Source organism: Oncorhynchus mykiss, chromosome 5 (assembly GCF_013265735.2).
Source record: "Oncorhynchus mykiss isolate Arlee chromosome 5, USDA_OmykA_1.1, whole genome shotgun sequence".
NCBI lineage: Eukaryota > Metazoa > Chordata > Actinopteri > Salmoniformes > Salmonidae > Oncorhynchus > Oncorhynchus mykiss.
This window is the reverse complement of record NC_048569.1, coordinates 34,141,370-34,285,548: the sequence shown is the minus strand read 5'-3', so window position 1 is coordinate 34,285,548 and position 144,179 is coordinate 34,141,370. Positions and strand designations below refer to the sequence as shown.

General features: G+C 42.6%; 2 protein-coding genes across 4 annotated transcripts in view; one reads left to right on the top strand and one right to left on the bottom strand.

Annotated features, from left to right (window-relative positions):
* The first annotated feature begins 64,358 nt into the window (after nt 1–64,358).
* lrrtm4l1 (leucine rich repeat transmembrane neuronal 4 like 1) lies at nt 64,359–131,581 on the top strand. Of its 2 annotated transcripts, none has more exons than XR_002473471.2 (3): nt 64,359–64,929; nt 96,781–98,491; nt 127,836–131,581. XR_002473471.2 is itself a non-coding variant. In XM_021602546.2 (3 exons), the coding sequence occupies exons 1-3, from the start codon at nt 64,926–64,928 to the stop codon at nt 127,899–127,901; spliced, it is 1,710 nt and encodes a 569-aa protein (XP_021458221.2). In that variant the 5' UTR covers nt 64,359–64,925; the 3' UTR covers nt 127,902–131,578. The 2 variants fall into 2 exon arrangements, 1 of the variants encoding a protein (XP_021458221.2); XM_021602546.2 differs by having other exon boundaries at nt 96,781–98,420; nt 127,836–131,578.
* Nucleotides 131,582–138,222: 6,641 nt separating this feature from the next.
* Nucleotides 138,223–144,179, bottom strand: part of si:ch211-127i16.2 (probable flavin-containing monoamine oxidase A) — a 40,147-nt gene continuing 34,190 nt past the window's right edge. For both annotated transcript variants that reach the window (XM_036977324.1, XM_036977325.1), the window contains one exon: nt 138,223–139,040. In XM_036977324.1, the coding sequence (XP_036833219.1) occupies nt 138,707–139,040 (334 nt within the window). In that variant the 3' untranslated portion in view covers nt 138,223–138,706. The remainder of the gene's footprint in view (nt 139,041–144,179) is intronic.

Sequence of the window (144,179 nt, the reverse complement as noted above, 5' to 3'; positions counted from 1 at the left end):
ATGGCCATCGAAATGCTAGCTATTAAAATCAGATCTAATAACAACATTAGAGGATTAGAAATCCAAGGCTTAAAAACAAAGGTGTCCATGTATGCCGATGACTCAAGGTTTATGTTAAGTCCGCAAGCTAGATCCCTGCAATGTCTCATTAAACATCTAGATAACTTTTCTGTACTCTCTGGACTAAAACCTAATTATGATAAGTGTACAATATTACGTATTGGCTCCTTAAAAAATACAACTTTTACATTACCTTGCAGCTTACCTATAACATGGGCTGATGTTGAAGTCGACATACTCGGTATTCATATCACAAAAGATATAAATAAGCTCTCCGCAATGAATTTCAATAGAAAACTTGCAAAAATAGACAAGATCCTGCAACCATGGAAAGGTAAATACCTGTCTATTTATGGAAAAATTGCCCTGATTAACTCCTTTGTCATATCTCAGTTTACTCCCCTACTTATGGCGCTGCCTACTCCTGATGATTTGTTTTTCAAATCATATGAGCAGAAAATATTTCGCTTTATCTGGGACGCTAAACCAGACAAAATAAAACGAGCCTATCTATATAATGAATATGAATTGGGTGGGTTGAGATTATTAAATATAAAAGCACTAAACCTCTCTCTAAAAGCTTCACTCATTCAAAAGTTTTATTTGAACCCCAAATGGTTCTCAAGTAGATTAATAAGAAAAGCTCATTCATTGTTTAAAAATTGCCTTTTTGCCTTTGTGCAGATTGCCATGTCTCATTTTCGATTAATTGAAAATTATACCTTTTTCAAAGTATCTGTCTCTCTCAGACAAGCATTGCAGAGCTGGCTACAATTTCAATTTTTTTCCCCTGAAAAGATTAAAGATTAAAGATTAAAAAACATTACAACAAATATTATGGCTGAAATCAAATGTGCTGGTTGATAAAATACCTGTATTTATGGGAAAGATGTTTGAAAAGGGTATTTTGTTCTTAAATTATATTATAAATTCTAATGGTAGAGTTACAGTGGGGAGAACAAGTATTTGATACACTGCCGATGTCCCACCCTGACCATAGTTTGCTTTGTATGTTTCTATGTTTTGTTTGGTCAGGGTGTGATCTGAGTGGGCATTCTATGTTGGATGTCCAGTTTGTCTGTTTCTGTGTTTGGCCGGATATGGTTCTCAATCAGAGGCAGGTGTTAGTCGTTGTCTCTGATTGGGAGCCATATTTAGGTAGCCTGTTTTGTCATCTTGGGTTGTGGGTGATTGTCTATGTTAGTTGCTTGTGTCAGCACAGTTCTCATTAGAGCTTCACGGTCGTTATTCGTTTATTCTTTTGTATAGTTTGCATTCAGTGTTCAGTGCTTTCTTTAATAAAAAAATCATTTTGGTCAGCTCCTTACGACGATCATGACAGCCGATTTTGCAGGTTTTCCTACTTACAAAGCATGTAGAGTTCTGTATTTTTTTTTTTTATCATAGGTACACTTCAACTGTGAGATGGAATCTAAAACAAAAATCCAGAAAATCCCATTGTATGATTTTTAAGTAATTAATTAGCGTTTTATTGCATGACATAAGTATTTGATACATCAGAAAACCAGAACTTAATATTTGGTACAGAAACCTTTGTTTGCAATTACAGAGATAATACGTTTCCTGTAGTTCGTGACCAGGTTTGCACACACTGCAGCAGGGAGTTTGGCCCACTCTTCCATACAGACCTTCTCCAGATCCTTCAGGTTTTAGGGCTGTTGCTGGGCAATACGGACTTTCAGCTCCCTCCAAAGATTTTCTATTGGGTTGGTTCAGGTCTGGAGACTGGCTAGGCCACTCCAGGACCTTGAGATGCTTCTTATGGAGCCACTCCTTAGTTGCCTTGGCTGTGTGTTTCAGGTCGTTGTCATGCTGGAAGACCCAGCCACGACCGATCTTCAATGCTCTACGTGAGGGAAGGAGGTTGTTGGCCAAGATCTCGCGGTACATGGCCCCATCCATCCTCCCCTCAATACGGTGCAGTCGTCCTGTCCCCTTTGCAGAAAAGCATCCCCAAAGAATGATGTTTCGACCTCCATGCTTCACAGTTGGGATGGTGTTCTTGGGGTTGTACTCATCCTTCTTCTTCCTCCAAACACTGCGAGTGGAGTTTAGACCAAAAAGCTAAATTTTTGTCTCATCACACCACATGACCTTCTCCCATTCCTCCTCTGGATCATCCAGATGGACATTGGCAAACTTCAGACGGGCCTGGACATGCGCTGGCTTGAGCAGGGGGACCTTGCGTGCACTGCAGGATTTTAATCCATGATGGCGTAGTGTGTTACTAATGGTTTTCTTTGAGACTGTGGTCCCAGCTCTCTTCAGGTCATTGACCAGGTCCTGCCGTGTAGTTCTGGGCTGATCCCTCACCTTCCTCATGATCATTGATGCCCCATGAGGTGAGATCTTGCATGGAGCCCCAGACCGAGGGTGATTGACCGTCATCTTGAACTTCTTCCATTTTCTAATGATTGCGCCAACAGTTGTTGCCTTCGCACCAAGCTGCTTGCCTATTGTCCTGTAGCCCATCCCAGCCTTGTGCAGGTCTACAATTTTATCCCTGATGTCCTTACACGGCTCTCTGGTCTTGGCCATTGTGGAGAGGTTGGAGTCTGTTTGATTGAGTGTGTTGAGGCGTATTTTATACAGGTAACAAGTTCAAACAGGTGCAGTTAATACAGGTAATGAGTGGAGAACAGCAGGGGTTCTTAAAGAAAAACTAACAGATCTGTGAGAGCCGGAATTCTTACTGGTTGGTAGGTGATCAAATACTTATGTCATGCAATAAAATGCAAATTAATTACTTAAAAATCATACAATGTGATTTTCTGGATTTAGTTTTATATTTTTATATTCCGTCTCTCACAGTTGAAGAGTACCTATGATAAAAATTACAGACCTCTACATGCTTTGTAAGTAGGAAAACCTGCAAAATCGGCAGTGTATCAAATACTTGTTCTCCCCACTGTATGTTATCAGATTTGTACGGGAGGGTCTGCTCAATCCAAGAGTACAACCAATTGATTACAGCATTGCCCCAAAAATAGAGGAGGCGGGTGGCAGCGGGAGGAGGTAGGGAACTGGTCTGTCTGCCCAACATAAAGGATCAAAACTGGCGGAGGATTAAAAATACCATGAATAGGAAAGTATACCAGTTTCATTTGAGGACCAGGATGTTGACATCTTTGCCATACAGATTGCAAAATAGTTGGGAACAGATTTTTGATGTACCGATTCCATGGTACAGGGTGTATGAGTTGATTTATAAAACAACACAAGATTCAAGACTTCGTGCTTTTCAGCTAAAATTATTATATAGAATTCTTGCCACCAACAAAATGTTGAATATTTGGGGCATAAAATCTTCGAAGCCTGTTTCTGGTCTCAAGTTCAGGAATGCCTGAAAATGCATAGCATTTATCTCAAATTGACCCTAGAAATAGTACTGTTAGGAGATCTGGAGAGACCGGTCAGTCAATTACTAATATACTAATACTCTTAGTAAAAGTATTTATCATCAACACGCAATCTGTAGATTCTATTCGATTAGATAGATTGAAATTGTACGTTAAACATCATAGCATAGTTGAAAGATATGTGTTGCGTAGAAACACAAAGTGGATGGCCAGCAGAGATAGATGGGATGGGCTGAGGGAAACTGAGGGTTGGCATGTGGAATTGGAGACAAGTGGGAGTGGAGTTGCTGTACGAGAGAGAGAATGATGGTCAAAAGATAAAGGGAAAAAAAGTCAAACATAAAAGTACATTCCAATGACACTAAGTGGCAGTGTTTTTACAATTAATGTCGATTTGCCTGAGGCTGATGCCGTGCAGGTGTTTGTACACATACATATACACACACTCATTCAAATAAACACATAAAAGAACACACACATACAGTGCCTTGCGAAAGCATTCGGCCCCCTTGAACTTTGCGACCTTTTGCCACATTTCAGGCTTTTAACATAAAGATATAAAACTGTATTTTTTTGTGAAGAATCAACAACAAGTGGGACACAATCATGAAGTGGAATGACATTTATTGGATATTTCAAACTTTTCTAACAAATCAAAAACTGAAAAATTGGGCGTGCAAAATTATTCAGACCCTTTACTTTCAGTGCAGCAAACTCTCTCCAGAAGTTCAGTGAGGATCTCTGAATGATCCAATGTTGACCTAAATGACTAATGATGATAAATACAATCCACCTGTGTGTAATCAAGTCTCCGTATAAATGCACCTGCACTGTGATAGTCTCAGAGGTCCGTTAAAAGCGCAGAGAGCATCATGAAGAACAAGGAACACACCAGGCAGGTCCGAGATACTGTTGTGAAGAAGTTTAAAGCCGGATTTGGATACAAAAAGATTTCCCAAGCTTTAAACATCCCAAGGAGCACTGTGCAAGCGATAATATTGAAATGGAAGGAGTAAGCCATTTCTTAAAGATATCAATAAAAAGTGTCGTTTAAAGTTGCCACAAGCCACCTGGGAGACACACCAAACATGTGGAAGAAGGTGCTCTGGTCAGATGAAACCAAAATTGAACTTTTTGGCAACAATGCAAAACGTTATGTTTGGCGTAAAAGCAACACAGCTCATCACCCTGAACACACCATCCCCACTGTCAAACATGGTGGTGGCAGCATCATGGTTTGGGCCTGCTTTTCTTCAGCAGGGACAGGGAAGATGGTTAAAATTGATGGGAAGATGGATGGAGACAAATACAGGACCATTCTGGAAGAAAACCTGATGGAGTCTGCAAAAGACCTGAGACTGGGACGGAGATTTGTCTTCCAACAAGACAATGATCCAAAACATAAAGCAAAATCTACAATGGAATGGTTCAAAAATAAACATATCCAGGTGTTAGAATGGCCAAGTCAAAGTCCAGACCTGAATCCAATCGAGAATCTGTGGAAAGAAGTGAAAACTGCTGTTCACAAATGCTCTCCATCCAACCTCACTGAGCTCGAGCTGTTTTGCAAGGAGGAATGGGAAAAAATTTCAGTCTCTCGATGTGCAAAACTGATAGAGACATACCCCAAGCGACTTACAGCTGTAATCGCAGCAAAAGGTGGCGCTACAAAGTATTAACTTAAGGGGGCTGAATAATTTTGCACGCCCAGTTTTTCAGTTTTTGATTTGTTAAAAAAGTTTTAAATATCCAATAAATGTCGTTCCACTTCATGATTGTGTCCCACTTGTTGTTGATTCTTCAAAAAAAAATACAGTTTTATATCTTTATGTTTGAAGCCTGAAATGTGGCAAAAGGTCCAAAGTTCAAGGGGGCCGAATACTTTCGCAAGGCATTGTACATGTAATAGTGCCAGACATGCACATGAACATATAAAGTAGGCATTGCTGTTATGATTTCAGTTGTCCTTGATGTCCTTTGTTTTAAATGTATTATTATTATTATTTATTTTTTGCATTGTTTGCTGTTTTCTTCTGTCTTTTCCTTGTTTCTCTTTAGTTTATTATCTTGGTTGTTGGTGCATTTGGGGGGTTCTTGGAGGTGGGGAATGGAATTAATTGTAAAAAAAAATTCTGGGGGTGGGGACTGTGGGAGAGGTCTCGAATGGTTGAGGGACAGCTATTGGGGTACTGTGGGGGGCTCTTGGAGGGTTCGGGTTTCACAAGATTGTGATCATGAAAAAGGAGACTATGACATATATTTTATATCACTATCATGCACACACACCCTCACACATAAGGATGGCTCTGTTGCTGAAAGGCTGATACATGTTTGATAGTGTCTTGATGCTGTATTGTTTGTCCTTCATGTTGTAATAATTTAATCTTACTAATGCATTTATTTCAGTTGACTGATTTCCTCATAAAAATACATACGGTGAGGAAATAGGTGATTGTTGAGATGTAATTTACTTATAAACTACATTATGTGATTTAATTCTTCATGTACACTACCAGTTAAAAGTTTGGACACACCTACTCATTCAAGTTTTTTTTTAATATGTTTTATTATTGGATGGCTATACAGTATCTGGTTGCTGCTATGACTATGTGTGATGTATCTGTGTAATCATAAGAGACCTATTTTATGACAGGCTTTGTCACACTCAGAATGCAGTTGTATTTTAAACAACATCAACCTAGGTTTATATTCAAATTTAAAGGTCTGAGGTATCAACCCAAACAGCAGACATACAGTAAGGGCTTGTAGACCTGGCCATTATCACTAAGGAACGTCCGCTACACTATCTGTCCTCATTACACCCCAGGCGAAATGGAATAGTCTGTCTGTCCTCTCCTCGGTGTGTTTCTGTCACAGAACAACAGAGAAAGATGGGGAAGCCAAGCCTTCATTCTGCAGCTCCTGGATGGAGTCGCACAGCAACAGCCAAAAACAACAGCAGCAACACATTGCCTGTCAGCCTCTCTCTCTCTCTCTCTCTCTCTCTCTCTCTCTCTCTCTCTCTCTCTCTCTCTCTCTCTCTCTCTCTCTCTCTCTCTCTCTCTCTCTCTCTCTCTCTCTCTCTCTCTCTCTCTCTCTGTCTCTCTCTCTCTCTCTCTCTCTCTCTCTCTCTCTCTCTCTCTCTCTCTCTCTCTCTCTCTCTCTCTCTCTCTCTCTCTCTCTCTCTCTCTCTCTCTCTCTCTCTCTCTCTCTCTCTCTCTCTGTTCGCCGCCACAGCTCTGGCTCCACAATGGATCTGCAATGAGGGAGATGTGATATAAAGGCATGCAGATGCAGATGCACACACACACACACACACACACACACACACACACACCTCCTCCCACATGCCCTCCCCTATAAAAACCATCACCACAGCAGTCTGTGGGGGCGCTGAGCTGAAGAGATGGAACGGTGCGGTGGAGGATACTGAACACTGCCCATAAACCAAACTCACCCTCTGCTAGCTGAGAGGATAAAAACACAGTCAACAGGTTCTCGCTGAAACACCTCCATCAATATTGTGTAGCCATAAAAAAATACGAAATGCTTAAGCAGAAGAGAGTATGGCAATCCCTGTGGATTCGCATAGTGAACATTCCTGTTTATGCAGGGATTTATTGTTGTCTTCACATAATGGGTGGTAGGTTCTCCTAATACTTTATGTTCTGTAGTCAAATCTTCTATTGTTTTCAAACCTTACATTCTGGCCTTGCTGCATATCTGAATGTGTGAATATTCTTGGAAAAGTATTTCAATAATGAGTGCAAAGCGGAGATTGGGCGATTTCCTTATTCAATAAATGCCTGCAGCTGTGATACAATCAGATGCATTGATGTTGACATTTCTGTAATTAAAACGAGTAAGAGCACACAACACTGCCACCAAGAGATTGGAGTTTCAGAAAGTCTGCCTGGTGATGCAACGCACTCATTTCAGGCTAAAGTGCATGTAACTTCACAACATATACCTCCAGTAACTTGGTGGTAGATTAGCTCATATCAAAACCATGTAACTAATGCAGTCGGCCTTGTTCTATCGCCATGTATTAGCATGCATGGTTGGGTGACTTTACCAAAGCTACAACATTACATGTTCATGTTATTCCATTAAGTTAACATTGAATCATTTCATTCGATTCTCAAGAGTTTTCTAATACACTGATATGACGGTAGGTAACTGTTACTGTGGTTACGGCACTATTAGTACCTCTATGCCCACTAGTAGCCATGGTAGTGCTGTTTACCGTGGTGTTTCACAGGGTGAGGTGTTGAGGTGTGACTGGCAGGCCTAACCCTCTGTCTCATTAGATAGGATGAGGACAGATCACTCTGGGTACCTACCGTCTCCCTGATTCACATCTTTATGAGCTTTCTCACTGTGCTGTGTGATTACAGTGGCACCTCTATTTTTAGACACAGCAGGATGAAATGTTCTGCTCTCTTTTCATGTCATTATCATCCCACATTTACATGTTGGAATCCATGCAAAGCTGTCCTTCAGCATCAGACAGATATCATGAGCAAGGAGAAAGGATTTGCCTATATTTTATTAGATAAAGCTGTCAGAAAATGGCTGAGAGCTTCTTAGCTTTTATAATGATTGATAATGAAGCTAATCAGGTTTTATTCTATGCATTATCTGTACCCGTTCGATGAGAATTAATGTTCTTGTAATATTGTTTTATAAGTGTATTATTTTGTTAAACTAACTCAGTTATTCTATATGGTACTTTTATGCATTTCTGAAATGTGTTGAATTTGTTATTTACCTGGGAACAATGCATTAATGAAGTTGCAATAGCTTTATTGAAACAGGAAGTGATAGCAGTCTTGAGTTGTGGCTGATGGTGTTCAAAGTGATTTGACCATTAAAGCTGCTACATAGTGTTCCGTCTCTATCCAGTCCCTGCTCCTACAGAATGTCATCCATCCACCTGTACACATACCCTCAACTTATTCTGAATAATATTTGCAGTAATTAACACACTGGACTTGTTTTGCAACGCTAAGTAGTAAAAAATGGTTGCAGCACAAACACTGTTGACACATCACCGAGCTAACGTTTTAATTAAGAGAGTAATGTTTGATTGCAGTCAGTGGATTATCTCCCTTCAAACCATACACATTAGGTAGGAAAGCTTTCACAATGACATTTTTTAAAGCTGCACTTTGTAAGATGTGAGTAATGCTACCTCTGATTAGCGCAGTAATTGATAGAACAGAATGATCTTGATCTTGGGTTAACAAATGGTACAGAGCTTACACACTCAGGCCACTCAGGAAAGTGGCTGTACCCCCGCACATTCACTCAGTACCAGTACCCCTGTATTTAGCCTCGTTATTGTTATGTAACTTTGTGTTACTTTAAAAAATGTAATGAACTTTAGTTTATTTAGTAAATGTTTTCTTAACTCTATTTATTGAGCTGCACTGTTGGTTGAGGGCTTGTAAGTAAGAATTTCAAAGTAAGGTCTACACCTGCTGTATTCGGCGATTGTGAGTGTAACAAATACAATTTGATTTGATTTGATTTAATGGTAACATACAGTAGGAAAACAGATTACAGGCTTTAACAACCTTATTGCAGTTCAAGCCGCTCTGAGTGAATGTGGCATTCAAAACATAATTGCAGGCTCTATGTAAATTACAAACAAAATTACTATGACATATCAAGCTTACTCAATTAAACCTGATGGCCTTGTAAGTACAGTGCCTTCAGAAAGTATTCACACCCTTTGACTTTTTCCACATTTTGTTGTGTTACAACCCCAATAACTCATAATGTCAAAGTGAAATTATGTTTTTTCAAGATGTTTCCAAATAAAAAAAAATGTAAAAGCTGAGGCGTGCGTTAATAAGAATTCAAGCCTAAATTAGTTCAGTTCATGGACTCACCGTGTGCAATAATAGTGTTTACCATTATTTTTTAAATGAATACCTCATCTCTGTACCTCGCACATACAATTCTCTGTAAGGTCCCTCAGTTGAGCAGTGAGTTTCAAACACAGATTGAACCACAATGACCAGGGAGGTTTTCAAATGCCTTGCAAAGTGCTCATATTGCACATATTGCACAAAGCTTGGGAAATCTTTTTGTATCCAAATCCGGCTTTAAACTTCTTCACAACAGTATCTCGGACCTGCCTGGTGTGTTCCTTGTTCTTCATGATGCTCTCTGCGCTTTTAACGGACCTCTGAGACTATCACAGTGCAGGTGCATTTATACGGAGACTTGATTACACACAGGTGGATTGTATTTATCATCATTAGTCATTTAGGTCAACATTGGATCATTCAGAGATCCTCACTGAACTTCTGGAGAGAGTTTGTTGCACTGAAAGTAAAGGGGCTGAATAATTTTGCACGCCCAATTTTTCAGTTTTTGATTTGTTAAAAAAGTTTGAAATATCCAATAAATGTCGTTCCACTTCATGATTGTGTCCCACTTGTTGTTGATTCTTCACAAAAAAATACAGTTTTATATATTTATGTTTGAAGCCTGAAATGTGGCAAAAGGTCGCAAAGTTCAAGGGGCCCGAATACTTTCGCAAGGCACTGTAAAAGAAGCAGACATTGAATATCCCTTTGAGCATGGTGAAGTTTTAAATTACAGGCATCCTTCCTAACTCAGTTGCCAGAGAGGAAGGAAACCGCCCTGGGTTTTCAATTTAAGGCCAATGGCGACTTTAAAACAGTTACAACATGGCAAAGAAATTCTCTTTTTGTCCTGAATACAAATGGTTATGTTTTGGGTAAATCCAATCAACACATTACGGAGTACCACTCTCAATATATTAAAGCACGGTGGTGGCTGTTTCATGTTATGGGTATGCTTGTATTCGTTAAGTACTAGAGAGTTTTTCAGGATAAAAAAGAAACTGAATGGAGCTAAGCACAGGCAAAATCCTAGAGGAAAACTGTTCAATCTGCTTTCCACCAGACACTGGGAGATTAACTCACCTTTCAGTAGGACAATCACCTAAAACCCAAGGCCAAATCTACACTGGAGTTTCTTACCAAGAAGACAGTGAATGTTTCTGAGTGACCGAGTTTGAATATATATATGATTTAACTAGGCAAGTCAGCTAAGAACAAATTATTTCTTACAATGCACAGCCAATCCCAGACAACACTGGGCCAATTGTGCATCACCCTAGGGGACTCCCAATCATGGCTAGATGTGATAGAGCCTGGATTTGAACCAGGGACTGTTCTCTTGCACTGAGATGCAGTATCTCAGACCGCTGTGCCACTCGGGAGCCCCAGTTACATATCTGACTTTCTACTTGAAAATCTATGGCAAGACCTGAAAACGGTTGTCTAGCAATGATCAACAACCAACTTGAAAGAGCTTGAAGAATTTTAAAAGAATAATGGGCAAATGTTGCACAATCCAGGTGTGGAAAACTCTTTTACCGAGATTTACCAAGAAAGACTCACAGCTGTAATTGCTGCCAAAGGTGCATCTACAAAGTATTGACTCAGGGGTTGTGAATACTTAAGTATACGAGATGTTTACATGTGTATATGCCAATAGTGTGCAAAGCTGCCATCAAGGCAAAGGGAGGCTACTTTGAAGAATCTAAAATCTTAAATATATTTTGATTTGTGAAACACTTTTTTGGTTATTACATGATTCCATTTGTGTTAGTTCATCATAGTTTTGATGTCTTCACTATTATTCTACAATGTAGAAAAAAGTAAAAAATAAAGAAAAACACTAGTAGGTGTGTCCAAACTTTTGACTGGCACTGTATATTATTTATATTTGATATATAAAGTATATAAAAGGTAACCTCTGAAACTCACCACATTGACCAAATGTACAGTGCCTTCAGAAATTATTCATACCCCAAACTTTTGACTGGTATTGAATAGAGAGAGAAAGAGTGAGAGAGAGAGTTACAGGAGTAGGTAAAACACCTTAGTCCTTTGATTATATGGTTGAGGGGTTAAATCCTGGAGAAAATGTTATGATTTTATGAGAACTATGCCAGTCAACTTTCTGTGTATTTAGGTCTTTGATCATTTTTTTCAACTTAAAGTACAGTATAATGAACAATACAGATGTGAACCTCTGCTCTCTTCGAAAGTGAAACAGAAAGAAAAGAAAATGTTTGTGCATTCAGCTCACTCTCAAATTGTACAATTCACATTTTCTATTATTCAAGGGAAAACAACAGTAATTGTAGCACTCTTGATCCTTTAAGGCAATTGCAAAGCAGGAGTGGGTGATTTGAAAATAAAAACACAAGACATTTGCCATTTAGTGGTAAACAAAAGTATTGAAGTTTCAAGGAGCATGCAAGCTAATTAGCATTTTAATAATGTATACTTATTTTTACTGTAGCGACTTACATCAACAAGAACCCTGAGATTCAAACTTTCTTGTGGGCATTTTTAGAAGTTTATCATTTTCATTCTTTCTTTATAAAGTTTGTGTTTGTGGAGGCTTATGGAAATGTGAAATATCACACACACACACACACACACACACACACACACACACACACACACACACACACACACACACACAAATATACCTCCCACTCCTAAATGCCTGGAGAGCTGCATTAATGGAAGTTCCAGCCTTACCTGACATCATTGCTCGTTAAAGCATAGAGAGGGGCATGACTGGTGGAGCTTGTTAAAACTTGTATCAGTAATAGGTTATTGCTAATAATGATTGATTATGTAAGTAGGTCTACATAATGTTACCACAACTGGAAGTGACAAGAGGGATTTTTTAAATTAAAAAGCCACAAGCCATCTTTGGTAGTATATGGGCTCACATTTGATTAGAAATCCCAATTTACATATTGTCCATTCTGTTCTAAATTGAAAAAGATTGTTGAATAAACATTTTCTCTCATCTGCTATTTTGAGACTTGTTTCCTTCCGCTGAAATAGATTGGACAGGCACGGTGACATTTTCAACACCATGGTCATTAGCATGTGGCCAAGGTCTAGCGGTTAGGCTGGCCTGTGACCAAATAGCTCCCAGAGTTTAACTTCTCTAGTGGATGCATCACCATAAAGTGGTATGATACATTAAATAGGGACAAACAACATTCTGTGCTCACTAAAGAAATGGAAGTAATTGGGTGCGGCAATTGGTGAATAAGGCTGGGTAGATAATGAGGTGTTTGGAGTAGGATGACTCTGCCGCGCATATATGGGTATGAGTGGGAGGTATGGGTGGGAGGGCTCCGTCAGAGTGCAGGGTAGACAGAAACACTAATCCCTGCCTGGCCACAAAGTGAACCTTGGAGGCAGCAGGGCCTAGCAGTCAAGCCCTCTGAGCCAGAGGTAAACTCTGAGTGCAGAGAGGTGAGGAGAAAACCTCTAAGAGTGACCTTGCTCTGGGTACCCAGGGGGATGATGGGAGGATGAGGGAGGGTGAGAGACCACAGGCTCTGTGGTTCTATCTCTGCTCTGTCAGGCCCAGTCAGGCATTAAAGCCCTCCCCCAAGAGGTCAGCAGGCTCAGTGCACATGTCCATAATGAGCTATGGACTAAATTATGTAGCATGTTTACTATCACTTTTAGAGACTGTTTAAAGAGTGCAGAGATACAGCTACTCTTCTGGAAGTAACATAAATGCATGGCCTTTTTATCATGTCATTAGTGTTGAATCAAATCATACTTGGCAACTCTGAACTGTGGACATGCATTAGTGGAACAGAATGTTAGGAAGCCCAGATGGTAGGATGACACCATGTTAAAATCACAGGAAATGAATCATGCTACAGCACTGAAACAGCCCCAACTTGTGATTGTCCACGTACATGCCAGTTGGGCCAAATGTTCAAGTGTGTTTACACACGGATGAATAAAGTATTACTGTATTTCATGCATTTGTCTACTTCTCTATACAGTAAATCAAATCAAATGTATTTATATAGCCCTTCTTACATCAGCTGATATCTCAAAGTGCTGTACAGAAACCCAGCCTAAAAACCCATAACAGCAGGGAATACAGGTGTAGAATCCCCTTCCACATAGGACCGTACTTATCCTTTTAAATGATTAACTATTGGGCCTTGTAGTAGACTACATTATCAGGCTAGTGAAATGGTGTATTCAGTAGAGCACATGTAAAGAGTCTCTCTCCCTCTCCCTCACTGAGAGAGAAAGAGAGTGTGGGTGCTGTTCAGCCTACCTGCTGCAGGAGGAGGTCAACTCAGAGCCAGGGAGCTTTGTCAATGCATCACATTTCCTTGTAGCGATAAACTCTAGCACAATTCCTTCAAAGACATTACTAATGCACGCGGAGAAGGTCGCACCCACACGCCAGGGTTTTCCAAACAGAGGAACATGCACCATGCCCAGTGAGTGGGGTGCCTGCCTGGGCCTCTCCCATTGTGGAAAAGGGGATTTAGAGTCTCACTAGCTCTGTGCAATGCTGAGTGCAACATGAAAGAGGAGCAGGCCTTTAGTCATGGGCCTTTAGTCACCTAACCCAATACACACTGTGCCAAGCCACAATGAGAGAGAGAGAGAGAGAGAGAGAGAGAGAGAGAGAGAGAGAGAGAGAGAGAGAGAGAGAGAGAGAGAGACCGACCATGTCTAGTTTCCAGGGAGATGTCTCCAGATTGTAAAAGGGAGGGAAGGTAGACAGAGCAGAAAATAGAGCGTGAGGGTAAATGAAAAGAGGTGTGTTAAGTTATTAATCAAACGTGTTACAGCCTACTGCACCTACTTATCATTATCTCAGTTGAAGAGGAGAAGCCAGCCACATTCTGTTACATGCTACCGGAGTTAGAGCAGTGCTGCTACCGAAGGTGTCTTATCACTTGCCAATATACACACTACCTTGGCTTGCTTGTAAGCTTGAGATGTTTTTAATTAGTCATTCAGTGAAATTCGGTTTTACATAAACATATTGTGGATCATCCCAGAAAGAGAAAAAAATAAGTGGCAAGGAGATTATAGTGTTTTGAAGGGCCCATACTGTATTGTAATGATTTTTTTGTTATATTTTTTAAAAGGTTGAGATTTGATGCCGGTATCATTTTGTCATCTTGTAGATAGAGAAATATATGCATTAAAGACCTCTCATTAAATATTGATTGGACTAGTGAAAAATGAAATGATTTTCAATTTAAGAGAACGATTCGTGCCCTTGTGGGTTTTATTCAATATTCGTCTCACTGAATGAACTCAGTATTTCACACTGTGATTTCCTTTGGGTCCACTCACTTTCCCTGGAAAAAAGGTTGTACATTTTTTTGTGTTCATAAAAAAAGTAGCACAAAAATACAGTCGCTAACAGCCTGTAAAGCCATATCTTTAGATGCTTGAACAAGATACAATAGACCTTGTATAGCAGAATGGCCAAAGGCTTCTTCTCATATCTGGTAAGTATGATATGGTTAATATGATACCTTTGAATTAACATAATTACACAATTCCTTTAGCACGTTCTCTTTAAATACACTCTTCAGCTGCACAATGATAAAAATGCAGTGCACATAATGTTAATTCTCTAAGTCTTATCAACATTGGCATAGGCATTACTTGCTTTGAGAGAGATGCGTTGTTAAGATACAGTATTTTCCATGTGACAATGTAATTCCCTCCTGGTGCTCCTGTACACGGTAGTACATGACACGTTTTCATCTAATAACATTTACCAATACATTTTTTATAATGTACAGATTTAGCTTTTGTTATGTAAATGAAGAGCATGGGAGTTGTGTGTGGTTAATTATTTTGACATTGTCTCTAGAAATTATTTACACATATAGGGCAGGAATTGTCTCACACGCAACAGCCGTCTCATTAACCAGGAACGATGGGGTTACTTCATTGTTTGTCACTGAGGGAAATTAATCATTAATGATGACCTGGAAAGGAATTACAAATTTGGTCCGAAAGCTATTATGTTAATATAAATCTTAATTTTGTGCCAAATGTCATAAGTATTCAAATTGCCATGCTATTCCACCAATGCAACGCTTTAGTTTGGACACTCTGGGGCTCTTTGACTCAAGGAAAGTTTAGACTAGACATGTCATAATCATGCATACATGGCCAAGGGAAGTGTATGATAAACATCCTCTCCATTAGTGTTTGGCACCAGACCACTGCTGTGGGGAGCTGAAGTGCATCATGCTCAGTTAGACATTGGATTCCAAGCAGAATCTTGGTGAAAGGCCAAGACACCCACAGGCACAGCACAGTCCACTTGCCAGAGCCCCCATGGCCACAACGCCATAGCCAACATCCAGTTGACCATAGCATGCTGTCTAGACCGGGCACGCATGTTGATTTTGTTCATCCACACCAGACACGCAGGTTGAAATATTTAAACAAACTCTGAACCAACTACATTAATTTGGGGACAGGTCGAAACACATGAAACATTCATGGCCATTTAGCAAGCTAGCTTGCTGTTGTTAGCTAATTTGTACTGGGATATAAACATTGGGTTGTTATTCTGCCTTTTTGATTTTTGTTGAGTTTTGACCGATTTTGAGTCACTCAAAATTGTGTGTTCTCTTCTCCAACATTTAATCCACAAATAAAAGGGGAAACTAATACAGTTGAAGTCGGAAGTTTACATACACCTTAGCCAAATACATTTAAACTCAGTTTTTCACAATTCCTGACATTTAATCCAAGTAAAGATTCACTGTCTTAGGTCAGTTAGGATCACCACTTTATTTTAAGAATGTGAAATGTCAGAATAATTGTAGAGAGAATTATTTATTTCAGCTTTTAATTCTTTCATCAAATGCCCAGTGGGTCAGGAGTTTACATGCACTCAATTAGTATTTGGTAGCATTGCCTTTAAATTGTTTAACTTGGGTCAAACGTGTTGGGTAGCCTTTCCCAATCCTCCTGACAGACCTGGTGGAACTGAGTCAGGTTTGTAGGCCTCCTTGCTCGCGCACGCTTTTTCAGTTCTGCCCACAAATGTTCTATGGGATTGAGGTCAGGGCTTTGTGATGGCCACTCCAATACCTTTACTTTGTTGTCCTTAAGCCATTTTGTCACAACGTTGGAAGTATGCTTGGGGTCATTGTCCATTTGGAAGACCCATTTGCGACCAAGCTTTAACTGATGTCTTGAGATGTTGCTTCAATATATCCACATGATTTTCCTTGCTCATGATGCCATCTATTTTGTGAAGTGCACCAGTCCCTCCTGCAGCAAAGCACCCCCACAACATGATGCTGCCACCCCAGTGCTTCACGGTTGGGATGGTGTTCTTCAGCTAGCAAACCTCTCCCTTTTCCCTTCAAACATAACGATGGTCATTATGGCCAAACAGTTCTATTTTTGTCAGACCAGAGGACATTTCTCCAAAATGTATGAACTTTCTCCCCATGTGCAGTTGCAAATCGTAGTCTGGCTTATTTATGGCGGTTTTGGAGCAGTGGCTTCTTCCTTGCTGAACGGCCTTTCAGGTAATGTCGATATAGGAATCGTTTTACTGTGGATATAGCTATTTTGTACCCGTTTGATCGAGCATCTTCACAAGGTCCTTTGCTGTTGTTCTGGGATTGATTTGCACTTTTCGTGCCAAAGTACTTACATCTCTAGGAGACAGAACGTGTCTCCTTCCTGGCGGTATGACGGCTGTGTGGTCCCGTGATGTTTATACTTGCGTACTATTGTTTGTACAGATGAATGTAGTACCTTAAGGCATTTGGAAATTGCTCCCAAGGACGAACCAGACTTGTGGAGGTCAACAAGGTCTTGGCTGATTTCTGTTGATTTTCCCATGATGTCAAGCAAAGAGGCACTGAGTTTGAAGGTTGGCCTTGAAATAGATCCACAGGTACACCTCCAATTGACTCAAATGATGTCAATTAGCCTATCAGAAGCTTCTAAAGCCATGACATAATTTTCTGGAATTTTTCAAGCTGTTTAAAGTCACAGTCAACTTAGTGTATGTTAACTTCTGACCCACTGGAATTGTGATACAGTGAATTATAAGTGAAATAATCTGTCTGTAAACAATTGTCGGAAAAATGACTTGTGTCGCACAAAGTAGATGTCCTAACCGACTTGCCAAAACTATAGTGTGTTAACAAGATTTATGTGGAGTGGTTGAAAAACAAATTTTAATGACTCCAACCTAAGTGTATGCAAACTTCTGACTTCAACTGTACATGGTTATATGCTCCTAAAAAACAATGGGATGGGAGAGGCGAACTTGCAGCGCGTCAGGCATAAAAAAACGATCCAAGTATTAGTTGAATAATAGAACCAAGTTCTATTTTAACACCTGACTACGCAGACGCGCTTTAGCAGTTTACATGAAATGATTGAACAACGTGTACATTTTGCAACGCTTGCACACCCAACACGTGTATTAGGGTAAGCATGTTACAATTCATATTGTGAGATATATGCCCAAACATTCAATACAGTTTAGATCCAAAGGCCAAAACATGGCCGAAACATTCATATTCAGATTCATATGATATCATTATTAAAAGGATTTGACATGTAGTTGTGTAGGCAATAGACAACATCACATGAACCACAGAGTGCATTAGACACACTCTGGTACCGTAGCACTAGAAATGTCCTCATCCAGCCTCCAGGCAGCAGGCAGTAGACATGCAGCACCCTAATCCCTACCTACACCTGCAGTTGTATTGTAAATAACCCCATGTAATACAAAACTGTCTTTATGTTCCACAACCATATGTACTGCACCTCTCCACAGTGACTTCCGCTGCCATGGCTAGCATCTTCCGACCGCTGTGATCCAATCTGCACAGAAACAGAAGTGAATCCATGTGAATCTTAAAAATTGTTTCTCAAATTATTCATGAAAGCAGGTGACCTATATTGAAACAACAGTAAGGACGATATATGGCGATAGGATATACTCAGGAGATGTGTACAGTGCCTTCAGAAAGTATTCACACCCCTTGACTTTTTCAACATTTTGTTGTGTTACAAACTGGGATTAAAATTGACAACGATCTACACAAAATACTCCGTAATATCAAAGTGGAAGAAAAATTATAATATTTGTCAAATAAATTCTGAAAAATAAATCTTCATTAGATAAGTATTCAATCCCTTGTTAGAATCACCTACAGAGGGTAGTTGCTTAAGGCCCAGTACATCACTGGGGCTTCCAATACCAATCTCCATATTTTCAAGCGTAGTCGTGGCTGCATCATGTTATGGGTATGCTTGTAATCGTTTTTGTTTTTTTCATTGTTGCAACATAGCAAAAATCTGAAACATTTTGTCCAAAAATGGTGCAGAAAAGCTAATCCATGCTTTTGTCACTTCTAGAGTAGACTACTGCAATGCTCTATCTTCCGGCTACCCGGGTAAAGCACGAAATAAACTTCAGTTAGTGCTAAACACGGCTGCTAGAATCTTGACAAGAACCCAAACATTTGATCAAATTACTCCAGTGCTAGCCTCTCTACACTGGCATCCTGTTAAGGCTAGGGCAGATTAAGGTTTTACTGCTAACCTACAAAGCATTACATGGGCTTGCTCCTACATATCTCTCTGATATGCCATACACAGTTACAAGACGGAGGCCTCCTAATTGTCCCTAGAATTTCAAAGCAAACAGCTGGTGTCACGTTCTGACCATAGTTCTGTTATTTTATTATTTGTTTTAGTATGGTCAGGGCGTGAGTTGGGGTGAGTGTTCGGCCTAGTATGGTTCTCAATCAGAGGCAGGTGTTGTTAGTTGTCTCTGATTGAGAATCATACTTAGGTAGCCTGGGTTTCACTGTTGGTTTGTGGGTGTTTGTTTCCGTGTGAGTGTTTGGGCCACACGGTACTGTTTCGGTTTTCGTTTTGTTCACATCGTTTATTGTTTTGTTCCAGTGTTCAGTTGTGTTTTTGAATAAATCAATATGGACACTTACCACGCTGCGTTTTGGTCCGATCCTTACTCCTCCTCAGACTTAGAGGAGGAAATCCATTACAGCTGGAGGCAGGGCTTTCTCCTATAGGGCTCAGTTTTTATGGAATGGTCTGCCTATCCATGTGAGAGACGCAGACTCTTGTCTCAACCTTTAAGTCTTTATTTAAGTCTTCAGTAGGTCCTATGATTGAGTTTAGTCTGGCCCAGGGGTACGAAGGTGAACGGAAAGGCACTGGAGCGGCAAACCGCCCTTGCTGGTTCCCCTCTCCCCACTGGGATTCTCTGCCTCGCTACTAGTGCCATTCCAAGCCATCCCTAGGAGGTGTGTGTCACTTGAGTGGCTTGAGTCACTGACGTGATCTTCCTGTCCAGGTTGGCGCCCCATCAGGTTTGTGACATGGGGGAGATCTTCGTGGGCTATACTTGGCCTTGTCTCAGGGTAGTAACTTGGTGGTTTGCGGATATCCCTCTAGTGGTGTGGGGGATGTGCTTTGGCAAAGTCGGTGGGGTTATATCCTGCCTGGTTGGCCCTGTCCAGGGGTGTCATTAGACAGGACCACTGTGTCTCCTGACCCCTCCTGTCTCAGCCTCTGGTAGCCATGCTGCAGTAGTTTGTGTCGGTGGCCCAGTGTCAGTCTGTTTTATCTGGAGTTATTCTCCTGTCTTATTCAGTGTCCTGTGTGAATTTAAGTATGCTCCCTCTAGTTCTCTCTCTCTCCCTCTCCCTCCCGGAGAACCTCAGCCCTGGGATCATGCCTCAGGACTACATGGACTGATGACTCCTTGCTGTCCCCAGTTCACCTGGTTGTGCTGCTGCTCCAGTTTCAACTATTCTGCCTGCAGCTATGGAACCATGACCTGTTCACCGGACGTGCTACCTTGTCCCGGATCTGCTGTTTTTGACATTTACTCCGGAGGTGCTTACGTGATGCACCCTCTACAACCACTGATTATTATTATTTGACCCTGTTGGTCATCTATGAACGTTTTAACATTTTGGCTATATACTGTTACAATCTCCACCTGGCACAGCCAGAAGAGGACTGGCGGCCTCTCAGAGTCTGGTTCCTCTCTAGGTTTCGTCCTAGGTTCCTGCCTTTCTAGGGAGTTTTCCCTAGCCTACATCTGCATTGCTTGTTGTTCGGGGTTTTAGGCTGGGTTTCTGTATAGCACTTGTGACATCGACTGATGTAAAAAAGGCCTTATAAGTACATTTGATTGATTGATAATGCCTTGTTACAGGCTGTACAGGCTTCCTTCTTTTCAGGCTTCCTTTTTTTCCACCTTTTCAATTAGGTTAGTATTGTATTGAGTAACTACAATGTTGTTGATCCATCCTTTTTCTGCTATCACAGCAATGAAACTCGGTAACTGCTTTAAAGTCACCATTGGCCTTATGGTGAAATTCCTGAGCGGATTCCTTCCTCTCTGGCAGCTGAGTTAGGTAGGACACATGTATCTTTGTGGTTGCTGGGTGTATTGATACACCATCCAAAGTGTAATGAATAACTTCACCATACTCAAAGGGATATTCAATGTCTGCTTTTTTATTTTTACCCATCTACCATTAGGTGCACTTTGCGAGGCATTGGAAAACCTTTCTGGTCTTTGTGGTTGAATCTGTTTGAAATTCACTGCTCGGCTGAGGGACCTACAGATGATTGATTGTATGTGTGCGGTACAAAGACAATGTGGTCATTCACAGTCGTGTAAATAACTTAAGTAAAAATACTTAAAAGCACTACTAAAGTAGTTTTTTTGGGGTCTCTACTTTACTTTACTATTCATATTTTTTACAACTTTTATTTCAATACATTCCTAAAGACAAAAATGTACTTTTTACGCCATACATTTTCCCTGACACACTGAAGTACTCGTTACATTTTGAATGCTTAGCAGGACAGGACAATGGTCAAATTCAGGCACTTATCAAGAGAACATCCCTGGTCTTCCCTACTGCCTCTGATCTGGCGGACTAAATACAAATGGTTTATTTGAGTGTTTGAGCATGCCCCTGGCTATCCATACATTTTGAAATTATGCATACTTATATTTTAGCGATTTACATTTACTTTTGATACTTAGGTATATTTAAAACAAAATACTTTCAGACCTTTACTCAAGTAGTATTTTACTGGGTGACTTTTACTTTTACTTGAGTCTTGACTATCGCCTCGTAGCACTCACAGCTGTAGAAAATGAAATTATTTACACATATAAGGCAGGAATTGTCTCACACATTTTTACTCCTGAACTTATTTTGACAGAATATGACAGAAGGGTTGAATACATATTGACTCAAGACATTTCAGCTTTTCATTTGTAATGTATTTGTAAAAATGTCAAAAAACGTAATTCCACTTTGACATTATCGGGTATTGTGTGTAGGCCAGTAACCAACAATCACAATTCAATCCATTTTAAATTCAGGTTGTAACACAACAAAATGTGGAAAAAGTCAAGGGGTGTGAATGCTTTCGGAAGGCACTACTATAAAGTAAAGTACTATCTACTCAGAGACTAAGAGTGCAGTAGCAGGCTCTGGTATGGTTGAATCAAGTTCATGCTCTGACAGCTGGGAATAAGGGTCCTTAGCTTCTCAAGGACCAGGTTGAGGTAGAACTGTCTGGAACATCTATAACGAGTTTGCAGCAAGCATGTAAAGTTCAAACTCTCTAATCACAGATAACTTTACTCAAGTGTAACCCATGTCCACCCTATTACAGTAAGCACCTCTTACTAGCCCAATAGCTGTAGTGAACACTTTCTGCAGTGTCTATTCTATTTCTCACAATGAAGATGTGTTCTGTAGATTGTTTTCCTTGGAGCAAGAGAGAGAGGGCGGAGTAGAGTGTAGGTCAGGGTGTGGGGTCAGGTCAACCTGTTCTGTTTGTGTTGCATTGTGCTCTGTGCTATCAACGTGATTACAGTACCTTACTTGTCGACACAGATTCCCTTCAACAGCAGCAAGGTCAGGCTCCAACCAGCCAATCAAGGGCTGAGAAATCAATGCCGGCATCCCGTTGCATCGTGTTTCTTGCTGTGTGTCTGACTCTGAATCACCCTGGGATGTGTGCTATGCTTCTCTCCTCAGATAGGCAGGATGTCAGCGCTACCAGGAGGAGACTTCCCCAGGGAGTCGTGTAGCCACTGCAACACCCAAAAAATCTCCCAGATGTGGGTCAGACTGATCTCAAGGGCCAGGGGCTCCACTGACATTCCCAGTCAGTCTGTAGATTGAGACTTGGCTGTCAGGCACAAACACATGCAGAGGACCACATAAAGGCAGTAGGGAAAAACAGGGATTAGAGCATTGGTCACAAGGACTGTTGGTATGTAGAGTGCAGGAACTGGGTCAGGACAGAGCCTACGGGTGCTAATCAAAGCATGTGAGCGGAGTTGAGCAGTTGGAAATCCCTCTCATCGCTCACAGGAAAAAAAAACTCCCGCTCTAAATTCACTCCATTCATTAAAATCACAATTCAACCAACACCCATCTATTTTTGTGACTACCTGAACCTACCAATTGGTTTTTAAGTATTGAAACTGAAGCATATGGACTTGAATGAAAACTATTTGAATAAACATGAAAAGGTGAATGTAAGAAGCGAACATAATTTCAAATAGGCTACACGTCATATTAAACTGCATATAAACACTCTAAATAGGTCAGGAGCCAGACAGCGAGCCTAAAATGAATTATTCAGGCTATATTATTTCAATTGTTTCAAAGCTATAGCCTACAAAGATATACATTGTGAAGCATTTGCAAGTGCGAGACAATAGGCTGGTAGGAACATAAAGCGCTCGTGCTCACCATTTAAACAACATTTTGTTGTATTAAATCATTAGTCTGTAAATTGCGCATATAGGCTGTGACTCACTTAGAATTAAATACATTAAATGAAAAATGACGTATTAGTGCCTTCGAATTCATTTTTAGAAACACACATTTGTAAAAAATAAAAAAAATAATTCTAGAGGTTTTTAGATAAAATAACCCAATCAAAACAGAAAGCTCCTTGAATGTGGGAATATAACAGGCCTATTGGGCCAAAATCAATTATGGTCTATTGTATAGATAATAGAACGAAGATGAACAAAATGTTTTCATAGACCAGATATTTTGTTTATAAACACTTTGCTACAATGACACAGTTATCTTCTCAGCTCGTTCCTTTCTTTTAGCATGTGCATGTAGTAAGTACACCATCATGCTTTTGGGATACGTGTCTTTTCAGATTCCACAATGGTTATTTAGTTGTGAACACTACATCACCTCTCTTGGTTCTCATCTTTGTAAGTCACCTGGATTTAGCACCTGTGTGTTTTATCAGTTTCTTAATGAGAATATTTAACGAACTCCATGACCGTCGCTAGAGCAAGTGACTATAGCAGCACACAAGTAGACTACAAATGCATCCTGGGGCGGGCATGCCCTGAGCTCGTGAAGTGAGCACTACAGAAGGCTGATGCTCCAGCCTTTGGGAATCTCGCTCCATCGCTCAAATTGGGCACTCTCCTGGCTCCAGCTCCACTCACATACCCTGGTGCTGATATTATGACAGCCATTATTATTGTTATTATTATTTTGAAATGATTTATTTGTCATTTAGCAGACACTTATCCAGAGCAACTAGGGTCTAAGTGCCTTGACAGATTTTTCACATAGCCAGCTAGGGGATTCAAACTAGCGACCTTTTGGTTCCTGGCCCAACGTGCTTAACTGCTAGGCTACCTGCCTCCCCCATCAACCAACAACTGCCATGTCTCCACGCAAGGCTCCTTCACCAGCAATCAGTGCTACATAAAACTAAAACTAATGTGAATGCTTTGTTTTATTCACACTGCCATTGGAAAACCAAGGCGTAAGCAAACTGCACACAGAGTAATGCACAGAGTAAGACACATTTCCACAAATGAGCCAGGCAGTAAGAGATATATGACCTTAGGTCATCAATGTTTACTCTGATTGGCTCATGACAGCAATGTACAGTCAAAGCCATTTACTGAACAGTATACAGTGGGGAGAACAAGTATTTGATACACTGACGATTTTGCAGGTTTTCCTACTTACAAAGCATGTAGAGGTCTGTAATTTTTATCATAGGTAGTTTTTCTTTAAGAAGCCCACCTGTTCTCCATCCATTACCTGTATTAACTGCACCTGTTTGTACTCGTTACCTGTATAAAAGACACCTGTCCACACACTCATATGTCACAGACTCCAACCTCTCCACAATGGCCAAGACCAGAGAGCTTATCCCTGACATCAGGGATACATTTGTAGACCTGCACAAGGCTGGGATGGGCTACATGACAATAGGTAAGCAGCTTGGTGAGAAGGCAACAACTGTTGGCACAATTATAAGAAAATGGAAGAAGTTCAAGATGACGTTTGCCAATGTCCATCTGGATGATCCAGAGGAGGATTGGGAGAAGGTCATGTGGTCTGATGAGACAAAAATAGAGCTTTTTGGTCTAAACTCCACTCGCCGTGTTTGGAGGAAGAAGAAGGATGAGTACAACCCCAAGAACACCATCCCAACCATGAAGCATGGAGGTGGAAACATCATTCTTTGGGGATGCTTTTTTGCAAATGGGACAGGACGACTGCACCGCATTGAGGGGAGGATCTTGGCCAACAATCTCCTTCCCTCAGGAAGAGCATTGAAGATGGGTTGTGGCTGGGTCTTCCAGCATGACAACGACCCTAAACACACAGCCAGGGCAACTAAGGAGTAAGAAGCATCTCAAGGTCCTGGAGTGGCCTAGCCAGTCTCCAGACCTGAACCCAATAGAAAATCTTTGGAGAGCTTAAAGGCCGTATTCCCCAGCGACAGCCCCGAAACCTGAAGGATCTGGAGAAGGTCTGTATGGAGGAGGTGGCCAAAATCCCTGCTGCAGTGTGTGCAAACCTGGTCAAGAACTACAGGAAATGTATGATCTCTGTAATTGCAAACAAAGGTTTCTGTACCAAATATTAAGTTCTGGTTTTCTGATGTATCAAATACTTATGTCATGCAATACAATGCAAATTAATTACTTAAAAATCATACAATGTGATTTTCTGGATTTTTGTTTTAGATTCCGTCTCACAGTTGAAGTGTCCCTATGATAAAAAATTACAGACCTCTACATGCTTTGTAAGTAGGAATACCTGCAAAATCGGTCAAATACTTGTTCTCCCCACTGTAGTTAAAAGTGCTCTCCAACCAACACTATCTGATGATTGTCCCAACACAAAGATTGAAACCTCTGACCATGGCTTGACCAAGAGGGTTTATTACATTTTTTTTTTCAATTGCTAACATGCATTGGTCAAAACTGAAGTCACACTGTCAAAACTCTTCACACAGTCAGCGAAACAGAAGTGAATGTGAACCAAACTGTGAATAATTTTTCATTGTTTTCACACAAAATTCATTCAATGACCACATTCTCGGAAATCCATCAACTCTTTTCTCATTCATACTTCACCATCTGCAAACTATATATTTGCAGCACATTTTCAAATGCTAACACACTGTTTCCAAAACTGTTAAAAACACATTCAAAACAGAATGATGGCAAATGTCGTGCATTTCTGCAGTAACCAGATTGAAACATATAGAAAATCTCAACTGAATATTTTATAATTCCAAACACAGCTGATTGCAATTTCAGTTGAAAGCCTACCCACGTGTCCTGTTTTTAATCTCGTTACCAAACAGACAAAAGAGGACGGCTTTGGAATGATTTCGTTTGGAAACATGGATCAAGGAAGACAGGTTGGTGGGGAAAGAAGAGTGACAGAGAGAGGGAGAATGCATGGAGGACAAAGGAGAGGAAGACCATGACGAGATAAGGGCCACAATTATTGACCATGTTGTAAACCATGGTCTCTCTGAGAGAGGCTGGTTTAAGGTGCAACCAAATCTGCAGCATTTAACAGTTGCATCAATTGTACAATTTTTCCGTCAAAACAACAGGTGAGATGTGCATCCTTCAATGATAATTTAACTACATATTACAGTACAATACAGTTTGTTCACATTTTTACATGTACTGACATTTTGAAAAATATTGATTGTTTTGTGTTTTTCAGTAGGATCCAAATGTTGCCTCCCACAGGAGGGAGAGGCAGAATATTATCAGATGCGCAGGATATTGCCATTGTTGACATTGTAATTGGCAACAATGCAATAAAACTGCGAGAAATTTGGGACAGAGTGCTGGCAGACAATATCACTTTTGGGAATGTGAATACGGTCAGCACAACGATTTCCAGAGTCCTAGAGAAACATAAAATAAGGATGAAGCAGTTGTACACTGCACCCTTTGCGAGAAACGAAAGAACTCCGAAAGAACTCCGGTATCAATATGTCCAGGTAAGATGTCTGTTCAACCAAACAGGGTACATACACCGCTATGCATAATGCAACCAACTGCACTGTTGGTTAAGGGCTTGTAAGTAAGCATTTCATGGTAAAGTCTACACTTGTTGTATTCGGCGCATGTGACAAATAAAGTTTGCTTTGATTTGTAAAGTACTGTAAAACTGTGGATTTACTGTAATTTAGAGAGTAATGGAGATGGAAACCAGGCAAACTGCACATACATTCATCTTGTGGATGGAACTGGATTCAACATGGCAAAAACAATCCCCAGGGGAAGAAATGTGATTGGACAGAGAGCAACCGTGGAGGTCCCGGTCCAGAGAGGAGCTAACATCACAATGTGTGCAGCACTGTCCAATGATGGTGTGCTGTTACACAAACCACTCATTGGCCCCTACAATACAGAGAGGCAAATTTATTTTCTGGATGACCTGCACAATCGACTTGTGCCAGCAGAGAAGAGAGGGGCAAGAAACTCTCCTACCTTCGTTGTTGTGTGGGATAATGTGATATTCCACCACTCTGCTGCTGGTTTGCTGCACATCCCAGGATGTCAGTACTATTCCTGTCTCCATACTCCCCCTTCCTAAACCCCATAGAGGAGTTTTTCTCAGCATGGAGGTGGAAGGTTTATGACCACCATCCACATGACCAGATGTCCTTACTGGATGCCATGAATGTTGGGGTGTGGAGACACTTCTTCTGAAGACTGCCAGGGTGTGGAGACACTTCTCCTGAAGACTGCCAGGGTTGGATTAGACATTCCAGAAGACAATTTCCAAGCTGCATCGCCAGAAAAGACGCAATATGTGATGTTGATGAGAACTTGTGGCCAAATGCAGGAGAGAGGGAGAACTAGAACCTTCACAGTACTGTACAGTATGAGTGATTATATTATACAATTTGATGAGAACTAGAACCCTCACAGTACTGTACAGTATGAGCGTCATACTATACATGTTGATGAGAACTAGAATCCTCAAAGTACTGTACAGTATGAGTGATTATACTATACATGTTGATGAGAACTAGAACCCTCACAGTACTGTACAGTATGAGTGATTATATTACACATGTTGTTGATGTTTTTGTTGTAAATATTATTGCAGCCCTGGAATTTCAGGAATTTTTGTTTCAATTTTTATTTTTCACAAGTAAATTACTATATGCAAAGATATAGTAAATTGCTGCATTTCTGATTAATTCTTGTTACATATACAGTGAGGGAAAAAAGTATTTGATCCCCTGCTGATTTTGTACATTTGCCCACTGACAAAGAAATTATCATTTAATATAATTAATTTTAGAATTTTTATTTTAAAAAATCCAGGAAAACGCATGTCAAAAATGTTATAAATTGATTAGCATTTTATTGAGGGAAATAAGTATTTGACCACCTCTCAATCAAAAATATTTCTGTCTCCCAGGTGTCTTTTATACAGGTAAAACGAGCTGAGATCTGGAGCACACTCTTAAAGGGAGTGCTCCTAATCTCAGTTTGTTACCTGTATAAAAGACACCTGTCCACAGAAGCAATCCATCAATCAGATTCCAAACTCTCCACTATGGCCAAGACCAAAGAGATCTCCAGGGACGTCAGGGACAAGATTGTAGACCTACACAAGGCTGGAATGGGCTACAAGACCATCGCCAGGCAGCTTGGAGAGAAGGTGACAACAGTTCAGAAAATGGGTCGTGGAAGGGTATTCCAGCATGACAATGACCCAAAACACATGGCCAAGGCAACAAAGGAGTGGCTCAAGAAGAAGCACATTAAGGTACTAGCCAGTCTCCAGACCTTAATCCCATAGAAAATCTGTGGAGGGAGCTGAAGGTCCGAGTTGCCAAACGTCAGCCTCGAAACCTTAATGACTTCAAATCAAATCAAATCAAATTTATTTATATAGCCCTTCATACATCAGCTGATATCTCAAAGTGCTGTACAGAAACCCAGCCTAAAATCCCAAACAGCAAGCAATGCAGGTGTAGAAGCACGGTGGCTAGGAAAAACTCCCTAGAAAGGCCAAAACCTAGGAAGAAACCTAGAGAGGAACCAGGCTATGTGGGGTGGCCAGTCCTCTTCTGGCTGTGCAGGGTGGAGATTATAACAGAACATGGCCAAGATGTTCAAATGTTCATAAATGACCAGCATGGTCGAATAATATAATAAGGCAGAACAGTTGAAACTGGAGCAGCAGCACGGTCAGGTGGACTGGGGACAGCAAGGAGTCATCATGTCAGGTATTCCTGGGGCATGGTCCTAGGGCTCAGGTCCTCCGAGAGAGAGAAAGAAAGAGAGAATTAGAGAGAGCATATGTGGGATGGCCAGTCCTCTTCTGGCTGTGCCGGGTGGAGATTATAACAGAACATGGCCAAGATGTTCAAATGTTCATAAATGACCAGCATGGTCGAATAATAATAAGGCAGAACAGTTTAAACTGGAGCAGCAGCACGGTCAGGTGGACTGGGGACAGCAAGGAGTCATCATGTCAGGTATTCCTGGGGCATGGTCCTATGGCTCAGGTCCTCCGAGAGAGAGAAAGAAAGAGAGAATTAGAGAGAGCATATGTGGGATGGCCAGTCCTCTTTTGGCTGTGCCGGGAGGAGATTATAACAGAACATGGCCAAGATGTTCAAATGTTCATAAATGACCAGCATGGTCGAATAATAATAAGGCAGAACAGTTGAAACTGGAGCAGCAGCACGGCCAGGTGGACTGGGGACAGCAAGTAGTCATCGTGTCAGGTAGTCCTGGGGCATGGTCCTAGGGCTCAGGTCCTCCGAGAGAGAGAAAGAAAGAGAGAAGGAGAGAATTAGAGGGATATCTTCAACCACCAACTTAACATCCTGAGACAAGGCTGAGTATAGCCCACAAAGACCTCCGCCACGGCACAACCCAAGGGGGGGGGGGGGGGGGGGGGGGGGGGGGCGCCAACCCAGACAGGATGACCACATCAGTGAATCAACCCATTCAGGTGACGCACCCCCTCCAGGGACGGCATGAGAGAGCCCCAGTAAGCCAGTGACTCAGCCCCTGTAATAGGGTTAGAGGCAGAGAATCCCAGTGGAAAGAGGGGAACCGGCCAGGCAGAGACAGCAAGGGCGGTTCGTTGCTCCAGAGCCATTCCGTTCACCTTCCCACTCCTGGGCCAGACTACACTCAATCATATGACCCACTGAAGAGATCAGTAGAGACTTAAAGGTTGAGACCGAGTTTGCGTCTCTGACATGGGTAGGCAGACCGTTCCATAAAAATGGATCTCTATAGGAGAAAGCCCTGCCTCCAGCTGTTTGCTTAGAAATTCTAGGGACAATTAGGAAGCCTGCGTCTTGTGACCGTAGCGTACGTGTAGGTATGTACGGCAGGACCAAATCAGAGAGATAGGTAGGAGCAAGCCCATGTAATGCTTTGTAGGTTAGCCGTAAAACTTTTAAATCAGCCCTTGCTTTGACAGGAAGCCAGTGTAGAGAGGCTAGCACTGGAGTAATATGATCAAATTTGTTGGTTCTAGTCAGGATTCTTGCAGCCGTATTTAGCACTAACTGAAGTTTATTTAGTGCTTTATCCGGGTAGCCAGAAAGTAGAGCATTGCAGTAGTCTAACCTAGAAGTGACAAAAGCATGGATACATTTTTCTGCATCATTTTTGGACAGTTTTTAGTTTTTAGGGGTGCAACTGCATCTAGGGTATTGTGCAAGTTTAAATTGAATTCCTCAGTTAGGTGGTTAACTGATTTTTGTCCTCTGGCGTCCTTGGGTAGACAGAGGGAATCTGGAAGGACATCAAGGAATCTTTGTGTTGTCTGTGAATTTATAGCATGACTTTTGATGATCCTTGGTTGGGGTCTGAGCAGATTATTTGTTGCAATTGTAAACGTAATAAAATGGTGGTCCGATAGTCCAGGATTATGAGGAAAAACATTAACATCCACAACATTTATTCCATGGGACAAAACTAGGTCCAGCGTATGACTGTGACAGTGAGTGGGTCCAGAGACATGTTGGACAAAACCCACTGAGTCGATGATGGCTCCGAAAGCCTTTTGGAGTGGGTCTGTGGACTTTTCCATGTGAATTTTAAAGTCACCAAAGATTAGAATATTATCTGCTATGACTACAAGGTCCGATAGGAATTCAGGGAACTCAGTGAGGAACGCTGTATATGGCCCAGGAGACCTGTAAACAGTAGCTATAAAAAGTGATTGAGTAGGCTGCATAGATTTCATGACTAGAAGCTCAAAAGACGAAAACGTCATTTTTTTTTTGTAAATTGAAATTTGCTATCGTAAATGTTAGCAACACCTCCGCCTTTGCGGTATGCACGGGGGATATGGTCACTAGTGTAGCCAGGAGGTGAGGCCTCATTTAACACAGTAAATTCATCAGGCTTAAGCCATGTTTCAGTCAGGCCAATCACATCAAGATTATGATCAGTGATTAGTTAATTGACTATAATTGCCTTTGAAGTAAGGGATCTAACATTAAGTAGCCCTATTTTGAGATGTGAGGTATCATGATCTCTTTCAATAATGACAGGAATGGAGGTGGTCTTTATCCTAGTGAGATTGCTAAGGTGAACACCGCCATGTTTAGTTTTGCCCAACCTAGGTTGAGGCACAGACACGGTCTCAATGGTGATAGCTGAGCTGACTACACTGACTGTGCTAGTGGCAGACTCCACTATGCTGGCAGGCTGGCTAACAGCCTGCTGCCTGGCCTGCACCCTATTTCATTGTGGAGCTAGAGGAGTTAGAGCCCTGTCTATGTTGGTAGATAAAATGAGAGCACCCCTCCAGCTAGGATGGAGTCCGTCACTCCTCAGCAGGTCAGGCTTGGTCCTGTTTGTGGGTGAGTCCCAGAAAGAGGGCCAATTATCTACAAATTCTATATTTTGGGAGGGGCAGAAAACAGTTTTCAACCAGCGATTGAGTTGTGAGACTCTGCTGTAGAGCTCATCACTCCCCCTAACTGGGAGAAGATCTGCAAAGAGGAGTGGGACAAAATCCCTCCTGAGATGTGTGCAAACCTGGTGGCCAACTACAAGAAACGTCTGACCTCTGTGATTGCCAACAAGGGTTTTGCCACCAAGTACTAAGTCATGTTTTGCAGAGGGGTCAAATACTTATTTCCCTCATTAAAATGCAAATCAATTTATAACATTTTTGACATGTGTTTTTCTGGATTTTTTTGTTGTTATTCTGTCTCTCACTGTTCAAATAAACCTACCATTAAAATTATAGACTGATCATTTCTTTGTCAGTGGGCAAACGTACAAAATCAGCAGGGGATCAAAAACGTTTTTCCTTCACTGTACATTAGTACAGTTCAAATGAAAAGGTTTTATTCTTATTCTATAATAAAATACTGATTTACGTGAAGAATCATTCAAACGTCAAAGATAAAATGTTCATAATTTATGTAATGCTCCCTGTTAGTGTTTTTTAGGTCAGTGTGTTATGAGTGACAACGTATGCTTTCTGAGTGAGAATTGTTGCCAGTGTTATGGTCAAACAAGCTTATTTTGAGACATGCACAAATAGTTTTGGTGGTTTGAGTTTTGTAGGTGAGATTAACTGTTTGGCCAAGATTCATGTTGGTAATGCAGACTGTGTGAAGAGTTTTGAAAAAGTGGCATCAGTATTGATCAATGCTTGTTAGCAATTGAAAAATAACTAATGCCAAGAAGGCCAATAGATTCCATTTCATCCTGTGTCATTATTCTCGTTTTGTATGCATCTCCTCTCACTCGAGTATTCCTGGCGACATTGTGTCGTACATTAAGAGCACAGCAGCAGTTAGGTCTGCTTTGTTTTGCTTCTCGATGATCAGAGAGAACCATGTTCTCAAGGAGACAAGAGAGATGTGTTGAATGGAATTACAGCGCATTCGCCTCCTTCATTCTTCACTAATTCATGCTTGCTCTCTTAATGTACTGACATGTCATGGGGAGAGGTGCATTATGTTTACATGGCCTTGTATAAACTCAGCAAAAAAAAGAAACGTCCCTTTTTCAGGATGCTGTCTTTCAAAGATAATTCATAAAAATCCAAATAACTTCACACATCTTCATTGTAAAGGGCTTAAACACTGTTTCCCATGCTTGTTCAATGAACCATAAACAATTAATGAATATGCACCTGTGGAACGGTCATTAAGACACTAACAGCTTACAGACGGTAGGCAATTTAGGTCACAGTTATGAGAACTTAGGAAACTAAAGAGGCCTTTCGACTGACTGTGAACAACACCAAAATAACGATGCACAGGGTTCCTGCTCATCTGCGTGAACGTGTCTTAGGTATGCTGCAAGGAGGCATGAGGACTGCAGATATGGCCAGGGCAATAAATTGCAATGTCATTACTGTGAGACGCCTAAGACAGCGCTACAGGGAGACAGGACGGACAGCTGATCATCCTTGCAGTGACAGGCCACGTGTAACAACACCTGCACAGGATTAGTACATCCGAACATCACACCTGCGGGACAGGTACAGGATGGCAACAACAACTGCCCGAGTTACACCGGGAACGCACAATCCCTCCATCAGTGCTCAGACGGTCCACAATAGGCTGAGAGAGGCTGGACTGAGAGCTTGTAGGCTTGTTGTAAGGCAGGTCCACACTAAACATCACTGGCAACAACGTTGCCTATGGGCACAAATCCACCGTCGCTGGACCAGACAGGACTGGCCAAAAGTGCTCTTCAATGACGAGTCACGATTATGTCTCACCAGGGGTGATGGCCGGATTTGTGTTTATCGTCGAAGGAATGAGCGTTACACCGAGCCCTGTATTCTGGAGTGGGATCGATTTGGAGGTGCAGGGTCCGTCATTGTCTGGGGCGGTGTGTCACAGCATCATCGGACTGAGCTTGTTGTCATTGCAGGCAATCTCAACGCTGTGCGTTACAGGGAAGACATCCTCCTCCCTCATGTGGTACACTTCCTGCAGGCTCATCCTGACATGACCCTCCAGCATGACAATGCCACCAGCCATACTGCTCGTTCTGTGCATGATTTCCTGCAAAACAGGAATGTCAGTGTTCTGCCATGGCCAGCGAAGAGCTCGGATCTCAACCCCATTGAGCATGTCTGGGACCTGTTGGATCGGAGGGTGAGGGCTAGGGCCATTCCCCCAAGAAATGTCCAGGAACTTGCAGGAGCCTTGGTGGACGAGTGGGGTAACATCTCACAGCAAGAACTGGAAAATCTGGTGCAGTACTTAATGCAGCTGGTGGGTACACCAGATACTGACTGTTACTTTTGATTTTAACCCCCCTTTGTTCAGGGACACATTATTAAATTTCTGTTAGTCACATGTCTGTGGAACTTGTTCAGTTTGTCTCAGTTGTTGAATCTTGTTATGTTGATACAAATATTTACACATGGTAAGTTTGCTGAAAATAAATGCAGTTGACAATGAGATTACTTTTTTTTTTTACTGAGTTTAGTAGAGAGGAGAGAGAATCAGGGCCGTACACAACAGAAGACATTGTTAAAGGCCCAAAGCAGCCATTTAAAAAAAATATCAAATCATTTCTGGGTAAGAATTAAGTACCTTACTACAGTGGCTTGCGAAAGTATTCACCCCCTTGGCATTTCTTCTATTTTGTTGCTTTACAACCTGGATTTTAAAATTATTTTATTGGGGGGTTGTATCATTTGATTTACACAACATGCACAACATGAAAACTTGAGCATGCTTAACTATTCATCCCCCCCCCCCCCCCCCCCCCTCCGAAGCCAATACTTTGTAGAGCCACCTTTTGCAGCAATTACAGCTGCAAGTCTATTGGGGTATATCTCTATAAGCTTGGCACATCTAGCCACTGGGATGTTTGCCCATTCTTCAAGGCAAAACAGCTCCAGCTCCTTCAATCTTTATGTCATACCACAGATTCTCAATTGGATTGAGGTCTGGGCTTTGACTAGGCCATTCCAACACATTTAAACGATTCCCCTTAAACCACTCAAGTGTTGCTTTATCAGTATGCTTAGGGTCATTGTCCTACTGGAAGGTGAACCTCTGTCCCAGTCTGAAATCTCTGGAAGACTGAAACAGGTTTCCCTCAAGAATTTCCCCGTGTTTAGCACCATCCATCATTCCTTCAATTCTGACCAGTTTCTCAGTCCTTGCCGTTGAAAAACATCACCACAGCATGATGCTGCCATCACTGTGGGGATGGCGTTCTCGGGGTGATGAGGTGTTGGGTTTGCACAAGACATAACGTTTTCCTTGATGGCCAAAAAGCTACATTTTAGTTTCATCTGACCAGAGTACCTTCTTCCATATGTTTGGGGAGTCTCCCACATGCTTTTTGGCAAACACCAAACGTATTTGCTTATTTGAATCTTTAAGCAATTACTTTTATCTGACCAATCTTCCATAAAGCCCAGCTCTGTGAAGGGTTGGCTTAAAGTGGTCCTATGGACAGATACTCCAATCTGCACTGTGGAGCTTTGCAGCTCCTTCAGCGTGATCTTTGGTCTCTTTGTTGCCTCTCTGATTAATGCCCTCCTTGCCTGGTCATTGTGTTTTGGTGGGCGGCCCACTCTTGGCAGGTTTGTTGTAGTGTCATATTCTTTCCATTTTTAAATAATGGATTTAATGGTGCTCTGTGGGATGTTCAAAGTGTCAGATATTTTTTTATAACGCAACCCTGATCTGTACTTCTCCACAACTTTGTCCCTGACCTGTTTGGAGAGCTCCTTGATCTTCATGGTGTCGCTTGCTTGGTGGTGCCCCTTGCTTAGTGGTGTTGCGGACTCTGGGGCCTTTTTTTTTAAACAAGTATTTTTTTCATTTCACTTAATCGATTTTGGACTATTTTGTGTATGTCTACTACATGAAATGCAAATAAAATCTATTTAAATGACAGGTTCTAATGCAACAAAAACAGGAAAAATGCCAAGGGGGATGAATACTTTTGCATTAAAACTCTCATTTAATATACCATTGTATTCACTGTAGTGTTTTTGTGGACTTTGCTGTAGTATTCACTGTGTCCGCAAAAACACTACAGTAAATACTGTACTAGTAGTTAGTTAACTATAGTTTAAATACTATAGTAAAATAACTGTACTATACACCGTTTATATATAGTAATTCATGTAGTGTTTTTGCAGACTGCCATATGCAGGTATATAATCTAGTGTTTTTGTTTTATTATCTTTGACATAGAAGTGGCTTTCTCCTTGATCAAACAAACTGCAGTGAGGTTTGGAACTCTTTGTTATTGGTATATTAACCAATTTACAGTCTTGTGATGCCACCATGCAAACAAGCTGATTAGAAGGTTAGCAGGCTCTGTTGGCAAGTGTCTTCACTGACATTTTCAACCTCGCAAATGTAACCTGTCTAAATGACTATCACGCACAGTTGTAGACATGGAATGCTTTGAAAGGCTGGTCATGGATCACAACAACACCTTCATCCCAGACACAATGCACCCACAGCTGACGCAATCTCTAACGGGATCTCTATTGCACTCCACACTGCCCTCTCCCACCTGGACAAGAGGAACATCTATGTGAGAATGCTGTTCATTGATTACAACTCAGCGTTTAACACCATAGTGCCCTCAAAGCTCATCACTAAGCTAAGGACCATGGGACTAAACACCACCCTTGGCAACTGGATCCTGGACATCCTGACGGGCCGCCTCAGGTGTTGATGTTAGGCAACAACACATCAACCATGTTGACCCTCAACACTGGGGCTCCTCAAGGGTTCGTTCTTAGTCCCCTCCTGTACTCCCTGTTCACCCACGTCTGCATGGCCGTGCACATCTCCAACACCATCATTAAGTTTGCTGACGACACACCAATGGTAGGCCTGTTCACCGACAACAATGAGACAGCCTATATGGAGGAGGTCAGAGATCTGGCAGTGTGGTGCTAGGACAACAACCTATCCGTCAATGTCAGTAAGACAAAGGAACTGATCGTGGACAAAAAAAAACAGATGGCCGAGCATGCCCCATTCACATCGGTAGCCTTTAGTGGAACGGGTTGAGGCTTCAAATTCCTCGTGTCCACATCACTAAGGATAATGGGGCCACACACTCCAACACAGTCGTGAATAGGGCACGACAACACCTCTTCCTCCTCAGGAGGCTGAAAAGATTTGGCATGGGCCCTCAGATCCTAAAAAGTTATACAGCTGCACCATTGAGTGCATCTTGACTGGCTACATCACCGCTTGGTATGCCAACTGCTTGGCTTCTGATCGTAAGGCGCTACAGAGGGTAGTGCATACCGCCCAGTACATCACTGGAGCTGAGCTCCTCCCTGAAATCCAGGACTTCTATACCAGGCAGTGTCAGAGGAAGGCCTTAAAAACTCCAACCACGCAAGTCATGGACTGTTCCCTCAGCGACCGCACGGCAGGCGTTACAGATGCACTGCTAAATAGTTACTTGAATAGTTAACCAAATAGCTACCTGCATTGATCCTTTTTTAACTTACTTTTTTGACTCATCACATACGCTGCTGCTGCTGTTTATTATCTAACCTGTTGTCTCGTCACTTTATTCCTAGTTATATGTACTTATCTACTTCAATTACCTCGTACCCCTGCACATCGACTCGGTAGTGGTTACCCATGTATATGCCACGTTATCGTTTATTGTGTATTTATTATTACTTCTATCATTACGCGTTTTACTCTTCTATTTGTTCTCTATTCTTTCTCTCTGCATTGTTGGGAAGGGCCAGTAAGTAAGCACTTCACTGTTAGTCTACACCTGTTGTTTACGAAGCATGTGATGTATAACATTTGATTTGATTTGAACTCCATCTTAGATCATGTGCTACTCTGCGTTGGTGACCACTGTGGGGAACAATAAAGAGGTAGGCTGGCTGACTGCATATGAATATTTATGTTGCAAAAAGTAAAGTAATTTCCTGTGTTTTATATATATTTCCACACTGTGGTTGGAATAATAGTGTGAAATTGTGAATATTATGATAATGCACTTTTAGTGTAAGAGCTGTTTGAAAAGACCACCTGAAATTTTGGCCTGTTTTGGTGGGATGGAGTTTTGGCCTGCCTCCTGACAACACCAGGTGGTTAATTAAAAGACCAATAAGAAAGAGTTCCAAACACAGAAGGTTAGTGGCACCTTAATTGGGGAGAACAGGCTCATGGTAATGACTGGAGCGGAATTGGTGGAATGGTATCAAATACATCAAACGTGGTTTCCAGGTGTTTGATGCCATTCCATTTGCTCTGTTCAGGCCATGAGCCGTTCTCCCCTCAGCAGCCTCCACTGGTTCCAAACATCTCTGCCAATAACAGCTAGTTTCAGTTATCCCCTCCCCACTTAGACCACTCACAGACAGCCCTAGCAAAATTCATGTTTGAGAAATTGCTCTTTGCTAAGAAGCAATTTGTTTCTTTTTGAGCATTTTAATTGAAAACAATCACAGTAAGGTGCTTCTTTGTTACCCAGAAGTGATTTGATATTAAGATTTTTAAAAAGGCCGCATTGGACCTTTAATCGACCAACAAGAAAGAGACTTCCAAACCTCTCTGCCAATAACAGCTACTTTTCAGTTTTCCCCTCACCACTCAGACCACTCCCAGACAGTCCTAGAAAAAATTATTGCTTGACAAATTGGTCTTTGGTAAGATGGGGGGGGGGGGGGCAATTTTAATTGAAAACAATCACAGTAAGGTTCTCAATTGTTACCCAGAAATTATTTGACATTGAGATAAAATGGCTGCATTGGGCATTTAAGTTTCTAAATGTAATAAAAAATCAATTACAGGTTTATGGGTAGTGTGAACTCGTATCTATCATTGATTTAACTGCAGCGTTCATAATTTCTAAATCCCAAAATCTACAGCACAGAGAAGTGGGCTAATGGAAGAGTTCATAAAGTCAAGACATCCAAATTCCATTTCCTTAGATTCTAGTGAGACAGACATGCACACACAAACAACTCCAGCACCACCTCAGACATGTTCCGCCCAAGTCCTCCCGCTGGAATCGCCCATATCCGCACCTATAGGCCACACATACAGTATATGACGGTCATACACCACACACTCATTCATAAGCGCAGGGATACAAGCAGGTACACACATGCACATTTTCTAACCTTCCATGTCAGTTGTTTCTAGCTGTGAATGGTGAACGTCTATGCTTTGATGTGCGTTATGCATTGCATCTCTTTCTCTTTCATGCTGAAATATGACACTAAGATGAAGAGTGGCAGTGAGCTGCCTGTTTCAGCAAACCTGCTTAAAACAAAGCCTTGAGCTAATAATGCTCAATAAATGATAGAATATGCTCATAATGAGAAACAACCCCAATGGGTATAGATGTCAGTTCAACGTCTAGTTTTGATTTACATTTGGTTGTTGTCAACTAATGTGAAATCAAGAAAAAAAAAATCACCATGTCATTGGATTTAGCTTAAAAGTTGAGTGAAAAAAAGAGACAATTTCCTTACGTTGATGAAATAAAAAATCCAAAAGTGTTACATTGCCTGCATTCCAAACATGTAAAAGACACACCCTCTGCCCTCAAGTTAAGAGGACACTTCGGATGACGTATCATGACGTATGATGAGTTGACACTTGCAGGGCATGGGAACGAATTCATTCTAAATGGACCGCCCTTGCCTGGAAATGTGTCACTTGTTCATCCCACGGTTGTGTTTTCAGTCATCATAGAACCACCAGTAGCTGTTGTGTGTTCTTTTTCTTTTTTTCTTGACTAAAAGACAACGCATCCGCAGACATCCGACTATATCTGGTAAATCTAAAATTACAATGTATAAGTGTATTGTCAGGGAAAGTTGTATGTGCTAGCTAATGTTTCCAAAAGCTAACTAAACAAAAACATAATTACTTTTAGGATATGTGTTTGTGCCGTCATGTGCATTAGTAGCACAATTTCTAACTTATTTACATTAGTTTTTACTTACAAGTATGTTGACTCATCCATATTGATGTTGGTTTTACGTTTTGGCTGACTTTTCTTAGCGGATGTACAATTATCGCAAATTGAATTATGGGGCGTTTCATGCCCCGGAGAGAACAGAATTGTACACTCGCAACCTCGATCACAAAAGAGGGTTGAGGGGCTTACGTTGCCAACTTCCCTTGCTTGGCTAATTGTTTGGACCGACGGCAAAGATGGCCGCGGGGATTCCCCTAGGGCATATGGCAGGGTAAGTAGAGGACCGTGTGTACTTCTATGTGTTTGAAACGCAGCCATTGATTCAACGTCACATTATTATGCATTTTTTAATACATGGAAACAACGTTGATTCAAACTATTTTTTGCCCGGTGGGGAAGGCCATTGTATTAGACTTCAGTTCCGATGGCTATGGCCACTCTGAAGGAAATGGTTGGTGATGATAACAATTGCTAATTATGGTAATATGACCTTTTTATGCTTGAATGATCCTTGCTCATGTTAAGAGTGTCAGAGACGTGCCCATAGATTTTCTTATGTCATATGTGTTGACACTTTACATTTAACCTCACAAGTCAACCCTCGGGCATTGAAAAAAAGAAACCAACAGTAAAAATTCTGATAGAGCTCCCTATTTGCAGTCGGACTTGTATGTGATGTATGATGTAACCATGGCCTTGAGATGATTTAGAGATACTTCAATCAAGGTGGTGGTGTCTGTTAATGTCACCTGTTCATGTGCATGATTGGTTGAATGAGATGGTGGTGGCTAATTAACTAGGAAACTAACACCTAGGGGGTTATTGTACATTAATAAATGTCTAATGTAAAAGCTCAGTCATATATAGAACTCTGTGATCCGCAAATGAGTTCTCCTCCTAACTTTTTCAACTTGAGTTTATAAAATCTATGACATGCCCACAGATCACAGGAACAGCTTGAAAATAAGCCAATTGTCTGACCAGCAGATGAATTCGAATGATTTGTCCCTTAATACTTGTCAAACAGCGTGTTTTTTCCTGTTCAGATCTGACTCGCAGGTCTACCCTTTTCCTCCCCTGTAATTGCCCAATATGAGTTATAGGGATGACCCATCATAAAATGATCACCTTCATGTGAATAATATTGATGACTCATATACACACACAAATAATAACCCTTTCTCAAGCCTCTATAGAGCGCTTTCAGTTGCGTCACAAATCACCATGTTGGAAGACCAAACTCAGTCTGTTGAAAGTCCTCCAATCGTCCACATGACTGGCTGCATTTTGTTACCACCAGAAACTTCGGGAAGAAGTTTAGTTTTTCCAAGGACCCAGAAAATGGAGCCAGTGGGTGAACCTATTCAAGTGAGTAAATATGTTGAAAGTGATTAAACAATGTATTATTAACTAGCTTGACACAGAAACTTAGTGTGAAGGCTAACCTAAATTTGAGCTGCTAATGTAATGTTAGCTAACTTTACATTCTGTATAGCTAGCTAGCTACATTAATTAAATAGCTTCATGTTAGCTATCTTGATTCATTTGTAGCTAGGTAGGTATCTTGCTAACAGCCATGGAAGAGGATGAAAGGATTAGCTAGCGCTGACAGAGGGAGAGTAGGCTACTCTGAATAGGGCAGGTAACTTTGTGGGAGGACATTATGAAACTATTCTCCAGTTTCAGTCCCTGGTGAGAAACTGAGGACAGAGAGAGATTTAGCAACATAATAGTCAGGGCTGTCTAACTTGATTAGAATGCAGCCGGTTTCTTGGTGATGTTTTCTGTCCTCATATACAGAGAGCTGCTAAACCCTGTCTGCAGATGAAGAGGTCCCAATGAATGTCTCAAGAGAATAGGGTCATCCTTATATACAATGGATTACTGTATATGTTAGCAAATTTTGTGAACAAAAATACAGTTCAAGGTCACACATTGTATAAACAGATTACAACGGTAGCAGGCCAACCCTGCTGCAGTAGAGGCTGCTGAGGGGAGAACGGCTCATAATAATGTCCGGACAGAGCAAATGGAATGGCATCAAACACCTGGAAACCATGAATGATACCAGTCCACCACTCCAGTCATTACCACGAGCCCGTTCTCCCCAATTAAGGTGACACCAACCTCTTGTGGTGTGCACGCTTCTGTTCCAGCCCAGTACTAACACACCTGATTCAATGTATCAAACCTAATTAGTTTATAATCAAGTGTGTTATCGCTGGGCTGCAACAGAAGTCTGCTCACCTAGTAGATCAGGGATCAGTGGAGTGACGTTGGCCACCTCTGGTATTTCATTTTATTTTTAGCTGAAATTGTGTTTTAGTAATAATAGCCTACTTGTTACTGAACTGTTGAACCTTTACATACGAGTTCACTTACTTGTACACTTTAAAATTATATGGAAGTGTTGATTGAAGGTAAGTGTTTTAATGTGTTAACTTAACTATTATTCAAGATGAACTAGTGTTGATGTTGATTAATCACAGATCACAATCCAGCAACAAAATGAGGGAAGGGAATCTGTCTCTGATTTCTCTGTTGTATTCTCAAATGAACATGACCTTTTTGTTCAGTCATAAGCTCTCCAATTAGTTTTTTGATTGTCACAATTTTGTTTATCTGCCATGTGAACCCATTTCACAACTGATAATGGCATGCAATGCCAATGCAGCCATAGGCCTACAGCAGTGGTTCCCAACTCCAGCCCTTGAGTACCCCGAACACACTTGTTGTAGCCCCGGAAAAACATACTTGATTCAATAAATTGAGGGCCTGATGATTAGTTGCCAAGTTTAATCAGGTGTGTTTGTCTGTGGCTACAATAAAACTGCATTGTTCTGGGTCCATGAGGACTGGAGTTGAGAACCACTGACCTACAGTATTATGACAGAGCCAATTCATGCTTGACCCGAAAACGTGGTAGGAGGCGCCGTATGGGTGGTGTGACACAATTGCAGAGGCCAAATTGAGCTTTGTTCCGCAACGCCGTGTGCCTCTCAAATTTTGTAACAATGGGAAGGCCTCCATGTAGCTCTGCATTGACATGATTGGTTGACAGTAGTTGGGGGCGAGAGTTCCTTTATAAAACAAACTCACTTCCGTCACAACAGCTCTGTGCTTCTCCCGTGACGCGCAAGAATTAGGAGTGCCCTGGCTTCTGCAGAGGCCGTATCATGTAAATGCTGCATGGCCAATGCAGACGCAGGATTAACCATGCAGCGCCTTTAAGCCTTATGTGCATTTGCAATGCATCCCTTGACATTGTGCATCTGAAGCAGAGAACAGCTTAACTCACACACTGCTCAGCTATATGTTCTCAAATTAAAAACGATACCAGTAGATAATGGATATGAGGCTAATCATTATGCTAGATTTTGTGCATGCCTTGTTCTAATGTTACATTTGTTGGCGTAAATCCAACCCTTGTAATCTAGGTGGTGAAATGTATGGAAGCAGGAGATGGGATCGTTAGTGTCACACCCTGACCATAGTTTGCTTTGTATGTTCTATGTTTTGTTTGGTCAGGGTGTGATCTGAGTGGGCATTCTATGTTGGATGTCTTGTTTGTCTGTTTCTGTGTTTGGGCCTGATATGGATCTCAATCAGAGGCAGGTGTTACCATATTTAGGTAGCCTGTTTTGTGTTGGGTTTTGTGGGTGATTGTTCCTGTCTTTGTGTTTGTTGCACCAGATAGGGCTGTTTCGGTTTTTCACGTTTCTTATTTTGTATTATACATTGTTCAAGTTATCACCTTTATTAAAGATGTATAAAAATAACCACGCTGCGTTTTGGTCCGCCTCTCCTTCCCAGGAAGAACCGCGTTACAGTTAGCTTAAAACACACACAACTGCTACCACCAAGTTCACTGCCAGATACTTTTTGCCAAAAAGGTCTGAGTGACACTTGTAGGTGCCACTGTGGTAATGGAGATGGTTTGCCAAAGACTACCACAGTTACATTGTCTGTTAAATGTATTTAAAATTGTAAATAAAAGAAATTGTTGGACGATAACAACGATGTTTCATTCAATGGGGCTAGGCAAAGCAGAGATGACAAAATACTTTTAATTTCACCCATACAACAATATAGCCCATTAGAAAAGTACAACATGTTTACAATATCATAAACAATAGTATTGTATACGTTCCAAATTACATTTTATATATTCATACTGTGTAATGCTCCGGGTGTCGTGGGTGTGGAGTCAGACGCAGGAGACAGAGAGTGCAATGCTGTGCTCTTTAAAGCACCAACGCACCACAGGGTGCTCACAATAATAACGGCCCCAAACGCGGGGAATGAAAATGTACAACTGAAATACACGACCAGGAACAAACACGTTCCTCTACTACAGAGCCGAAGGTTACACTAATTAATCCCGCACAACAAACATGCGGGCCGGCTGTCTAATAAAGACAAACTAATCATTCACAAACAGGTGCTACCAATAAACATACAAGGAGGGGAAGGAAAGACAATCAGTGGCAGCTAATAGGCCGGTGACGACGACCGCCGAGCGCCACCCGACCGGGAAGGGAAGCCACCCTCGGTCGGACTCGTGACAGTAACTGCGCGCCGAAACCGGCCTCGAGGTCACCCCGGAGGACGAGGTGCAGGGCGATCCGGATGGAGGCGATGGAAATCCCTCAACATGGATGGATCCAAGATGTCCCCCACCGGTACCCAGCACCTCTCCTCCGGACTGTACCCCTCCCAGTCCACAAGGTACTGCAAGCCCCTCACCCGGCGTCTTGAGTCCAGAATGGCCCGGATCGTATACGCCGGGGACCCCTCGATGTCCAGAGGGGGGAGGGACCTCCGGCACCTCACTGTCCTGCAGGGGACCAGCTACCACCGGCCTGAGGAGAGACACATGAAAGTCTCCTCAGGTCTTTAAAGGGCCCTACACACTGCAGACCCAGCTTCCGGCAGGGCAAGCGAAGGGGTAGGTTTGGGTCGAGAGCCAGACCCTGTCCCCCGGTACAAACACGGGGGCCTCACTACGGTGGTGGTCAGCACTCCTCTTCTGCCGTCCACTCGCTTGTTGTAGAGATTCCTGGGCGGCCCTCCAGGTCTCCTTGGAGCGCTGTACCCATTTCTCCACCGCAGGAGCTTCGGTCTGGCTCGGATGCCATGGTGCCAGGACCGGCTGGTACCCCAACACACACTGAAAAGCGGACACGTTAGTAGAGGAGTGGCGTAGTGAGTTCTGGGCCATTTCAGCCCGGGGAATGTATCGTGCCCACTCCTGGCAATACGACCGCAGAAACCTACCCACCTCCTGGTTCACTCTCTCCACCTGCCCATTACTCTCGGGGTGATAACCGGAGGTCAGGCTGACAGAGACCCCCAAACGTTCCATGAAGGCCCTCCATACCCGGGACGTGAATTGGGGGCCCCGATCAGAAACGATGTCCTCTGGCACCCCGTAGTGCCGAAAGACATGGGTGAATAATGCCTCCGCAGTCTGTAGGGCTGTAGGGATACCGGGCAACGGGAGGAGACGGCAGGACTTAGAGAACCGATCCACAATCACTAGAACCGTGGTGTTCCCCTGAGACGGCGGAAGATCGGTCAGGAAATCTACGGATAGATGTGACCATGGCCGTTGTGGAACGGGGAGGGGTTGTAACTTCCCTCTAGGAAGGTGCCTAGGAGCCTTACTCTGGGTGCACACCGAACAAGAGGAGACATAACCCTTAACGTCCTTAGCCAAAGTAGGCCACCAATACCTCCCCCGAAGGCTCCCCACTGTCCTCGTCACCCCAGGGTGACCCGAGGAGGGTAGGACGTGAGCCCACCGAATCAGTTTGTCCCGAACACCAAACGGCACGTACTTACGCCCCGCCGGACACTGAGGAGGCGCGGGTTCAGCCCGTAACGCCTGCTCGATGTCCGAGTCCAACTCCCATACCACTGGTGCTACCAGCTTTGAGGCGAGAAGGATGGGAGTAGGTTCGGTGAACCCATCCTCCATGTCGTAAAGGCGGAACAGTGCATCAGCCTTTATGTTCTGGGAGCCCGGTCTATACGACACTGTAAACCGGAACCGGGTGAAGAATATGGCCCACCTTGCCTGACGTAGGTTAAGTCTCCTAGCTGCCCGAATATACTCCAGATTCTGGTGGTTGGTCCAGATGAGAAAGGGGTGCCTAGCCCCCTCAAGCCAGTGTCTCCACACCTTCAGAGCTCTAACCACCACTAGCAACTCCCGGTCCCCCACATCATAGTTACGCTCCGCTGGGCTGAGCTTCCTTGAGAAAAAAGTGCAGGGGCGGAGTTTTGCGCTGTGATAGCACGGCACCCACCTCAGCCTCGGACGCGTCCACCTCCACTATGAATGCTAGAGAGGGGTCCGGATGCGCCAACACGGGCGCATCAGTGAACAGCGCCTTCAACTTGTTGAAAGCTCCGTCCGCCTCTGCTGACCACTGCAACCGCACCGGGCCCCCCTTCGGCAGTGAGGTATTGGGAGCCGCTATCTGGCCAAAACCCCAGATAAACCTCCGGTAATAGTTGCCAAAACCCAAAAACCGCTGCAGCTCCTTTACCGTGGTCGGAGTCGGCCAATTACGCACGGCTCTAATGCGGTCGCCCTCCATCACCACCCCCGAGGTGGAAATGCAAAAACCCAGAAAAGAGACTGCTCGTTTAGAGAACACGCATTTTGTCAGCCTTTACGTATAGGTCATGCTCCAGCAGTCTACCAAGCACCTTGCGTACCAGAGACACATGTGCGGTGTCAGTGGCCGAGTAGATCAGAATGTCATCGATATAAACAACCACTCCCTGCCTGCACAGGTCCCTAAGAATCTCATCTACAAAGGATTGGAAGACGGCTGGAGCATTCTTTAACCCATACGGCATGACAAGGTACTCATAGTGGCCTGATGGTACTAAATGCGGTTTTCCACTCGTCTCCCTTCCGAATACGCACCAGACTATACGCTCTCCCTATGATTCCCCTGCGTCACCATGTCCAGTGGAACCGTGGTCTCCCTAACCATCCCTGACCCTAATGGCCGGCTATCTAGGGAGTGCACAGGAAAAGGAGAATCTATCGGTATCAGCGGAACCCCTAACTTGAGGGCGAGTCCGCGATCCATAAAGTTCCCAGCTGCGCCTGAATCGACTAGCGCCCTATGCTGGGAAGAGGGAAAAAAGTGAATGAAAAAGGTTAAGACAAACAAGTGGCCAACAAGGGGTTCTGGGTGAGTTTGATGCTGACTCACCTGGGGTGATTGAGAAGCGTTCCGCCTGCCATCTCTACTCCCAGACGGACCCCCCAGCACTGATCGGCCATGTGTCCTCTCCGACCACAGTTGGTGCAGGGAAGGCCTCCTCCTCGGGTACCCCTCGGCACAGCCCCTCCCAACTCCATCGGAATGGGAGCGGAGGGGCTGGGTGGTGGAACGCACAGGACCCTCTCCGAACGCCCGTGGGCAGCCAGCAGATTGTCCAGTCGAATGGACATGTCAATCATGTATCTTTAGTCAAAGTTTATGATGAGTATTTCTGTTATCTGGCGTAGCTTTCTATAATTTCTCCGGACATTTTGGAAAATTTTCTGAACATGGTGTCAATGTAAACCGAGATTTATGGATATAAAATGCATATTATCGAACAAAACATAAATGTACTGTGTAACATGTCATATTACTGTCATCTGATGAAGATTTTCAAAAGGTTAGTGAATGATTTTTCTTTTAATCCTGCTTTTGTGATTGTATCTTTTGTTCTACAAAATGGCTGCATATTGTCTGTGTTTTTGTGGTGGACTAACATAAATATGTGCTATGTTTTGTGTTTCCAGATCCATAATTTGTTGGGAAGGGAGGGGGCGATGACGTCAAAGTTGCCCCAACTTTCAGGATCCCAAAACTAGTTTGGAAGATTGCCTGCCCTGTGAGTTCTGTTATACTCACAGACATAATTCAAACGGCTTTAGAAGCTTCAGAGTGTTTTCTATCCAATAACAATAATAATAATATGCATATATTAGCCATTTAGGACAGATTTTTATGCAGTTCACTATGGGCACGCAATTCATCCAAAGGGGAAATACCGCCCCCTATCCTTAACAAGTTAATGGTTTGGTTGTATTTAATTCAGGTGTTTTATTGTCATAAAAAGATTACATCTATTTTTGGGCTTGAATAACCAATAGTCAACACAGCAGGTTGTCCTATGCCATTGAGGCCTTTGTCCTATGCTGTATTGTCCATACATTTCCCCCCCCCCCCCCCCCCCCTCTTATGAATAAAGTTCGTAACAAATTATCATTGGGTTGTCATATGAATATATGATCATCAAATCAAATTTATTTATATAGCCCTTCGTACATCAGCTGATATCTCAAAGTGCTGTACAGAAACCCAGCCTAAAACCCAAAACAGCAAGCAATGCAGGTGTAGGAGCACGGTGGCTAGGAATAAGTCCCTAGAAAGGCCAAAACCTAGGAAGAAACCTAGAGAGGAACCAGGCTATGTGGGGTGGCCAGTCCTCTTCTGGCTGTGCCAGGTGGAGATTATAACAGAACATGGCCAAGATGTTCAAATGTTCATAAATGACCAGCATGGTCAAATAATAATAATCACAGTAGTTGTCGAGTGTGCAGCAAGTCAGCACCTCAGGAGTAAATGTCAGTTGGCTTTTCACAGCTGATGATTAAGAGTATCTCTACCACCCCTGCTGTCTCTAGAGAGTTGAAAACAGCAGGTCTGGGACAGGTAGCACTTCAGGTGAACAGGTCAGGATTCCATAGCCGCAGGCAGAACAGTTGAAACTGGAGCAGCAGCACGGCCAGGTGGACTGGAGTTATCATGCCAGGTAGTCCTGAGGCATGGTCCTAGGGCGCAGGTCCTCCGAGAGAAAGAGAGAATTAGAGCGAGCATACTTCAATTCACACAGGACACCGGATAAGACAGAAGTACTCCAGATATAACAAACTGACCCTAGCCCCCCGACACATAAACTACTGCAGCATAAATACTGGAGGCTGAGACAGGAGGGGTCAGGAGACACTGTTGCCTCATCCGATGATACCCCCAGACAGGGCCAAACAGGAAGGATATAACCCCATCCACTTTGCCAAAGCAAAGCCCCCACACCACTAGGGGGATATCTTCAACCACCAACTTACCATCCTGAGACAAGGCCGAGTATAGCCCACAAAGATCTCCGCCACGGCACAACCCAAGGGGGTGCGCCAACCCAGACAGGAAGATCACGTCAGTGACTCAACCCACTCAAGTGACGCACCCCTCCTAGGGATGGCATGAAAGAGCACCAGTAAGCCAGTGACTCAACCCCCGTAATAGGGTTAGAGGCAGAGAATCCCAGTGGAGAGAGGGGAACCGGCCAGACAGAGACAGCAAGGGTGGTTCGTTGCTCTAGAGCCTTTACGTTCACCTTCACACTCCTGGGCCAGACTACACTCAATCATATGACCCACTGAAGAGATGAGTCTTCAGTAAAGACTTAAAGGTTGAGACCGAGTCTGCGTCTCTCACATGGGTAGACAGACCATTCCATAAAAATAGAGCTCTATAGGAGAAAGCCCTGCCTCCAGCTGTTTGCTTAGAAATTCTAGGGACAATTATGAGGAATGCGTCTTGTGAAAGATAGGTAGGAGCAAGCCCATGTAATGCTTTGTAGGTTAGCAGTAAAACCTTGAAATCAGCCCTTGCCTTAACAGGAAGCCAGTGTAGGGAGGCTTGCACTGGAGTAATATGATAAAATTTTTTGGTTCTAGTCAGGATTCTAGCAGCCGTATTTAGCACTAACTGAAGTTTATTTAGTGCTTTATCCGGGTAGTTGGAAAGTAGAGCATTGGAGTAGTCTAATCTAGAAGTAACAAAAGCATGGATTAATTTTTCTGCATCATTTTTGGACAGAAAGTTTTTGATTTTGGCAATGTTACATAGATGGAAAAAAGCTGTCCTTGAAACAGTCTTGATATGTTCATCAAAAGAGAGATCAGGGTCCAGAGTAACACCGAGGTCCTTCACAGTTTTATTTGAGACGACTGTACAACCATCAAGATTAATTGTCAGGTTCAACAGAAGATCTCTTTGTTTCTTGGGACATAGAACAAACATCTCTGTTTTGTCCGAGTTTAAAAGTAGAACGTTTGCAGCCATCCACTTCCTTATGTCTGAAACACGGGCTTCTAGCGAGGGCAATTTTGGGGCTTCACCATGTTTCATTGAAATGTACTGCTGTGTGACAACCACTGGAGTTTCTTTGCACAATAATGTCCTCCTGGCTATATGTCACGCCCTGGCCATAGAGAGTATTTTTATTCTCTATTTTGTTTAGTGCAGGGTGTGGCTAGGGTGGGCATTCTATGTCCTTTTTGTTTTGTATTTCTATGTCTTGGCCTGGTATGGTTCTCAATCAGGGACAGCTGTCTATCATTGTCTCTGATTGAGAACCATGCGAACTTCCCACTACCAATGGACCAAGCAGTATGGTAAGGTGGACTCCTGGACATGGGAGGACGTTCTGGACGGCAAGGGAATCTACACATAGGAGGAGATCCTGGCGGGAAGGGATCGCCTTCCATGGGAACAGGTGGAGGCAGCTAGGAGAGCAGAGGCAGCCGGAGAAAGGAACCAGCGATATGTGGGAACACGGCTGGAAAGGAAGCCCGGGGAGTGTGGCAGAGTCAGGAAGCAGACCTGAGCCAACTCCCCGTGCTTACCGTGGAGAGCATGGGACTGGTCAGGCCCCGTGCTATGGGGTGATGCTTACGGTGTCAAGGCAGACCATTCACGGGTCGGTGTGCTCGGTCCCGCATTTGCCGGGTGGAAGCTGGCATCCAGCCAGAACGGGTGGGGCCAGCTCTGCTCTGGAGACCACCAGTGCGCCTCCACAGCCCAGTGTATCCGGTGCCTCGGCCAAGGAAGAGGCCTCCTGGATGTCTCCCCAGCCCGGTGATTCCTGTGCGTGCTCCCAGAGCCAGGTCTCCTGTGTGTCTCCCCAGCCCGGTGAGTCCTGAGCCTCCCTCCTGTCCGGAGCTGCCAGAGCCTCCCTCCTGTCCGGAGCTGCCATAGCCCGCCTCCTGTCCGGAGCTGCCAGAGCCGCCCTCCTGTCCGGAGCTGCCACAGCCACCCTCCTGTCCGGAGCTGCCAGAGCCGCCCTCCTGTCCGGAGCTGCCAGAGCCACAGCTGGGGCGGGGCAGGGTAGCCTAGTGGTTAGAGTGGTGGACTAGTACCCGGAAGTTGAAACCCCTGTGCTGACAAGGTACTATTCTGTCATTCTGCCCCTGAACAGGCAGTTCAGGGGCACTGTTCCTAGGCCGTCATTGAAAATAAGAATTGGTTCTTAACTAACTTGCCTAGTTAAATAAAGGTAAATGGCCATGAAAAGGGGACAATTTGTACAATTTGACAGCCATATAGTGTCACGGCTGGCTGAAGGACTGGATTTTCTTTTTATTAAAAATGACTCAAACAAAGAACAAAACCAAACCGTGAAGCTTTGGGCTATGTGCCCTGAACGAAGCCAAAGTTAACTTCCCACAAAACAGGTGGGGGAAAAGGGTACCTAAGTATGGTTCTCAATCAGAGACAATGATAGACATCTGTCCCTGATTGAGAACCATTCTAGCCATGGCTAGAATGGATTCAGCTTTTATCAAATCAACGTCAAATTTGACATTAGGTAGCAAATTAGGAGAATTTAGGCAAAATGTTAGGAGAATTAGGTTAGGGTTAGCTAAGATGCAAAAAATATACAGTTGAAGTTGGAAGTTTACATTAACCTTAGCCAAATACATTTAAACTCACAATTCCTGACATTTAATCCAAGTAAAAATTCCCTGTCTTAGGTCAGTTAGGATCACCACTTTATTTTAAGAATATGAAATGTCAGAATAATCGTGGTGAGTTATTTATTTCAGCTTTTATTTCTTTCATCACATTCCCAGTGGGTCAGAAGTTTACATACACTCAATTAGTATTTGGTAGCATTGCCTTTAAATTGTTTAACTTGGGTCAAACGTTTCAGGTAGCCTTCCACAAGCTTCCCACAATAAATTGGGTGAATTTTGGCCTCCTTGCTCGCACACGCTTTTTAAGATTTGCCCACACATTTTCTATGGGATTGAGGTCAGGGCTTTGTGATGGCCACTCCAATACCTTGACCTTTTTGTCCTTATGCCATTTTGCCACAACTTTGGAAGTTTGCTTGGGGTCATTGTCCATTTGGAAGACCCATTTGCGACTAAGCTTTCACTTCCTGACTGATGTCTTGAGATGTTGCTTCAATATATCCTCATCATTTTCCTGCTCATGATGCCATCTATTTTGTGAAGTGCACCAGTCCCTCCTGCAGCAAATCACCCCAACAACATGATGCTGCCACACCTGTGCTTCACGGTTGGGATGGTGTTCTTCGGCTTGCAAGCCTCAGCCTTTTTCCTCCAAACATAACGATGGTCATTATGGCCAAACTGTTCTAACAGACATCATTTCCCAAGCTGTTTAAAGGCACAGTCAACTTAGGGTATTTAAACTTCTGACCCACTGGAATTATGATACAGTGAAATAATCTGTTTTAACAATTGTTGTGAAAATTACTTGTCATGCACAAAGTAGATGTCCTAACCGACTTGCCAAAACTATAGTTTGTTAACAAGAAATTTGTGGGGTGGTTGAAAAATAAGTTTTAGTGACTCCAACCTAAGTGTATGTAAACTTCCGACTACTTTTGACAAAAGCTGGATATTTCTTCAGCCAGGACCCCTTTTTCATAGGCCTAGATTATATGCATTCAAGACAAGGCCATTTGTATGAATCTGTTGTCAGTGTCAGCAGGGTAGGCCACCATTGTATTAAAAAAGATTCTGCAAATATCTTCAGTCATATAAAGTGTCTTAGAATTGCATGAAATGTTTATCAAAGGCCACATTTCTCCTCTGCAAAGGAAATGTCTCTGATATAGCCACTATGCACTTATTAATAGCCTAAATTATCACCATCCAATCTACTCATAACATTAGGAATAGTAGGCTTACATTTGTCTGCAAATGCAATCGAATAGGTAAGCAATCCTTTGTTATAAAGGTGAATTTTTATGCTGAAAAATAGCTTCCCCATAACTTTAAACTCAAGCAATACATGCTAATTGCTAGTCTACAAGCTATCTAGCTAGCTAATTTAGATTAATTTACTGTTAACCTAAAATACCTGGTTGGCACAACATCGAAACTAAAGTCGAAATCGATCAGACTTAATTAACTTACCAGTGATGAAATTGTCACAGCAGACCCGTTACTGACAGATGTCTGGGTTCAGGTATTGACGGGCAAAAATGTTTCTTTACTTTTCTGACAGTTTTTGAGCCTTATCTTGGTATCAACAATAGTGTTTCATGATTGCCGGGAATCTGTAAACATATTTGTCCCCCGTTGTCTCTTCTGCCCTGTTAGACCAGCCAAATACTCTACAGAGAATGACAGTGGTGTTGAATCAACTAGTTTTAGGCACTGTTATCATGCAGTTTGGGGTAGCCACTTGTCAGAAGAATGACTGCGGTGGTCTTCCAACATGGCTGCCAGGAGTCATCATACGTCAACTGCAAGCCCTCTATAATGAACCATTAATAAAAGCTCCTGTATACAACCAGAAAAACTGTTCCGCTGTGGTTACAACCCTTTTTGGGGATATATAGAACCCTTTTACGGTTCTTTATAAAACCTTTATGGGGAATAGTTCTATAAAGAACCTTCCTTATTCTCAAAAGTTCTTTGTAGATTCTTTTGAGAAACCAAACTGTTTTTTTTCTTCTGGTTAGCCATATTACATTGTTGAAATTCCTTAAGTGTTATTTTAATTGACAAGATGATTTAGGTTTGGTATTGTACTTTAACACATGGATGTATAAAACTTACTCCTCAGCCTGAATTGTCCCCACTTGCACCAGAGAATAGCTAGCTTTTCGCAAGGCGCCAACTTGTAAGATGCTTCAGGAGGGCGGTCACGTGTGTTAGCGAGGCAGAGGTCCCGAGTTCGCACCAGGTCTGGGCTGAATTAGAAGGAAGGGGTATTTGTTAAGCAAGCAGCGTGATGTCCTTTACACTGACCAAGGCCCTTCTCTCCCGATTGCTCAGTTTGGCCGGGCGGCCAGCTCTAGGAAGAGTCTGGGTGGTTCCAAACATCTTCCATTTAAGAATGATGGAGGCCACTCTGTTCTTGGGGATGTTCAATGCTGCAGAAATATTTTGGTACCCTTTCCCAGATCTGTGCCACGACACAATCCTATCTTGGCGCTCTAAGGACAATTCCTTCAACCTCGTAACTTTGTTTTTGCTCTGACATGCACCGTAAACTGTGGGACCTTATATAAACAGGTGTGTGCCTTTCCAAATCATGTCCAATCAATTACCTTTACCATAGGTGCACTCCAATCAACTTGTAGAAACATCTCAAGAAAGATCAATGGAAACAGGATGCACCTGAGTTCAATTTCAAGCCTCATAGCAAAGGGTTTGAATACTTATAAGGTACTTCTATTTTTTATTTGTAAAAAATGTACAAACATTTCTAAAAATTAGTTTTTGCTTTGTCATTATGAAGTATTGTGTGTAAAATGATGAGGAAAACAATTATTGAATAGATTTTTGAATAAGGGGTCTGACTACTTTCCGAATGCACTGTACATGATGACTAATGGAAATACACACAGGACGATTTAATTCCACTAAATTATGCAAATTAACCCATAGACGGATAAGCATGAAGGTCAAATGTATTTACTATTTACATTGAATGGTATTTCCATCGATGAATAAAAAGCATTATTTTGCAATTAGATTTTTTTTCTCAGTCATTTTTTCTGCTTTTCGTTTTTATTCGTGGGTGGGGGTAAGCCAGCAATTTCCAGCTAACTTAAACCTTGATCTGTGCATGCGGACTAGGCTTAGTGATGTCCTTGTCAGTTTGAGAAGAAGAGCGGGAAAATGAGGAGGACTGGAGGTAAGCTTGCTACTGCTATAATTGATTTTAATAAAAACAATATATTTTGTTGCCCATAATGAAGCTATTTATCAGAGTTATTTACCTTACAATATGCCATATTTTAGTAATTTACATAACTTATATTACTATGAATTGGCACCCGCAGAGCAGGACAGCGCATGGGTGCTGAAAGTAGGCTAATTTGAGGAGGCATAATTAATTTAAACAGTTTTCATTTAAATTTGATTTTAGGCTACTAACAACAAGAGTGCTTTGTGTTGGAGCCTATGTCTTCCTATTCAGTAAATAAGAGGTAGACCTATCTGTTTGACAGATAACATTTTGTCTACTATCCATAGATTCTGTCAGACAATTCCTTCAGTCATCATGTACTCCTTAAATAGCTCAGTGTCAGTGAAGAGCTTGGTGTGTTAAGTTAAACCAGGGCTCAAATTGAGTGGGTATATGAGGGTATTGTGTCTTTTGTTAAAGACAATGGCTAAAAGCACAGGCCTACCCCTTGCAAGCTTAAAATGAAATATTATATATAAAATATATATATATATGTGGACCTGGTTATATAAATGACCTATAACAACGCTTTAGTCCGCAGTGCATTTTATGCTAGAACCAAGCTGTAAAAGACCTGACCGATGCATATGTGATATCTTTGGTTTGTCTTTGACAATTAGCCCAGGACACAAAACATTTACTTTGCTAGGGAAGTAATGTGTGATTTTGTTACGATCAATTGACGTTTCAGATTTCAACAGGCTATTAACCACATACTAACTCTAAATCAGTCAGGAGCAAGCCAGGTAACCCAAGAAGGAACAAAAACCAGCATGCCTATTCCCGCTCTCCCTATCCGGCGCTCAATGGCATGGGGTCTACTAACCACCGGTTCTGGCAACCCACATTACGCACACCTGGCAACCATTTATTATGGACACTTGCTCCCCATCGTTATGCACACTTGGACTTCATTAATACCTTCATTACTTCCCCTTTATTTAGTCCTCAGTAGCCTCAATCTTCGGGCAGTATTGGTTTTGTTTACGTTCAGTACGTTACTCCTGTTTTGATTATCTTCATGTTTCTTGTTATTAAACTCACCTTCTGCAACATACAAATCTGACCATAATTATATCCTCCTGATTCCTGCTTACAAGCAAAAACTAAAGCAGGAAGTACCAGTGACTCGCTCAATACGGAAGTGGTCAGATTGAATCGCATCGTACTACACCGGCTCTGACGCTCGTCGGATGTCGCAGGGCCTGCAAACTATTATGGACTACAAAGGGAAATCCAGCCGCAAGCTGCCCAGTGACGTGAGCCTACCAGATAAGCTAAATGCCTTTTACGCTCGCTTTGAGGCAAGCAACACTGATGCATGCGTGAGAGTGCCAGCTGTACAGTCGTGCTCTCCGTAGCCGATGTGAGCAAGAACTTGAAACAGGTCTACATTCACGCGGGGCCAGACAGAGTACCAGGACGTGTACTCAGAGCATGCGTGAACCAACTGGCAAGTGTCTTCACTGACATTTTCAACCTCTCCCTGACAGAGTCTGTAATACCTACATGTTTCAAGCAAACCACCATAGTCCTGTGCCCAAGAAAGCGAAGGTAACCTGCCTAAATGACTGCTGCCCCGTAACACTCATGCGGGTAGCCAGGACAATAACCTCTCCCTCAATGTCAGCAAGACAAAGGAGCTGATCATGGACTACAGGAAAAGGAGGGCTTCACATCATCAACAAACTATCATAGTCCAAACACACCAAGACAGTTGTGAAGAGGGCATGACAACACCTTTCCCCCTCAGGAGACTGAAAAGATTTGGCATGGGTCCCCATATTCTCAAAGAATTCTACATCTGCACCATCGAGAGCATCCTGACCGGTTGCATCACCACCTGGTATGGCAACTGCTCAACATCCGACAGTAAGGTGCTATAGACTGTGGTGCGTATGGCCCAGTACATCACTGGGGCCACGTTTTCTGGCATCCAGGTCCTATATACTAGAAGGTGTCAGAGGAAGGCCCCAAAAACTGTCAAAGACTTCCGTCACCCAATTCTAAACTGTTCTCTCTGCTACCGCTCGACAAGCGGTACCGGAGCGCCAAGTCTAGATTCTACTCTCAAGCCATGAGATTGCAATTCATGAAATCCCCCCCCCCCCCTTTACACTGCTGTTACTCGCTGATTATTATCTATGCATCGTCACTTTACACCCACCTACAGTACATGTACACATTTTCTCAACAAACCTGTACCCCCGCACATTAACTCGGTACCAATATCTGCATATGGCCTCGTCATTGTAATTTTATTGTGCTACTTTTTAATAAAAAAAATTTACTTGACTTTATTTTGTATTATTTATTTTCTTAACTCTATTTCTTGAACATAATTGTTGGTTAAGGACTCGTAAGTAAGCATTTCACAGTTGTATTTGGCAAAGGTGACAAATACAATTTGATTCGATATCTCACAGATGGTCGACAAACTGGACATGGACTCCGTCAACATCATGACCAGCTGGCTCAACTGGGTACGGTAATGGATTAGATGTGGGGGCCACAGAAATTGTATGTGGTATACTACTCAACAAAACAGTCTCCTGCAGAGAAGAACTGTGTAGTTGGCATTAGAGGAGCGGGGCAACAGTTGGGTGCCAAGGACTCATTTTTCATTCTCACCAACCAAACGGAACCTGGAGTACATACAGACTGCGAGGCGGCTGAACCCACGCCAAGCAAATTCTTCATTAGATTCAACTTCACCTTGTCATATCGCCCAGGTTCAAAGAACATCAAAGCCTGTCATCAAAACATCCTGTCTCTACAATTTGGGAGGGGTTATTTTCCTGAGTGCACCCATCATTCCTCCCTCCCAAGTCGTTGGTGTGTAGATGTGGGCATTCGCCAGGCTCTGGAGAGGGAACCCGTGCCTACTACCTGTCCTTCAGAGAGCCCCTACGTTCCCACTGGTATAAATGATCGGCTGTTGACCTGGGCCCACACATCTCTTGTCGCTGGACACCAAGGTATCATCCGCACTATTCAATCTATCTCCGGAATGTACTGGTGGCCAACCTTGGAGCAGGACATTGCTCACTATGTCAACTCCTGCTCAGTATATGCCCAGACTAAATATAATAATATAATATAATAATTTATCCCTCTCTCTCTGGTCCCCCTACCGTTCTCCAGGGCATTGAGGCACTGTTCCAACAGGTCTTTCGGCACTATGGCCTTCCGGAGGAAATCGTCTCCCACCGTGGCCCCCAATTCACGTCATGGTTATGGAGAGCCTACATGGAGGAGCTGGGTTTCACGGTCAGCCTCACAACCAGGTACCGCCCTCAGTCCAACGGGCAGGTGGAAAGGATGAAGCAGGAGCTGGGGAGGTTCCTTAGGAGTCACTGCCAGGATCTTCATGTTTCTTATTATTAAACTCACCTTCTGCACCTGATTGAATTATTTAGGCTAAATTATTATTATTTCAATGCTATAGCCTGCCATTTTAAGAAATCAATTATGAAGAGTTTGTGACATACTACAGGCTGTCACGAGTGCTCAGCATTTCAACAACACATCAACAACAGCACATACATTTCGCATTTAGCTAGTTTAAAATGAAAATGTTTTTATTTTATTTTTTGTTAAAAAATATTGACATGAAAAATGCCTTATTTGGCTATACAGTAATTCTACAGTGTCTTTGAATTCACATTTAGAAACAAGTTTGGCCAGTCTTTAGTTTGAGGATCATGCAGTGATCTAAACATGCCTACACTTTAGTTTGTCCTAATCACAGTCAACACAAATCTATGTTCTAACAAAAATATCATGGAATAAAACAGAATAAATTCGAAATGATAGTTTCCCAAAATAAAAAAGTTACCAGTGCATATAGGCCTACCTGATGATAGGCGGCTGCTGTGTTAAACAACAACGGGCTTTTTCTTGAATTCATATATGATCAGTGTCATGTCTTTGGCATCATTAAACTGAAGATGAATCTTTATCAAATAACTCTCTGTAATTATTATTAAGCGATTAAACTGATTTATCATATAACTGTAATTAACTAGGAAGTCGGATCACCAAGGAAAATATTCAGATTATAAAGTTATAATTTTCCCAATATAACTTTCAGATATTTTCATATCTGATTAATAGTCTTCTGATTAAGGAATTCTTCTTTACCTCATGTTCGTCTCATTCCAAATGTTAGTCTCATTCTGCACGAACCCAGTCTTCACTATGAGTCATCCATACATCAATTGTCTTAAATCATTTATTTACTAACTAAGTAACTCACAGAAATGCATAAACAAACAGTAGATAGTTACAAGGAAATGATAACGGAGTTTCCCTAGTGGGATACACCGGCATCACGGCTTGGTGTACAAAAGGGAAGTGGGGGTCGACGCAGGGTAGCCGGGTTAGAGCGTTGGACTAGTAACTGGAAGGTTGCAAGTTCAAACCCCTGAGCTGACAAGGTACAAATCTGTCATTCTGCCCCTGAACAGGCAGTTAACCCACTGTTCCTAGGCCATCATTGAAAATAAGAATTTGTTCTTAATTGACTTGCCTAGTTAAAGGTAAAATAAAATCAAAAGATAAGACAACACACAGTTGATAATTATAACAATTGAAATGCTAATCCTTTGCACATGAACGCTCACTCATTCGGGAACAATTGCAATCAATGTATATATTTATGCTCAGTGTGTCGTCGGGATCTCTGTTGAAAAGTTTGTTTCTGTTGGAGAGTTTGTCCGCCCTCTCTGTCGTGGTTAGAATGGATAGTTCAGATTGACATTAATTAATGTCGTTATAGAATAAATGTTTTGGCGGTTGTCGGTCTTCGCGTTCAATGACACCGAATTCCTAGCTGCAGACTAGTAATTAATATCAAAGACTTGTTCTTATTCTGTCGGTATCGATAGTCTAAGAGTTTAACCACGTGGGATGGTTAAAAGATTCAGCAGTCTTGTCTCAAACCTTGGCCCTCTCATTATCGAGGTAAGCTGGTCTGCAACCTTTGTCCTCTCGTAATTGAGAGCAACATGGTCTGTTGAGAAATTCTCAAGGTGGGGGTTTTATTCAGGAGAGCAGAAAAAGGCTGTCTCATGACGCCAGGTGCTAACTGTGCCCATGGGTGGTCCTCTGATTTAGTTCAACTCAAAAGAGAATTGGAGTTAACCTTCATTAAACAGTCCAAAATCACATTACACAATTTTACAAACAGTATCATCCTCGCTCATTCATATTATACAACAATTAGATGTAAACCTCATATCTGAGGCTATTATATAAACAGTGTTATGGTAATGTTATGGTTATGGTAATGTGGCAGTATTGTCTCCCATGAGTTTCACAAAATTGTACCAAATGGACCAGTTCGTAGCTGGATTATTTACCGATCTTTTATACCTTCTCCAGAACATAAATGTTGTTCTGTGATGTGAAGTTCTGTGAGGTAGAAGAAATTGTGAGGTAGAAGAAATTCCTTTGTTCTCTTCTATGAAAACTCTACTCTCTCTCTATACTGTGGCCATGATGAGATAATCTCCTCCAGGAATTTATGACCTCTCTCTGACCACAGCAGCCTGGGTGTAGGAGACAGGGGGATGGGGCTTGCTGTACCCAAAGAGGGCAACGTCATGACATCAGATACTTCAGTTGTAACTGGTTCTGTTGCGCTACATTTTTACAGTTGATAGAGAACTTTAGCATTGTTCCAAACTTAGACTACCGATGTCCTCTTTTTTTAACAATAGCCTGTATTGAAATCAAAAAGTCTAGAGTGCTGAATGCTTTGTTGTGGTATTAAAGTCATGTAACTTGACATAAAATTGCATGAAATTAGTTAATAAAAGGCTATTTCTTCCTGGACCGAAAATAAGGTGATAGATTCATGCAGAACTTTTATTATATTGGATATCTTTTCACCCCTACCCTTGTCCGCGGTGGTCTGTGAATCCACAACCTTCTGGCTACTTTCGCAATGTAATGCATACAAAAACAAGAACAGTTTCTAAAATGGCATATCTAAGGCTCTCAAATGGGTTTCCCAAAAGTATTGTAGCACTAAAATAATCTTCTGTCCATTTAGTGTCAATAGAATTAAGATGATCTTAGTGCTAAGATGCTTTTGGTAAACCCAGTAGTGGTAGCTGGGGATTTTAACAAGGCTAATCTAAAAACAAGACTCCCTAAATTTTATCAGCATATCGCTTGCACAACCAGGGGTGGAAAGACCTTGAATCATTGTTACTCTAACTTCCGCGACGCATATAAGGCCCTGCCCCGCCCCCCTTTCGGAAACGCTTCCATGGATCCATTTTGTTGATCCCTGTCTACAGACAGAAACTAAAACAAGAGGCTCCCACGCTGAGGTCTGTCCAACGCTGGTCCGACCAAGCTGACTCCACACTCCAAGACTGCTTCCATCACGTGGACTGGGACATGTTTCGTATTGCGTCAGACAACAACATTGACGAATACGCTGATTCGGTGTGCGAGTTCATTAGAATGTGCGTTGAAGATGTCGTTCCCATAGCAACGATTAAAACATTCCCTAACCAGAAACCGTGGATTGATGGCAGCATTCGCGTGAAACTGAAAGCGCGAACCACTGCTTTTAATCAGGGCAAGGTGTCTGGTAACATGACCGAATACAAACAGTGCAGCTATTCCCTCCGCAAGGCTATCAAACAAGCTAAGCGTCAGTACAGAGACAAAGTAGAATCTCAATTCAACGGCTCAGACACAAGAGGCATGTGGCAGGGTCTACAGTCAATCACGGACTACAGGAAGAAATCCAGCCCAGTCACGGACCAGGATGTCCTGCTCCCAGGCAGACTAAATAACTTTTTTGCCCGCTTTGAGGACAATACAGTGCCACTGACACGGCCAGCAACGAAAACTTGCGGTCTCTCCTTCACTGCAGCCGAGGTGAGTAAGACATTTAAACGTGTTAACCCTCGCAAGGCTGCAGGCCCAGACGGCATCCCCAGCCGCGCCCTCAGAGCATGCGCAGACCAGCTGGCCGGTGTGTTTACGGACATATTCAATCAATCCCTATACCAGTCTGCTGTTCCCACATGCTTCAAGAGGGCCACCATTGTTCCTGTTCCCAAGAAAGCTAAGGTAACTGAGCTAAACGACTACCGCCCCGTAGCACTCACTTCCGTCATCATGAAGTGCTTTGAGAGACTAGTCAAGGACCATATCACCTCCACCCTACCTGACACCCTAGACCCACTCCAATTTGCTTACCGCCCAAATAGGTCCACAGACGATGCAATCTCAACCACACTGCACACTGCCCTAACCCATCTGGACAAGAGGAATACCTATGTGAGAATGCTGTTAATTGACTACAGCTCGGCATTCAACACCATAGTACCCTCCAAGCTCGTCATCAAGCTCGAGACCCTGGGTCTCGACCCCGCCCTGTGCAACTGGGTACTGGACTTCCTGACGGGCCGCCCCCAGGTGGTGAGGGTAGGCAACAACATCTCCTCCCCGCTGATCCTCAACACTGGGGCCCCACAAGGGTGCGTTCTGAGCCCTCTCCTGTACTCCCTGTTCACCCACGACTGCGTGGCCACGCACGCCTCCAACTCAATCATCAAGTTTGCGGACGACACAACAGCTTGATTACCAACAACGACGAGACGGCCTACAGGGAGGAGGTGCGGGCCCTCGGAGTGTGGTGTCAGGAAAATAACCTCACACTCAACGTCAACAAAACTAAGAAGATGATTGTGGACTTCAGGAAACAGCAGAGGGAACACCCCCCTATCCACATCGATGGAACAGTAGTGGAGAGGGTAGCAAGTTTTAAGTTCCTCGGCATACACATCACAGACAAACTGAATTGGTCCAGTCACACAGACAGCATTGTGAAGAAGGCGCAGCAGCGCCTCTTCAACCTCAGGAGGCTGAAGAAATTCGGCTTGTCACCAAAAGCACTCACAAACTTCTACAGATGCACAATCGAGAGCATCCTGGCGGGCTGTATCACCGCCTGGTACGGCAACTGCTCCGCCCTCAACCGTAAGGCTCTCCAGAGGGTAGTGAGGTCTGCACAACGCATCACCGGGGGCAAACTACCTGCCCTCCAGGACACCTACACCACCCGATGTCACAGGAAGGCCATAAAGATCATCAAGGACATCAACCACCCGAGCCACTGCCTGTTCACCCCGCTATCATCCAGAAGGCGAGGTCAGTACAGGTGCATCAAAGCTGGGACCGAGAGACTGAAAAACAGCTTCTATCTCAAGGCCATCAGACTGTTAAACAGCCACCACTAACATTGAGTGGCTGCTGCCAACACACTGACACTGACTCAACTCCAGCCACTTTAATAATGGGAATTGATGGGAAATGATGTAAATATATCACTAGCCACTTTAAACAATGCTACCTTATATAATGTTACTTACCCTACATTATTCATCTCATATGCATATGTATATACTGTACTCTATACCATCGACTGTATCCTTATGTAATACATGTATCACTAGCCACTTTAACTATGCCACTTTGTTTACATACTCATCTCATATGTATATACTTGCCTATGCTGCTCTGTACCATCACTCATTCATATATCCTTATGTACATATTCTTTATCCCCTTACACTGTGTACAAGACAGTAGTTTTGGAATTGTTAGTTAGATTACTTGTTGGTTATTACTGCATTGTCGGAACTAGAAGCACAAGCATTTCGCTACACTCGCTAACCATGTGTATGTGACAAATAAAATTTCATTTGATTTGATTTGATTTGGTCTGTCCTATGAGTGAGGGTACTCAGTGTTGGAAAAAGTACTCAATTTTCATACTTGAGTAAAAGTTAAGATACCTTAATAGAAAATGAATCAAGTAAAAGTGAAAGTCACCTAGTAAAATACTACTTGAGTAAAAGTATAAAAGTATTTGGTTTTAAATATACTTAAGTATCAAAAGTAAAAGTTGAAATCCTTTCAAAGCAAACCAGAGGGCAAAATGTGCTTTTTTATTGCTAGATAGCCAGGCACACTCCAACACTCAGACATAATTTACAAACAAAGCATTTGTGTTTAGTGAGTCTGCCAGATCAGAGGCAGTAGGGATGACCAGGGATGTTCTTGTGATAAGTGTGTGAATTGGACCATTTTCTGTCAAAATGTAACAAGTACTTTTGGGTAAAGTAAATATACCCCCAAAAACGAATTAAGTAGTACTTTAAAGTATTTTTACTGGAGTACTTTACACCACTGGGTAACCTGTAGGCATGTTCTCTGCTATCCACTTTATGTTTTAATTATTATTTTGAGTATAGGGGAGGTTCACTTGTTGTTGTTTTTTAAGTGTTCAGGGAGGGTCAGGTAAAAATATATTTTAATGAAGAGAGGGCCACCATTTTAATTTCAGAGAGGTCCGATTTTCTCCCGGTATCCCTCATTATAAAGCCAGTTCCTTCCTGTGTACAGTAGCCCTCAGTATTCCTCAATGTTAGCACAACATTTGTGAATTTACCTTCTGAATCGAGTGCGTAGGCGATACAGGGTTAGCAGAATAGTGTTGTGGGAAGACGATCGAGGTAGAAAGAAAATGGGTGTATTAAACATCCATCTGAGCCCATAAACCAGTAGGGCAGTCATTTTACAGAGCCACCTGCAGACTAAACTGTTGTTTCCATTGCTGCAGCTCTGCCTGACACACACAAGCACACGCATTTACACACGCACGCTCAGGCGCGCGCGCATGACGGGCGCACGCTCGCATCAGACTGCACACTGTAATGACAGCCCGGATTCCTCTGGTCTCCCTCAGAATACGACGCTTCCTCTTGATGTTTGTGGCAAGACAGCTATGAGGGCATCTTGAAAGGCGGTCTTTCTTTTTGTAGCAACATGTAGAGTTTATTTAACTTTTCATCCTGCCTTTAGCGTTTTCGTTATTTGGTGTATTGCTGTTGTGGATAAAACCATAGCACAAAAATATGAGTTTTGTGCGTGGGGTATTTTTTCCTTACGATAAAAATAGCCTACATTCATCCGTAACTTAAACGCAATTCTGAATATAACTACAAAAGTTAACTAATCGTGGATGTAGTCATGGGGGTAAACTTGAACTTGCGATATCTAAACCATTAACGTTTGGATGAATTGTTTAGCATGAGAGCAGGTGAGTCAGTCTTCGTGTTTGTCTAGTGAGGCGACGCGCGCATTGCCCACGGATAGAACGAAGCCAAGTGTTGGAGAACGGTGGAGAACGGCGCAGTGATCAGCGGTGATCTGTGCTGGGGATTACGCCTCCGAACACTGGGGAAAAACCAGGCACGCCGATATGGGTGAGTAGAGACTACTTTTCATTTTGATAAATGAATAGCCAACTACACACAAAAAATGGTCGGTTGTTTGGTTGACCCAACTACTGGGTTGCAGGCGTTGGGTCACTTAGTTGGGTTGCTTTCTTTAAAAAGAGCACGGTTGGGTTGATGATGTTGGGTTATAGTGATATGACACATCAGGTCAGATCAGAAAGCTGGCAGTGTAGTTTAGTAGGGGCGTGGCTTTCACATAGTTATTTTTAGCCACCCGTGAGAGTAAATGTAATTCCTGTTCATCAGTTTGTTGTATAGTTATCACACGTTAAGGTTGAATGTTGACATTGTTGTATCTTCAATGAGGCTTACAGAAGTTTGAGTTCTCTTAAACCTCATTGTTGGGATACAACCTTATTATGCATTAAAGGTAGCATACCTTATTATAATATGTCATAAATAATCATAATATTCTCAAGGAATATGGCAAATGCAACAACAAAAGTGAACAATTTACATGTGCAGTATCCAAACATGATGATGAACAGGAATTACATTTACTCTCATGGGTGTCCAATAAGATCGAACTGAAAGCCACGCCCCTAATAAGCCATGCATCCTGGAAATAACCTAATGAGATCATAAAAAAAGACCCAGCTGCTAGGTCCATCCAGCATGAATGTAAAAAATATTGTTCTCTTTGGCACATGGCAAAATGTGTAGAATTGCAGGAAGTTAGGAGGGGGGCATGTTTGGACCTTGTGGGGGGCACCTCACCAAACTGCGCTATGCCACTGGGTAACAGCACACTGAGTGGTGTGAGATGACTATATCATTATCAACATTTGTAGCATAATGGACAAAATATTATGCACCTTATATACCACTGCTTTTAAGATATGAATGTGTTTCTCCTGGTTTTAATTGGAAGGCTATATGTGTGATGCACTTGTTTACAGATCATTGGCTGTTGCTAGTAGATGAACTTAAATGATGTATTTACTTATGCATGGGTTATGCACTAGTGCATTATGAACAGTTGTTGAGAAATTCTCATTTTAGAAAACTGTAGGTTTTTCTAATCGCACCAATGTGCTGCTCTGCTCTGCCCTGCTCTGCATGAGGATTCCACTGGTGAGATGCTGGTATGGTCTCATTAAATTAAACTGAAAATTGAATCGTTTTTTTGCCCTCTGCCCCCTATAGTCTTCCAATGTTGACCTAATCTGATGAGCTGTTCCTGCCAGTCTGCAGTGAGGCAGGACCCCGGCAGGTTAAACCCAATTACTGCTTCAAATATCGACTCCTTTAATCAGTGACTAGATATAGATTTCTCAACTGCTGCAGGCCACATCACTGACCACTCAGTTGAGTATAGCTCCTCAGTATGGATAACAATGGAGACGGAGTCAGACAGTGGCTTCAAGGCCCTGAATTCATACCAATACTATGGCTAGCTTCTCTGATAGGATATTTCATTCCTACTGATACCTGTTCGTCAAAATGTAAGCTCCGGTTATCTGACATTAAGGGCAGAACAATACCTGTCACCTCTGTCACTTTTGGAGATTCAGAGTGTGTCCTTTTCACCCAGTCCCATGACACTTGTTCCCGTTATCTAAATGTTATGCACGTGCTACACAAAAAAAACTTTGTCACTGATATTCACACGTGAAACCTTTACTCTTCAGTTAACACACACACACACTCTCTCTGTCGCCATCATAAATACCACTCTCTCTCTCCGACAAACATACACACTGCTTCCAACTGTAATATGTTAGGCACCAAACAGAATGCAAGAAGCACCAGAAAGAGAGGATTTTGATATAGTTAGGCCTATGTGAATCCTACCTTTGAAACACATCTCATGAGTAGCAGACCCTTTTCCTTTCTTCCTGCGCCAATCAAATATGCCTAAGACCTACTGTCAAGTTACCAGGTTGTGAGCTAGCTAGGTAACATGACTGAACAACATTGTTTGTTATCAAAACAATAACAAACGGCGGGGGTTAGTTCAAAACGGCCCTCCACATGTTTTGTGAAATTACATCAAATGCGCACGAAGTCGCGCAGTAAGAAAAAAAGGTAGCTCTGGTAATATGAGTCATGCTCTTTTTACCGTTTGATCTACAGACAAGCTGTTTTCTTTGATGTAAAGCTGCAAGCATGACTGTCATGAAGTGGTTTTTCCTCTCTGGCACTACTGGGTGAACGTAAACTGGCAAAGCCTATCTGACTGGCTGGTGCTCTTGGTTAATATACCAGGGAAATTATATGCACTCAGTGGTGTAAAGTACTTTAAGTAAAACGTTCTTTGGAATATCTGTACTTTACTATTTATATTTTGGCAACATTTACTTCACTGTATTCCTAAAGAAAATATTGTAATTTTTACTCCATACATTTTCCATGACACCCAAAAGTACTTGTTACATTTTGACTGGTCCAATTCACATCAAGAGTACATCCCTGGTCATCCCTACTGCCTCTGATCTGGCGGACTCACCAAACACAAATGATTTGTTTGTTAATTATGTCTGAGTGTTGGAGTGTGCCCGTGGCTATCCATCAATAAAAAAAAACAATCAAATCATCTGGTTTGCTTAATATAAGGAATTTGAAATTGTTTCAACTTTTACTTTTGATACTTAAGTACATTTTTGCAATTCCATTTACTTTTGATACTTAAGTATATTTTAAACCAAATACTTTTAGACTTTTACTCAAGGATTATGTTACTGGATGACTTTCACTTTTACTTGAGTCATTTTCTATTAAGTTATCTTTACTTTTACTCAAGTATGAAAATGTAGTACTTTTTCCACCACTGTATACACTGTATCAACTTTGCTCGCTCTGCATGCTGCTCCAATGTATTGAATGTACAGTACAAATGTAACAACAGAAGACTCATCATGGTCTGCATCCCCTCTTGCCATCACGCCTAAATTATATTTTAAAAACTGATGAAGGAATAGATGTTTAGGAAGAGTGGACGGAGAGAAGCAGGTGAGTGATGGCTGGAAGGAAATGCGGCTGGCATATTACACCTGCCACACGTTTGAAAGTGAAGTGGATATTGGACCGGCGCGTACAAGTGACTAGTTAGTGGCTGTTGCTTAAATTTGTAAATGAAACTGACTTTATAAACATTTTATAACAGGCGCCAGCGGCTTCTTTAGATCGGTAGGGCACCAAAAATGTGGTAGTATCATATGAAATGGTACTAGGTATCCTAAAATGTTTTATTATGAGGTTTTGGTACCATAATAGCACCGTGGTACTGGTATACTGTGAAAAACGACATGGGAGTACTGTAGGTTAGTGGGTATCCTAGAAATAAGGAGTTAATACTCTTTAACAATGGTGGCATTTGATTCGCCTCATGTGTCAGAGCTTTTTGGTAGAAAGGACAGTTGGACTAAAATCCAACAAATAATCCAACTAATTGATTTTATATACAGTTGAAGTTGGAAGTTTACATACACCTTAGCCAAATACATTTAAACTCAGTTTTTCACAATTCCTTAATTTAATCCAAGTAAAAATTCCCTGTCTTAAGTCAGTTAGGATCACCACTTTATATTAAAAATGTGAAATGTCAGAATAATAGTAGAGAGAATGATTTATTTCAGCTTTTCTTTCATCACATTCCCAGTGGGTCAGGGGTTACCATGCACTCAATTAGTATTTGGTAGTATTGCCTTTAAATTGATTAACTTGGGTCAAACGTTTTGGGTAGCCTTCCAAAAGCTTCCCACAATAAGTTGGGTGAATTTTGGCCCATTCCTCTTGACAGAGCTGGTGTAACTGAGTCAGGTTTGTAGGCCTCCTTGCTCGCACACACTTTTTCAGTTCTGCCCACACATTTTATGTAGGATTGAGGTCAGGGTTTTGTGATGGCCACTCCAATACCTTGACTTTTTTGTCCTTAAGCCATTTTGCCACAACTTTGGAAGTATGCTTGGGGTCATTGTCCATTTGGAAGACCCATTTGCGACCAAGCTTTAAATTCTTGACTGATGTCTTGAGATGTTGCTGCAGTATATCCACATATTTTCCCTTGCTCATGATGCCGTCTATTTTGTGAAGTGCACCAGTCCCTCCTGCAGCAAAGCACCCCCACAACATTATGCTGCCACCTACGTGCTTCACGGTTGGGATGGTGTTCTTCAGCTTGCAAGCATCCCCATTTTTACTCCAAACATAACAATGGTCATTATGGCCAAACAGTTCTATTGTTGTTTCATCAGACCAGAGGACAAAAGCACGATCTTTGTCCCAATGTGCAGTTGCAAACCGTAGTTTGACTTTTCTTTATGGCGGTTTTGGAGCAGTGGCTTCTTCCTTGCTGAGCGGCCTTTCAGGTTATGTCAATATGGGACCTGTTTTACTGTGGATATAGATACTATTGTACCTGTTTCCTCCAGCTTCTTCACAAGAAGAGGGATTGATTTGCACTTTTCACACCAAAGTATGTTAATGACTAGGAGATAGAACGCATCTCCTTCCTGAGGGGTATGACGGCTGCGTGGTCCCATGGTGTTTATACTTGCGTACTATTGCTTGTACTGATGAACGTGGTACCTTCAGGCGTTTAAAAACTGCCCCCAATGATGAACCAGACTTGTGGAGGCCTACTTTTTTTTCTGAGGTCATAGCTGATTTCTTTGGAATTTTCCATGATGTCAAGCAAAGAGGCACTGAGTTTGAAGGTTGTCCTTGAAATACATCCACAGGTACATCTCTAATTAACTCAAATGATGTCAATTAGCCTATCAGAACCTTCTAAAGCCATGACATAATTTTCTGGAATTTTCCAAGCTGTTTAATGGCACAGTCAACTTAGTGTATGTAAACTTCTGACCCACTGGAATTGTGATACAGTGAAATAATCTGTCTGTAAACAATTGTTGTGAAAATTACGTGTGTCATGAACAAAGTAGATGTCCTAACCAACTGGCCAAAACTATAGTTTGTTTCTAAGAAATTTGTGGAGTGGTTGAAAAAACGAGTTCCAATGACTCCAACCTATGTGTATTTAAACTTCCGACTTCAACTGTAGCTAGTAGCACTGAAAAACGTTCATAAATGTGCTTGCTTTGCTTTGTATAAATTCTGAATGCTGCGTAGATATAGGATCATGAATCATAATGAGATAAATCAGTTCATGAGTTACAGTTGTTTTTGTTTAACCTTTATTTTACCCTTGAGATGAATAATATTTTTCAATTGAGACTATATAAAGCCCCTTCCTTTAAATGTAACTGTGATGGAACAAAGTAAAACAGTTTTACTACCTTCCACTTTAAATCCCATCCCTTACCTAATTAATGTCAGACTTTGAAATGCACAGATCCGTAGATGCAGGCACTGGCATGGTTTTGCCTCTCAAGGGCCTCTTTAGATTTTGTGGGGTGGGACATTAACATTTAAGAACAATTAGCATTTTATTGGTGGCTTTTAGATACAAATGATGACAGATAGGTGATAGAGATCATTGGGGAGCTATAAGATGACATGGTCTAATCACCAGCTTTCTTTGATGTAGAATGGTTTGTCTGTGGCTGTGTCTGTCGGCTGCCATGCTCATTTATTTGTTGCTTGCTCATTGTGCTTGTTAATCGGCCAGACATGAGTGCTTGTAAGACAGAGTAGATCCATGCTAAATCCCCTTTGCCTTGCATGTTTACTAAAACAAGACGTAGAAGAACTGCTCTCAGCTTCATCGAGACCTGGGATCACATCTGGCTTAATGTAGCCACTTAATCTCCAACCTGGATAAAGATATGTAAAGTTACTTTATTTTATGAAAATATGTAACACTTTTTGGTTGGGATTTCAAAGCAACAATGGAGAGGACTGTTTTCGGTTAGTTTAAATGGTTTAGGGTGGCAGGTTGCTTAGCGGTTAACAGTGTTGGGCCACTAACTGAAAGATCACTCTTTTGAATCCCTGAGCTGGCTAGGTGAAAAATCTGTCGATGTGCCCTTGAGCAAGGCACTTAACCATAATTGCGCCTGTAAGTCGCTCTGTATAAGAGTGTCTACTAAAATGTAAACATGTATTCCTTATTATTTATATTTCAAAAGCGTGGTTGAAAAACGTCAATATGACTAACCAGGCTATCAAACAGAGTTACTTCCATGGTTAGGCCTTATTTACAGGCTGCACCAGAGACAGTCGCTGTCCAGTGGTGCTGAACATCAGAATTATGTCAGTAGTTTCAATGGTGCTGAATCTCCTATCCCTACTATTACAGCTTGTTTCCTGTGACAAAGATACCACACACTTAAAGCAAACAGGTATACAATGCCTTCGCAAAGTCTTCAGACCCCTTGACTTTTTCCACATTTTGTTAGGTTACAGCCTTATTCTAAAATTGATTCAATATATTTTTTCCTTATCAATTTACACACAATACCTCATAGTGACAAAGCAATAGCAGGTTTTTAGATTTCTTTGCTAATTTATTATTATATATATGTTTAAATATCAAATTTACGTAAGTATTCAGACCCTTTACTCAGTACTTTGTTCAAGCACCTTTAGCAGCGATTAGAGCCTTGAGTCTGACGTTACAAGCTTGGCACACCTGTTTTTGGGGACCCTCTCCCAATCTTCTCTGCAGATCCTCTCAAGCTCTGTCAGGTTGGATGGGGAGTGCTGCTCCACATCTATTTTCAGGTCTCTCCAGAGATGTTGGATCGGGTTCAAGTCAGGGCTCTGACTGGGCCACTCAAGGACATTCAGAGACTTGTCCCTAAGCCACTCCTGCGTTGTCTTGGTTGTGTGCTTAGGGTCGTTGTCCTGTTGGAAGGTGAACCTTCACCCAGTCCCTGCCACTGAAAAATATCCCTGCAGCATGATGCTGCCACCACCATGCTTCTCCATAGGTATGGTGCCACGTTTCCTCGAGATATGACGCTTGACATTCAGGCCAAAGCGTTCAATCTTCCTGACGGGCCGCCCCTATGTGGTAATGGTAGGCAACAACACATCTGCCACGCTAATCCTCAACATTGTGGCCCCTCAGGGGTGCGTGCTTAGTCCCCTCCGGTACTCCCTGTTCACTCACGACTGCGTGGCCAAGTTTGACTCCAACACCATCATTAAGTTTGCTGACGACACAACAGTGGTAGGTAGACCTGATCATCGAAAACTATGAGACAGCCTATAGTGAGGAGATCAGAGATCTGACAGTGTTGTGCCCGGACAACAACCTCTCCCTCAACCTGATCAAGACATAGGAGCTGATCATGGACTACAGGAAAAGGAGTGCCGAACACGCCCCCATTCACATCGTCAGGGCTGTTGTGGAGCGGGTCCAGAGTTTAAAGTTCCTTGGTGTCCACATCACCAACAAACTATCATGGTCCAAACACACCAAGACAGTCATGAAGAGGGCACAACAACACCTTTTCCCCCTCAGGAGACTGAAAAGATTTGGCCTGGGTCCCCAGATCCTGACCCCAGATCACGGTAAGATCTGATACCAACAGGCTCAGAGACAGTTTCTATTTGAAAAGCCATCAGACGGCAGAACACTTGAACTGGACTGACCACCTGCTCTGATTCGTATACACGACTAATAAAACTTGAAACTTGAACTTTAAAAAAGTTGTTGGCTCAACTGCAAGTCTGTTCATCGATAATAAGCGATGAAATCCTAGAATTATCTACAATCCTTTAATCGGAAGATTATATTTGCTAATCAGCACTTAATGCCCATAATTGTGCAGTTTAATCTTGACATTATCTCTTAACGCTTGAGTTATCTACTCTGTATGAAATACTGGAAAATATTGCTTTCCTTATTTAAAATAAATCATTTAGAAAAATAGACCCAAAACTATACCGTTATATAATATGCACAGGAAAACACTAATCAGCACAGTTGAGACATAGGAAAAGACAAAGTAAAATGCATACTAGTCTCCCCCCCAAAATGTTCTTGAAGAGAGCACATAAGACAGCTCTTGCTCTTCTCTTGAGCCTTCCCTGATATATTTTTTCTCAAATAATTTAATATGCTTTGTTAATCCATTCCCCAGCCTCCCACTATGATCCCAGGGATGTGTGTGGGTTGGTCTCTCTCCCTCAGTTCTGCATCAGAGACGTACCAAATCTACCTCATTCCAGCCATAGAGATGAACACAGAGTAATTGAGGTTAAGGATGTTTGTCCTCATTTCATTTAAGGCTCTAATTTATGTACTGTAATCCAGGATGAATTTCTGTCACAATTACTGTCTCTCTGATAACGATTAGCAGCAGCATCCTGTTGCCACCAGTAACCAGCTCCTTTATTGTACATCTATAGCTGTTGCTGTGCTATAGCTTTATCTACTCTACCTCTGCCTCCACTTCCACTGCCTTTGCTGCTACACTTCTGCTAGCTCTACCTATAAAATAAGCTTTTATCATAAATCAGTCGATTTTATACTGCACCCTGCTTTCACTGTGAACTTTACAGCTCTCTCCCATTTCTAAATAAATGTGTGTAAAATAATGGGTTTTAAGTGTGTAAGGCGTACTTCATTTCAATATTGCAATTTCAGTGTGACCAATTAATCTGTGTTGCATGATGGCAGTCCTGCATCGGTAATATGTCACGAACTTCTATGGCTTGAAAGTCTTTTTAATTGTATGTGTCTTAAATCTGAGTGAACACACTCAATATTGCAGTATATCATGTATAGTGCTACTAAGCCAGAGCTTGGCACAGCACTAATACATACAGTGCCTTCGGAAAGTATTCAGGCACCTTGACTTTTTCCAAATTTTGTTACGTTACAGCCTTATTCTAAAATGTATTAAATTGTTTTTTTTTCCCATCATCAATCTACACACAATACCCAATAATGACAAAGCAAAAACAGGTTTGTAGATGGGGAGTGTTGCTGCACAGCTATTTTCAGGTCTCTCCAGAGATGTTTGATCAGCTTCAAGTCTGGGCTCTGGCTGGGCCAATCCATTTCTGAAGCCACTCCTGCGTTGTCTTGGCTGTTTGCTTAGGGTCGTTGTCCTGTTGGAAGGTGAACCTTCACTCAGTCCAAATAGTTCAATCTTGGTTTCATCAGACCAGAGAATCTTGTTTCTTATGGTCTGAGAGTCTGTTGGCAAACTCCAAGCTGGCTGTCATGTGTCTTTTACTGAGTGGCTTCCGTCTGGCCACTCTACCATAAAGGCCTGATTGGTGGAGTGCTGCAAAGCAGTTTGTCCTTCTGGAAGGTTCTCCCATCTCCACAGAGGAACTCTAGAGCTCTGTCAGAGGGACCATCAGGTTCTTGGTCACCTCCCCGACCAAGGCCCTTCTCCACAGATTGCTCAGTTTGTCTTAGTGTTAGTGTTTCCAAACTTCTTCCATTTAAGAATGATGGAGGCCACTTTGTTCTCGTGGTCCTTCAATGTTGTAGACATTTTTTGGTACCCTTCCCCAGATCTGTGACTCGACACAATCCTGTCTCGGAGCTCTAAGGACAATTCCTTTGACCTCATGGCTTGGTAATTTGCTCTGACATGCACGGTCAACTGTGGGACCTTATATAGACAGGTGTGTGCCTTTCCTGGATCATGTCCAAACAATTGAATTTACCGCAGGTGGACTCCAATCAAGAAATGTATAGAAACATCTCAAGGATGATCAATGGAAACAGGATGCACCTGAGCTCAATTTGAAGTCTCATAGCAAAGGGCCTGAATACCTATGTAAACAAGCAATTTCATATTTTTTGCACATTTATAATAATAAAATAATTAAAAACCTGTATGCTGAGGAAAATGTTTTATTTAATACGTTTTAGAATAAGGCTGTAACATAACAAAATGTGGAAAAGTCAAGGGGTCTGAATACTTTCCGAAGGCAATGTACTATAAGCCCTCTGCTCCTGTGTCCACGGAGACACTATCAATGTTGAAAGAATAAGTCTAGACTATGGATTCTCTTGCATCTATTCCTTATCCACTTGTTGAGTTAGCAAAATGTACTATAAAGGATGTGTTTGATCTTGGCGTTTTACCTTTACAAGGAGAGGTTAATTCCTCCATTTTGTTTGTCTTTGAAGCCCCTAACTCCCATGTCCCTTGGTAACCCCACCTCTAGTTATTACCTACTATAGAGGAGAGCATGTTTCCATGTAGGCAGAAGCTCAGGGTAGAATACCAAAGATGACGTTGAAGACATACAATTTGAGTATCTTATTCTTAATTTCAAAGACACATTAGAATAGAACATCTTGAGCCATGTTATCTTGATATTGCACTACTAGCAATGGGGAAAGAAAATATAATGTCCTTATGGATTTCCCCATTGCTAGTAGTGCAATATCCTTATGGATTTCTACTTATTAAGGAAACCTATTACTGAGAGTGATTGAATAGGGAGGGCCCTATGTATTTTGCACATTCCATAGCATACCGTACCTGACCCATGCTCTATGCTGAGGGCTTAGGCTATATGTCATATTTTTTGGTTCTCTGAAGTGCTTCACGGTGCAGCTCTCCTGGGGCTGGCCACTCGGCTCACATGGGCACTCTGGGTAATAGCCTTTGCGTCAGCCCACCACAAGAGCACTGTGCATTCAAATGAAATATCAACTTGTCGCTCCGCCAAGGAAGACGACAGCTGACTCTGCCATGGCTGCCAGAATCCAACCCAGTCTTATGAAAGGGCCAGCCTCTTAGACGATTTTAAATGAGTTGCTTTTAAATGAACTAACCTTGGAGGAGCTCGATGCCATCAATGTATTTTAGCAACAGAGAGAAGCGGGTGGAATTTGGATAGATTTTTATCTGCAGTGCAACCCTGAGGTGGTAGCTATGCTTACACCAGAACCTTGTTTCATGCCTTCGACTTTGTAAAGAAGGTTCTGTGGAATATACTACCATTATGCAACGGCCTTGAAATAGAACATTGTTGTTAAAAATGACATTAGAATAAGTTGAGCTGTCAGTGTTCATCATTTGATGATATTCTCCTCTCAATGATGTTTGTAGCAGAATTAGAGCATTGGGAGGCACATGCTCAAATGGTTCATTCTGAAATCAGATTGAAAAGTAACTTTAGTCTATAATGGTAGCATTACAACATTGGATAGAGAGGGTACCAGATAAAACCTTAGGCTGGGGGTATTTCATGTAATGCTAATGTTAGCTAAGCATTGTAATGAATCTCAAATAAGTTTGTGTGTGTGTGCTCCTGTGTGTCTGTGTGTGTGCTCGTGTGTGTCTAAGTAATTCTAGTCCTTTGTCATTGCACCTCTCATGTTCTTTTTTAATTCCCCTTGGTATGCCTACAGAGGCAGGCAATGGCATAGCAATTTGTTTACTCTATTTATCTCACAGGCTTGTTGATTCATCTCTGTTTAAGTGATTTCTAGAGAGTATTGGCACCTCGTTGGGAAGGGGGACTCCTGGCAGGCCCTATATTATGTCAGATCTATGTGAGGGAGGAAATCTGGTTACGTCTGAACAGTACGCCATGTTTAATGACCAGTAATGGCCACGTCTCTGCCTGGAACTCTTTAAAAGCCCCCGAAGGAGCACAATAAAGACACTTCCACTAGGTGTTATCGCTCCGTGTCCGTTCGGAGATCTATGTTGAGCCGATGTGTGCTAATTAGCGTAGCCGACTTGCGAAGTCATCAATGAGCCCGAAGCACGAGAGACTGGTCCGACCCCAGATAATGTTACACCTGGAGATTTTAGCTCGTGGTTTAAATATGTCCAGATGTGTCTCTCTATTGATTTCCCCCCTTATAGCATAGGTCTTTATTGAGAGGCACGTGTGCTAATGCAAGCCACCAAATCATCTGTAAGTTATTTCATTTAAGAGAGGGTTCTCTGTAGGCTCATTGAGGGATGTGCTAACTGTTCCAGTGGGATTACCATTTAGGGAAAAGTGATGAGTCTGTAAATTGCAATGGATGCTTGGCCGGCTCTGTCGGTGTACTCTTAATAAAGGTGAGGGCGCTGGCCTTGCATACTGTATCACTTTGAGGACCTCTGAGCTTAATTTACACACAATAGCTTGAATCATAACTTCATAAACTGGAAATATTGCAGGCTGGATGATTTTTTCTCACAGAGGTGTTTTTTCTACTAAGCCAGAGACTTATGGGAATTATCTCCTGTAATGGGTTTAATTTTGGTAACTCATCTTTGAAAGCCAGCCTCAAAATATCAGGGTGATTCTGGGCCCAAATGGGTCACTGATCAATTACAGCCTTGAAATGGATGCTGATCATTTTCTGACCATACTTGTTATGAGTGTGACGTTTAAACTTTTACATGGATTTGTGATCGTTAACGTTTACAAAAAATCCCAAAATATTTTTTCACAGAATTTAAATCACAGTGCAGTTATCACAAAACTGCCACTAACAGGTCTTAATCATCATCATAAAGGCAACATTTTTTTTACAAATACCTAATGCAAAAATACTATAGGCCTAGTAGGAGGAGTAATGAATCTTTCAAATGATCAATTATTCATCATCATTAACAGTTGGAAAAATGGCAGAGAGTAAGACAGGGAAGTCACAGCAGTGAAATCCTCTATGGTAATACTTTGAGAAGTTAAATGAGAAAGTGATGAAATGAGTTGGAATTGAGCTAGTGTGGCAGCAGGCTACAGGTGCAACGTTGAAAGGGAGGCAACGTGAGACCCAAATTGTTGCTGGCAGCAGTGTGATAAGGGACAGAGTGAGAAAATCACAGTGCTGATTGCAGTTGATATGCAGCCATTGTCAATGGTAGAGGATGTCAGCTTCAATACCCTAATGGTATATAGACTGCAAGATGCCATGTAAAAACAACGTGATGGCCTGGATGGAGAAATTGTACAATGATTGCTCTGCAAACACCATACGAGCTCTCAAACACCATACGAGCTCTCAAACACCATACGAGCTCTCAAACACCATACGTGGCATTAACAACAGATGGACATCTACAAACACATCATCATACATCACTGCAACAAGCCATAACCTTGATGAGAAGTGGGACTGAAGTCCCATGTACTGATAACGTGGAGGAGAGGAACACAACAGAGAACCTAAAACGGCATTAATTATATTGTTGCTGATTAGGTGGAGTGCAGCAGTAAGGTGAGCGCCGTCTGGTAGGTAGCCTGGACTGCGGTAGATTTGAACTGCATCACCCTTAGCGGTCATACGCAGGACTATATCTGAATTGTGAATTCACATAATTTTATGATGGTAGTTGAAATGGTAAGGCATTTTTTGTTTTTACATTTGTCACAACCCTAATACTTGTTTGTCAGAGTTTAAACATGTTTTACATGGATGAATGGCAACTGAAATCCAGAAGCAAAGGACTGTGAGATGAAAGATACAACAAGGCCAGAGTTTTTTTTCTAGATCAAAAAGGGATTAGTTAGTGGGTGTGGCAATGGGCACGGTCAGCCCGTCGGTGAGGCAGGATTTGAGAGAGAATTTTTGAGATCCCCATTTTGGCGGTGTAGACAATGTTTTTTTATTTTTTATTGTAGACCATGTTATTTTTTTATTTTTGCCAATTTTCAGAAATGTTCTACATTTCTCCATGGATCTGAGATACATTTTTGACGTTTTAAAACTAATTTCCTGTAATTCTACACATTTTGCCATCGAGCTGAGAGAAAATGTTGCAGTTTTATTCAAGCTAATTTCCTGCGATTCTATCCCTTTTGCCATGGCGAATGCTCTGTTATTTTGCTCAAACGTAATAACATACTTCTAAATTTGTAATTATCTCTAACTGTCTAGCTTTTATTTTAGTGATTGTTAGTTCTCAAAGATGATATATATTTTTTTATATTTAGGTCCTGTAGTCGTTTAAGTTTACACTAAAAGTTTTTCCGTCCCGAAAATGTATTTCTAAAGTATGTATACACTGAACAAAAATAGAAATGCAACATGTAAAGTGCAGATTCTATTTTCATGAGCTGACATAAAAATGTTGTGCACAAATTTCTATACATCCCTGTTAGTGAGCATTTCTCCTTTGCCAAGGTAATCCATTTGACCTGTGGCAAATCAAGAAACTGATTATACAACATGATCATTACACAGGTGCACCTTGTGCTGGGGACAAGAAAAGGTCACTCTAAAATTTGTCACACCACACAATGCCAGAGATGCCTCAAGTTGTGAGGGAGCATGCAAGTGTCATGCTAACTGTGTGAATGTCCACCAGAGCTGTTGCCAGACAATTTAATGTTAATTTCTCGACCATAAGCCGCCTCCAACGTCATTTTAGAGAATTTGGCAGTACGTCCAACCGGCCTCACAACCGCAGACCACGAGTACCCACGCCAGCCCAGGACCTTCAGATCTGGCTCCTTCAACTGCGGCATCGTCTGAGACTAGCCACCTGGATAAAACTGTGGGTTTGCACAACCAAAGAATTTCTGCACAAACTGTCAGAAACCTTCTCAGGGAAGCTCATCCTCACTAGGATCTTGACTTGACTGCAATTCGGCATTGTTACCAAGGGCAATTTGAATGAACAGAAATACCATGACGAGATACTCAGGCCCGTTGTTGTGCCATTCATCCACCACATGTTTCAGCATGATAATGCACAGCCCCATGCCGCAAGGATATGTACAGTCGTGTCCAAACGTGACACAAATATTAATTTCCACAACATTTGCTGCTTCAGTGTCTTTCGAATTTTTGTCAGATGTTACTATGGAATACTGAAGAATAATTGAATGCATTTCATACGTGTCAAGGCTTTTATTGTCAAGGCGTGTCAAGGCTTTTATTGACAATTACATGAAGTTGATGCAAATAGTCAATATTTGCAGAGTTAACCCTTCTTTTTAAGACCTCTGCAATCTGCCCTGGCATGCTGTCAGTTACCTTCTGGGCCACATCCTGACTGATGGCAAACCATTCTTGCATAATCAATGCTTGAAGTTTGTCAGAATTTGTGGGTTTTTGGTTGTCCACCCGCCTCTTGAGGATTGACCACGAGTTTCCTGGCCATGGACCCAAAATATTGATGTTTTGTTCCCCGAGCAACTTAGTTATCACTTTTGCCTTATGGCAAGGTGCTCCATGATGCTGGAAAAGTCATTGTTCATCACCAAACTGTTCCTGGATGGTTGGGAGAAGTTGCTCTAGGAGGATGTATTGGTACCATTCTTTATTCATGGCTGTGTTCTTAGGCAAAATTGTGAGTGAGCCCACTCCTTTGGCTGAGAAGCAACCCCACACATGAATGATCTCAGGATGCTTTACTGTTGGCATGACACAGGACTGATGGTAGCGCTCACCTTGTCTTCTCCGGTGTAGTATCCTTAATGGCTTCTTAGAGTTATGAGACTTAAGTACGGTTTAGTATTTCATTGTAACTTCTCCAATGCACCTGGCTTAAGCTACCTGAAGCGTTCTTAATCATAGTTATATAGGCAGACATAGGAAATAACTATGGTTAGCGGGAAGCAAGCCCCCGTCTTGAGTCAATACTGCCATCTATTGGTTAACATAAATATACCAGGTAACTACATCCGGACAAGCTTTTTTCTGGATGCCCCAAACAATCGGAAAGGGGATTCATCAGAGAAAAGGACTTTACCCCAGTCCTCAGCAGTCCAATCCCTGTACCTTTTGCAGAATATCAGTCTGTCCCTGATGTTTTTCCTGGAGAGAAGTGGCTTCTTTGCTGCCCTTCTTGACACCAGGCCATCCTCCAAAGTCTTCTCCTCACTGTGCGTGCAGATGCACTCACACCTGCCTGTTGCCATTCCAGAGCAGGCTCTGTACTGGTGGTGCCCCGATCCCGCAGCTGAATCAACTTTAGGAGACGGTCCTGGCGCTTGCTGGACTTTCTTGGGCGCCCTGAAGCCTTCTTCACAACAATTGAACCGCTCTCCTTGAAGTTCTGGATGATCTGATAAATGGTTGATTTAGGTGCAATCTTACTGGCAGCAATATCCTTGCCTGTGAAGCCCTTTTTATGCAAAGCAATGATGACAGCATGTGTTTCCTTGCCGGTAACCCTGACAGATATAAAACAATGATTCCAAGCACCACGCTCCTTTTGAAGCTTCCAGTCTGTTATTCAAACTCAATCAGCATGACAGAGTGATCTCCAGCCTTGTCCTCGTCAACACTCACACCTGTGTTAACGAGAGAATCACTGACATGATGTCAGCTGGTCCTTTTTTGGCAGGGCTGAAATGCAGTGGAAATATTTTTGGGGGATTCAGTTCATTTGCATGGCAAAGAGGGTCTTTCAATTGATATATGAAAATTGCCATCATACAAACTGAGGCAGCAAGCTTTGTGAAAATTAATATTTGTGTCATTCTCAAAACCTTTGGCCACGACTGTACATAATTCCTGGAAGCTGAAAATGTCCCAGTTCTGCCATGGCCTGCATACTCGCCAGACGTCACCCATTGAGCATGTTTGGGATGCTCTGGATCGACGTGTACGACAGCGTGTTCCAGTTCCCGCCATTATCCAGCAACTTCGCACAGCCATTGAAGAAGAGTGGGACAATATTCCACAGGCCACAATCAACAGCCTGATCAACTCTATGTGAAAGAGATGTGTCCCTCTGCATGAGGTGAATATCTGTTTTCCCAGTCATGTGAAATTCATAGATTAGGAGCTAATGAGTTTATTTCAATTTACTGATTTCCTGTAACTCAGTAAAAAAATTCAATTGTTGTGTGTTGAATTTATATTTTTTGTAAAGTGTCTATATAAACTCTGTTGCCAGTTTATTAGGTATTAGTAACATCTAGTACCAGGTCAGATCCCCCTTTGCGTCCAGAACAGCCTGAATTCTTCAGGGCATGGAAACATTGCTCAATTGGTATCAAGGGAAATATTCCCCACACCATTACACCACCACCAGCAGCCTGTACCATTGACACCAGGCAGGATTGGGCCATGGACTCATGCTGCTTTTGCCAGATCCTGACTCTGCCATCAGCATGACACAACAGGAACTGGGATTCGTCAGACCTGGTGATGTTTTTCCACTCCTCATTTGTCCAGTGTTGGTGAACACGTGCCCGCTGAAGCTGCTGCTCCTTGTTTTTAACTGATAGGAATGGAACCCAGTGTGGTCGTCCTCTGCAATAGCCCATCTGTGACAAATACCAACGAGTTGTGCGTTCAGAGATGCCGTTCTGCACGCTTCTCAAACCACTGTTGTAGAGGTCGACCGATTATGATTTTTCAACACAGATACCGATTTATTGGAGGACCAAAAAAAAGCCGATACCGATTAATGGGCCAATTTTTATATATATATATTTGTAATGATGACAATTATAACAGTACTGAATGAACACTTTTATTTTAACTTAATATAATACATCAATCAAATCAATTTAGTCTCAAATAAATAATGAAACATGTTCAATTTGGTTTAAATAATGCAAAAACAAAGTGTTGGAGAAGAAAGTTGTCATGCCCTGGTCTTAGTATTTTGTGTTTTCTTTATTATTTTGATCAGGCCAGGGTGTGACATGGGTTATTTTATGTGGTGTGTTTTGTCTAGGGGTTTGTTGTAGGTTATGGGATAGTGGTTAGTGGGGTTGTCTAGAATAGTCTATGGCTGCCTGGAGTGGTTCTCAATCAGAGGCAGGTGTTTATCATTGTCTCTGATTGGGAAGCATATTTAGGCAGCCATATTCTTTGACTGTTTCTGGGGTGATTGTTCCTGTCTCTGTTTGCACCAGATAGGCTGTTTAGGTTTTTTCACGGTTATTGTTTTTTGTATACTGTTTGTGTTTTCAGCTTTATTAAAGACGTATACATATAACCACGCTGCATTTTGGTCCTCCTCTCCTTCGACGAAAGAAAACTGTAACAAAAGTAAAAGTGCAATATTTGCCATGTAAAAAAGTTCCTTGCTCAGAACATGAGAGCATATGAAAGCTGGTAGTTCCTTTTAACATGAGTCTTCAATATTCCCAGGTAGGAAGTTTTAGGTTGTAGTTATTCTAGGAATTATAGGACTGTTTCTCTCTATACCATTTGTATTTCACAAACCTTTGATTATGGGATGTTCTTATAGGCACTATAGTATTGCCAGCCTAATCTCGGGAGTTGGCAGGCTTGAAGTCATAAACTTGCTTGAAGCACATGCTTGGAGCACAGCGAAGCGCTGCTGGCAAATGCAGGAGTGCTTTTGAATGAATGCTTACGAGCCTGCTGCTGCCTACCACCGCTCAGTCAGACTGCTCTATCAAATCAGACTTAATTATAAAATAATAACACACAGAAATACGAGCCTTGGGTCATTAATATGGTCAAACCTGGAAACTATAATTTCGAATACAAAAAGTTTATTCTTTCAGTAAAATACGGAACTGTTCCGTATTTTATCTAACGGGTGGCATCCATAAGTCTAAATATTGCTGTTACATTTCACAACCTTCAATGTTATGTCATAATTATGTACAATTCTGGCAAATTAATTAGTCTTTGTTAGGAAGAAATGGTCTTCAGACAGTTCGCAACGAGCCATGCAGCCCAAACTACTGCATATACCCTGACTTTGCTTGCACTGAACGCAAGAGAAGTGACACAATTTCCCTAGTTAAAAGAAATGCATGTTAGCAGGCAATATTAACTAAATATGCAGGTTTAAAAATATATACTTGTGTATTGATTTTAAGAAAGGCTTTGATGTTTATGGTTAGGTACACATTAGTTCAACGACAGTGCTTTTTTTCGCGAATGCGCTTGTTAAATGATCACCCGTTTGGCGAAGTAGGTTGTGATTTGATGATAAATGAACAGGCACCGCATTGATTATAGGCAACGCAGGACAAGCTAGATAAACTAGTAATATTATCAACCATGTGTAGTTAACTAGTGATTGTGTTAAAATTGTTTTTTATAAGATAAGTTTAATGCTAGCTAGCAACTTACCTTGGCTCCTTGCTGCACTCGAGTAACAGGTAGTCAGCCTGCCACCCAGTCTCCTCATGGGGTGCAATATAATCGGTGTCCAAAAATGCAGATTACCAATTGTTATGAAAGCTTGAAATCGTCCCTAATTAATCGGCCATTCCGATTAATCGGTCGACCTCTACACTGTTGTACTGCACCATTATTTTCCTGTTTGTGGCCCGCCTGTTAGCTAGCATGATTCTTGCCTTTCTCCTTTGACCTCTCATCAACGAGCTGTTTTCCCCCACAAGACTGCCGCTGACTGGATGTTTTTTGTTTGCCTTACCATTCTCTGTGAACCCTACACCCAGTCGTATGTGAAAGGCCCAGGAGGCCGAAAGTTTCGGAGATACTGGAACCGGCGCGCTAGGCCCCAACGATCATACCACACTCAAAGTCGCATAGGTCACTCATTTTGCCAATTCTAATGTTCACTCGAACAGTAACTGAATGCCTTGATCAAATCAAATGTATTTATATAGCCCTTCTTACATCAGCTGATATATCAAAGTGCTGTACAGTAACCCAGATTAAAACCCCAAACAGCAAGCAATGCAGGTGGAGAAGCACAGTGGCTAGGAAAAACTCCCAGGCCAAAAAACTTCCTAGGCCAAAATCTAGGAAGAAACCTAGAGAGGAACCAGGCTATGAGGGGTGGCCAGTCCTCTTCTGGCTGTGCCGGGTGGAGATTATAATAGAACATGGCCAAGATGTTCATAACTGACCAGCATGGTCAAATACTAATAATCACAGTAGTTATTGAGGGTGCAACAAGTCAGCACCTCAGGAGTCAACCCAGACAGGAACCCCAGACAGGAACCACGTCAGCAACTCAACCCACACAAGTGACGCACTCCTCCTAGGGACAGCATAGAAGAGCACCAGTAAGCCAGTGACTCAGCCCCTGTAATAGGGTTAGAGGCAGAGAATCCCAGTGGAGAGAGAGGAATCGGCCAGGCAGAGACAGCAAGGGCGGTTCGTTTGCTTCCAGAGATTTTCCGTTCACCTTCACACTCCTGGGCCAGACTACACTCAATCATATGACGTACTGAAGAGATGAGTCTTCAGTAAAGACTTAAAGGTTGAGACCGAGTCTGCGTCTCTCACATGGGTAGGCAGACCATTCCATAAAAATTGAGCTCTATAGGAGACTGTCCTGCCTCCAGCTGTTTTCTTAGAAATTCTAAGGACAATTTTATTTTTTAACTAGGCAAATCAGTTAAGAAGAAATTCTTATTTTCAATGATGGCCTAGGAACAGTGGGTAACATTGCAAAAATCAGAAACTTTCTTTCCAAAAATGATGCAGAAAAATGTATCCATGCTTTTGTTACTTATAGGTTAGACTACTGCAATGCTCTACTTTCCTGCTACCCAGATAAAGCACTAAATCAACTTTGGTTAGTGCTAAATACGGTTAGCAGTAAAACCTTGAAATCACCTTGTTCAGGGGCAGAACAACAGATTTGTACCTTGTCAGCTCGGGGGTTTGAACTTGCAACCTTCCGGTTACTAGTCCAACACTCTAACCACTAGGCTACCCTGTGTTGTGACCGCAGAGTACGTGTAGGTATGTACGGCAGGACCAATTCGGAAAGATAGGTAGGAGCAAGCCCATGTAATGCTTTGTAGGTTAGCAGTAAAACCTTGAAATCAGCCCTTGCCTTAACAGGAAGCCAGTGTAGGGAGGCTATCACTGGAGAAATATGATAATTGTTTTGGGTTCTAGTCAGGATTCTAGCAGCCGTATTTAGCACTAACCGAAGTTTATTTAGTGCTTTATCTGAGTAGCCAGAAAGTAGAGCATTGCAGTAGTCTAACCTATAAGTAACAAAAGCATGGATACATTTTTCTGCATCATTTTTGGAAAGAAAATTTCTGATTTTTGCAATGTTACATAGATGGAAAAAAGCTGTCCTTGAAGCAGCCCGTTTGCCTGCTTTATATAGAAAGCCACGGCCACGAGACTCACTATCTACCTAATAAACTGTCCACTGAGTGCCTTCAGAAAGTATTCATACCCCTTGACTTATTCCACATTTTGTTGTGTTACAGCCTGAATGTAAAATGTATTCAATTATTGTTTTTTCTTCACCCATATACACACAATACCCCATAATGACAAAGTGAAAACATGTTTTTTAAGATTTTAGAAAGTTTATACAGAAATATATCATTCACATAAGTAATTCTACCCTTGAGTCAGTGCTTTGTAGAAGTACCTTTGGCAGCGATTACAGCTGTGAGTCTTTCTGGGTAAGTCTCTAAGAGATTTCCACACCTGGATTGTGTGACATTTGCCCATTATTCTTTTCAAAATTCTTTAAGCTCTTTCAAATTGGTTGTTGATAATTGCTAGACAACCATTTTCAGGTCTTGACATAGATTGTCAAGTAGATATAAGTCAAAACTGTTACTCTGTCACGCAGGAACATTCACTGTCTTCTTGGTAAGCAACTCCAGTGTAAATATGGCCTTGTGTTTTCGGCTATTGTCCTACTGAAAAGTGAATTAATCTCCCAATGTTTCATGGAAAGCAGACAAGCAGATTTTCCTCAAGGATTTTGCCTGTGCTTAGCTCCATTCTGTTTCTTTTTTTATACTGAAACTCTCCAGTCCTTAACGATTACAAGTATAGCCAAAACATCAAACAGCCACCACTATGCTTGAAAATATGGAGAGTGGTACTCAGTTATGTGTTGTTTTGGATGTCATGTGTTGGATTGGATTTGCCCCAAACATAACATTTTGTGTTCAGGACAAGTGAATTGCTTTGCCTCATTTTTTTCAGTACTACTTTAATGCTTTGTTGCAAACAAGATGCATGTTTTGGAATATTTGTACTCTGTACAGTAATGTAGAGTAACTAGAATGTTGTTGATCCATCCTCATTTTTCTCCTGCTACAGCCAATAAACTCTGTAACTGTTATAAAGTCCTTCCTCTCCGGCATATGAGCTAGGAAGGACGCCTGTATCTTTGTAGTGACTGGGTGTATTGACACACCATCCAAAGTGTAATAATAACTTCACCAACTTCCATGTCTGCTTCCCCCCCCCATCTACCAATCAGTGCCCTTCTTTGCGAGGCATTGAAAAACCACCCTGGTCTTTGTGGTACAGTATGTGTGGGGTACATTGATCAGGTAATAATTTAAAAAGCATATTAAACACTATTATTGCACACAGTGTGTCCATGCAACTTGTTAAGTAACTTGTTAAGCACATTTTTACTCCTGAACCTATTTTAGCATGCCATAACAAAGGAGTTGAATACTTATTGACTCAAGACATTTCATCTTTACATTTTTTATTAACTTGTAAAAATTTGAAAAACATAATTCCACTTTGACATGATGGGGAATTTTGTGTAGGCCAGTGACAAAACAAATCTAACTTGAATCCATTTTGCTGTAGGCACAACCCCCACCTGTGGACGTCGGGCCCTCATACCACCCTCATGGAGTCTGTTTCTGACCGTTTGAGCAGACACATGCACATTTGTGGCCTGCTGGAGGTCATTTTGCAGGGCTCTGGCAGTGCTCCTCCTGCTCCTCCTTGCACAAAGGTGGAGGTAGCGGTCCTGCTGCTGGGTTGTTGCCCTCCTACGGCCTCCTCCACGTCTCCTGATGTACTGGCCTGTCTCCTGGTAGCGCCTCCATGCTCTGGACACTACGCTGACAGACACAGCAAACCTTCTTGCCACATCTCGCATTGATGTGCCATCCTGGATTAGCTGCACTACCTGAGCCACTTGTGTGGGTTGTAGACTCTGTCTCATGCTACTACTAGAGTGAAAGCACCGCCAGCATTCAAAAGTGACCAAAACATCAGCCAGGAAGCATAGCAACTGAGAAGTGGTCTGTGGTCCCCACCTGCAGAACCACTCCTTTATTGGGGGTGTCTTGCTTAATGCCTATAATTTCCACCTGTTGTCTATTCCATTTGCACAACAGCATGTGAAATGTATTGTCAATCAGTGTTGCTTCCTAAGTGGACAGTTTGATTTCACAGAAGTGTGATTGACTTGGAATTACATTGTGTTGTTTAAGTGTTCCCTTTATTTTTTTGAGCAGTGTATATACACTGTATATTTGTACACTTTTTTGGACTAATTTCAATGGCAGAAAACTCACTGAAGATATCGGCATCGGAGTTGTAAAATAAATAAGCCTGTTTCTTCATGTCCAGTGTGTGTCCAGTGCTGTTATTAAAAAGACACTAAAGCCAATGTAAGGCAATAGTGTGGGCAATGGGCACTCAAACCACCAAGGTCAGAACATTAGGAAATACTGAGGGGGCACAGAATGTAAATGCAATTCAAGGCCCAGACAAGTACAACATTTACATACCATTATGAATTCATGAAAACCATACCTCTTTTCATGAGTGAGCTGTAGCATCACCATATACAGTGCCTTTGGAAAGTATTCAGACCCCTTGACTTTTTCCACATTTTGTTACGTTGCAGCCTTATTCTAAAATGGATTAAAGAAAAACATCCTCAGCAATCTACACACAATAATCCATAATGACAAAGCGAAAACAAGCGTGTAGAAATGTTTGCAAATGTATTAAAAATTAAAAACTGAAACGTTATTTAGGTATATATACTGTATTCAGACCCTGTATAGGTATTCAGACCCTTTGCTATGCGATTCCAAATCAAGGTCAGGTACATTCTGTTTCCATTGATCATCCTTGAGATGTTTCTACAACTTGATTGGAATCCACCTGTGGTAAACCCAATTTAGAGACATGATTTGGAAAGGCACACACCTGTTTATATAAGCTCCCACAGCTTACAGTGCATGTCAGAGCAAAAACCAAGCCATGATATCGAATAAATTCTCTGTAGAGCTCCGAGACAGGATTGTGTCGAAGCACAGATCTGGGGAAGGATACCAAAAACATTTCTGCAGCATTGAAGGTCCCCAAGAACACAGTGGCCACCACTATTCTTAAATGGAAGAAGATTATTTCTCTCACCAAGACTCTTGGCCAAACCGCCCGGCCAAACAGAGCAATCTGGAAAGGGAGGTGACCAAGAACCCGATGGTCACTCTGACAGAGCTCCGGAGTTCCTCTGTGGAGAACCTTTCAGAAGGACAACCATCTCTGCAGCACTCCACCAATTAGGCCTTTATGGTAGTGTCCAGATTGAAGCCACTCCTCAGTAAAAGGCACATGTAGCCTGCTTGGAGTTTGCCAAAAGGCACCTAAAGACTCCCAAACCATGAGAAACAAGATTCTTTGTTCTGATGAAACCAAGACTGAACTCTGATGAAACCAAGACTGATGCGTCACGTCTGGAGGAAACCTTGCACCATCCCTACGGTGAAGCATGGTAGTGGCAACATCATGTTGTGGGCGTGTTCTTCAGCGGCAGGGACTGGGAGACTAGTCGAGGGAAAGATTAACAGAGCAAAGTACAGAGAGATCCTTGATGAACACCTGCTCCAGAGCACTCCGCCCCAGTCTGGGGTCATAAGGTTCCCCTTCCAACAGGACAACGACCCTAAGCACAGAGCCAAGACAACGCAGGAGTGGCTTCGGAAATGGATTCTCAATGTCCTTGAGTGGCCCAGCCAGAGCCCAGACTTGAACTCGATCAAACATCTCCGGAGAGACCTGAAAATAGCTATGCAGCGACACTCCCCATCCAACCTGACAGCGCTTGAGTGGATCTGCAGAGAAGAATGGGAGAAACTCCCAAAATACAGGCGTGCCAAGCTTGGAGTGACATACCCAAGAAGTCTCGAGACTTTAATTGCTGCCAAAGATGCTGCAACAAAGTACAGAGTACTTATGACAATGTGATACTTCTGTTTTAATTTTTTTTATAAATTAGCAAACAATTCAAAAATCCTGTTTTTGCTTTGTCATTATGGGTTATTGTGTGTATATTGGTGAGGGGAAAAAATATTTATTCAATTTTAGAATAAGGCTTTAACCCGGGGGTACTCATTCCGCGAGCCCTTAATTTGCAGCTTGCAGTGATTTTCCTGTTTTACATTCATAATACATAACAATGATACAATTTCAATTCAATGTGTTTAAGGCAGGTCTGAATCACTTCATTGAATATATCTATTGTTCTCTGGATGGCAGATAGATGGCAGTATAGCGCAGCTGTTTAACAGCTGAAATAGAACACAACTGCTCAGCTACAGCGACCGACACATCAGTTTGCTACTAGCTAATTTTGCAGTCTGATCGACATGGATCGATTTATTGTAGACAATAAACGTAAATCTCTTGACAATGAACATGAGGTGGAAGAGCTGGAGAACATGACAGCTATGAACGAACAACCACCGGAGAACCAGGAAAATCAGGAAGATGGCGGCGGGGAAATGCAGCTAGCTAACGTAGCTAAAGTAGCTAACATGGCTAACATAGCTAACGTAGCTAACATGGCTCCGGTGGCAAAGAGAAGGATTCGGTCAATTCAAGAAAAACACAGAACGTTCCAAGAGAAATGGACATACCAGTATTTTTTTGTACTGCATGATGGGAGTTGCTCAATTTGCCAGAAAGCAGTCAATTGTTTTAAACAAGCAAATTTAGAGTGACATTTACAGTCACATCATGCCCACTTTGACAAAACATATCTGCCACAAAGCAACCACAGAAACCGCAAAATAGCACAACTAAAAGGACAGCTCAAAGAACAACAACAGATGATGGACAGATCTAGCACTGTTGCAGAGAAAACAACAGAGGCAACATATGAGATTGCTTGGGTACTCCGAGAAACAAGAAGGCCTTCACAGATGTGGAGATTGTCAAATAATATTTTTTGGCTGAAAGTGACCGATGTGCTGATTTCACAAACTAAGGGACTGCAACTCTGACTCGACCATAACAAGACACATAGAAGACATCGGCGAGGACATCGGTAAGCAACTGATTACTGACATATCCGTGGTGCCGTGTTTTAGAATTGCGTTTGACAAAAGCACTGATGTAAGTGACATTGCCCATTTATGTGTTTGGGTCTGCTTCCCTCAAAAATGTTTACTGCCCATGTTACATTTTTTGCTGATAATAATATTGACTGGTCAAATCTGGCATCTGTGTGCACTGACGGCACCCCAAACATGCGACGTAAGGAGAAGGGATTCATAGGCCTGGTGAGAAAGAGAGAGGATTTCCCCCAATTTGTTACATTTCATTGTACAGTATCATTCATCAGGAAGCACTTGTGGCTAAACTCAAAGAATGCGATGCAACAAGTCATGCACGTGGTGAACATTTATTATTGCGAGGGCACTGAGTTGCTGGAGGAATACCAGACGGAATACGGCGAATTGATATTTCACAGCGAGGTGAGTTGGCTGTTTTGTGGCAGTTTGGAAAGATTTCTCTTTCTCCATAGTGGATATTAATTCTGGCTTTTTAACTGACATCACATGCTACCTGAACATGGTGAATCTCCAGCTCCAAGGAAAGATACAACTGGGCAAAATGCTGCGTGTGGTCACAGCATTTCAAAATTAAATCACCATACTGTTCATATTTCCCAAAACTCAGGGCAGTCGCCACATCCAACCTAGCATACTGCAACATTTTTTGCTGTGATGCATTTTTGTGTGTTGGAAGAGTTTAAGTAGTTTGAGTCAAGATTCAAGGATATCATGGAATACAAGGAGTTTATCAACGTCAGTGAGAACCCCTTTCATGTTCTAGTGTCATCTTTAACCCCAGTCATCACAGCCCTCTGTCCTGACCGTGCTGGAATAAAGAGTGAGATAGTGGAGCTGCAGGCAAATTATACATTGTAAGGTGAACTAAGATTTCTTCATTTCTGGAGCCTTGTGTCAGACACAGAGTATCCACTTCTGAAGCAGTGCGTGCAAAAGGTGACAATTTTTGTCAACACTTATTCATGTGAAGAAACGTTTTCAACAATGAATATTGTGAAACAAAAACAGAAACAGACTGACCAATGCACACCTGGATTGCCTCACAAGGATAGCACCAACAGACTATACATGTAGAATGAATTCAGTCAAGGAGCAGAAGGCACATTTTCGCTCATCGAACTACTGAGGTAACCCTTAATATGGGTCTTGCACACATCGAATAGGCTACATAACATGTGTGTGTGTATATATTTGTGATGTGCTGTACAACAAATAAATTGCATGTGCTCTATTGCTCTGAATTTTCTCTCAATTGATAATGTCGGAAGAAAAAGTACAAATTAAACATCTGTGTGGCCCTCTGAATGATTGTCTCAACCCAAAGTGGCCCCCTTACAAAAAATAGTGAGTAACACTGCAGTAACATAACAAAATGTGGAAAAAGTCAAGGGGTCTGAATACTCTGCAAAGGCACTGCAGGTTAGGACATTCTGAATGAGAGATTGATAAAAGCCTGCACTTACTTTTTTTTCTCAAACAGCAGCAAAGGTTGGTATTTAATCTCACTAAGGAAAAAAACCACTTGCCTTTATGAACTATACTCCCTCGTCTTTTCTTACTAGCACCAATTTGTTGATAGCTACATTATTAAGGGAAAAAACGACTTACTATAATCACGTTTCCTTCAACAGTTTTTATGCGAGTACTGTATAAAAGAAAGTCTCGACAGGTACGGTATGATGGAAACAGTAAGTTTCGGTCCAATTTTACAAATGCTGACTTTGTAACGGTCTTCTTGTGGTGAAGTAGAGGCGGACCAAAATGCAGCGTGGTTTCTTTGATTCATGTTTAATAACAAAAAGATAAACACGAACACTACAAAACAATAAACGTGGAAAACCAAAAACAGCCCTATCTGGTGCAAAACACAGAGACAGGAACAATCACCCACAAACACACAGTGAAACCCAGGCTTCCTAAGTATGATTCTCAATCAGAGACAACTAATAGAAACAGAAATACCCCAAAAACATAGAAAAACAAACAGACTGCCCACCCAACTCACGCCCTGACCATACTAAATAAATACAAAACAAAGGAAATACAGGTCAGAACGTGACAGTACCCCCCCCCCCCCCCGAAGGTGCGGACTCCGGCTGCAAAACCTTAACCTATAGGGGAGGGTCTGGGTGGGCGTCTGTCCGCGGTGGCGGCTCTGGTGCTGGACGTGGCCCCCACTTCACCATTGTCTTAGTCCGCTTTATTGTCTGCTTCCGTGGCCTCCTAACCACGGCGACCCTTCTCAATGGACAGAGGGGCAGCTCGGGACAGAGGGGCGGCAGCTCGGGACAGAGGGGCGGCAGCTCGGGACAGAGGGGCGGCAGCTCGGGACAGGAGCGGCAGCTCGGGACAGGAGCGGCAGCTCGGGACAGAGGGGCGGCAGCTCGGGACAGTGGGGCGGCAGCTCGGGACAGAGGGGCTCCGGCGCCGCTGGGCTGAGGGGCTCCGGCGCTGCTGGGCTGAGGGGCTCTGGCAAATCCTGGCTGGCTGGCAGTTCTGGCAGATCCTGGCTGACTGGCAGATCCTGGCTGAATAGTGGATCCTGGCTGACTAGCGGATCTGGAAGATCCTGGCTGACTAGCAGCTCTGGCTGCTCCTTGCTGACTGGCTGCTCTGGCTGCTCCATGCTGACTGGCTGCTCTGGCTGCTCCATGCTGACTGGCTGCTCTGGCTGCTCCATGCTGACTGGCTGCTCTGGCTGCTCCATGCTGACTGGCTGCTCTGGCTGCTCCATGCTGACTGGCTGCTCCATGCTGACTGGCTGCTCCATGCTGACTGGCGGCTCTGGCTGCTCCATGCTGACACACACATACAAAACATACAAAACAAAGGAAATACAGGTCAGAACGTGACAGACAGATAATTTGTTCGTTTGACATGGTGGGATCTTTTTGTGTCTGTAAGATTAATTATGCGAGAAATTGCGGTGGAAATGCCTTTATGTGTAAATATTGATATAATAACCATCATATTGAAGAAACTTGGAGTCACAGATGAAATAAGTTATGATGAAATTCACACGGTGTTGAAAGTGCATGGTGATGAGATTGATGCTACAGTTGAAGTCGGAAGTTTACATACACCTTAGACAAATATATTTAAACTCAGTTTTTCACAATTCCTGACATTTAATCTAGTAAAAAAATCCCTGTTTTAGGTCAGTTAGGATCACCACTTTATTTTAAGAATGTGAAATGTCAGAATAATAGCAGCGATAATTATTTATTTCAGCTTTTATTTATTTCATCATATTCCCACTGGGTCAGAAGTTTACATACACTCAATTAGTAGTTTGTAGCATTGCATTTAAATTGTTTAACTTGGGTTAAATGTTTCGGGTAGCCTTCCACAAGCTTCCCACAAGAAGTTGGGTGAATTTTGGCCCATTCCTCCTGACAGAGCTAGAGTAACTGAGTCAGGTTTGTGGGCCTCCTTGTTCCCACATGCTTTTTCAGTTCTGCCCACACAGCTTCTATAGGATTGAGGTCAGGGCTTTGTGATGGCCACTCCAATACCTTGACTTTGTTGTCCTTAAGCCTTTTTGCCACAACTTAGGAAGTATGCTTGAGGTCATTGTCCATTTGGAAGACCCATTTGCAACCATGCTTTAACTTCCTGACTGATGTCTTGAGATGTTACTTCAATATATCCACATAATTTCCCTCCCTCATGATGCTATCTATTTTGTGAAGTGCACCAGCCCCTCCTGCAGCAAAGCACCCTCACAACATGATGCTGCCACCCCCGTGCTTCACGGTTGGGATGGTGTTCTTCGGCTTGCAAGCCTCCCTCTTTTTCCTCCAAACATAACGATGGTCATCATTAGTTTTGGAGCAGTGGCTTCTTCCTTGCTGAACGGCCTTTCAGGTTATGTCAATATAGAACTTGTTTTACTGTGGATATAGATACTTTTGTACCTGTTTCCTCCAGCTTCTTCACAAGGTCCTTTGCTGTTGTTCTGGGATTGATTTACACTTTTCACACCAAGGTACGTTCATCTCTAGGAGACGGAATGAGTCTCCTTCCTGAGCGGTATGACGACTGCGTGGTCCCATGGTGTTTATACTTGCGTACTATTGATGAACGTGGTACCTTCAGGTGTTTGGAAATTGGTCCCAAGGATGAACCAGACAAATTTTTTTCTGAGGTCATAGCTGATTTCTTTTGATTTTCCCATGTCAAGCAAAGAGGCACTGAGTTTGAAGGTAGGCCTTGAAATACATCCACAGGTACACCTCCAATTCACTCAAATGATGTCAATTAGCCTATCAGAAGCTTCTAAAGCCATTATATAATTTTCTGGAATTCATGAGGTGGTTGAAAAATTTGTTTTAATGACTCCAACCTAAGTTTATGTAAACTTCCGACTTCAACTGTACATTCAAATAAATATCAAGGGTCTTTTTCTGGTGACGTGATGATCGATGCTTGACTGCCATTTGACAAATACAAATATCGCTCTTATCAATAATAATTTCATAATGTAAGTAGCCTCCCCACTCAGCCTATCCGCACTGTGTCTGTGAGCTGTTGGCTAGTAGAGTGCATGTGCCAAGACCAGAGTCGGCACTTTTGATATTTAACGCAACAGATTTTGTGACAAAACTATTGGTAGAGTTGAAAATGCAATGGAAACATATTGAACTTTAGATTTTTATTCAGTACATGAACATTTAAGCGAAGGACATTTTGTGTGCACTACGACATCACGCACTGATTTTTATCTGCAACAAGTCAGTATGGTGGAAACACACCACTGGTGGGAAAATGTGCACATTTTCTTTCTGCAGATTTTTGAATATTCACATGAAAATCTGTCGCCAATTTGATGAAAACCTAGCATCTGACTTTGATATGTGGTTTGCTCACATAGCTACCTTAATATGAATGCAACAACCGTGTCGCTCTGCATAAGAGTGTCTGCTAAATTACTTAGAACATACATTTACATTTCATATATCCGCTTCAATATTCAATTGTTTCATTGAGGGCGTGATATCTAGCATTCATCAGTGGCATGGTGTGCAAGTTATGTCATTTCAGTAAATAGGGAATTTCTTCACATTTTTGTCCTCACGGATATCAAACAGGGAACACTGCCCTAGAGAATGGGTTGCTTTGATCAGGGGCCCCATGTCAATGTACTGTACGGAGCCTCTGATCACACATACATAGTCATCCATCCATAACCTAGAGACCTCCTCGATTACATTGAAGTAACATTCCAGCTGAAGGTGCCACTTCATGGACACATCAGTTCTCAAGGGAATTCAATTTTGCTAACTGTCACGTCACACTGTCTGTCTTTATGCGCAAAGGGAAGACTTCACACAGCAGGCAGCAATGTGCCTCAATTAGAGCTAAATCTACAGGTGTTCTTGTTTCCTAACAAATGGTTTAAAATGGGGACAAGACGTTATTATCTGCTGCACAAAGAGAACAAAGCAGAGAAGAATAGGATCAAAGCGTTGAATCACAGAGGGGGTGAGAGGAGTGTTATGTGTCAAGACAAGTAGGGTCTTGTCTCCTGACTAGTTTATCAGGGCATAAGCCTGTAGTCTGTGTGCTGTCGACTGCAGCATTAGAAATGCAAAGAGCTGTAACACAAGACTATGAGCCTTGCACAGATTCACCGGGGTGAAAAGAGAGCACAATTACCCAATACAAACATTGTGTGTGCGCACTTAGACATATTTGCAATGTCAATCAACAGACCTTGAAAGCGTAATATTCATAATGCACTAACTGTTGTACACCAATTTCATATTGATTGCAACGAGAATATGAAAACATGATGTATAGGTGTTATATGTATTAATTTAAAATCAAATATTTTTCAGAATATCCTTTTACAATGTACGGAACATCCTTGAATGTGGCAATGATGAACGTACTCTAATTGAACTATAAAATCATTAATATTTATAATTTTATGGGTATTTCTGTCTATGTGGATTAGTAAGAATTCCTTTCTAACATGCCTGCTTCTTCTCTCCCTTTCTGTCTCTCTATCCGTAGGTTCTAAGCTGTGTGATGGACGACTGGCGCACCTCCCACTCCTCCTGCTCCTCGTCCTCCAGGCCCTGCTGCTGCTCTGCTCTGGTGAACGCACCTGCCCCCACAGCTGCCGTTGTGAGGGGAAAATCGTCCATTGCGAGTCAGCTGGCTTCTCAGATGTCCCTGAGAACATCTCAGTGGGCTGCCAAGGCCTCTCTCTCCGCTACAATGACCTGCACACACTGCTCCCCTACCAGTTTGCCCACCTCAACCAAATCCTCTGGCTCTACCTGGACCACAACCAGATCTCTGCTCTAGATAGCCGGGCCTTCCAGGGGGTCCGCAGGCTTAAAGAGCTGATCCTCAGCTCCAACAAGATCTCTCAGCTCCACAATGCCACCTTCCACGGAGTGCCCAACCTCCGCAGCCTGGACCTGTCCTACAACAAGCTGCAGATGCTGCAGCCGGGGCAGTTCCACGGCCTGAGGAAGCTGCAGAACCTCCACCTCCGCTCAAACGGCCTCACCAACATCCCCATCCGGGCCTTCCTGGAATGTCGCAGCCTGGAGTTTCTGGACCTGGGCTACAACCGTCTCCGGGCCCTCACCAGGACCACTTTCCTGGGGCTGCAGAGGCTCATGGAGCTGCACCTGGAGCACAACCAGTTCTCCCGGATCAACTTCTTTCTGTTTCCACGTCTTGCTAACCTGCGGGGGCTCTATCTGCAGTGGAACCGCATCCGAGCAGTCAACCAGGGCCTGCCCTGGAGCTGGCACACGCTGCAGAAACTGGACTTGTCTGGCAACGAGATCCAGACCCTGGACCCAGCCGTATTCCACTGCCTGCCCAACCTACAGATCCTCAATCTGGAGTCCAACAAACTGTCCAACGTGTCCCAGGAGGCAGTGTCTGCCTGGATATCCCTGACCTCCATCAGCCTGGCGGGTAACGTGTGGGAATGTGGGACAGGCATCTGCCCACTGGTGGCTTGGCTGAGAAACTTTCGAGGCGCTAAAGACACCACCATGATATGCAGCAGCCCAAAGCATCTCCAGGGAGACAAGATCATGGAGGCTACGAGGAACAATGGAATTTGTGAGGAAACAGACTACTTCCAGACAGAAACTCCTTCCCCGACACCAGATTTCATTGAGACAACACCCGACCCAACCCCTGCTCCCACCAGCCCCCCTCCACCCCTGCCTCCACCTACCACCCTGGCCCCCCTGCCCCCACCTCGGCCTCAGCCCCTTCCCCGCCCGACCTTCCCAAGCCGGGTAGGAATTGATCCCAGAGACTCCCCTCCCCAGGCTCCACCCTCCCTCCGCAGCCTGGTGGTGACTCAGCCCCCAGAGCTGGAGCTCATGTCCTTCCACAAGGTAGTGGTGGGCAGTGTGGCGCTCTTCTTCTCCATGTCGCTCATCCTGACCGTCATCTATGTGTCGTGGAGGCGCTACCCGAACGCTGCACGACTCCTGCAGCAGAGCTCCGTGGTGGGCCGCAAGCGACGGAAAAAGAGCCCCGAGCCAGAGCAGAACCTGAGCTCCCAGCTGCAGGAATATTACATGAGCTACAACCCGGCTGCCACCCCGGAGGGTTTGGAGGTGCTCGGCAACGGGACTGGGTCCTGCACCTGCATCTCTGGCTCCAGGGAATGCGAGGTATGACCCGTCACATCAGCCTTTAAAAACAAAACCCCAAAAGCAAAAACACAAAGGCTCAAGAAAGAGAGGTAAATCCTTTATCAGGCATAGACTGTTAAACCCCCATGCAGCTTTTGTAATTGTATTTTTAAATCGTCACTGTATGTCTAATACATCACTGTGTGTGTTTTATTTAATGAAAATAACTTCAAAATATATTTTTTATCATTTATTTCCCTTTGTCCTTTCAAATGCTCAGTCTGATTGTGTGGGCGTTAGGAAACAAATGTGAAGATATTTACATGCACAGCCCTGATTGGCTGATGGTCTAGAGCCCACCCCCTTACCCAGATGAACAGTCATTGGTCTATTATAATCAGATTGCAATGTGATATCACGTGGGCCAAAAGTTCCATCCCACCTTAACAGGCTGAAATTGCAGGCGTTGTTTTCAAACCGCTCTTACACGAAAACTGCATTTTCACAATATCAAAGTGTTATTTTGACCACATAGTGCAAAAAAAGTAATATATAATGGGGTAAGCACCCTTGAATCTTGGTTCATAATACAGTCGACTTAGAACCTTGACGGTTTCCAATTATTTCTGCGGTTTTGATTCATAAATCGAACCAGACACTGGAAACGTACATTTTTTATTTAGAACCAGGAGGCAATGGCAACCTAGCTCGTGTTCAGGGAGCTGCATTATTACACTGCCACGTGTCATGTTCGGCTCTCTGGCTTTAATGCACTTTGTTTAGTTTTTGGTTTGTATAGTTTATTCACCAATCAGCTTATTTTCGTACAGTGTTGTGCTTCAGTAGCATTTTGAGGCACAATATTTAATCATGCACATGATGAAAAGCAAAAACATTTTGCATGGCTCCAGTGACACATCCTATATACACTGTTCCTGCTTTAAGGTCTCACATAAGTCATTGATACGGCATCATGGCTTGGCTCCTTGGATGGTTAGATATACTGTAGATTAGTCACAACATCATGTTTGTTATGTTTACTACACTCATAATATGTGTGTGTGTTTAATCTATAGGGGTATTTCTTTAAAGGCCAAAATGAAAGACAATGCAGGAATTATTTTAGGGCCACTAGCTAGTTTACAGTACATAACCCTCTTGTCTTGACCTAACTGAAAAGTGAAGCTCTCCAACTCATAAGATTCCAAAAAACATATTATTCAAGTCTATTCAAGCCAAGTCACAACATGGATTAATGAGGTATTGATCAGCATTAGTAGGATCCCCCATAATAGAGCGACTGGACCTGCCCTGGCTGCCTGTCTTCTAATGTGGCAGAAAAAGGAGAGGTGGGGATCAACATGCTCCCAGTCTCCATGGCTGGATGCCTATTACTGGTGGCTTATTTAATGGACCAATCTGCAGTTGCTACATCAAATGATGGACTTCTACATTAATGATATGTACCGATTGATTCTTGAAGATTATAACATATAGATGCCTCAAGAGCTTAGTTCAACTGTCGTACCCCATCGGAACCTAAAATATCAGCTTGTTTTAGTCCAATGTTTGTAAACAAAGTAAATGTAAATAAATACTGAAAAGCCTCGAACCATGGTTAAAACTATAGTGTAGATATCATGAATGGTCAATCCTTGCATCCATCTATGAATTTGAGAGTGGTTATATTTCTCCAGGCCCATCCCTGAGCTTTTTACCTAAACAGGGCCGGGGACTATTCGAACTGCTGACTGCCGCTTTAACTGCCTCGGTGGTCCTATACGAGCCGCATGTGGGTGGAATTGCAATCTACTGTAGAGATAGCCTGCACAGTTCTGTCATACTATCCAGGTCTATGCCCAAACAGTTTCTACTTCTAAAGATCTTCTACTTTTTTCTATGAGCTTCTACTTTTAAAGATCCAACTCTCCAGAAATAAGTCCCTCACTGTTGCCGCTTGTTATAGACCCCCTCAGCTCCCAGCTGTGCCCTGGTCACCATATGTGAATTGATTGCCCCCCATCTATCGTAAGAGTTCGTACTGTTAGGTGACCTAAATTGGGATATACTTAACACCCCGGCCGTCCTACAATCTAAGCTAGATGCCCTCAATCTCACACAAATTATCAAGGAACCTACCTGGTACAACCCCAAATCCGTAAACATGGGCACTCTCATTGATATCATCCTGACCAACTTGCCCTCTAAATACACTTCTGCTGTTTTCAACCAGGATCTCAGCGATCACTGCCTCATTGCCTGCGTCCGTTATTGGTCCGCGGTCAAACGACCACCTCTCATCACAGTTAAACATTGTCAGAAATAGCAATTCAATTAATCACTAACCTTTGATGATCTTCATCAGATGGCACTCATAGGACTTCATGTTACACAATACATGTATGTTTTGTTCGATAAAGTTCATATTTATATCCAAAGATCTCAGTTTACATTGGCGCGTTATGTTCAGAAATGCGTTGTCTCAAACAAACATCCGGTGAAAGTGCAGAGAGCCACAAATTACAGAAATACTCATGATAAAACATTGATAAACGATACAAGTGTTAAACATACGGATAAAGATAAACTTCTCCTTAATGCATTAAAAGGAATCACTTACCTTTGATGATCTTCACCTGGTGGCACTCCCAGGTCTCCATGTTAGACAATAAATGTTTGTTTTGTCCGATAATGTCCCTCTGTATGACCAAAAACCTTATTTTTGTTTGCGTGTTTTGTCCAGTAATCCGAATGCTTAAATCGCGTGCAATAAGTCCAGATGAAAAGTTTTTTAAAAGTACAATAAAAGTTAGTAGAAACATGCCAAACGATGTTTAAAATCAATCCTCCGGGTGTGTTTGTCATAAATAATCAATAATATTTCAACCAGACAAAAGCTTCGTCAATAGGAAAGGAGAAAAAAGACAGGCGTGTTCCCGATCAGGCGCATGGCTGATGTCTGGAAATCCACTGGCCTCTTATTGAAAGTGCTGTATCTCCCTCATTTTTTCAGAGTAAAAGACTGAAACAATGCCTAAAGAATGGCCACATGTAGAGGAAGCAACAGAGCTCACGAACTGGGTCCTAAGTCTTTGTATGTTGGATAGGCTTTCAATGGAAAAACAGCCTTTCAAAATAATAGTACTTCCTGGTTGAATTTTCGTTGGATTTTCGCCTGCCATATCAGTTCTGTTAGACTCACATACATCATTTTAACAATTTTGGAAACTTTAGAGTCTTGTCTATCCAAATCTAGTAATTATATGCATATCCTATCTTCTGGGCCTGAGTAGCAGGCAGTTTAATTTGGGCACGCTTTTCATCCAAAATTCCGAATGCTGCCCCCTATCCTAGTGAAGTTAACAAACCTCCAAACAAGCTTCAACGCCATACAACACTCATTCCGATGGCCTCCAACTGCTCTTAAATGCTAGTAAAACAAAATGCATGCTCTTCAACCGATCGCTGCCCGCACCTGCCCGCCTGACTAGCATCACTACTCTGGACGGTTCTGACTTAGAATATGTGGACAACTCGGTGTCTGGATAGACTGTAAACTCTCCTTCCAGTCTCACATTAAGCATCTCCAATCCAAAGTTAAATCTAGAATCAGCTTCCTATTTCGCAACAAATCCTCCTTCACTCATGCTGCCAAACATATCCTCGTAAAACTGACTATCCAACCGATCCTTGACTTCAGCGATGTCATTTACAAAATAGCCTCCAACACTGTACTCAGCAAATTGGATGCAGTCTATCACAGTGCCATCCATTTTGTCACCAAAGCCCCATATACTAACCTCCACTGTGACCTGTATGCTCTCTTTGGCTGGTCCTCGCTACATATTCGTCGCCAAACCCACTGGTTCCAGGTCATCTATAAGTCTTTGCTAGGTAAAGCTCTGCCTTATCTCTGCTCACTGGTCACCATAGCAACACCCCCCCGTAGCACGCGCTCCAGCAGGTATATTGCACTGGTCATCCCCAAAGCCAACACATCCTTTGGCTGCCTTTCCTTCCATTTCTCTGCTGCCTATGACTGGAACGAATTGCAAAAATCACTGAAGTTGGAAACTTATATCTCCCTCACTAACTTTAAGCGTCAGCTGTCAGAGCAGCTTACCGATCGCTGCAGCTGTACACAGCCCATCTGTAAATAGCCCATACAATCAACTACCTACCTCATCCCCATATTTGTTTTAGTTTTTTTGCTCTTTTGCACACCAGTATTTCTACTTGCACATCCTCATCTGCACATATCTCTCCAGTGTAAATTGCTAAATCGTAATTACCACTATTGCCACTATTGACCTATGTATTGCCTTACCTCCTTACATTTGCACACACTGTATACATATTTTTCTATTGTGTTATTAACTGTACGTTTGTTTGCCCCACGTGTAACTCTGTGTTGTTTTTGTTGCACTGCTTTTGCTTTATCTTGGCCAGGTCGCAGTTGTAAATGAGACCTTGTTCTCAACTGGCCTACCTGGTTAAATAAAGGTGAAATAAAATAAAACATTTGTTCCCCTGCCTGCCAGACTGCAGTAGCTACGGCCTTCTTCAGCCTAGTCTCTCCAGCCGCTTAACTCAGCAGTGTGTTTAGTAAAATAGTAGAGGGCATAGTGGAAGGGGCATTCGGTTAGCTCCCGCCTGTTTTGGGAAGATTTATGGTAATCATAAAAGAGCCTTAGCAATACGGGTAATCCGAAAGCTTATGATAGGGCTGTTTAATGCAGATGGATGCCCCAGGCCTGCCAGGATGAGGCACTTATTTATACCCAATACCAGGGTAATTACAATCACCAGCCACCAGCACCACGTCTACGTTTGATCTCAGGAAGCATGTTTCCCTGTACAGATGCACTGTTTTATCAATGGATACGCACCTGAAGTGATTTAGTAAAATGGGATTATTTATGCTCCGAGAGGTATCGTTTTGGAAGGAGGAGAGAAAAAAAGTGACAAGTAATGTTTATTAAACTCAACTGGAAGGAACCAAAGATCACAGTAAGCAAAAACTAAAACCTTGTAAATGTTTGGTTTGTATAATGAGTAAATTAATCTACAAACTTGTGTGTTTACAGGTTGAATGAATGATGCTACTATAGTGCGGCAATGTTATCCATATGAATGATCACTTTCTGATCAACATTGTTTACCCTTACTGCTCACTGCAGTTTGCTAATTGTTTTATCAGTTTTGATTTTTGCCTTGTTGTCTATGCAGCTAAGTAAGCCTCCAGCGTCATTCATTGTAATAAAAGTATAAGGCATTTATTTGATTTCACAACACCCATGGCACCGACGTCAAATTTTCATTCTGCACAAAACCTTTTCTAATTATTTTTAAACGCCTCACCTTTTGTGAGTTATTTGAGAAATATTTCATTTAGCACCTATAGGCACCAAGCCATTCATTAAAATTCCTCTTAATGGCTAAGCTCCTCTATGACAAGGAGAGCTGTTGCGTGGCTAATTCTTTTGCACTCTGTCAACATGTTGTGCCCTTAATCCATGGAGATACAGAGACCTCGTATTACCTGCAAAGTGATTAACTCATCTTTAAAGGCTGGCATATTATTTCTGATTGGAACTTCATTTAATTCAATCTGAGTTTTCTCTCAGACAATGCATGGATTTTCCCGGAAGGGGATCCCAAGGCTTGTACTTTCTTGTTTTCATGGAAACATGCCAGTGAAATGTAGCCTTAGTACAAATGTGTTTCTCCCCATTACAGTGACAAAGTGAATCTCATCATCTCAAACATACACAGACACTTTTCTCTCTGTCCTCTGCAAAGTACTAAAGGGGGTCTACAGCAGGGTTTTTTTCCATGGTATGTTGTTGCTCATTTCGGGGAATGTTTAATAATTGAGCAGCAGGCGTCAGCTCGGTTTAGCTTGATAAAAGAGCCATATTGCCGACCAGCACAGCCTTTCATTATGGCTCAGTGCAGTGCAGGCAGTCCCAACGGAAAGCGGTGAGAAAGACTGTAAGTTGCGGCCCGTTCTCAAGAGGAGGACGAGAGAGGAATGCTGCATGCTGGGTCAAAGCCCAATTAAAACACAAGGGAGAAAGGATCAGAGATAGTGTGATTTTTCCTCTGAGACTGTTTCAGTTTGGTCATCAAAGGTGTTTGGACTCACAAAAACGTAAATTGTTAGTTATGATGTCAAGTCTGGTTTACTGTGCAAGTGTCAATAATATGATTATAACTGGTGAACACAAAACTGGGTAGTTTACAGAGAGGTAGTTTACACAGAGGTAGTTTACACAGAGGTAGTTTACACAGAGGTAGTTCGTACAGAGGTATATTTCTCGCCTATAAATCAAAAATATAATCATTGAGAGGAAGTCTATGCTTTATGTCCTAAAAGCTCAATGCTATGCTTTATGCTCTGAAAGCTCAATTGGAACAGATTTACATTCAGACAGCTCCAAAACACTTACATTTGTGTTCAATTTTGTGTACACTACAATGCCCCCCCTCTGATATTTCCTTTCAAATAGAGAGAACGAGTGTTTTCTTGCCAAAGGTAATGGAAAATAGCACTGAGACACAAACTGAGAGCATAGTCACAATAAATACATTTTCATATGGTAGAAGTCACAACAGAGATGTTACACATATTTGAGTTTGTTGGCTGAAACAATGAACCCCTCAGGAAATAATAGCCATGATTTGATGATATAAACCGCGGTTAGGTGCAATTAATGGAATACTTTTACCTTGAAGAGTGCTCATCAGGATAAGCATTCAATCAGAATGACAGTTTGAGTATTACTATGGTGCATAGCTTCAATTGAGTTAGGACACTTTTCCCCATCAGGCAATTATGAGCTACACTGCTTACCGCTACTGGAGAGAACTATTTCAATCAGCTGTTAAATGACAGAACATTGTCTGCTTCCTCCATGATTATGGTCAAGATAGGACATTTAAAGTGATGCTCAAAGGTTTTTTTTTAAATAATTTCATAGTTTTTAAAAAACTTTTATGATAGATCTCTGTCATCAGCAACCATCCATCGTTTGCTCAGGTATATTAGCAGAAACATCAAGTCAAACATAAAGAAAAGGGATGAGCAGTTTTATGTCCCTTTTATTCTGAAACCTAAGTTGAAATGGCCAACATTAAATACAGTGCATTCGGAAAGTATTCAGACCCCTTGTTCTAAAATTGATTAAATATTTTTTCCCTCAATTTACACACAATACCCCATAATGACAAAGCAACATTTTTTAAATTTTATTTATAAAAACAAAAAACAGAAGAAACTTATTCACATAAGTATTCAGACACTTTGCTATGAGACTCGAAATTGAGCTCAAGTGCATCCTGTTTCCATTATTATTATTGAGATGTTTCAACAACTTGATTGGAGTCCACCTGTGGTAAATTCAATTGACTGGACATGATTTGGAAAGGCACACAACTGTCTAGAAAAAGGTCCCACAGTTGACAATGCATGTCATAGCAACAACCAAGCCATGAGGTCAAAGGAATGTTCCATAGAGCTCTGAGACAGGATTGTGACAAGGCACAGATCTGGGGAAGGGTGCTAAAACATTTATGCAGCATAGAAGGTCCCCAAAAACACAGTGGCTGCCATCATTCTTAAATGGAAGAAGTTTGGAACCAACAAGAGTCTTTCTAGAGCTGGCCGCCCGGCCAAACTGAGCAATCGGTGGAGGGTCACTCTGATAGAGCTCCAGGGTTCCTCTGTGGAGAACCTTCCAGAAGGACAACCATCTCTGCAGCACTCCACCTATCAGTCCTTTATGGAAAAGTGGCCAAACGGAAGCAACTCCACAGTAAAAGGCACATGACAGCCTGCTTGGAGTTTGCCAAAAGACACCTAAAGGACTTTCAGAACATGAGAAACAAGATTCTCTGGTCTGATGAAACCAAGATTGAACTCTTTGGACTGATTGCCAAGCGGAGGAAAACTTACACCATCCCTATGGTGAAGCATGGTGGTGGCAGCATCATGCTGTGGGGATGTTTTTCAGCGGCAGGGACTGGGAGACTAGTCAGGATCGAGGGAAAGATGAACGGAGGAAAGTACAGAGAGATCCTTGATGAACACCTGCTCCAGTTCACTCAGGACCTCAGACTGGGGTGAAGGTTCACCTTCCAACAGGACAACGACCCTAAGCACACAGCCAAGACAACGCTGGAGTGGCTTTGGGACAAATCTCTGAATGGCCCAGCCAGAGCCCGGACATAAACCCGATTGAACATCTCTGGAGAGACCTGAAAATAGCTGTGCAGCGACGCTCCCCATCCAACCTGATAGTTTGAGAGGATCTGCAGAGAAGAATGGGACAAACACCCCAAATACAGGTGTGCCAAGCTTGTAGTGTCATACCCAAGATGACCCAAGGCTGTAATCGCTGCCCAAGGTACTGCAACAAAGTACTGAGTAATGGGTCTGAACACTTGTAAAAATGTGATATTTAACTTTTATTTTATAAATTAGCAAAAAATTCTAAAAACCTGATTTTGCTTTATCATTATAGGGTATTGTGTCGATTGATCAGAAAATAATAACAATTGAATCAATTTTAGAATAAGGCTGTCAGCCTCCCGAGTGGTGTGGAGGTCTAAGGCACTGCATCGCAGTGATCCTAGAGATCCTGGTTCGAGTCCAGGGTCTGTCGCAGCCGGCCGCGAATGGGAGACCAATGGGGCAGTGCACAATTTGGTCCAGCATTGTCCGGGTTTGGCCGGCAGGGATGTCCTTGTCCCATCGTGCTCTAGCGACTCCTGTGGCGGGCCGGGCGCATGCACGCTGACACAGTCGCCAGGTGCACAGTGTTTCCTCTGACACATTGGAGCGGCTGGCTTCCGGGTTAAGCAGGCATTGTGTCTAGAAGCAGTGCGGCTTGGTTGGGTCGTGTTTCGAGCTTTGCCTCCCGAGTCCATACAGGAGTTGCAGCGATGAGACAAGACTGTAACTACCAATTTGGATACCATGAAATTGAGGAGAAAAAGGGGCAAAAAAATTAAATAGAAAGAATAACGTAACAAATGTGACAAGGGGTCTGAATACTTTCCAAATGCACTGTATGCACTATAAGGCTATTCTATATAGCTACAGTTGAAGTCGGAAGTTTACATACACCCTAGACAAATCATTTAGATTTCACAATTCCTGACATTTAATCCTAGTAAAAATTCCCTGTCTTAGGTCAGTTAGGATCACCACTTTATTTTAAGAATGTGAAATGTCAGAATAGTAGTAGAAATAATTATTTATTTCAGCTTTTATTACTTTCATCACATTCCCAGTGGGTCAGAAGTTGACATACACTCAATTAGTATTTGGTAGCATTGCCTTTAAATTGTTTAACTTGTGTCAAACGTTTCAGGTAGCCTTCCACATGCTTCCCACAATAAGTTGGGTGAATTTTGTCCCATTCCTCCTGACAGAGCTGGTGTAACTGAGTCAGGTTTTGTAGGCCTCCTTGCTTGCTAACGCTTTTTCAGTTCTTCCCACAAATGTTCTATATGATTGAGGCCAGGGCGTTGTAATGGCCACTCCAATACCTTGACTTTGTTGTCCTTAAGCCATTTTGCTTAGGAAGTATTATTGGGGTCATTGTCCATTTGGAAAACCCATTTGCAACCAAGCTTTAACTTCCTGTCTTGAGATGTTGCTTCAATATATCCACATAATTTCCCTCCCTCATGATGCCATCTATTTTGTGAAGTGCACCAGTCCCTCCTGCAGCAAGCACCCCCACAACATGATGTTGCCACCCCCGTGGGATGGTGTTCTTCGGCCTACAATGAAGATAGGCCTTGAAGTACATCCACAGGTACACCTCCAATTGACTCAAATGATGTCAATTAGCCTATCAGAAGCTTCTAAAGCCATGACATCATTTTCTGGACTTTTCCAAGCTGTTTAAAGGCACAGTCAACTTAGCGTATGTCAACTTCTGACACAGGAATTGTGATGCAGTGAATTATAATTGAAATAATCTGTCTGTAAACAATTGTTGGAGAAATTACTTGTTTTATGCACTAAGTAGATGTCCTAACCGACTTGCCAAAACTAGAGTTTGTTAACAAGAAATTTGTGGAGTGGTTGAAAAATGAGTTTTAACGACTCCGACCTAATTGTATGTAAACTTCCGACTTCAACTGTATATATGTTTATTATTGTGATATCTTGTTTGTTATCATCATGAGCATCTTGCTACAGCTAGCGATAGAAACAGGTTACTGTTTATCTCAAAGGCTGTGAAAAGTCAAACTGAAAACCAAGTGTACAGTATTAAGATTTTGTGTAAGATATTTCCATGTCAAAAGATTTCATGTCAGGTATTACTGCCTTTTTGATCTCCTTCTCCTACTCAAAAAGAGCTGCCCCTTTTTCAAAGTTCGCTATATACGTAAGAAGCTGAAATGTTCTTTGATTTCAAGTAAACGATAATCTGGTTTCATGTCCTGAATATTCTCTAGATTCTAGATATCACTGGTGACGTGATCTTATACAGTTCATCAGAATCATCGGATTGTGCTCCGTGTTCCAATATAATATCATCAGGCAGAGGCATGAATAAAAATCAGTGTCAAATCAGTGCCACGAGTTGAGGTATTGTTCAGACCGACACAGCCCACTGTTTGCATGTCCCATGGCTAATTTACCCTCCAGTACGTTTCACTTGACAAGTGTCCCTCTAAAAAACATTTACTGCAGGGATGGGCAACTCCAGTCCTTGCGGGCCAGAGTGGTGTCACATTTTTTCCCTATCAAACACAGCTGATTAAACTAATTTAATTCTAAACTAAGATCATGATTAGTTGATTATTGGAGTCAGCTGTGTTAGCTGGGCCTGGGGCAAAAGTGAGACACCAATCAGGCCCCCGAGGACTGGAGTTGCCCATCCCTGATTTATAGAACACTTTCATTAAACACTGCCATTCTGTTTCTCTCTATCTCTCTCTCGCGCTCTCTCTCGCTCTCTCTTCGGCTTTAAGTAGCCATTAAGTGCTCAAATCACGCATTCCACTGAGGCTTGTTAATGAATATGCAATAGCTTCTGGTTTGATATTTTGTCCCCATTTTTCAAATCCGGTCTCATCCCCGCTAACGGGATCTATGGTCTGCTAGAGAGCTGCTTAATGTGTTGGTCATCCGATTTTTTTCACTATTATTTTATTATTAATTAACTGATTTGTTAATCGATTCAGTGAGCAGATCACAATTGTCTATGTAAAGAATGGAGGTGTGGGGTAGTCTCATGGTTGAGTGGAGGGTTTAGGTGGTGAATGATGAACTAGTCCCTGAACACTCTCTCCATTGTCTAGCTCCACTACATCACACTCCCATTGACTCTCTAAAGGAGAGGCAAAATCTGTCTATAAAAAAGGCAGTGACTGACGGAAACGAGACTAAACAGCACTGAGCCCAGTGAGGCAAACAAATGATGCCCCTGATCGTTCTTACATGTTGATATCCTGAGCTTGAACTCCTCAACTGTGTCTCACTAGCAGGATTTTGTTCCTGCCTAGATTGCAGGCATGACCTCAAATTGGTACCGATGTGCAGTAGTTTCCCGGACGCCTTGTGTGAAAACTGTGGATGCATGGATAGGATACCCCAGGCTCGTGCAGACTATTCCCTCATCCCAATCCCCCAACACTACAATCCCTACTGAAGTGTTTATTAATAGCTACAGCTGGCACCACGGTGGGTCCTGAAGCTAAGACAAATAGGGAGAGCCAGAGTCTGCCTGTTTTACAGCAGATCTGAGACTGACAGTGAGGGGAGAGATTCTATGGCTGATCTGTTGCTGTGACACTGGAAGGAAACAAACGCAGTGGCAGTGTGAAACCTCATGTCAAAGACCTACCCCCTCCATTGCCTTAAATTGAATTTTGTAATCTTCTACCTGCTCCTGTTTCATTTTGCCACCGGCGCTGGCAGACACTTTGTACTGTGTCCACAGATAACAGTAACTCCTACCCACCTTCCAGTTCACCCACACACACTGCTGTAGCCTACATACTGCTACGCAGACACACATACACTGGCTACACACACAATATGTCGAATCACACACAGCCGGTGATTGGGAGTGTGTTATTATTTAGAACAGACAAAGGCTAATTTACAGTGTCCTCCAAGTACCCCCGCGCAGGTCTTCAGTGTCAAGCCATTTGTCTTATTAGAAACCTCAACCCCCTTGTGCTGCCCTTCCCTCCCCACTTCCTGGTATCACTGTGGTCCATAAGTAAGAAGAGGTCAATTAAGTGGGCTGAGGGACAGAGAGAAAAAAGCCTCCAGGGATTCAACTGCAATTGAAAGAAAAGAATGAGCTGCTCCTGCACTCCTGTTTCTATTTATATCAAGAGGAGGGATCAAGGAAACATGGATCCATCCCCTGAGATATGCTTAAGACAGTCCTACAGCTCTGTCTGTCCCTCTACTAGTGATGAGTCGTTCACGAACGAACGGTTCTTTTTTGACATAACTTTTTGGTGAACTCCAAGAACCTAACCGCATCTGTTCATGTGTTTTTTTTTTATTTGCATACTGTTACTGCAAGCGTTCTCATTTTGCAGTACTGAACGAAGAGCCATTTGGGAGCCAAATGAACGTACAGTTACGAATATAACTACTGTCCCCTGGGGGCAACGAGGTATAACATACTATGGAGAGGCAACGACCAATCATGTTCACCTGAAATCACGTCCAGCAGGTCAATGGATGCCAAGCCCGCCCTCAGAAGCCCCACCTTTCTGGCTTTTATACCGGGGCTCGCATTAATTTCCTCAAATCAAATGTATTTATATAGCCCTTTGTACATCAGCTGATATCTCAAAGTGCTGTACAGAAACCCAGCCTAAAACCCAAAACAGCAAGCGATGCAGGTGTAGAAGCACGGTGACTAGGAAAAACTCCCTAGAAAGGCCAAAACCTAGGAAGAAACCTAGAGAGGAACCAGGCAATGAGGGGTGGCCAGTCCTCTTCTGGCTGTGCCTGGTGGAGATTTAAACATAACATGGCCAAGATGTTCAAATGTTCATAAATGACCAGCATGGTCAAATAATAATAATCACAGTAGTTGTCGAGGGTGCAGCAAGTCAGCACCTCAGGCGTAAATGTCAGTTGGCTTTTCATAGCCGATCATTAAGAGTATCTCTACCACTCCTGCTGTCTCTAGAGAGTTAAACAGCAGGTCTGGGACAGGTAGCACGTCCGGTGAACAGGTCAGGATTCCATAGCCGCAGGCAGAACAGTTGAAACTGGAGCAGCAGCACGGCCAGGTGGACTGGGGACAGCGAGGGGTCATCATGCCAGGTAGTCCTGAGGCATGGTCCTAGGGCTCAGGTCCTCCGAGAGAGAGAAAGAAAGAGAGAAATAAAGAATTAGAGAGAGCATACTTAAATTCACACAGGACACCGGATAAGACAGGAGAAGTACTCTAGATATAACTAACTGACCCTAGCCCCCCGACACATGAACTACTGCAGCATAAATAATGAAGGCTAAGACAGAAGGGGTCAGGAGACACTGTGGCCCCATCCGATGATACCCCCGGACAGGGCCAAACAGGAAGCATATAACTCCACCCACTTTGCCAAAGCACAGCCCCCACACCACTAGAGGGATATCTTCAACCAAGGCCGAGTACAGTGCCTTGCGAAAGTATTCGGCCCCTTTGAACTTTGCGACCTTTTGCCACATTTCAGGCTTCAAACATAAAGATATAAAACTGTATTTTTTTTGTGAAGAATCAACAACAAGTGGGACACAATCATGAAGTGGAACGACATTTATTGGATATTTAAAACTTTTTTAACAAATCAAAAACTGAAAAATTGGGCGTGCAAAATTATTCAGCCCCTTTACTTTCAGTGCAGCAAACTCTCTCCAGAAGTTCAGTGAGGATCTCTGAATGATCCAATGTTGACCTAAATGACTAATGATGATAAATACAATCCACCTGTGTGTAATCAAGTTTCCGTATAAATGCACCTGCACTGTGATAGTCTCAGAGGTCCGTTAAAAGCGCAGAGAGCATCATGAAGAACAAGGAACACACCAGGCAGGTCCGAGATACTGTTGTGAAGAAGTTTAAAGCCGGATTTGGATACAAAAAGATTTCCCAAGCTTTAAACATCCCAAGGAGCACTGTGCAAGCGATAATATTGAAATGGAAGGAGTATCAGACCACTGCAAATCTACCAAGACCTGGCCGTCCCTCTAAACTTTCAGCTCATACAAGGAGAAGACTGATCAGAGATGCAGCCAAGAGGCCCATGATCACTCTGGATGAACTGCAGAGATCTACAGCTGAGGTGGGAGACTCTGTCCATAGGACAACAATCAGTCGTATATTGCACAAATCTGGCCTTTATGGAAGAGTGGCAAGAAGAAAGCAATTTCTTAAAGAAATCCATAAAAAGTGTCGTTTAAAGTTTTCCACAAGCCACCTGGGAGACACACCAAACATGTGGAAGAAGGTGCTCTGGTCAGATGAAACCAAAATTGAACTTTTTGGCAACAATGCAAAACGTTATGTTTGGCGTAAAAGCAACACACCATCCCCACTGTCAAACATGGTGGTGGCAGCATCATGGTTTGGGCCTGCTTTTCTTCAGCAGGGACAGGGTAGATGGTTAAAATTGATGGGAAGATGGATGGAGCCAAATACAGGACCATTCTGGAAGAAAACCTGATGGAGTCTGTAAAGACCTGAGACTGGGACGGAGATTTGTCTTCCAACAAGACAATGATCCAAAACATAAAGCAAAATCTACAATGGAATGGTTCAAAAATAAACATATCCAGGTGTTAGAATGGCCAAGTCAAAGTCCAGACCTGAATCCAATCGAGAATCTGTGGAAAGAAGTGAAAACTGCTGTTCACAAATGCTCTCCATCCAACCTCACTGAGCTCGAGCTGTTTTGCAAGGAGGAATGGGAAAAAATTTCAGTCTCTCGATGTGCAAAACTGATAGAGACATACCCCAAGCGACTTACAGCTGTAATCGCAGCAAAAGGTGGCGCTACAAAGTATTAACTTAAGGGGGCTGAATAATTTTGCACGCCCAGTTTTTCAGTTTTTGATTTGTTAAAAAAGTTTGAAATATCCAATAAATGTCGTTCCACTTCATGATTGTGTCCCACTTTTTGTTGATTCTTCACAAAAAAATACACTTTTATATCTTTATGTTTGAAGCCTGAAATGTGGCAAAAGGTTGCAAAGTTCAAGGGGGCCGAATACTTTCGCAAGGCACTGTATATCCCACAAAGATCTCCATCACGGCACAACCCAAGGGGGGGAGCGCCAACCCAGACAGGAATTCAGTACCGCTCTTCAACGATCCCAAACTACATAATGGTGCAGGGGCAAAATATATTATACCTCGTTCCCTCCTTCAAGGAACAGTAGTTATGTTCATAACTGTACGTTCCCTTTCATTATGTCACTCTGTATAACATGGGACAAACAAGCCGGCTCGGAGTGTACCAAACTAGGAGGCCCACGGCAGCCCAAGCACACAAGGGTTCCACCAGCCTCAAAAAGGGGTTTCAGAAGCCTAATACTTACCAGATACCGGAATTGTCAGAGCCTCATGAGGCCTGAACTTTGAGAGCCCCATATAGGGAACCAGATCCTGCTGCCACTTGGATATGCATACTGACATGCTTCCACTGCAGTCCAGACCCCACAGTTTCAAGAACAATACCTACCTTGTGAGCCTGAAATGTCAGAACTCACACAAGGAACCAAAACACTTATCGTTTCTTGGTAAAGCGCACATACATGCTGCATACAATCAAACAGAGTCAATGAATCATGGCAGCCCAGGGCTCAAACCCACAGCAAACCTGCAGTAACCTGAAAATTGTGTACTCGCACGCTGCCACGGCAGCCCAAGCCTTAAACCCACAGGAAACTGTGGTAACCCTGATGAATGCGCAATTTACGCGCTGCTGCACCCCAAGGCAGCCCAAGGCTTAAACCCACAGGGAACTGTGGTAACCCTGAAGAATGCGCAATTTATGCGCTGCTGCATCCCAAGGCAGCCCAAGGCTTAAACCCACAGGGAACTGTGGTAACCCAGATAAATGCGCAACCTGCACACTGCCTAACACCCTCTCCCGGACCCAGCCATAACAACACTATGAGCCACACTGGGAACAGTTACATCCAAGCAATAAAACTTCACAATGGTATGTTGGGAACCTACCCCGAGTTGTATTAGCGAAACAGACAATAAGCTGGTCACAAACCCTGGTTCTTCCTTTAAAAGTTTTGAGCTTATGTCGCGAACGTTTGTGGTAGTTGGTGGCAGATTGTGGTAAATTACTCCGTTCTGGCAACAATGGCTGACACTTAAATAACGTGCCATAGAATTCTGCGGCACCCCGTAAGCTGTGCTGCAACTTTTAAAGGAAGAACCACTGTATCCTTGGTCCTACCCATATACGTGCGTAAAGTGTGCACCGGACACAGGCCATGGCACCTCTGTTGTTCACCGGAAGCAAACGGAGGAGGTGAGAAAGGGAACAGCTTGAAGGAAAAGCAAGTGACCTGTTAGACATGGGCATAACCTTGGGAGCAAAAGCTGCATTAGGATGTAACATCACTTTGGAGTCGCCAGGCCCACAATCCAAATAGGAAGGGTGTACTGATCCCCAACGCTCTTGGCCAACGCCAAAGCCATGAGCAGGCAGTCTTGTAGGAAAGGACACTCTGAATGTTTCTATGGGAGACTCACACAGAGCATCAAGGACCAAAGCCAGGTCCCATGTCGGTGCCATAGGCTTAGACACTGGCCTTTCGGGAACCTCACCATCAGAGGAAGAGACCACTGGGTAGAGCCATCAATCCCTACATGACACGCCGAGATGACTGTCATATAAACCTTCAATGTGGAAAAAGAAAGGCCCTGCTGAAAAAGCTCTTGCAAGAACATCAAAATGTCCAACAAAGAGATCCGAAAAGGAGAAACTCATTTAACCCGAAACCAATCCTGAAATGCGAGCCACTTATATGTATACAACCCTCTTGTAATCACGGTCGAGGGTAAACTCCTAGCCGTCAAATTCAATCTTTCAGGAGCCATACCCACAGATCACATATCTGCGGTTGGGGTTGACAAATTGTCCCTTGTGCCTGGGACAATACATCCTGACGACACGGAATCCTCAACAGGTCCCCGCCTAACAGGCGGATGATTTTCGGGAACCAGGGTAGTCTGGGCCAATAGGTGCCACCAGAATCAGACCCTCCTGCCAGACCCTCTCGACAGTGGCCTGAATCAGGTCCACCGGAGGAAATGCATAGAACAGGGTTCGAGGCCACTGATACACAAAATCATCCATTCCCAATGGAGCACCCAGATCCCTCATTGAGAAGAAAAGATGATAATGTGTGTTTTCTTGAAATGCGTAAAGATGTACGCGCCAAAACCGGTCACATATCTGGTCCATATCTGGGTAACCACTGAGGGGTGCAGTCTACACTCCATAGAGATGGGACCCCCTCTGGAAAGTAGATCTGCACACACGTTGAGGGATCCGGCAAGATACGTCGCACTGAGTGACAGGAAATGTGTACTGCTCCATACGAGCGGCTAACGGGCCAGGTTTAGGAGATAGAGATACCCCCCCACCATTTGATCTACGCCACCACCGTCCTGTAGTTGGACCTTACCAACACATGCTGGCCCTCTAACATCGGAAGGAAACCCCTTAGCGCTACCAAAACAGTATCTCTAGCTAATTGTTATGCATCGCCCATTGCACTGTTGATCAAAACCCTCTTTCCGAATAGCCCACACACAGTTCTCCCCAACCCAGTAAGGATGTGTCTGTTGTGATCAGCCTGCAGGACACTACCCATCCCATGGGTCTCTCCAAAGAGTCAACGACCTTAGGCATGACGAGGATACCTTGAGCAACTGCTGGCGGTGATGAGATGAGTCCAGACGCGTAGCAATCACCTAGCACTGAAATAGACGCATCAACAGAAGTCCCAGAGGCACCACAGCTATCATAGAGAAAATCAGACCCAATAACTGCAGGCACAAGTGAAAAGGCACAGAGTGCCCCAACGGAAACCATGCCAGACAGCCGGAATGCGACCTTACTCTATTGGGACAAAAATGCATGATTCAGAACTGAGTACAGAAGCAGACCCAGAAACTGAATGCGCTGAGCCAGAGTCAAAAGGATTTCTTGTGATTCCCTATGAACCCCAGAGACTGAATTTGGGAAGCCAGTGTAGCAGTGTGGAGCTCAACAAGTTCCCTCGACTCCGCTACGACTAGCCAATTGTCCAGATAGGCCAATACTCTGATCCCCTGGCATCACACCATTGCCAAAGCCATCGCCATCACCGTAAAAAAGGTTTGGGGCGATAGGGAGAGCCGAACGACAGCACCAGAAACTCATAGGTCACATCCTTGAAATTAAACCTCAGAAATTTTCTGTGGGAAAGATGTACAACTACATGAAAGTACGCATTGTTCAGATCTACGGACATGAACCAATCGATGGGACACACCGACTGCAATAGCCAGTGAAGTGTGAGCATTTTGAACTTTGCAAACCTTCAGGTGCTTGTTTAAAACACTCAAGTCCAGGATGGAAATCTCCTCTCTCAAGACAGGTGCTAGGACTTCTAGGACCATTGACTTAATGATGAAAAGGAGGAGGACACACAGAAAACTACCCCCTTGTCACCGTCCTCATCACCATCCTCATCACTCATGGTGAAACTGCGCATGCCAGCCACTGAATGGAGCATGCTGCCAGTCTCCCATACATTATCTCCTTAAGGGACAGAGGGAAACCCTGAGGACTGGGACAACTTATCCACCGCTCTTGACAATTAATTGTGTGTCAGAATGTGGGGAAGAAACTGTGCTTATTATGCCCACAGCTGGACGATGCCGCACTCTCGATACCCCTGAACACGAGGAACCTTGGGTAGAAACAATGTGCTTTCGTGGTACCGTCATTCTGATATCCATCCCACACCATGTTCAGGTACTTTGGCAACCAGTAATTTGCTCCCATTGACCGAGCCACTTGTTGCCACAGTAAACGCTTGGCCCTGGCCCAAGGCAAATCGTCTCTGCCCTACAAGTTTTGAACTTCTATTTGCTATTTATGGCCTTTAGGCCTCATTGACCTGAGCTCATACAACTCGTTTTTGAGTTTTAAAAAAGCATAATGTATGGATTATTTTAACGATAACAAATACTCAGATGAAATATATTGTGCTATTTATCACAGACTACTTTGTGTCAAAGTTTAGCAAGAACATTTGTTTTGAAACAATTTCAATTTTTTAAATTGTGGCACAAAATAATATCTGTGTTCCTGGTCAAAACTGACCGGAATGATTTTATTAGTAAAGAAAGGACATGAAAACTTTACCATATTACACAATTAATGTCTGAACACATTAAAGAACAACAGTAACAATAACAGTATTACTAACAATAACAAAAACATTAAAATGTTCACAATCTGTCAATCAATGGTGGTTCCATTTTGTGTGTTCTCACACACGTTGGACATTACGTGGTGGTTGCTGCATGTGCCTTGCAAATAAATGCACTGCATTTATGGTACATAATGCTCGTTTTGACATCACTTGGTGAACACAGATTGCACCTCCTCTTTTGGTCTCTTCTGTCTCTGGCGGCCGTAGATCTTTCTTCTGGCCCTCTCTCACCAATCCAGCAGAGGATGGTGTTAGAGGAAGGTGTTGGCACCTTTTGAATTAGGGATGCCACCATGGCTTTCCCCAACTGTTCTAGGAATAGTCTCCTTTTGAAGAATGTCCCCTGCTCCCAGCCTGGATTCACCACAAACGCGTTGTAGGCCGACACATCTAGGATGTTGAAGAACACCACCATGGCCAACGTACGGTCATCCTCTTACAAGTGTATGTGCCAGAAACCTGCAAAAATGCAACAATCATAAAATAAAGTAATGAGTACACACAAGTGATACTTCATGTCTTGCATAGTAATGTGATAAACTGCATCAAAGAGTTGTTTTAATTTATCACATCTAAAACATATTTACATATTCAAATGAATAGAAATGACTCCGTATTGTTCACAAATTCAATGTGCATTTCACTTAACAACAACATTTTTATGGTGGATATAAAACAATCTGGTAGTAGGAAAAAAAAAGTACATGAGACTGGAAAGATAAAAAGTGACTCCCCCTTTGTTCCTGTTGTAATCCAGGACAGTACAGCGTTGGGCTTCTTGTCCTCCCTGGTACTCACAGCGGCAACCTTGTGCAGAGTTGTCATCAGGAGCACATTCTTCATTTTCTCTGGGCAGCAGGACAGAAGAGTGTGTTTATCAGTGAAGGCACATTGAGAAGAAAAACATTCCCTGTCCTTGGTAGTGAGTAAGGCAGGAGGCAACTCAGGATCGTTCCTTCTGACCATCCCCACCATGGTCATTTTTTGGGGAGCTGCTCCTGACTAAGTGCATATGAGGAGAAGAAATTGTCACATATGTTATGTTGTGCCCCTGGAGTCCTGCAGTCATTTCTAGGCTTCCTAGGGCAGGCTTAGCATCCATTGGCCCATGGGCATGATTTCAGTTTTCTTCAGGTGAATATGATTGGTCGTTGACTATACCGAGAGGCCGACTGAAAGTGAATGGAGCCAGAAGATCCTTCTCACCGAGAAGTACTCAGAATGCCCGTCACTACCCTCTACTGAAGGGTCAAAGGGGAGATATGGATCTGTATCTAGGCACGCCTGGTCTACAGGACCGTGAACCTGACCAGTTAACACTGGGAACCACAGTGTACTTTCATCTGACCAACACATACAACTGTTTCTATTTTACTTGCTGAATAGAGTTATGTCACATACCATTTGCCAGTTTCTATAACATGATTTTGCAGTCGAAGTAAAGTCCATTCACATACCAAATTTCCTTTCAGACTATTGTCTGAGTAGTCACATTTTGGCTTCTTGACATATTCAAACTACTCCATGACTCATGAGTGTTCCTTAGTCTGGTTCTTTAATTGTAAGTCCCAAGGCTGCACTGTTGAGACCTTGCACTCTAAACTGTACATCACATGCTTTGACTGTACCATTCCTAGGGTTGCTTAAGTGGAGGCAGTTTCAATGTTAGATCAATGGAATAAACAATGCCCTGTGTCACCTTTGTGTCCCCTCCTCCTGAATAGACATCATGAAAGATTGTCAAACTAAACAAGACCAAATTCACCAGCAGGCTTCCACACTATTATCTCCTGCTTGGAAAGGAAAACGGGGACACATTTTTTTGCCGGTAAAGTTTTTTGAGAACATATTTGCCTCTTTTCTCTTGTCACATTAATTTTAATTCACAAAGACTCTGGCTCTCTTTCTCAGCAAATGTTTGAATTATTAAAGGGTGGTTTTCAGAGGGGAACGGAGACATTTGTCGAGATGTGCGTTCACTTGGTGCCAGTGTTAGACTGCAGTCACTGTGACCGTAGGAATATAACACACAATTCCTGTGTTCTCTTCTGCCCGGTTGAAAAGAAAAACAGGAAAAACTCAAATCTACTTATTTTCCTAATTTCTCTAATTGTATTAGAATACGGTAATTACAATACGATCCTTCTTTGTGTACATATTAATGAGGCCTCTTAAAGAATAATGGTGAGTGGAGATAGCCTTTCTCTAAACTTAACTACTGAATTAAATCTGAAGAAGGCACATTTCTTTGTTAGAAATTCGAGGTGGAGAGCTCATCCCTGTTTAGAGTATTATAAACCATGAATAAATAGATACATATGGGAAACATTTTAACATTGTTATATTATTTTAATATCCTGGGTTCGTTGAATTCGAGAGTTTGTTGGATTGTTGATGATGTTTGTGTGTGAGAGAGAGGAATAGAGTGAGATTATGTTGGAAGGAAGCTGCCGCTCCTAATGTGGTCGTCCATCACTAGCATAAATCATATTCATAAATCACAACACACACACATACGCAGGCGTGCACCCCGCACACTCACACACACACGCACGCACAATTTCATCGGGACATCCTTGGTTGGATCCTCTCTACAAGTCATTGCGACACATTTCCTCTGAGAGATCCTTGAGCCAACACCATTCCTCAAGCTTTGTGTCTTTTTTCTGCTCTGCATTGCATGTACATACACAATCATTATCCAGCCCCCCAAAATCTTAATCACTATTCTATAACATACTTAGTCACTGCAGCAGTCCATAGCTACCTCCTATACAGTCAGATGTGTTGGCTGGCTGCCTGCCTGCCTTCCCTTTGTTAGGCTCCTGGAGATTTGTGCACCCTGTCACGTTGAAGTTTGCATTGCAGTTTGAGTCATGATATGTGTCCCCGGGCAAAATATTACTGTTGCTGTCAAGATTTATATATTCATGCATTCATGCTTTCAGCACTACCGTTAATATGTGCTTTTATTATTTTCTTCTTAAAGAAGGGGGGAAAGGATGGGGGTAAATTGTATACTTTCAAATTAAGATGGTAAGTATACAGTCTATGTTCAGAGAGAGAAACTGTTCTCATGTTGTAGCATTGTCCTGTAATAGCACAGTATCCTGGTAGGTAGAGACCTCTGTGAGAATGACCCTGATGAAATGTGTTCCAGTAGACCTCAGACTTGCCTACAGTATAGTTCCAGATGATTGCTACTCCACCCAGCTTTGTTTTTAGATCTATCTACCCTCTCACTTTCATGACAAGATTTGTTCATTTCTGGTAGTGTTGCACAATACGTTGGTCAATGTATGACAATTTGAAAAGCAATAACTGAAATGTAAACGTGTAGTTCCACTCTACATGTTCTGATAGATTTGAGATTTTTGTTAAGATTTTCCCCTGCAAAATGCAAGCAGATTGCAGTCAAATTACTGAATGTGCAGGCCTACGTCTCCCTGCAGGCTTCGTGACAGATGACGAGCAATTGGTTTTAGCCCCTCTGTTTTTGCCTTGTGTTGATCACACTGTTTATTTGGAAGTTAGTAATCAGCTAACATAAAACATTGCAGCCAGAACGTTGTTCCCCGTCATACACAACACGTCTTCATGAATGTCACCAACATTCTGTGAAATGTTTTCTAAGGATGATACAGCAGGATATGTACTGTGTTTATGTGGCTGGGAACTAACTTGTCTAGCTATTGGCATGTGAAGACATACAAAGTCAACACAATTATGTCAAAGTCCTTTATATATTTGATATTTCCAAAATGCTCATTTGAAAGGTGTAAACACAGAGAGAGAGAGTTTAAAAAATATCTATTTCATGAGGTTTGTAATAGCTCCAACGTCAGAGCTGTACTGTATATTAATATATCACCAGTAAGATGCAACATTAACAAAGTGCCTACGCTCTACACAGACAGGCAGACAGACAGGCAGACAGACAGACAGGGAGGGAGGGAGAGAGAGAGAGAGAGGGAGGGGGGGAGAGAGGGAGGGAGAGAGAGAGAGGGGGAGAGAGAGAGAGAGAGAGGGTGGGGGAGAGAGAGGGAGAGAGAGGGGGAGAGAGAGGGAGGGAGAGAGAGAGCGATATATAGAGAGAGAGAGAGAGATGGGGAGAGAGAGAGAGAGATTTGATTTGAGAGAGAACCTCAGCTTTGCTCTCATTTCATCCCTCTCTCTTTTGTCCTTTTCCGGTGAGAAGACTAGAGCTGCTACACGTCCATCATTATCTCATTTGTTGGCGGGTGTGAATCACACAGTCCCCAGTGTGCTTCCTCACTTTCACCTCCTCCCCAGTCCTAGCCGACCTTGTTAATCACATGCTCTACAAAGACCTAGCGTGGGCCGTGTTCCTCCACAGCCACACTAACCCGCTCCACGGTGCATGCACAGGTCACTGAAGCATAATTTAGCTCAAGAAAAAGACAGAGAATTCCAGTGATTTCCCTTTTTTTCGAACACCGGAGCATCTCTAATTGCATCTGCTTGCTGCTTCTTCTCATAATGGCGTATAGGAGGGGAGTGAAAGCTTCTATAAAAGAAATACAATAAATTGGTGGGGAGACTTTTGGCTAATTGGAGCCCTGAGTGGATGGAGAGAGCGGGAGAGAGGAGCCTGTGCTCCCAGAGAGAGTGGCTGGCATATGTCTGTGTTAGCTCCCGCTCCCCTGACAAAGAGCAAACTAATTACCTCATGTTTATATCATCCTAATTAGTGCACACTATAACAGGCTAATTACAAGCACATCGCAAACTGACGGAGAGGAGGAAAGAGGGGTCAGACGCCCTCTCCGTTTTTTCCAGAAAAGGAGAGAAGAATCTCTGTACAGTACTTTGTTTGAGATGCCAGTATAGGTGTTCACCTTTTGGAGAGAGGAATCTCTAGACCAGGGGTCAGCAAAATAATTTAAGTTTTTACTCAAAAAATTGAAAATGTCACTTACTCTTTGGAAAAGTAGGGATAGAGTGAAACAATAGAGAGATTTATGTGCAACTCAATACAGTGCCTGTGTTCAATTCTTGTCTGCTAAGCAAGTGCAGGTAGTATCCAGGGGTCTTACATTACCTGAGCCTGTGTGCATTCACTAGTAGAAAGGGTATTTTACATTTTTGCTTCCATGTATTCATTTGTTAGTGTCCGGAGGTAAAGGTTTTCTCTGTGAATGACTGTAGTCAAGGTCTGTGTGTGTGTGTGTGTGTGTGTGTGTGTGTGTGGCGGTGTGTGTGTGTGTGGCTGTTTGAGCTATGTTAAAGTTGCACTTGCATGAAGCTTGAAGATGAACTCAGTGTCCAATTTAGCTCCCCCAACTGAGAGACTCCGAAGCTCCATTTATACCTGGTTCTAACATGCGTCTGTTGTCCTGATCTTGTCCACACTCTGGTTGTGCCCACATTTGTCGATGTGTAGACAATCAAAATACGCATTGTGATCTGATTGTGATTATATCTTTCTGACCACCTTCGGAGGTAGTCAAAGACGTATTTTGTACGGATGTCCTTGAAGTGTAATTTCTAAAATTATCAGACAAAATTGTTGCAACCTCTACTACTAGCCTGTTCAATCTCTCTTTCGTATCGTCTGAGATCCCCAAAGATTGGAAAGCTGCTGCGGTCATCCCCCGCTTCAAAGGGAGAGACACTCTAGACCCAAACTGCTACAGACCTATATCTATCCTACCCTGCCTTTCTAAGGTCTTCGAAAGCCAAGTTAACTCACAGACCATTTCGAATCCCACCGTACCTTCCCCGCTATGCAGTCTCGTTTCCGAGCCGGTCATGGGTGCACCTCAGCCACGCTCAAGGGCCTAAACGATATCATAACCGCCATCGGTTATGGTTAAGAGAAAATACAGTGTAGCTGTATTCATCGACCTAGCCAAGGCTTTCAACTCTGTCAATCACCACATTCTTATCGTCAGACTCAACAGCCTTGGTGTCTTAGATGACTGCCTCGCCTGGTTCACCAACTACTTCTCTGTTCAGTTCAGTGTGTCAAATCGGAGGGCCTGTTGTCCGGACATCTGGCAGTCTCTATGGGTGTGCCACAGGGTTAAATTCTCTGGCAGACTCTCTTCTCTGTATACATCAATAATGTCGCTCTTGCTGCTGGTGATTCTCTGATCCACCTCTACTCAGAGGACACCATTCTGTATACTTCTGGCCATTCTTTGGACACTGTGTTAACTAACCTCCAGACAAGCTTCAATACCATACAACACTCATTCTGTGGCCTCCAACTGCTCTTAAATGCAAGTAAAACTAAATGCATGCTCTTCAACCGATCGCTGCCCGCACCTGCTCGCCCGTCCAGCATCACTACTCTGGACGGTTCTGACTTAGAACATGTGGACAACTACAAATACCTAGGTGTCTGGTTAGATTGTAAACTCTCCTTCCAGACTCACATTAAGCATCTCCAATCAAAAACTAAATCTAGAATCAGCTTCCTATTTCGCAACAAAGCATCCTTCACTCATACTGCCAAACATACCCTTGTAAAACTGACTATCCTGCTGATCCTTGACTTCGGCAATGTCATTTTCAAAATAGCCTCCAACACTCTACTCAGCAAATTGGATGCAGTCTATCACAGTGCCATCCGTTTTGTCACCAAAGCCCCATATACTACCCACCGCTGCAATCTGTATGCTCTCGTTGGCTGGCCCTCGCTTCACAGTCCTTGCCAAACACACTGGCTCCAGGTCATCTATAAGTCTTTGCTAGGTAAAGTCCCGCCTTATCTCAGCGCACTGGTCACCATAGTTGCACCCACCCGTAGCACGCTCTCCAGCAGGTATATTTCATTGGTCACCCCCAAAGCCAATTCCTCGTTTGGCCGCCTTCCGGTTCTCTGCTGCTAATGACTGGAACGAATTGCAAAAATCATTGAAGCTGGAGACCCATCTCCCTCACTAACTTTAAGCACCAGCTATCAGAGCAGCTCACAGATCACTGCACCTGTACATAGTTCATCTGTAAATATTCCATCCAACTACCTCATCCCCATACTGTTATTTATTATTTATTTATTTTGCTCCTTTGCACCCCAGTATCTCTACTTGCACATTCATCTTTTGCACATCTATCACTCCACTGTTTAATTGCTAAATTGTTATTATTTTGCCACTATGTCCTATTTATTGCCTACCTCCCCTATCTTATCTCATTTGCACACACTGTATATATACTTTTTCTCTATTGTGTTATTGACTGTATGTTTTTTTTATTCCATGTGTAACTCTGTGTTGTTGTTTGTGTCGCACTGCTTTGCTTTATCTTGGCCAGGTCGCAGTTGTAATTTAGATCTTGTTCTCAACTAGCCTGGTTAAATTAAGGTGAAAATATATATTTTTAAAATGTAAGTAATCAAATCCAGACAACGAAAGCATTCTACATTTGGCAATAAAAACATAACACCAGCCAGTTGAATTAAGATCTTGGTCTTCGTTAGAAACCAAGTGCCTGTGCACTGTGTTCGGAATCCACAGTCCAATGCCGCATACAGCTAAAATTGGCAGATAGAAATAAAGATATATATATATAAAAAAAATATTGTTCTGGATGAGAGAGAGAACTGGTTCTCCTGTTCCCACATCCAATCCCAGCGCAAAATCAAACATTTGAAAACATTGTACAGAAAGACCAAGGACTGTAATATCAGAATTTCAACTGAACTACAAATGTATTGGGGATGCATGGGACAGACTATGATGGAGTCACAGCAGAAGGGTGCAATGCATGACAAGTGTATGGCTAGGTGTAGTATGTAGGCCTAATTTCATAGCTATTGCCACGTTCAAAACAACCGGGAACTGTGAAATCATGACGTAACTCGGAGCTCTGGAATGAGGCCTGAATTCCCAAGTTGGAATTGGATGACCGTTCAAATACATTTTCCCAGTGGGAGCTTGTTTTTTTTCAGAGTTCCCAGTTGTTTTGAACACAATGAGGTTGGAAGTCTGAGATTTCCGAGTTCTGAGCTCCCAGTTGTGTTGAACACGGCATCAATCTAAAAAAGATGCCCGAGTGTCCGACTTAGAATTCCGAGTTGGATGACCGTAAAAAATAATAATATCCCAGTCGGATTTGTAGCCTACTCTGTAACTTAAGTGTGCTCTTTATTTATACTGTGCATTAATTGTACTTTGTACACACATCCAGATATTCAGCTCGTTTGTTTGGTGTCTTTTTTAGCGATCAGAGAGTTTCCCTGAACACTCATTGTCAGACTCATTGTCTCTCAAATACATTGTTACATTTGTTGGTTAGCTAGCTAGCATTTTTTTTTTGCCAAATTAGCATTGACATGAAATCAGTCAAAACACCTCAAAACAAGACATGGTATCAACAAGATACAACAACTGTTAACAAGATACAATGAGCTGTAATGAGCCACCTACGATTCCTCACATGGCAGCTTCTTGTCATTGTTGCTACTATCTGACTGTTCAGAAGCATAACAACGTGTGGCTTAGGGCAACATTGATGCACACACATCATTTTCGTGACATTATCAGCCCACCCGTCTATAGGGACTGTAGCCTATTAAGCCCATTCTTAAAACGTTGGATAACAAAAGTAGGCTGAAATTATGAGAGTATAAAACTATTGACTATAGAAGTGTGGTGTTTTCTATCGATTTATACAGCTTCCCACTGGCACAGACATGAGTTCAATGTCTATTCCACATTGGTTCAGCGTACTTTCATTGAAATGGTGTGGAAACAACGTTGATTCAACCAGTGTGTGCCCAGTGGTTGTGTCATATAAGGCATGTTAGATTAATTTGCATACAGGGAATCTGGTCACAATATGGACAATGTGAGCAGATAAGAGACAGATTGTATTTCCATGTGTAGACACAACAAATTTCGATCAGATAATGTTTAGAGAGAGATGAGTGAGTTGTGTCTGCATGTTTGATAGCAGGCTGAATCCAAATGAGTCTCAGGGCATCCTACTGTATATGTAGCTTTACAGCCCGTCAGAGGAAGAGGGCATCTGTCACTGACACATAGTTATCTAAGCTGTGGCAGCAGAAAGCCTCACATTTATAATTCCAGGCGGATTCTGAGAACTCCAGAAATAGCTTAGGATGGCAAAATCCAAAGCATCTCGGTTATTAAGATTGGATTTACCTCGAGCCAAGCCCCAAAATAGGCTTCTTAAAAGGTTAATGCCAAGAGGCAACCTTGGTAAGGCAGAGACTGAGTCTCCTCCTGTCGTTATTCGGGTTTAAGATTCATACACAGCTTGTGACTCTGGAGTTAAAGTGTGAAGATTCTAACAAGCTGGTGTTGAGCTTGTATTTTTTTGTTGTTTTTTTTTAACCAGGTTAATGGACTTTTAACCCAAGTGCTGTGGAGGAGCAACATGGGTTAATGCATTCCCACATCTGCAGAGAGGAAAACTGCTAGCCCCGATTTGTCATGTAATTACTGAGGTTTTTCAAAGAGGGAAACATAATGTAGCCTAATAGGTCTGCACCACAGAGATTCTTTAGATTAAGGCCTTTGTCCAACTAGAGGGTAATTGAGATAACGATCGTTGCGCACAATACACATTACCATTAGTATTCAGACAGGATGTTTTAATTTGTTTAAGATAAAGTGTTAATGTAAGCAAGGTCAATTGAACACAATGGAACAATTTGATTTAATTGGCAAAACTTTAATTAACATTTCTGAAAATGAACATGGATGACGAGTCACTATTTTAATTTTGTGGAGTCTCTTCGCTCTGTCTCTATCATTAGGCGAAGCCACTCCATTTCAAACCTCTAAACCGTCAAAGCGGTGGCATTTCATTGTCTGCTTAATTGCTTACCCTAATTTGCTTTGCTTGCATTGTCATGGCTCCATTGTGCCATGATCAGATTAATCAGGAACTGTAATTACTTTGTTGTAACCACCACCAATGTACCACACTCACCGCTTGTTTTAACTTTGTCATCTTTATTTTCCCCTCAGAATGAATACACGTGTCCCCGACCATTGCCTGGAGCTTGGCTTGGAGACGTTCCCACCATTCACTAGAAGATGCATGTTTAACCAGCCCATTGCGAACTAGCAGAGGAATCAGGCCCTACAACACTACAGCTTCTCCATTACTGTCTGTTCTGATCCTACAGTGGCACTCTCTAAATGTCTACAGTATGCCTCCACGAGCCCATTGACAATCTAATATAGGAGCAAGAATGACTTTCATGATTTCTATCCCACTGAATATTTATGTTTTCTTTTCTTTTAAAAGGTCTCTATACTCTTTCTGACTGGTTCTCAGCTGCCCTGGGACAGTGTTCATCCAGCTATGACCTAGGTTGCTGTTAACGCACCGGCCACTTTAACCCTTTGATTAGCCAATTGTGCTAGTCCAGATTGAGGGGGGTTGAAACACTTTGCGTCTACAGCACCCCTCTGACCGTTGCCACGGAAACTTGGGACTCTGACTTGGCGTGTGACACAATGAGCAGTGGAACCCTGTCACTCTGCTGGAGGCTGGCGATGTGGAAATGGGCTGTGGAGCTTACGGAACATTACATCTAATGAAGGTGACAAGTGGACAGGGCTGTGACCGCCCAGACATTTCACAGTGAAGTTTCAGCCCAGCCATTTCCATGATTTTTCTTTGCTGTTGAACAACCCATTATTTGCAGCTGTGGTTTCAAAAAATATGAACAATTTCTATTCCGTCGAGACAGCTACAAAATAAGCTATCCGCTGATTTGCGGCTCAGAAGTATTTATGTGTATTTTGTTTGCTTTATAAGTTTACAGTGTGCACCTGTCTGTTGAGTAATATTTGAGTTAAGCTGTCATTGTTCATCTAGTCCCCTGGGGAGCTGGAGGTCGTTTTCTAAAAGGTCTGAGGATCTACTCTGGAGAACAACTGGTCCTCTTGCCAATCACACCTGGTGGAGGACTCAGTCTATTCCCAGACACACAGACAACTGTAATTACACACCTTGGCCCATAATCAGGCCAGGAAATAAAATAAAAAGGTAAACCTGAGTCTCAAACTTCTCAACTGGAGTATATGTCTATTTCAAGAACAAAAAATCTGCCGTCTCTCTCCGACAACAAAAGCCTTTAGGGGTGGGTGTTTTGAGTGTCTCTGGGCTCTATTCAGTCAGAGTGATTTTAAATTTAAAGGCAATGTTCCCACGTTAGTTTAGACTGCATTCACGGTAAACACTGCATATGTCGACTCAATCCTAAATTACCTTTACATTGTCATTGTGCAATCTGTAACGCTTCAGCAATACAGATTGAATCCAGCCCTCTGTCTCGTGGGGACTGGGGAGGACTCTCTCTGTGGTTGTTCTGTCACATTAAGCGAGGACCAGACGATTTCACAGTGAAACCATTTCAAAGCAGAGTTCCCTCTGGGATAATACTCACTGATATGAGACTATTGCCATAGGGTCAGAGCACTAGAGGGACAGATGTGCTATATCCAATCAGCTCTTTTGTTTGTGTGTGTGTGTGTGCGTGCGTGTGTGTGCGTTCATTCGTTGGAATGATGAACGTTCCACAGAGGATTCCTTGGATTCCTCTGTAATCTTTGAAGATGGACGAAGCCTCAACTCTCTCCTGTTCTTATAGTACTACAGTGCTCTTCTGCCAAATCAACGTGCGTGTCTGTGTGGGTGGGTGGGTGTGTGTGTGTGTGTATCTGTCGCGTGTCTTCATGCATGAGTGTGTTTGCATTTCTTGATAGTGTGTTTGAGCAAGATACAGTATTATGTACGTGTGCCACAAATACAGTTCATGCCACTTCTAACAACTTATGAGTAACGCTGAATACGTGACATCAAAATCTCCTTAAAAGGTTATGTCAAATCCCATTTAACACTAGAACCGCTGAGCATCTCAGCGTACAAGTACACTCTTAAAAAAAAAGAAAGTGCTATCTAGAACCTAAAACGGTTGTTCGGCTGTCCCCATAGGAGAACCCTTTGAAGAACCCTTTTTGGTTCCAGGTTGAACCCTTTTGGGTTCCATGTAAAACCATTTCCACATGGAACTCAAAAGAGTTCTACCAGGACAAAAAGGGTTTTCCTAAGGGCACAGCTGAAGAAGACTTTTAAGTGTACCCGCTAGAGAACGGTGACCCGCTAGAGAACGGTGACCCGCTAGAGAACGGTGACCCTCTAGAGAACGGTGACCCTCTAGAGAACGGTGACCCTCTAGAGAACGGTGACCCTCTAGAGAACGGTGACCCTCTAGAGAACGGTGACCCTCTAGAGAACGGTGACCCTCTAGAGAACGGTGACCCGCTAGAGAACGGTGACCCGCTAGAGAACGGTGACCCTCTAGAGAACGGTGACCCTCTAGAGAACGGTGACCCTCTAGAGAACGGTGACCCTCTAGAGAACGGTGACCCTCTAGAGAACGGTGACCCGCTAGAGAACGGTGACCCGCTAGAGAACGGTGACCCTCTAGAGAACGGTGACCCTCTAGAGAACGGTGACCCTCTAGAGAACGGTGACCCTCTAGAGAACGGTGACCCTTTGAGATTCATCTACTGTTATGTTATCAACCTAAATACCTGTAAATACCAACATAAAACCTACTTCAACATGTATTTTAAATACATTTTATCAATTAGATTAGTAGTAAGTAATAGAATCCATGATCAGATTATTTTTTACAAAGGACATTTAAAACATTCTGACAGCTGAGCAATGTAAAATACAAATATGAAGGGAAAGTCAGCGAAGAAGCAGGATGTTGCTTTATTTTAATTACAAAATCAAATGGCAGTGGGCGTTGCCCTTTGGCAGTTCCAGTGTTCAAAGGATGTCTTACATTTGAGTGTGCTTGTGTGTACAGAGAGATTGAGAGGGATGGGGGAGTCATTAGTTTCACCTGTTTTGTTCTTCGTATGTGTTCAAAATGGGGTTGAGCTTGGAGGTGTTTTCCTCGCCAAAAGAGTATTAATGGATTTCTACACTGAAAAGATAGCTATTTTGTACTGTATATTTCTGCTTTCTCCCCCCGAACATTTTATAATTAACTGTACTATTTGTTCACTGAAAACTGTTCTGTTTTATAAGAAAATGATGTCTGAGTCAATGGTGAGCAATATAAATTGATAAAATGGAAATGTCATTGATCCTTTTTTTCTACCATACTGTAATGGAAACCATATACATTTGTTACGGAGCTGTTCTCCAGCATATGGATTTTCAGGGTGTACATTAAATAATAAAACTGAAGGAAACGTGAGCATGAGCACACCAACTAGAGAAAGTGTGAGTAGTCTTTGGATGAGCTTGTGTGTCTGTATGGTGTGTGTATGCGTGCGTCTGCCTGTGTATGTCCATACGCAGTTATTACAGATGTATGAAGTTGTACGATGAACTCGATGCACCTGCTAACTAGCAAAAGACCAAGACATCAGCACTCTTCACAAGACATGAGCGTTACTGATCGTACAAATGACTGGCTGCCGCACAGTATGCTTATTTGTAAGTTTGGTCTGAGTTTATGCTTGATAGAGTCCATTCTATTCCACACACATCTCTCCTGTCACATCACCATTAGCTTAATTAATTTTGGAGCATTGACTTCTGTTCGACCGTATACTGTGACACACCATGTGCACCGCTTCGCTGCACCAACCGCTTTACGCTCCATGTACCATAGCATAGCTTTTCTCAAGAGGGGGCCAAGTTTGTGAATTTGCTCCCGCGTTTAGCTGCTCTTGAAACGTGTGTCAAGCTGTCACCTCAGAGGTCCAGATGGCAAATCTGCCTGGTGTTCCCTGTGGCATTTCTTCCTCCACTCACTCTCCCCCCCCCCCCCCCCCCCTTGCTCTGCGGTGATAGTGACACAGACAGAGCGCTGTGTTGGAGAGACCACGCCAATTGAATAATGCATGAGGCTGTATAGTGTTGACCAGGGTCCAGACCAGACAGTTGGCAGTCCATAACATTTCCTCCTCCGGAAGGCCCCCGAGTGAAGATGTTCAACTGTAGGGTATACCAGTGGAGGCTCCTCAGAGGAAAAATCTAAATAGTGAAACATTAAAAGAGTTATCCTTTTTAGATAAAAACTAAATATATTCAGGTCAGCAAATAATTGATTAAAACACTGTTTTTCAATGAAGGTCTACAGCAGCCTCAACAGCACTCTGTAGGGTAGCACCATGGTGTAGCCGGAGGACAGTTGGTTTCCACCCTCTTCTGGGTACATTGACTTCAAATACAAAACCTTGGAGGCTCATGGTTCTCACCCCCTTCCATAGGCTTGCATAGTAATTATGACGACATCCGGGGGACAACCTCCAACCTACCAGAGCTCTTTCAGTATGAACTGACATGTTGCCATTCCAATCAAAGGATCAGAGAATGAATCTAGTACTGATAGCATAAGCTACAGTGAGCTAGCACTACAGTGCATGCATTGTGGTGATTAATTGACTCAGAGAAAGACAATAGTTGAACAGTTTTTAACAAATACATTCTTAAAAAATTAAGGAGAAGCAGCCGAGAGAGCTAGCTATATTTCAGTGTATTTGTTTCTTCTTCTTAGTTTACATTTCACTTACTTAGATAATGCAGCTAATTTAGCCTACTCAACAACATGACTCAAACAGAGAGGAATGTTATTTATGTGGCTAGCTGGCTAAGGCTATAGAACACTGCAACTCTTCCAAGTCAAAGTAAGCTTTCAGTTTTATTAATTTGAAAGGTGAGAGGAGTGATTATGCTGTATGTGGCTGCTATGAAAATGAACTGTGTGTCCGGTTGATCAGGGATGTATTCATTCCACCGATTCTGTTGCAAAATGTTTCTTAAACGGAAGAAAACGAAAGGATGAGTGATCTACCTGAATTTGTCCAATAGAAACCCTTGTTTGTTTGGACTAATGATTACACCCCAGATTAGCTAGATGCAGGCAAGATTCTGTCACCTTGATTACTACAATGTGTCTCTCGACCTGTGCACCTACGTTATAAACTTTCTGTCGTAGGCTAGGTTGTAGCAACCTCATGAGTATAGGGAAAATGCAAGTATAATGTAGTAGCCCATACCTGTCGATGTTACATTGAGCTGGGTGAATGGAATATGAATGACATTCATCCAATGTGCTGTAATAGAAATGAGGCCAAGCTCTAATAATCATCCTCCCTAATCTTAAATGGCACGGACCACCACTGCATTGCATGCAATCCAGCTTGACACTGTGAAGGTACTACATTTCTCTCCCATGTGGATGCAATTTGGATTACATACAGAATAGTTGAAACAGGCAGAGAAAAAACGTAGTGCAATTCAGCCCAATCTGGATTTTTCTCCAATTTTGCACTGGCAAAGACCACCCCCTCAGTCCTTAGACACAAAAAGAAACAAGCAGGGGCCACTATTGACCGAAAATAGACCCAGGAAGTGTATCTACTTATGCAATGTGTCTACGCCAGTTAGACTCCACTTGCATGGACCATTTTCCCATGGTGAAAAAAATCCCATTTAAGTGTGACGTAATTTGAGTACTACACTTATGAAACACCTAGCACTGTTTTTTTCTGTCCTACTTGAATACAGTCTTTTAAATGTTGCAGTCGAGATGAATACACTTTCCAATTTACAGATTCTCCTCACAACATTTCTCACGTACAATTATTCTTTCATCAAAGATAACACACGAGACTCAATTTTACACAACCGGTCGGATAAAAACATCTCTTCCTTCTCACGCTCTTCAAGTTATGTTGAAATAACAGGTCTGTAATTGGTGATGGAGGAATTGCTGTTCCCACTTCCCTTTCCTCACTGCCATGGCCATGTCTGCTCTGTTCACTCTGTCTTCCACCTCAATGCCCATAGCAACCTGCTGAGGCTGTGATTGTTGCTCTCGCCACAGAGAGTGAGAGGAGAGAGAAAAGAGTGATGGAGGGAATTGTGAAATTAGCCGTCTTCAGTCACAACAGTCCCAAGAGGATTGACTCGTAACAATAAATGAATGACGCTCCCTTCCTTATTCATTCTGCAGTGTGCAGGTCCGTGTCATCTGTTTACCTGGACATTAAAAGCATAGGTTGTGCTTCATGGCCGAATGCATCTCCCTGGCTAGCCATGCATAGGGGCATAGATCAACCAATTTAAGCTAGCTAGCTATGCCTCTGACTTCTCTTAAGGTAGTGGGAGGACAGAGATTGAAAGCTTGTGTCGATACCTGCATGGCCTCCATCCCACACTCCTCTCCCACTCATCCATACCCAGGCATTTACACCGGTGCATGGGCTGTCTCTAAGAAATGTTGCACTATCATAGTCTCACATTCAATTCAAAGAGATTCCTGACGTAGTCAAGCTAAGTGCTCATTTGAATCCATCTCACTTTACTTTTCATTGTGCAGTGTAGAAAAATTGCAATTTCTTGGATGACATAAGTCAGCATGGGTTACACCGTAGCCTACTAATCATCCTTCAATAAAATGCAGTAAGGCCATTCAGAGGTTGCAGTCTTGATAATGTAGCTAAAGAGAAAGAGAAAAACACTTCAGATAAGGCACGGGTTATGTTGAGTATGTTTACTTCCCCTAAAACTAATTGGAAGAAAGTCCTTTGATTAAAAAAAGTCCTTAGAGCTCCTTATCATCACTATGTTTCAAGGTTTATTTCTACAATTTCATTGCACATTTAGCATTCCTGTATCTCCTTTAGACAGTATTAATGCTGATAGTTATGGTTCCACAATTTAATTACTATAATGCAGCTATGTCCCCCAAGCAAACTGTAATGCTCTTGTGACTTTCTGAAAACACAGCATATATTTAGCTTTTAGCAGACCTTGCAATGACAATATTGTAAGTAGATGTTTAAAAACGTTACACATTGCTTTTCATAGACTCAGGCAAGACCACCATTCATTTTCGAAGCACAGACTTTAATACCCTGAGCCTTAGCATTACAGTTCATCAGACAGACACAGACAGGACCTGACAGAAAGATCTTAGCTCCCTTTTCCGGTCCACCTTTTTTACATTAAAAGCTGTATGGGACTGCCAGTTCCTCACCCAGAACAGAGTCAACTCATCCCTTCGTGTTAAATGACCCCAGAAAAAACAGCTAACATGGCATGTTGCCAAACCCCCAGATGGCACATGCATGACTTAAGCTGCCGATGACATACTATGTACACAGTGAGAAGGAACTACCCATATTCACCTACCATAGCATCTGTTTTCTAAGCTCTCCCTGTGTGTGTGTTGGTATTATATCAGGTGAGATACTATACTATGCCAACAAATGGACATTGAATTGATGTGCGGTTAGGAATTTTGAACCACCAGGGACCATTTGTCCTGTGACCCATTCGGGGGCCCACAAATGGACACATACAAAGAGTTGTGATGCTGCTGGCCTTGATTTAATCTGGGCTGGTTGAAACAAAACCAGTGATAGTGAAGACAAATAACATGTCATGGCACCGACTGAGATCCAGTACCAACGTCCAATGACCGCTGGGTGTGAGAGCTACCCCTAGCAGGGAGCCTGTGTCTGACAAAAAGCTTTCAACTGTGCAATTGAGCGATAGCGATTAAATCACTTACACTGGGAAGTTATCGTTGTATGACTGGCTCATCCATCACACACTCATCTAAGTGCAAGTGTGTCTGTGGATGTATGCATGTGTCTGTGGAAGGGTGCATGTATGTGTTTGAAAGAGTGAGTGCGTAAGCACTGCCTGGCGATATCACAAAGCTGCGCTAGCAGGCTTTCCCTGGTCTTTGGGAAAAACACAGCATATCATAAATGTACTTTCCAAACCTAGTCAAGATCAGTTTTCAAACACACCTAATTTAATTCAAACCAAACCTACATTGTTGGCTACTTGCTGTGTGACCATGAAGAAATGTGGAATATCCGTAGGAAAATACTATATATTGTACTCTTCTCTATTCACCATGGCACTGGTGTACCGTCCATGTCATTTTAGAGTTAAATGCATGTCAATTTGATTTAACACACTACTTGTTAGCCTATTTCAATTTCTGTATTCTTCTCTAATGGAATAGCTCAGAAGCTGATAACTGTATAATATTATTTATTTGACAAGCATAGAGCTAATGTGAAATAATTTGATATGCAGTACCTTCAGAAAGTTTTCACACCCGTTTACTTTTTTCAAATTTTGTTGTGTTACAGCCTGCATTAAAAATGGATCAAATGTTGAATGTTGCATTTGTTATTTTATTTTTACCCCATAATGTCAAAGTGGAATTATGTTTTTGGATAATTCTTTTAAACAAATGAATTACTGAGTACTGCCCTCCATATTTTCAAGCCAATACAACACATTACTGAGTACCACTCTTTATATTTCAAGTATAGTGGTGACTGCATTATGTTTTGGGTATGCTTGTAGTTGTTAAGGACTGGGGAGTTTTTCAGGATAAAAAAATTAACGCAAGAGGCTAAATCTTAGAGGGAAACTTGGTTCAGTCTGCTTTCGACCAGACACTGGGAGATTAATTCCCCTTTCAGCAGGACAATAACCTAAAACACAAAGCCAAATCTACACTGGAGTTGTATACCAAGAAGACAGTGAATGTTCCAGAGTGGCAGAGTTAGAGTTTTGACTTAAATCTACTTGAAAATCTATGGCCAGATGTAAAATTGTCTAGCAATGGTCAAGCCAATGTGACAGAGCTTGAAGAATTTGAAGAATAATGGACAAATATTTACCCAGATAGACTCACAGCTTTAATCACAGTCAAAGGAGATTCTAACATGTATTGACATTGGGGGTTGAATACTTATGTAATCAAGATACAGTGGGGCAAAAAAATATTTAGTCAGCCACCAATTGTGCAAGTTCTCCCACTTATAAAGATGAGAGAGGCCTGTAATTTTCATCATAGGTACACATCAACTATGACAGACAAAATGAGAAAAAAAATGCAGAAAATCACATTGTAGGATTTTTTATGAATTTATTTGCAAATGATGGTGGAAAATAAGTATTTGGTCAATAACAAAAGTTTATCTCAATACTTTGTTATATACCCTTTGTTGGCAATGACAGAGGTCAAACGTTTTCTGTAAGTCTTCACAAGGTTTTCACACTCTGTTGCCGGTATTTTGGCCCATTCCTCCATGCAGATCTCCTCTAGAGCAGTGATGTTTTGTGGCTGTTGCTGGGCAACACGGACTTTCAACTCCCTCCAAAGATGTTATATGGGGTTGAGATCTGGAGACTGGCTTGGCCACTCCAGGACCTTGAAATGCTTCTTACGAAGCCACTCCTTCGTTGCCCGGGCGGTGTGTTTGGGATCATTGTCATGCTGAAAGACCCAGCCACATTTCATCTTCAATGCCCTTGCTGAGGTTTTCACTCAAAATCTCACGATACATGGCCCCATTCATTCTTTCCTTTACACGGATCAGTCGTCCTGGTCCCTTTGCAGAAAAACAGCCCCAAAGCATGATGTTTCCACCCCCATGCTTCACAGTAGGTAGGGTGTTCTTTGGATGCAACTCAGCATTCTTTGTCCTCCAAACACAATGAGTTGAGTTTTTACCAAAAAGTTATATTTTGGTTTCATCTGACCATATGAGATTCTCCCAATCTTCTTCTGGATCATCCAAATGCTCTCTAGCAAACTTGAGACGGGCCTGGACATGTACTGGCACTGCAGGATTTGAGTCCCTGGCGGCGTAGTGTGTTACTGATGGTAGGCTTTGTTACTTTGGTCCCAGCTCTCTGCAGGTCATTCACTAGGTCCCCCCGTGTGGTTCTGGGATTTTTGCTCACTGTTCTTGTGATCATTTTGACCCCACGGGGTGAGATCTTGCGTGGAGCCCCAGATCGAGGTAGATTATCAGTGGTCGTGTATGTCTTCCATTTCCTAATAATTGCTCCCACAGTTGATTTCTTCAAACCAAGCTGCTTACCTATTGCAGATTCAGTCTTCCCAGCCTGGTGCAGGTCTACAATTTTGTTTCTGGTGTCCTTTGACAGCTCTTTGGTCTTGGCCATAGTGGAGTTTGGAGTGTGACTGTTTGAGGTTGTGGACAGGTGTCTTTTATACTGATAACAAGTTCAAACAGGTGCCATTAATACAGGTAACGAGTGGAGGACAGAGGAGCCTCTTAAAGAAGAAGTTACAGGTCTGTGAGAGTCAGAAATCTTGCTTGTTTGTAGGTGACCAAATACTTATTTTCCACCATAATTCGCAAATAAAATCATTAAAAATCCTACAATGTGATTTTCTGTATTTTGTTTCTCATTTTGTCTGTCATAGTTGAAGTGTACCTATGATGAATATTACAGGCCTCTCTCATCTTTTTAAGTGGGAGAACTTGCACAATTGGTGGCTGACTAAATACTTTTTTGCCCCACTGTATATGTGTTTTATTTTCATACACCTTTTTACATTTTAGCATTTTTCTTCTACTTTGACATTAGAGTATTTTGTGTCGATCGTTGACAAAAAAATACAATTAAATCCATTTTAATCCAACTTTGTAACAGAACGAAATGCGGAAAAAATCAAGGCTGTGAATACTTTCTGACGGCACTGTATGACTTAATACGACTGTAGGGAATGTTCACATATAAAACCCTTTACATATAATTGAATTGACTTACAGTACAATGCAGTCCAAAGTAAACATTTTTTTTTTCTGTATAGTCTCACCCCCACCCACCACCACATTACAATGTACAAGCATTACATTTCTTTAAATGAAAAATGTCCACCAGGCAAACAGTGTTAACCATACTGTATGTCACAGATAATTCAATCGTATTTAACATCTTTAGATATCTGTGAGCGGAGGCATTTCCCTGTCAAGTGGATGTTTTTCCAACACAACAGCATATTTTATTACCACAAAGCAAACCTTCGTAGCACTACCTGCCGAGCCTGTCCAATCCAGTCTCGGCAGAGCTGTGGCTGAGCCAATAGTACAGCAGTGGCCATGATGAGCGTGGTGAGGATCAGAGCCCTGCGGAGATGGGATGTGGAAGGTATGTGTTGGCATGGTCCAGACTCGTGGTTCTGGTTCTGGGCAGCCTGCACAGCCTCCTGCTCCTCCTGGGTCAGGGTGAAAGGGCACAGCCTGGCTAGGACTTCTAGGGCTGCCCTCTGACCTGACTGAATTGCCCCATCCATATAGCCACACCACTGGGTGGCCGTCTCCGTGCCGGCCCAGTGGATCCTGGGAAGGAGAGTTCATTTTATTTGTTTATTGACTTTTGCAGGAGCAGCAGCTATTCTTCCTGGGATCCACAAAAAAACACAAAACTTGACAAGTAACAAAACACTGATACACTGATAGAAGGACAGTCACATACAAATTTAAATACGAAATACGAATATACGAACAATACAACAGAAAAATGTAACAATAATACAAACACTACAACCCCCCCAATATAATGTGTGTGTTAGTGTGTATCATGCGATACACAACCCAACCAAGCCGCACTGCTTCTTAACACAGCGCCATCCAACCCGGAAGCCAGCCGCACCAATGTGTCGGAGGAAACACCATGCACCTGGCAACCTTGGTTAGCGCGCACTGCGCCCGGCCCGCCACAGGAGTTGCTGGTGCTCGATGAGACAAGGATATCCCTACCGGCCAAAGCCTCCCTAACCCGGACGACGCTAGGCCGATTGTGCGTCGCCCCACGGACCTCCCGGTCGCGGCCGGTTACGACAGAGCCTGGGCGCAAACCCAGAGTCTCTGGTGGCGCAGCTGGCACTGCAGTACAGCGCCCTTAACCACTGTGCCACAGCGTTCCATGACATTTTGTTTAATCTTTTTGGTTGTTGCATGAGTAATTGGAGCTGTAAGGGAGTTCCATGCGATCACGGCTCTATATAATACTGTGCGTTGCCGTGAATCTTCGACTTGGGGACTGTGAAGAGACCCCTGGTGGCATGTCTTGGGCGTACAGTATGTATGGGTGTCTGAGATTATTGTTATTTGATTATGCAGACAATCTGGAATTTTCATCACAGTAATATTTATCATAAAAACTAGAAGAGAAGCAGTTAATCTCTCGTCAACCCTCAATCAGGAAATACTGGCATGCATGTTGTTGACCTTAGTTCTGTATGCGCAGTTAAAGCCATGTTGCTCTCTTTTGAGCCAGATTCAGCTTTTCTTGGTATTTATTTGCTGCACCAGACCATATTACTGGACAGTAGTCAAGATGGGACAAGACCAGAGCCTGAAAAACTAGTATAGTTGATTTTTGTGTCACAAATATATATATTGTTTATAACAGAAATACCCCTCCCCATCTTCACAACAACATTGTCAATATGAGTTGAACATGATAATTGACCACCAAATGTTATACCTAAGAGTTTAACCTGTCTACGATACTGGTTCCCAATTGGGGATCAACCCTCCCAGAATGTTCTGGAAGGCTTCATACTTACCCAATACATCGTTTGGTTTCAAGTCTTGCGTCTTTGTATTAGCTACTGCTAATAACATCAGCTGAAATGCACCCAAAACGTCCTCTGGTCCGGAAAAGTTGCGCATCAAAACTTCAAAATTACACATTATATGTCGACTAAACAGGTCAAACTAAGTGCAGAAGCAAGCTTTATGATGTTTTAGACACGCAAAACAAACTTCAATTCAATCGGCCATCGTCTGCCCTTCTCTTGAGTGCTGGAACAAAGGAATGGCTGGGACCAATTCGCGCCCATACGCACAGCCTATTCTCTCGTGGCACGCACTAATTTCACTCCCATAGGGTCAATTCTCGCGGGATTTGAACGATTCAAAGCTCTAATGAAAGAGGACATCTAGCAGAAGAGATAGAAAGTGTCCCCAGAATCATAGCTGGTTGGGAAGGGTGGGGGCCATGACGTCAAAGTTGCTCCAACTTTCATGGCCACAAAAACTAGTTTGGAAGAATGCCTGCCCTGTGAGTTCTGCTATACTTACAGACATAATTCCAACGGTTTTAGAATCTTTAGTGTTTTCTATCCAATAATAATTTTTATTTGCATATATTAGCAATTTTTGACAGATTTTTTTTCCAGTTTACTAGGGGTACCCAATCTCTCCAAAGGGGGCGTATGTCTGCCATATCCTTAACAGGTTTTAACGTCCTCAACTTTCTCAATGGTCACACCCTTTATGCACAACTCCAGTTAAGGCTGAGGTTTTAGAGAATGTCTTGAACCAAATACACTACATTATCAAAAGTATGTGGACACCTGCTCGTCAAACATCTCATTCCAAAATCATAGGCATTAATATGGAGTTGGGTCCCCCTTTGCTGCTATAACAGAATCCACTCTTCTGGGAAGACTTTCCACTAGATGTTGGAACATTGCTGTGGGAACTTGCTTCCTTTCAGCCACAAGAGCATTAGGGAGGTCGGCACTGATGTTGGCCAATTAGGCCTGGCTCGCAGTCGGCATTCCAATTCCTCCCAAAGGTGTTTGATGGGGTTAAGGTCAGGGCTCTGTGCAGGCAAGTGAAGTTCTGCCACACCGATCTCGACAAACCATTTCTGTATGGAACTCACTTTGTGCACGAGGGCATTGTCATGCTGAAACAGCATAGGGCCTTCCCCAATCTGTTGCCACAAAGTTGGAGGCACAGAATGGCTAAGAATGTAATTGTATGCTGTAGCGTTAAGATCTCTCTTCACTGGAACTAAGGGGCCTAGCCCGAACCATGAAAAACAGCCCCAGACCATTATTCCTCCTCCACCAAACTTTACAGTTGGCACTATGCATTGGGGCAGGTAGCATTCTCCTGGCATTCACCAAACCCAGATTCGTCCGTCGGACTGCCTGATGGTGAAGCGTGATTCATCACTCCAGCGTCGAATGGAGCTTTATACCACTCCAGCAGATGCTTGCATTGTGCATGGTGATCTTAGGCTTGTGTGCAGATGTTCGGCCATGGAAACCCATTTCATGAAGCTCCCGACTTACAGTTATCGTGCTGATGTTGCTTCCAGAGGCAGTTTGGAACTCGGTAGTGAATGTTGCAACAGAGGACAGACTAATTTTTACGCACAACGCGCTTCAGCACTTGCCGGAACCCGTTCTGTGAGCTTGTGTGGCCTAAAACTTTGCAGCTGAGCCGTTGTTGCTCCTAGACGTTTCCACTTCACAATAACAGCACTTACAGTTGACAGGGACAGCTCTAGCAGGGCAGAAATTTGACACACTGACTTGTTGGAAAGGTAGCATCCTTTGACGGTGCCACGTTAAAATTCACTGATCACTTCAGTAAGGCTATTCTACTGCCAATGTTTGTCTATGGAGATTGCATGACTGTGTGCTCAATTTCATACACCAGCCAGCAACAGGTGTGGCTGAATTTGCCAAATCCACTAATTTGAAGGGGTGTCCACATACGTTTGTATATATAGTGTAGCTACAATGCTTTTAGTTATAGATGTATTTAAGACCAGTTTATTATTAATCCCCCATTCTGATAGACTGTAATTCATTATTTAGAATTTCAGTGAGCACACTGGCTTTGGATGTAGAGTATGGAATCATCTGCATTCACAGTTATCACTCCCTGCCAGCTGTCTTCACACTGAAATGTTTACCATGCTTATTTCATTGCTTGCCAATGCTAAATAGGAACAGATTTCAACGATGAGAGTACAATCCTGAAACAAGCGGGGGTGATTATCTGTGACATCAGAGTGAAAGTTAATGAGAAATGACACCTGCACTTAGAATATGCTTCAAACAGGACAACGTGTTATTTACTTCTGCTTGAGATGATTTGCTAATAGAGAGCCTGTAGCAGAAAGCCTGTTGTAGAACAATCTGATCTAAAATGTGAATAGATACTATTACATGACTCTGAAGAGAAAACAAAAAAAATGACTCTCAACATCTATGAATAAAAACACTATCCAGATGTTCCAGCATGTTCTAGCAGATACATGTTTACTCTGCATGCATTATGGATGTGCAGGCTTACTTATGCCTGAACACCTGGGTCACTTTAACCACAGTGCCTTTCACCAACTGAATGGGTCTCTCTCTCTTCCTATATAAATATAGATATATATACAGATCACTTACATGTGAGCGGAGGATGTTTGTGTGTTGGGCTGTTCATCCTCAGCAGACACAGAGTTATAATGAAGGGTAGAACAAGAGTTTGTCCAGCACAATAACAAACAGTGAACATCCTCTGGTTAGAGCTTCCATTCATTGGGGAGCTCTTTAAAGTCATTACAGTTTCTTACATAATTTAACATCTCCTCTAATTATTTATCCAGGTAAGTTGACTGAGCACCCATTCTTATTTACAGCAACGACCTGGGGAATAGACAGCCCCCTACACAGGGCAATGTCCCAAATCACTGCCCTGGGGCATTTTTTAGATCAGAGTAAAGAATGCCTCCTACTGGAACTCCAACAGCTTCTGGTCTCCCATCTAGGGACTGACCAGGCCCAACCCTGCTTTGCTTCAGAAGCAAGCCAGCAGAAGGATGCAGGGTGGTATGCTGCTGGTGATCCTGCAGTGATCTTAAAGCACCTCGTGGGTCTGGATGAGAGATATGGGAGGTTTGGGTAATCCACTGGTTCTGTTGTGTTCTATATGGGTATTGCTGCTTGCATGTAGTGCATTCGGAAAATATTCAGACCCCTTGACTTTTTTCACATTTTGATATGTTACAGCCTTATTCTAAAATTGATTAAAAATTAAAAATCCGAATCAATCTACACACAATACCCCATAATGACAAAGTGAAAACAGGTTTTTAGAAATGTTTGCAAATGTATTAAAAATAAAAAGAATAAACAGAAATAAGTATTCAGACCCTTTGCTTTTTGACTCAAAGCTCAGGTCCATCCTGTTTCCAATGAGATGTTTCTACAACATGATTGGAGTCCACCTGTGGTAAATTCAATTGATTGGACATGATTTGGAAAGGAACACACCTGTTAATATAAGGTCCCAGAGTTGACAGTGCATGTCAGAGCAAAAACCAAGCCGAGCTCCAAGACAGGATTGTGTCGAGGCACAGATCTGGGGAAGGGTACCAAAAACTGGCTGCAGCATTGATGGTCCCCAAGAACACAGTGGCCTCCATCAAAAGTTTGGAACCATCAAGACTCTTTCACCCGGCAAAACTGAGCAGTCGGGGGAGAAGGGCCTTGGGTCAAGCTTGTAGCGTCATACCCAAGAAGAATCAAGGCCGTAATCGCTGCCAAAGGTGCTTCAACAAAGTACTAAGTAACGGGTCATTATACTTATGTAAATGTGATTTTACAGTTTGACATTTTTTATGAATTTGCAAACATTTCTAAAAACATGTTTTTGCTTTGTCATTATTGGTTTTGT

Coding starts and splice junctions, on each gene's coding strand:
- lrrtm4l1 (XM_021602546.2), top strand. Junction 98,421..127,835: donor CTGGCTCCAGGGAATGCGAG/GTATGACCCGTC, acceptor TTTTCCCCTCAG/AATGAATACACGTGTCCCCG.